This window comes from Amblyomma americanum, chromosome 4 (assembly GCF_052857255.1).
Source record: "Amblyomma americanum isolate KBUSLIRL-KWMA chromosome 4, ASM5285725v1, whole genome shotgun sequence".
NCBI lineage: Eukaryota > Metazoa > Arthropoda > Arachnida > Ixodida > Ixodidae > Amblyomma > Amblyomma americanum.
Window position 1 is genome coordinate 114636168 of NC_135500.1, and position 110596 is coordinate 114746763.

The 110596-nt window shown below is 46.6% G+C and overlaps 2 protein-coding genes across 3 annotated transcripts; one reads left to right on the plus strand and one right to left on the minus strand.

Moving 5' to 3' along the window:
• Window positions 1-7526: 7526 nt before the first annotated feature.
• LOC144128257 (uncharacterized) lies at window positions 7527-29568 on the minus strand. Of its 2 annotated transcripts, none has more exons than XM_077661521.1 (7): window positions 29228-29568; window positions 26914-26963; window positions 26368-26515; window positions 17067-17170; window positions 11226-11360; window positions 10641-10835; window positions 7527-8716 (listed from the first exon to the last, which is right to left on the minus strand). In XM_077661521.1, the coding sequence occupies exons 1-7, from the start codon at window positions 29251-29253 to the stop codon at window positions 8379-8381; spliced, it is 996 nt and encodes a 331-aa protein (XP_077517647.1). In that variant the 5' UTR covers window positions 29254-29568; the 3' UTR covers window positions 7527-8378. The 2 variants fall into 2 exon arrangements, with proteins under 2 accessions (XP_077517647.1, XP_077517648.1); XM_077661522.1 differs by having other exon boundaries at window positions 11244-11360; window positions 29228-29565.
• A 4529-nt stretch (window positions 29569-34097) lies between these two features.
• On the plus strand, window positions 34098-102806 carry mRNA-cap (RNA guanylyltransferase and 5'-phosphatase mRNA capping enzyme). Its single transcript, XM_077661523.1, has 19 exons — window positions 34098-34224; window positions 38038-38152; window positions 40401-40510; window positions 41640-41743; window positions 42631-42719; window positions 49628-49703; window positions 51593-51623; window positions 53186-53294; window positions 54055-54161; window positions 60038-60141; window positions 60440-60541; window positions 63222-63357; window positions 64866-64943; window positions 68137-68301; window positions 77680-77751; window positions 78902-79002; window positions 89486-89555; window positions 90708-90831; window positions 99875-102806. Exons 2-19 carry the CDS (start codon window positions 38056-38058, stop codon window positions 100000-100002), a joined length of 1803 nt encoding a protein of 600 aa, XP_077517649.1. The 5' UTR covers window positions 34098-34224; window positions 38038-38055; the 3' UTR covers window positions 100003-102806.
• The last annotated feature ends 7790 nt before the right edge of the window (window positions 102807-110596 follow it).

Sequence of the window (110596 nt, forward strand, 5' to 3'; positions counted from 1 at the left end):
AGGCATTTGGATGCCTTTTTTTTTCTTTTTTGGCAATCACAATTAATTTAGCGAGGCCGTAATTACTTATAAAGCCAAATTTTCTCGTTTGGTGCTTTTTCTCTTATCATGCTTGTATGCCTTTTCCAGTAGATAAACTGACCTTTCCAGTGCCTGTTTCATTTCTACCTTTTATGCTTATTGGAACTGTAGTATGTGATATCTGCAATCAAGCAAATGTGGTTTTAGCGAAACAAAGCGGAGAACCTGTCATGAGAGATCTTTACAAACCAGGCAGTGCGAGTTGCCTTCAGTAGCAAGTTTGCAGAGAGCGAAGCCCCGAGACATGCAGTCTAAATCCTTCGTCATAAAACACAAGAGCAAAGCCTTGTTTGTGTAGTGTTGGGCTTTTTGTGTACCATTAGAAGTAAAAATTAAACTGTTTATCTTCCGTGCTGCATGATTATGACATAGTGTCTCAGTCACCCTTTCTTGTGACCATGATTTTGTTTCTTGTGCTTGTACATTTTTTACTACCTTCTAAATTTTTTTTTTTGCTCCATGAACTTTGACAGTATGGTTTATTGGGTAAAATGTTTTACTTCTCTCTAAGTGCCTACAGGTCATTGCAGGTGCGTTTACTTGTCCGGCTTAAACAGAAAGAATGCAAGCTCAGCCACAAAGCATACGTTGAGTGATGTGCTAGCATAAAAGATTTTGTGGGTAAAAAGGAAAAATCGTATTTACACGATTGTAAGTGTGCCTATTTTTTTTAATTTAAAAATCTGAAGTAGGGGAGGGTCAACTTAAAATCGAAACCAAAGCATGGCACTATAAATAAAAGCAAGGTAAACAAGAGATCAGGGATGCTACAGTGTGTTAGCAATTTTATGTTTGCGCTACGGCTCTATCCAGTAACATTCGGCTATTCTGTACACTTGTCCGAAAGAATTTTTCATTTTTTTTACTTTTAATTGAGCACGTGGCACTCATAGAAGTGTTGATAGCTAATAGAAGGGCCGCTGTTCCAGCCGTGGTGGCACCGCCACTCGAAGCGGTAGCACTTCTGGGAAGTGTTGGTAGGTGATGGAAGAACAGACACCGCCCATGCATAGTTTCTCCTTGGTTTTGACGCATTTGATTTGACTGCCGCCCATGTTTTACCAGTTTTTAATGTAGTGCTTCGTCAATCATAGTGCTCCGGAGGTGATAAGTGTTCAGCACCTGTTCATGGCTACATTCAAGATGGCTGTCATTCTTTGTGCCAAAGAAATGAACAACTGCGTGCTGGGCCACGTGTTCAATGTTTCGGAATAGGTGATGCAGCTGTGGCGGCTGCAGCGAGGCAAAATTTTCAGCTGTTCCACACGATGTCATGGTGCGGTTGTTTGCGAAGTGCGGGATTTTGTGGGATGATGATGTGCTGTGGTTGTTTGCGAAGGGGGGGAATTCGCTGGATGACGACGTTCGAACGACGTATTGTGGGACCGCAGCAGCGATGATGACGGCAGCACTAGGGAGGACGATGGCGCAAGTGTGGACGAGTAGTCCGGTGTCTTGGGCACTCCCTTACTTTTCTTTTTCCTGACATGGGATATGCGGGGTAATTCATAAAAAAAACCTACTGTGAAATATTTAAGAAGGTAAAATTTCATATGTTTTTACTGGTTACCTAAATATTCACGAACCTCTTATTTCCCTTTTTCAGGTCGGGCCAGTGTGACAGTTACTCTGCTGACTTGTAAAAAGTTCACCTGTTTTTGTGTCTGATTAGTATATTACTACCGTTGAACAGTCTTGTATATTTCACCTATTTATTTTCTGTGCGCAAGCGAAGTCTGGTTTTATGTCATAGTATTTTGTCGCTCCGCTGTGATTATGTTTCTTGCAATGTGTGAGCCCCTTTCTCTTTGTTTTGCTCTGTAATATGTTGAATTTTTGTTTTATTTGTATGATGTTCAATTTTTTTACCACTGCACTGTACTGCAAACTGCACAAGGAATCTTGTCAGGCCTTTTGCCTCAGCTTCCGCTTTCTTGGTTAGAAAGAAATACACTCTTTGATTTGATTTGATATCATGTGGCAGTTCCACTTGTAGCTGTTTGGACCGTGGTTTGTGCCTAGTTCTTGAAGTACCTAATTTTTAAGAGGTTTGAAAGCTCCTTAAATACTTGTAGATTTTCTGTGACTTTGAGCTATTAATTTCAGCACTGATCTGTGTTCTTATGAACAAAATCTGGTGTGTCATGCATTATGGCAGGTATTTGACCAGATCAGAGTGTGTGTGTGTGTGCACTGTGAATTGTTAGCTACCTTTCAGAATTTTCTGCTAACCACTGGTCACATTAGTTGCTGCAATGGAAGCGCAGTTATGTAGAATTTCGAAAGTGGTTATTAAACACACATTATTAATTTTTGTAAACATAATATTCTTGTCACATTTGTATGATTGTATGTTTTGATGCATTCTTCTAATAAAATGGCACATTACCTTCTTCCAGCAAAACCTGCGCTGTAGTGATGCATGTGTGCGATTTATGTAGTGATATCTAAGCATAGAACTAAGTATAAAACCTTCTCAAAAGGAGCAAAGATGTAAAATTTCGGTTGCATGTTTCTTCTTTGTAATGGTGCGAAAGACATCACTATACATGGATCACCATATGGTATTCGCTTATGACTGCTAAATAATTTATAATCAAGTTTCTTCCCTCCACTGTTTTAGTTTGTTTTAGGCAAGCGATGGCTATGATGTCAAAGGTTCGCTCAGGTCATGTGAAGCCTGAGAAAAAGCAGCGATAATATTGCTGCTTTTAATAATGGTTTTAATTCACTACAACACTGAAGCCAGCCTACCCCATGAACACAAACCTGGAGGCTAATGAAAAGCTCGAAATAAAATTGTGGACAACGCAGTGGGCTTGGCAAAGGAAAATGACAGAGGTAACATTAAGGGAGGTGGGAGAGAGTCAGTGGGTCAGGAAACATGCTAGTGTGCTTTTACAATTAAAACACACTGAAAATTTGCAAGGGTTAGACCTGAAGTGTAAATCATAAAATTCACGGAGAGCTAGAGTTAACTTAAGTTTTTTAAAAATCTCCCCCCCCCTTTTCCCTCCTCCTTAATAGTTTCTTCACAGCATGGTCCAGGTGTCACACCCACTGTAAACTGCTACTGCACCTTTCCTTATAACTACTTTTAACCCCTATGCAGCTGCACACCCTCTAAGCTTCGGCAGAGCAAAGATGTTTGTGCCTAGAGCTATGCTTTGAATGAAGTGTGAAGGGTCAGCTGTGTGGACAGGTGATACTGCTATCTCTGAGTTGCACTCATTATGCAGCATAGCGTAACGCTGCCAATTTCTTATACAGGTGGCTATGTAACCTGCCTGTCATGTGCATAGCTCGGTCACCCCTCACACACGTATATTAGTGTGGGCAGAGAAAAGAAAGAAAAATAATGTTGCCCAGCCCACACTGCCTAAGGCACAACGGGCTACCCCTCACACACAGACAGAACAGCTGCTGTAAGTGTATGCAACCCAAGCGACGAACATAGTGCATTGTAAGTACGTAATGGTGTGGAGGCCAGCAGCACGCCACCCAGATTTAAAAAGAGCCAAGTTCAAATGCAACTGCTTGAAAATGTGCTGCCCCGGGAAGAAGGGACTCCTGATTTGTCTGCGATCCACACTCCTCGCGGGTGCCTATGCAACTGTCATTCGGTTCTGGAAATCTACAGCAGACCGCCGCCTTCTTTCCAAGGGTGTGTGAAGAGACACCCCGCAGTGACCAAGGGCCCGTTGGGCAAGGACCCCGGGAGAGGAGGCTTCAGAGAATAACGAGGGAGTTGGGTCAAGACAGAGGAAGGCAGAATAGAGCTGGGTGCCTTGTAGAGAGGCTGCACCCTGACGAACCTGTTATCGCAGTTGAATATAAGGTTACATTATGCCGTAAATTCTGTATGCTATAACGTAATCCGCACTTTTTGATGTGGTCTGGCTGGGTCAGGAGATGAGAGAGATGAGAAGAGAATGAACCTGATTTGATTCTGCCGCTGACACATGGCCGTCCTCTCCCCACAAGCTATGCCAGTGCCATCCACCAGACTTCATATTTGAACAGCGCAATAAAACAACGGGACACAATGAAGAGAGGACAGCACAAGCGCTGTGGTGTCCTCAGACTTGTTGAGCAACGAAGCAGCGATGTTAGCTGTGTGCAAGAGGTGGTCACGTGACTGCATAGGCAGAGCTATGCACTGAGAACTGTCAAAGATGTCTGTAATACAATGTGGCATTACACCTCCACTGACATGCTACCTAGCAAAGAGCTGAGCCCGTTTGTGTGCAATAACAATAATAATGCCAGAGACCACACCACGCCTCTTGATTTCAGCCAGTACAAGCACCAGTGCAGCTAAGAGAGGATAGTGTGATTCCATTTACATCATTTACAACCGTATGCGCCGTGACAACTTGTTTTTCTTGGGCCTTGGTGACACAAACACCGAATCATGGACCGAATCAGAGAACAAAATTGTTCAACTTTGCGCAGATCACCCTGACCTTCAACTAGACCGCAGTAGCATCGAACGTGCCCACTGTATTAGAAGTCACTCTGACGACAAAAAACGTCCCATCATCATAAACGAAAGAGAACATTCTTTCCCATGGGACAAACTACGACATAAGAGAAGACTTTGAATTTCCAACACGCCAAGCACGTTCAAAGCTGCTTCAGTTCATAACACCAAAAAAATGTGCCTTTAAACTTGCTTTTGATAAGCTTTATGTAGGCAGTAAATGCTATTATTATAACGCTGACGCTGATAGCATACTGGAAAGCCCAAACTCAGCAGCTACCATGTGCAGAAACACTGGACCACCCCCTGCAAACACTCAACAAAGCGATACATGAAGCACCGACCAACAAGTACTTTCACCTGTCATTATACACTGTCCATCACTATACCTCGACTGAATATTGCGTTCACGAATATCCGGAGCGTTATCCCAAAACCAAAATGCGACAGACTTGAAGGTTGCGTTACTGATATTGAAGCGGATGTCGTGCTACCTACTAATACCTGGCTGAACGACGATATTAGAGACAGTGAAATATTTTCCCCCAACCTTAACTACACAATATACTGGCATGACAGGAGAAACAAAAAAGGCGGAGCCGTTCTTATAGCTATCAAAAACACCTTGTCATCGTCTCACATCTCTAGCGACGACACTCTTGAACTCACATGGCCATCCGCGAATGACAGGGCAAAAAAAGTCGTTTTTGGTACTTGCTATTGGCCACCTGATAGTGATTCATCCTTTTTTGACGCACTTTGCCGTGCTTTGAACTACATCAAAGATAAATTTTCAAATTCTCCCATCTATTTATTCGGCGACTTCAACTTCCCTAACATTAGCTGGCCCTTACTCTCAGTGCTTAATAGATCACCTTCCAACGAATCAAAACGCTTCCTTGATCTAACACTTGACTGCAACCTACACCAAGTCATTACATGACCCACAAGAGGAAGTAACATTCTTGACCTACTTCCGACAACCTCCTCCGATGACGTTAAAGGCATAACCATGTTACCAGCCATTAGCAGTCACAACCTAATTCACATTCGCCTATCATTGCCCATCACAAAGCGGTCCCCAACAAAAAAGATAATAACCGACTACAAAAGGGCTAATTTCGACGCCATCAACCCCGCACTATCAGAATTTTATAACTCTTTTGTGAAATCTTATCTTGCTCGCTCGGTCAATGCCAACTGGGAACTTTTTAAAACTGCAATGCTAACATTGAAAACCGCGCACATTCCGTCCTTCCTTGTAAAATCCAACTGTAGCAACGAATGGTTCAATAGAGATCTGAAAAGGCTTCTTATTAGGAAAAAGCATCTTTATCGCAAGGCTAACTTGCATAACCTGCCTGAAACATGAGAACGATACCATCAATGTGCAAAAGAATATAATGAAGAATTAGCCTCTGCCAAAGTGAAGTTTTTTTTCTACCGACTTACATTCTATCCTTCAAACAAACCCTAATAAATTCTGGCGTATTCTCTCCCCTAAACTGCAATCCTGTAGAATTGAGCTTCTTGACGCTGACTGTGAGCCCATAGACAGCAATGAGTGCGCGGCAATTATAAATAAATACTTCTGTTCAGTGTTCCCCTCAGCAACTCGCAGTCCAAACTTTTTTCCAGCCATCTCAGCAATACCCATGCCCCAAGTCACAGTCACATCGGCAGGAATAGCAAACTTCATCAGTTTTCTCAAAGCTTCATCGGCTGGCTGAGATAATATAAACAGTAAACTCCTGAAAAATACTAGTTCAGTCTCAAGCCTAATCCTGCATCTAATTTTTACACAATCATTGGAATCCGGAGAAGTCCCCGATGACTGGAAGATAGCTGCAATCATTCCAATATTTTAAAAAAGTGACCGCACAAATCCTTCCAACTACCTTCCCATTCTATTCCTTCAAAATTACTCGAACATGCTATATCGTCTAACTTAATGAGCCATCTAGATTCAATAAACGTCTTTTATCCCCACCAACACGGTTTTCTAAAACACTATTCCTGTGAAACCCGGTTGGCCGAATTCACTCATGACATCCTACACTTTACGGACAATAACCTTCAAATAGACGCCATTTTTTTAGCCTTTCCAAAGCCTTCAACCGTGTTCCTTACTCGCACCTGCTCGCAAAACTCTCCTCTCTGGGCATTTCTGATAACCTAATAACCTGGATTGATCATTTCTTAAATGGGCGCATGCAATTCACTGCATGCAATGGTTACCGCTCATCCCTTACCGATGTATCATCAGGTGTCCCCCAGGGCGCCGGCTTATCACCACTGCTATTCCTAATTTACATCAACGATCTTCCAGTAAACACAAACGCCAAATTAAGACTGTTTGCAGATGACTGTGTAATATACAGCCCCATTCGTGAACCCACCGATAGTCACCTGCTACAAAAAGATAGTGACACAATAGCCACATGGTGCGACAGATGGCTCATGCCTTTAAACCTGGATAAATGCCAATTGTCATCGTTCTCTCGCAAAACGCGTAGTTATTCACCACTCATACAATATTAACTCAGTCCCAATTGTCCCAACAACGCCATATAAGTATATTGGATTACATCTGACATCTTCAGTATCTTGGGTAAACCACGTCCAAAGAATATGTTCCGATGCCTCCCGTGTCTTAGGTTATCTATGACGCAACCTCAAGTCAGCATCTCCCGAACTAAAAAAACTTGCTTACCTAACATTTGTTCGTCCCAAACTTGAATTTGCATCATCCATCTGGCATCCCTCTCAAGCCTACCTCACCGCCAAACTTGAGGCCATCCAAAACCGCGCGACCCGTTTTATCACCTCTCAATACACAAAAGAAGTTAGCATCACTGCACTCAAACGTTCTATCTCCCTCCCCACACTTCAGTCACGCCGCATTATTTCACGCCTTTGCCTACTACACAGCTTTTTCTACCATCCGACGTCAAAGCACCCCCTGCTGAAACCACTGATCCGAACTTCCAGTAGCCTCAGCCACAGTCACCCCATCGGCAGCATCAAGAGCCGTACATTACCAATGAGCAGTTCTTTTTTCCCTGAAGCAATAACCTACTTGAATCCCCTGCCCAACAACATATACAAAGATCGCAAATCATTTCGTGCAAAACTCACCAGTCATTTTCAGAACACGTGAACCTTTTGTTGGCCTATACTTTTTCCTGTATTTTTTTCCTGTTTTCTTTTTTGCTTACCTCATTTGTAACCACTCGCTTTGTAACCACTCGATCCTCCTTATTTTATTTTTTTTAGCATTTGCAGTTGCAGTGTTGCGTTCATTGTGCCTATGTTTTTCATCATGAGCGCATTTACACAAAAACAATTGCAAGCCCCTCCTTATGTAATGCCCTCGGGCCTTTAAGGATGAAATAAATGAAATGAAATGATGGCAGTGATGTACATCCATGCTAACATGTACACATAGTTGCTTGTGCTAGTTGCCATGCCACGTTATCAACAGATGGGACATGTTTAATTTGTAGATAAAATATAGTAGTATTTACATATTTTAGATAAAAGACACTAAGAGCCTATTATGTAATCAAGTTTGTCAACTCTGACTCGTGAACCTCCATCGAAGCACGCAAGGGCCTAAACACGGTGTTCAAAGCACATTGCAAACTGCTCAAAGGTGAAGCAAAGGTGAACAAGTCAATCTGCATGAACTGGTGTTAAGTCTTGAGCCATTTGGTATGTCCGCTACCAGCACAAGCATCATATCAGAGCCACCTTGCAGGATTCTCGTTATTCTGTGGTGGTTCATGTCGTCTTGCACGAGCTGTCATTGCACTCACTGTTGCACTCTGACAGCACTGTGAAGTGGCTTGCTGAAGGAGCGGCGTGACAGTCCAAGCCGAATGCCCGATGCTGGCAACTGGCCCGTCGAAAACTTGGGCACTGTCATGGGCACACCACCTGAGGGAGTGCTGCGCTGTGGCAGAGGCCTTGAGGCGATGCGTGGCGATGATTTGGCTGCTGTGGCAGGGCGAGGTGATGACTTTACTGCTGGCGAGGCAACCGAGGAAGTTGATGGTTGTGCCTTGGCGCGTGCCGGCGTTGAAGCCTTTGTGGCGGTACCTGGTACAACTGGTGGGGCTGGAGCTTTGCTGACAGCAGCTTTAGCAGGACCTGCAACATTGCACAGAACTCTTGTTTCTACAAGCCTGACAGGGATTCCAAGTGCACATCATGTTATAGAGACAAAAAGAAGTGAAAAAGAAAGCTGCAAATGAAAAGTGAAAATAGACTATCTGACTTAATGCTAAAAGCTAACTTGCAGTCCAAGTCAAAAGTGCACAGTCCACACAGTGGAGCTCTTTTAGCACCACTGGCACTTCTAAGCTTTGAAGGGACAAGGATGAGACGACAGGCAGTTTGTGAATCAGAGATAATAATTATTGAATGACCTGGGGTCCTTGTTTATACTGTCACGGCAATGGCACATTCTTCCGTCTCTGTGCTATTTCCAGTGAGTGCTGTGGTGACTGCACCACACTTCCCGTCAGCCACCGCTGCCACTGTTACCATTGCTGCAGGGTGTGTTGCAGCGTCAGCGTAAAGGGTTTCTTCATTTTTACCACACATACGGTGCAGGGCTTCTGCCCTTGCCTAGTGCCTTCCCTTGTAGAATTCACGAAGCATGTTTCTCGGTATCAGGGTCGCGCAGATGTTGTCAGAGTTCTGGGCTAATGCCTTTAGAGCCACAGAATAGAAAGTGTAGGACTGTTACTATGCAAACCAAGTCTTACCACTGCTGCATGGTGATCAACTTGTCTTTTACTAAACAACAAACTAGTGGCAATAAACATCTACTGATTCATGACAAGATGAGGATTACCTTCAATACTTTCTGATGCAGTAAAAGCCTGGTAAATCAACCCCCGTTCATTCGGAGATCCAGATAATTCGAACTGCCAGCTCTGTCTCAGCCAACACTCATGTAAGTTTATAGCATGTATGCTCGTTGATTTGGACACTATCGGCCTTGTACTAGTTAATTCGAATGGGCTCCCAAAGGGAGGTTGCGTCCAGGTATGACCGGTGCGGCGAGAGATTGTCGAAACAGCCTCTCTCAAAACCTGAATTCTATGCTGCAGAGTTGCTCGCGGCCCTGACAATGGCGTGCAATAGCCGATGCGATGACGAATGAACGGCCCCATCTCTTAGAACAGTCCAGCCTCTTTGTTTCGGTTTCACTTTTCTGATCTTCATCTCAGCTTACAGAGACGGTGGCTTGACCGGTCAGCCTCGGATGCTGATTGGTGGTCTGGTGGTGTTTTCTCACATAAGCAACCCCCCCTCCCTTCTTGCTTAACTTCGGCACTGTTAAGCGTTTTTCTTCACGTCTGTCTGCGTGGTTCCGTTCTTCCAGTCTGTCATAACTGCGTACTCGTGACGTGCTGTTCGCAGTTTGTGCGGTGAAGCCTCCTCACACGTGACGGAGCCACTTGGGAGGGATGAGACGTAGGAGCGGTGGAGCTCCACCGTGTTGCACCGTGGAGGATGCTTTTGCTATTTTCGAGCAGATTCACTTCGATGCTATCGACAGGATGCCCACATAAAGCACTGATGGACATGCAAGAAATAGGCACTGTCGCGCTGTTCTTATCTCAAGTGCAGGCACCCTCTGCCCAGTCTTTCACGAAATAAATTTACAATGATGCAAGCAGTTGGCAGTTTTTTCGGTGTCATTCAATAATTTGAGCTTTCGGCTAATTCAAACATTTCTTTTCCAGTCTTTCGAAGATTGAATTAACAAGCTTTTACTGTATGACAGAACAGAACAAATGAGAACTAGGAATATTATGCTAAAACGAAATGTGATTGAACTGTTCCCAGCCAGGCAGGCAGCAAGTAAAATAACGTGAAATAACAATAATGGCACACCCTTGAGGGCATCTAACGCACGGATCATATGCCTCTTATGGGAGCTGGTGGACGTGGGAGTTATCGGTTAGAATACACAGTGGAGACGCCAGTACCGGTTACCCAGAGAAAGTGCTTCACAAAACTATCAATGTCCACAACAAAGGTGATGCATAGCTTAGCTGACCTGGTGGTTTCTTGGTGACAAGGGACTTCTTGGGTGCAGGGTTTTTGCGGGAGGATCGCACAGCCTTGGCTCTTGTTGGGGCAAACTCTTCGTCATCACTACCGTCATCGTCCTCGTCAGAGTCATCATCTGAAGGGTCACCCTCTTCCTCGGAGCTCCCTTCCTGTTCGGGCTGGTAGTCTTCCTCCTCGTCCTCTGCGGAGGTTCAGCATGCAAGGTGTTAACACTTGCGACGTTTCCAGAATCCTTTTGTTGCTGCACAGCCTGCTGCAAGCTTATGGGAATGCTGTTTTGGTAACAGAATTTTATTTATTCTTTTTTTTTAGTGCTGAATTCCATTTGCACTGCCAGCCAGCGATGCTTCTGCACGAAAATACTTGACACGAAACAGGACAGACACACGAAACACACAGGCCTGACAACTGAGAACAAGCTTTCTGCCCGCCAATAGGTAAGGAAGTGACAGTTCTCAGTCATGACGTTACTGTGCCAACATTGCCGTAAAACCTGTGCAGGTTCCCTTCTATAGAACCATTAGTGGGCTCTGAGCGAGATATGGCAAGAAGTACAGGAAGGCTAGCCCACCGTGCGGCGCAGACTTGCCTGCATTCTTGGATGGCTCGGACCGCACCACCACCTCACCGGCCAGTTCGAGGTGGTTGGGAAAAGTGGCCATGTCGTTTTGCTCGGCTGAGATATCCCCAGGATTGCATTCAGAGCCTGGCCAAGGGGAGGCACAAAAATATCACCGAATTTAGAACATAACATGTACCGTCAAAAAGAAAGGAAAACTAACTGAAAGAGAAAAACAAGACCATGTGTCTCATATTTGCAAGACGGTGTGAGCACACGTGAACATACGTGCTGCCTCGCCATCAAATGGACATACATCATCCCAAGTCTACATCCACATTAACCGTATTGTCACCAGAGTTTCCGCCTTCGCCATTAATAAATCTGGTCACCCAAGTGCCCTGTTCTGCACAGGGCGCCATTAAGAAAATGGCAGGAACCTTCACTCTGTAACTGCATCTAGTACAGTGAATTCTTTTCAAGAAAGCAATCAGTGTTTAGGACTCCCATATTTTATGTTGCCTCCCAGTAATTACCTCTGCACTGCAGGACAGCTGCATGGGACTGCCCTGCGCATACGTTCTGAGACCACCTGGGTGTGCTCCGAGGCACTGTTAGAGTACTTAACAACATATTCCACATGGACAGTCCACTGAGACACTCGTTTAGAGTTCACTGGCAGCAAAACGTGCATCATTTTGAGCAGTGAACAAGTGGTACCGTATTTAAAACTGTGCAATCTCCTCTTTGATACCCACTGGAGCAACTTACAATGGTGCGCGGAAAAAAATTTCGTGCTAAACAACATGACTTCCTAATCAGGACATCAAAATTGCACATTGTAGGGAGAAGCACGATGATCTGATCACAGCTGTAACTATTTACCATAAATTCAAATCTTGGCACAGAAAACGACGCATCTATAATACTTTCTTGAGTTATCATTAAGCTAAGCACTTCAATGCTCAATTTTTTCCCAAACTTGCTGGCACTTTGCAAAAAAACAAAACAAAAACAAAATATGCTGGTAGTTTCAGCTAAGTCGGTGCACCTGAATTGGGCAGACCTAGATGGTGAAGCCAAGAGCTGTGCACAACTGCTCACACAAAAGTTACAGTAGATATTGATCGAGTATAACACAATGTTTAACACAGCTGCCGCGGTGGCCTAGTGGTTGTGGCGCTCGGCTGCTGACCTGAAAGACATGGGCTTGATCCCGACCGCGGTGGTGGAATTTCGATGGAGGCAAAATTATAGAGGCCCGTGTACTGTGCGATGTCAGTTCACGTTAAAGAACCCCAGGTAATCGAAATTTCCGGAGCCCTTCACTACGGCGTCCCCATAGCCTGAGTCACTTTGGGACGTTAAACTCCCATAAACCAAACCAAACCAGAACAATGTTTAACAATGCAAACATTTAAAGCCAGTCTGAAGCACTGAATGGGTGCATACTTTGTCGACCTGGCACAAAATTACTCCTAGCTGTTACTCACCTCATGTGAAAAAATGCCCTCCTTTCAGACCAATCAGCACAATGGTGCAGCAATGCAGCAGCATGCAGAATCACTGTGCAACATAGAGGCCATTCTTTTCAGTAACCTAAATTCCTCCCAATATTTAGAATCCAAGGAAGCTGGACAGAGAACCCTGGTTAGCTCTAAATTATGTTTTTGTTCCCACCAACATTAAGCGCGTTAAGAAAAAAGCCTCTCCTTAATTCCAACCCTGCACAATGCAAGCAAGTTTTGAACTCTCTCCGAGTTCAAATTATGAAGAGCTGAATGCTAAAAGGTAGATCAGAAATTGAATCCTACCTGGCCTGCAGTTTGCCAGTAATAGACCTGGAGGTACAGCATGAGCACTAGCAGCTATCTAAACCTGTTTAATGAAGCTATTTTTTAGTTATTGTGCAGTGATTAAATACCTCTCAAGCTTGTCACTTAAACGTGTGAGTTCACTTCAGAATGATCTCAAGGTTTGCTTGTTCACAGTACGCCCTCTAGTGCACGGGCTTCAAGCGAAATGTGCACAGGTTCTGCATACTGCGTGTTGTCTCCTTTCGAGCCTTTGGCTTTGGCTTTCCTGAAAAGTCTGAGCAGACGTTTTAAGAGTTATAACGCTTAATTTTCTTTTTCCCGCTAGTTTCGAACTCCCCATCATGTTATGTTCATGGCTGCATCATATACTGGTGCAAACGTGGTACCCCTAACTGCTCCCTGCCCCTTCTGAGCCAAAATTTTGAGGCTGCAAAATGAGGTAGTACTACAAAGTGGCACGCTGCTTTGTTTGCAGTCCATATCAGCACAGGTGTAGTGGCTCCGCACAAGTGACAGAGGCAATGGCAGCCATTTGCAATCTAATCTCTATATGCGTTCACCAATGGCCCCTCCTGCGGCCGCATTCAGCCATGCAGCTGACCCATGTATTATTATGGGAGAAAGAAAGACTTGATTTCACTATGAAAAGTTAAACGTAGCGCATAAGTATGACTAGTGAGTTGCTGTATTTCTGGATATCTTCAACTAATTCCTTTGAAATTTCCTTGCCAGAAATTTACAGAAAAAGAAAAGTAACAGAAAATACAGAGAAAATTTGTTCTGGAAGCTTCAGAGGAGTTAATGTGCGACACATAATGAGCCTTTCAACACCAAAAACATTTATATTTTCTAAGTGGCAAAACGAAACTACTTGAATCCTGCTAGAGTTTCACATCTCAGGCACTATACCGGATCAAAAAATAAAGTCTTCATTCATTGCCACTGTAATGACTGTTTCCATCATGACACTTTGATTCTCAACTCACCGTGTATTGCATAAACCTGACCTGCTGTTGAATGAGCATGCAAAAAAAAAAAAAACCCTTGGGGGACACTTAATGCACATTGACAGTGGAATGCAATAGCATTAGAGACCCCAAGTGTTGCTAATTTGGCATTTCTGTGTCATCTGTGTCATCATTTTGGGCCTGCTTAAGGTAAGCAACTCAAGGTAAGATAAATTTTATCTGCTTCAGAAAAAAGTTTTACGTGCAATATGTAACCAGAGTTTCTTTGCCCACACAGCCAAGCTTTTCGATCAGTATAGTATGGTCAAGACTGCTTGACACACACAGAACTGACCTAGTTAACAATACCAACCACCTCCGCCACTTAGCAGACCTTCGTACTGTAATGGGACCGACAGGCGCAGCGCAGCGATGAAGCGAACGAGTTCAAGCGGGTCAACGAAGAAGCAGACGAAGTGCAGCTGGGGTTTTTCGAACGACGCCTGTGAGTGTGCCCGTCCTGGGTATCCGGAATACGTCGTCGCTTACGCCAGCCGCGCCCTCACCAAGGCGGAATCAAACTATTCTGTCACAGAAAAAGAATGTCTCGCCATCATTTGGGCAATTGGCAAGTTCCGCCCTTACCTTTACGGCCGGCCCTTCTATGTCGTCACAGACCACCACGCCCTATGCTGGCTATCCTCCCTCAAAGATCCTTCTGGCCGCCTCGCCCGCTGGGCTTTACGTCTCCAGGAGTTTGACATACACGTCATTTATCACTCCGGCCGCAAGCACTCGGACGCCGACGCCCTTTCTCGTTCACCACTCCCATGCGAGTCAACCTCTGCCCTCGTCTGTGCCTACGAATTCTCTTCGTTCAACATCCCTGATATGCTCTCCGAACAACTGAAGGATCCTTGGATCACCTCGCTGCTAAACTTCCTGAACACTCCCTCGCCGCATCATTCGACCCGGACCCTTCGCCGCCAAGCCCACCACTTCGCCGTTCGTGATGGCCTCTTATACCGCCGTAATTACCTCCCCGACGGCCGGAAGTGGCTGTTGGTCATCCCTCGACACCTCCGTGCTACAATCTGTGCCTCTTTTCACGCCGCTCCACAATGCGGCCACGCCGGTGTACTGAAAACATATGCTCGCCTTCGTCAGCGATTCTACTGGCGAGGTATGTACCGCTACATACGTCAATACATTCGGTCATGCACCGCCTGCCAACGTCGCAAGAAACCTCCCCACCCCGCCGCCGCTCCTTTGCAGCCGTTACCTTGCCCTGGCCGTCCCTTTGACCGCGTCGGCATTGATCTTTATGGCCCGCTTCCAACTACTTCGGCTAATAATCGGTGGATCATCGTTGCCGTTGACCATCTCACCCGTTACGTCGAAACGTGGGCTCTCAAATCTGCTGCCGCAAACGATGTCGCTCACTTCATTCTACACAGTCTTGTTCTTCGTCACGGCGCCCCGAAAGAACTTCTAAGTGACCGCGGCCGTGTTTTTCTCTCGGACGCCGTCGAGGCCCTGCTCAAGCAATGCCAAATCGTTCATCGCTACACCAGCGCCTATCACCCCCAGACCAACGGCATGACTGAGCGGTTCAACCGCACTCTGAGTGACATGCTCGCCATGTACGTTGACACCGCCCACTCCAACTGGGATCAAGTGCTCCCGTTCGTCACGTACGCGTATAACACAGCTACTCAGACAACAACGGGGTTTTCTCCTTTCTTCCTCTTATATGGCCGGGAGCCTACATCCACCATGGACACCATCCTTCCTTATCACCCTGACCCTTCCGAGACCACCTTACTTTCCGATGCTCACCTGTATGCCGAAGAATGCCGGCAACTTGCCCGCTCTTTCACCACACAGCAACAATGGGATCAGAAGCACCGTCGGGATTCCCCGGACCCTCCAGCGTCATACCCATCTGGCGCCCTCGTTTGGCTCTGGGTGCCTTCCTCCACTCCCGGCCTCGCCACGAAACTACTGTCTCGCTTTCACGGACCTTACCGGGTTGTCCACCAAACTTCTCCGGTGACTTATATCGTTGAGCCGATCGTTCCCTCTTCGGACCACCGTCGCCGGGGCCGCGAAACTGTGCACGTTGAGCGCCTCAAGCCTTACTATGACCCGCCCATCCTCTCCTCTCCGTAAGTCGCCAGGATGGCTCCTTTTTCGGAGGGAGAGTAATTGTAATGGGACCGACAGGCACAGCGCAGCGATGAAGCGAACGAGTTCAAGCGGGTCAACGAAGAAGCAGACGAAGTGCAGCTGGGGTTTTTCGAACGACGCCTGTGAGTGTGCCCGTCGTGTCGCCGGTCAACCAAGATCAACAGACCTGTGCTTCGAATAAACGCCTTGACAGTACCAACACTAGTCATTTTCATAACAGACATCCTGAACACTGGTATGTCGAAACATGTCGTACTATATATGGCACACAAAATATTAAAAACACATTGCCACATACTTTGAACACACTCAATGCTGTTGATGTGAACACTGCAGAAATTTCACGCAAATCACTTTTAAAACTGATCGCACTCCTGTAGCTACAATGAAACTGCTCCATCACTGATGTTTTTTTTTCTCCTTTGTTTCCGTGTACATATGTGTCTTCATTTTTTTTTTCTGCATTATCGTTTGCTGCCCCACATGTTAAGAGTAACTGACTTGTCTCGATCTTTGTATGTTTTGTGTCAGAGTACTTATTTTCCTGCATTGCTGTCTGCAGCCACGCACTGTAGGGGTCGATGGACTCGTCAAGCGGGTCTCGCAGCTTTTACCCAATGGCCCTCCCCAAGTGATACTGGCAAAATAAACTCAATTCAATTCAAACTCGTCAGCACTCAACCGGTCCACTTTGATCACACAGCTGGATCAGCAGACGAGGTCATGAGGTCACGTGACCTGCCGCATATTATGATGATGTCACAAGATCACGTGACCCCTCTTGACCAATCAGGGAATTTCGTCTCGGTCATCGGCAAGGTTTTAGTGTGATCACAACACTGATGCTATTGCATTAACAGATGTTAACATGAAAAGGCAACCAGTTCCCAGCTGCTCACCTCCAGCTTCCCGAGCGTCTACCTGCGGAGATGACCCATTCTGAGAGAGGCGCAGTGCCGCTTCTAGGTCCCGCTGGAACAGTTTGTCATCCAGGGACGCCCTCCTGCAATTAGGGGGGGGGGTCAGCTGCATGCCCTTGACAGCACGGAAGCCAAAGATGGTTACAAACACAGTCCTGTTAAGCAAACAGTGTGAAAAGAAAAGCTGCGGTCCATTCACCTTTCCTGTCCTCCAAGGAGGAGGTGGGCCAGGGCTCTTTCAGGCAATGCACAAACGGTCAGTGGCCCTAACTTTTGTTAAGGGAGCCACAGAAGCCTTTGCATTACACTTTAAGTGGCATGACTGGATGGTGGAGTGAGACTGTGTCATGAAAGCTTGTGCTTCGTGAAATCAGCAGTACCTTTCACTCTAAACATGAATATGCTTATATGGGAGTAAAGAAGGGAGTAAGCTGCCCTTTAGTGCACTCCCTTTTAATAAAAAGAGTGCACTAAAGGACAGCTTACTCCCTTCTTTACTCCTTTCTGTTCAGTGCGTTCTAGTATTACACGGAGCATTTCCGAAAAATTCAGGCTATTTGTGGCTTATCATGGCCTAAGCATACTTGTGTGCAGTGTGCAGAAGACATTCGAATAAGTTTGAGACGTGTTTCTATGCACCATGCAGAGTAACAGTGAAGTTTATTCCATTTGTCTTCAAGTTTTTAAGCATCAGCCTGTTACTTGCAAAACAACCAACATACATAAGCACATGGAGAATGTAAGGTGTTCAAGCTGTTTTACATTGACACCTTGCATCTCGCGGCAAATTTAAATCTCTAAAGTGGCGCACCGTGCAAGAAGCATCAACTTATAACTTAGCAGGAATCGTTGTGCACTGGAGAAGATCCTTTGACACTTTTCAGTTTTCTTTTTCCTCCAAAGTTTACAATTTTCCCTTATGCACATGATGGTCTATACTGGCAGAATTTCCGTATCTATGATGACCTCCCAGGCAAGAACATACTTTCTACTGAAAACGAATCTTCAAAGTTGAAGCTACAGCAATGATACACTAATGCAAGGCTAGAATGCGCTGCTACCGAACATGAGTGGAGCTTGGGGCACGAAACAGAGGTATGGCCACTAAGCATGAGGTTCAGGGACTTGCTTTTAAATAGTAATGTATTCCACACTGAAGCAAAGTCTGAGTGAGAAAGGGTAAAAAAGGTTCACAATAATTAACTGAAGGGACATTCTGATATAGCTCTGGAGTAGCTGCTGATTCCAACAAGCCTACTAGAGTTGATGCCTGCCTTGCACACAAGGCAGCTTTCTGGGCAGAAATTGGGTTAAGCTCAGTTTTCACGAAACTTGCTGACGAAGGGATGTGGCCTAGGAATCCCTATACAGCAAAAAAAAAAAAAAAAAAGCTTTTTTTTTTTTAAATTGTTGTATCTGCTTACATGTCTCATTTATGCTGTCCCAAAGTTTCGTTCCCAAAATCAACCGGGAAGTGCTCTAAAACAATTGTTTCGTGGATTGTGGCAGCGCTCCGTTGCGGGGAAACGCTCAAACAATCCGTTTTAGTTTTTCTGCCTAGATACTCACCTTGCGGAGCAGGTTTCTTCATGACTGTTTTATCGATTTTGAACCCGTTTGCTTTGTTGCACACCTAGGACTACACTGCAGGTAAAGACATTCTTTGTTTTTCAAATTTGTGAATATTAAATTCCTCGAATAAAAGTTTTTTCACCCTAGATATTTCAACAGAAACTGAATCATAAAAATTCAAAACCAAACTTTGTGCTTTGCGAAGAAAAATTGTAAGTATGTCTTGACATGTAGCACGCCAGTACGAATCCAATGAATATTGAAGCCCCATTTTGTTAACTCTGCAGCCACTTCCTAAAATTCACAGGTTAAATATATATTAAAAAAACAATTTTCTGTATATATAACAGTGCAATTTTGTGAAAGTAGTCATAAAATTATTCGCAACGTGCTCAAAAATTTCATTAAATACATTAAGAAATCAAAAAAATTTGTGCTAAAAGCCACATACCCACTAGATGCAAATATACTGAGAAATATCAGGTTTCCTCCAAAAACATGGGGACCTCTATAGCACAGTGGTGACAACTCAATAGGCTGTTGCATCGCCAAATGAGCACCGTAAAATGTCTCTCTCGGTAAAACCGCTCGCTTATTCGCACTGGAATTTGATGCAGAGATCGCATTCGACAGTCTCGCTTCCTCAATGCTGAGTTTGGATTACATACTTTCCTGATTTGATCAGAATTATAATTACAAATCCAAGTTGCCTGCAGCAGTGACAACCCCCATAACAAGTAGCTTTCCCACAGTGCACGTTTAGCGCTGCAATAGTCAGGATTCTTTTGAGCAGCAGCGAAATATTGGAAGAGGGATTCTATAGCTTAGGCAAACAAATATGCCATGCTACTTGCACTGTTTATTTTTTTTGTTCTTCCCTCAAATAAAAGCTCTACAATAAATGATATGTGATAAACAGCCATTGGTCAATACAAGTGCTGAACAGGTATTGAAACAGATTGAGCACATTATTATGGCTCAATCACAGCCCTTTTGTTTTTGTAAAAAATACCCTTCACGAAGAAGTCGTTTGCTGTCCTAATAAAACAGCTACAACAATGGCTTACTGTGGGTATAGAACTAGCATTAGCAATCAAGGTATTCTTCAACACACAGTCACAAATTTATGCTGAACACATCACAGCTAGTGGAATTACGACATTGCATTGTCTAGCCCTGAAACTGAAGTGCTCCCTGAAGTTAGGCTATATGCCACTGTGAATTGGTGGTCTGATGAAAACTTTTTTTTCTTTGTGTAGGAACACATGCCAAGCTGAAAAGGTTGAACAAGCAACGCAATCCTATTTTACATTGAATTGAAGCCCCCATCCAGAAACGAGAAGGTAATTCAATAAGTCATCACAGGCTATCCCACTAAATTTATTAACACTGATGATGGAATGCAAAGGGCTACAAAAATAAATCAGCAGTTTGCAATAAAAGACTAAGTAGGAAGAATGTAACAGAACAGTTTCATTGTGCAATAGCTGAAGGAAATTGTATAAGTTGCTTGAGTCAGAAGAAATGCAGAGGTGCCATTCCATAAGTCCGGCAGGCATACTGTACTACGTGTACACATTAAATAAAGATTGCTCTAGATGCCATGTCCAAGTAGAAAAACCATGTCAGCAGCTAAGGCAAAAAAAGTCGAATTGAGCCCTATGAATGCAAAATAAAAACAATCTTGTACTGCCTGACGAGACAGTAGTTGCATTGACTGGACCCACTCCCAGAAAGAACTGAAAACTTGTGAGTCTACGCCCTAACAATGGCAAACGCAGTTGTAGAACAGGCCCTCCAGACAAAAAAACAACTTTTTAACCACATTCTCAAAGAAGAAAATGTGATAGCATTTAGGTTGCCTGCTATGGTGTCCACAATGAGTGTATAATGTTCTTATGATTTTCGCACCAAAACTTCAGGTACTAGTTCCATTGTCCTTATACGGTAGTCATCACCTTCTAGAATGTTCCAGTACCTTCTGTTGGATTTTCATAAGTGACTATACTAATTTGACAAATTAATCCAATCTCTACTAATCCACTTTAATTCATTTTCTGGGGTGGGCTGAATTCCAAAATTTTTGGAGTCCTTTGGAATTCTTGGGGGTGACCCAACTTCGAAATTTTGGGGGCCCTCAGATTTTCACGTTTGGTGGTGCCCTATGATTGGTCCACTGATGGTCACGTGGTGCTGACATCACGACCCTCCTGAGCAATCAGAGAATTTTGTGACAGAGAAGCCAGAAATTTCCTGTGAGATGACAACCCTAAATACTATTGCATTAAAAGGGGAGGTAATCGTTAAGAGCATTTTGAAGCAAGCTTTGTAGCAGGTGAAAATCTGATTTAGAGCAGCTTCGTCGCGTTTTGTAGCAGAGCCCAGTATACCGAGAAATAAGGCAGAAATGCGATTATTTAGGATGTTTTACATAATTGGTGAAAAATTGGTTTGAAAATTGGTTTCTGAGGAAACGAAATGGTGCATTAATTGTCTCGCATATAGGTGGACATCCGAACTGCTCTGTAAGAGAAGGAATAAAGGAGGGAGTGAAAGAAGAAAGAGGTGCTGTAGTCGAAGGCTCCCAAATAATTTTGATTATGTGGGGATCTTTAATGTGCACTGACATCGCACAGCACACGGGCGCCTTTTTGCTTTTCGCCTCCACCGAAACAGGGCCACCACGACCGGGTTCGAACCCGGGAACTCCGGCTCATTAGCCGAGCATCCACCCTAACCACTGAGCCAAAGTGGCGGGCAACCTAACTGCAGCCAATGCTTAAAAAAAACAAAACACGACAATGTACTGCCTGCAGATCTTAATCAGTAGTTCAGGGTCATAGGCAGTCATCTTGACCAGGTCTGCATATTTTTCAATGCACCTAACGTACCAATTGCTCAACAAAGACAAATTAGCTAACCTCTGGACCATTAACACTGGTGCAAAAGTTTATTTGTGAAAGCTGGAGAGCAAGCTGAGAAATGTCCATTTCAGTTTTCTTCAGTTTAAATTTAGCGCTTTATTTAAGCTAAAATAATGCCTGTGAGATTTGAAAAGTGTCACGTGACTGCTTACTCTCGTGTCGCAATTTTAACTGGCACCCTCAAACCTGCTTTGATTGAAGGAGATCGGTTGCGGAAAGCCTGAATTAATAAACAGGTGAGCACTATTCATAGCATTGGTCACAGTGATCATTCTGGAATGAGCACGGGCACTTTGCCTTGGTAGCATTACGATGCTGCAGAGCAGTGCTCACACTATGGTAGCCACCAATGCCACTCTAACCACGCCGTATAGCACAGATAATTTCCTGTACTCCAATATGCCCGTGCCTCTCGCCACAAAGCGTTTTGTCACACATGCATGGCCTCCGACTCGGAGAACAGCGTTATTTTCCTCCACTCATGGTCTCGGACTTGCCAAGTGTGTACCAAGTGGCAGAAAAACATTTAAATGCAATTTCCCGAGCAATAAACACGTGTTCTGCTGTTGGATGAGCAAACACAACCAGAAAGAGATTCGACCTATCCTGCAAACAAAAAAATATTAAGTGTTTCTGACAAAGAGACTCGGTTCGGATGATTTTCTAGTACTGAGACTATAATTCAAATTGTTAACTGTGGGGTTTAACATTCCAGACACATAGGCCACGAGGGATGCTAGTGCAGGGCTCCGGCATAATTTAGACCCCCTGCGGTTCCTTAATATGCACTGACATCACACAGCGCATGAAGCGCCTTTGTGTTTCGCATCCATTGAAACATGGCCGCCAAGGCCAGAATCGAACCCGGATACCCTGGCTCAAAAGCCAGGCATGCTAACCACCAAGCCATCGTGATGGGTTTATAATTAACGTGCTCACATGGCAAAAGGCATCCGATAAGAACACAACTTGATATGCCAAGTGCACTGTGTGGTCACGGCATGCCAACCCTATCATTATAAGCGCTTTAATTTGAACTCCTATTTAAACGAACCGAGTTTCTACCCCAAATGTTTGAATTATGTGGTTCCCCTGTGCAAAAAACAAACCGAAGTAATTTCTCATTGGCATCCACCCATGCACAGCTATACAGCTACAAAGGAAAGCCAAACAGCTTCCACAGAAAACTCGCAGTTGAAGAAAAATTTGTCCTGGTCAGGGGTTCCAGTGAGCGTGACCGAGGTCCACGAAATAGAGGTATCAGCAGTAACACGCACAGAGCTTTACTCGTGCTCAAATGTTTACTCGACCGGACAGGGTATAGTGCTGCGCAAGCACTATATGAGGCTCATCAAAACCACATTTTTTTTCCATATGCCATGATGTGATTGGCCGAGGTCGCTTTGGAGCAGCTCTTGGAGCAGCCAAAAGTGTCTTTTGGAGCATATCGTATATCGTATTTTGCGGTGTGTAAGTCTTCCTTTTTTTTATATCACTTTTGGTCGGTGCGACTCATACAGTGAAAAATGACACGCCACCAAGCACCATCTTTTGCCGTTCCTAGTAACCATGTTTGAAACGAATATCAAAATGTAAAAAAGAAGAATCGAGTTATCATACAAGTTTAGCACAGCGTGATCTGCTACCGTGATCAGCTTCCGCGGGGAGACAGACGGCGCATCCGTATGTCTTTGTGCGCATCGTGCATTGTTTTTGCTCAACATGACGCCACCTGCGAGGCAAAGAAGCTACAGTGCAAAACTGAATAAGTGTGCCGTGGAATATGCGCTGGAGAACGGGAGCCACGCAGCACGAAGATAGTTCGATGTGAGTGAAAAAGTTATCTAGGACGCCGCCTCTTCTTGATAGGGCAACGAAGCGAACCCCAAGATCGCTGCCCATTGAAAACTGTGAGATGGCGTGCAGTTTCCCCACTTCGGCCAAGCAAGGACGTGTAAGTCGAGATCGGCGCCATTTATGAATGATTTTGCCATGCAGAATTTCCAGCATACCGTCCACACCATGGGATGACTAGAGTATGCAGCATGCATAAGTTTACAAATGATAACAGGCGGTGTCCAAGAATTTTGTTCTTAAGTAAATATAGGGTTTGGGCGCAGGCTTGGTGGAGATTACTTGTACCTTTTAATAATGTAGCAGCATCTAGCAGTCTTTGCCTTCTGCCACAGTTTGGCACAATTGGTGCAGCAATCACATCACTGCATATGAGGTGTGTTCAAAAAGTGTCAAATCTTTGGTCGGCAGAAATACATTTATTTATTTGGAGGCACAAAACCCTAACCCCCTTCAAAGTAGTCTCCCTGGTAATGCACACATTTCTCCCAACGCTTCCTCCATTCTTGGAAACACTTCTGGAACAAGTCTTTTGGAATGGAGATCAGCCGGGCCGTAGCATTCCTCATGATGGCTTCTCTTGACTCAAATCGGGTTCCTCTCAGCGGCGCTTTCATCTTGAGAAACAGCCAAAAGTAACACGGCGCCATGTCGGGGAAGTAGGGAGCCTGACGAACCACAGGAATGTTGTGCTTGGCTAAGAAAGTCTGAATCAGATGCGCAGAATGGGTGGGTGTGTTGTCATGATGGAGCTGCCAAGATTGTGCTGCCCACAGATCTGGTAGTTTGTGCCGCACAGCTTCACGAAGGCGACGAAGGACCTCCTGGTAGTACTCCTTTGTGATGGTATGGCCTTGCGGTGCATTACTCATGATGCACAACCCCACGGAAGTCGAAGAAAACGGTCAACATGACTTTCACATCTTCAGCGCTCGTCCTGTTGTCAGTGTTTTTTTCTTCTCGTGTCCCTGTCTGTTTCCGCGCTGGTCTTTTCGATTCACATTGCTGCGGACCTGCCGTGCTTTCTTTCGGCCTCGGGGATGTCAGATGTTTCCACTGTGACGACTGCATCTTCGTTTCTGGGTCGTACCCATAAACCCATGACTCATCGCCTGTGATCACAGTGTTCAGAAAGTTGGGATCACGGTTTTCATTGTCCAGCATGTCCCGCGTGATTTCCAGGTGGCATTCCTTCTGCTCCTTTGTTAGCAGTTTTAGTACAAATTTTGTGGAAACTCTCCTCATGCCCAAATCTTCAGTCAAAAATGAATGTACGGATCCAATGCTTACTCTTACCCCGTTCGCAAGCTCTTGGACTGTAATGCAACGGTCCTCCATTGACCAAAGTCTGCACTTGCTGAATGACATTTTCATTCCGGCCTGTTGATGGTCTGCCTGAACGTGGGTCACTGTCCACTGATGTGCGGCCATCTTTGCAGTGGTTGTGCCACTCCTTTATCCATCCGTGAGCTGCTCGTGGCATCATCCCTGAAAGCCTGCCGAATCTTGCGAATGATTTCGGCTTGGGTATCGCCACGCTTATAGCAAAATTTCATGCAATATCGTTGCTCATGTTGTTCCGTCATCATACAACTTACTGGAATCAGATGACCTCACTTATAGGCAGACTGCCAGTGGCTGACGCTTTCTGCGAGCCGGAAAAATATTGCGCATGCGCATGAATGTCTCCTCTACATCTCCAGTGAAGGAAGTCTCTCGCACTTTATTGGTTTAGGCGGGACAGAAGAAGGCTCAATACGTTTTGATTGGTTTGGTTTATGGAGGTTTAACGTCCCAAAGCGACTCAGGCTATGAGAGACGCCGTAGTGAAGGGCTCCGGAAATTTCGACCACCAGGGATTCTTTAACGTGCACTGACATCGCCTGACACTGACGGGCCTCTAGAATTTCGCCTCCATCGAAATTTGACCGCCGCGGCCGGGATCGAACCCGCGTCTTTCAGGCCGGCAGCCGAGCGCCATAGCCACTCAGCCACCGCGGCGGCTCCTCAATACGTTTTGAATGCACCTCGTATGTGCTCGCCATGTTCGTTTCGGACAATGTTGGCAGCGTCATCGAGGCAGATATGCAAAACACATGGATGCAGCGTGTTAACAGTAGGTGGTAAAGGGCTAACAAGTGAAACAGGGTGGATTTGCACTCTGTAGTTCATTTTTCTCGTCACCCTGTATTCACCACAGTTCTTGGTTGCTGGAATGGCATTCTGACGCAACATTGGTGCAATTTCATCAAAAATCATCGCTTTGTAGCAGCATGTAGCAGGTTTAATTAAATAGCGCAGGTTGGCGAAATTGGCTCACCATTCCCAGCACTGCATTAATAATTTATCATCATCATCATCAGCAGCCTGGCTACGCCCACTGCAGGGCAAAGGCCTCACCCATGTCTCTCCAATTAACCCTATCCTTTGCCAGCTGCCACCACCCTATGCCTGCAAACTTCCTAATCTCATCCGCCCACCTAATAATAATAATAATAATTAGAAAACTGAAATATTAGGATGGCCAGACATCTTAAAGGCACACTCCATACAATTTTTCTTCTCAGTAAGAACTGACTGTTTGTCTTTTTGTGGCTATGCCAATGTCTGCCCAGCAGCAAAACACGCATTTATTGGTGAGAAAATTGTATTTCGAAAGAGAACATTCTCGGCAGCATTAGAGTTTGCTTTCGAAAACGGCCAGTGGAGGCGATACCCGTGTTCCTTTTCCTTTCTAGCCTATAAAAAAAGCACCATTTTCAATGAAATGGCCTCTTTGCCGTTACAATGCGGTAATGTATTGACAAAGGCCTACTACAATTTGTGTTCAATGCCCCTTTAACAGCAGCAATAAGCTACACCACCCCTGTTCCTACACGGGTGTGCGGTTTGCGGCTATTAGTGTGGTGGTTTGGCAGGCCTGCACTCACCCCGCTTTCTGCTTCTGATTGGCAGCGCTGGACTCTGTGGCTCCAGCAGTGTCGGACTTGGGCTTCTTTTCGGGCTTCTTGGGTGCCTCCTTGACCGACGGCTTGGAACGCTTGGATGGTGGTGCATCCGCTGGCTTGAAGTCGTCATCTGCATTTTTCAAGGAGAATTGCAAATAGCTACTTGGTGGAAGGGAGGAGGCTTACGGGCATACTGTGACAATTCGTGCGGTGTCTGCAGCGCAGCTAAATAAATAAAATGCACCACGCTTGTAAAAAAAAAGCAATACAGTCCGTAATTAGGAAATGGGATGCCCTCAAAGTAGAAAAGAAATTGAAGACCTGGTGCAAGCACTTGCACATCATTAAAAAAAAAAGAACGGGGAACCGAAATCTGGTGTCTGTACTACCTGAAGTTACCCTGCTTTGATTTTTATTTTTTTGAGATGCTTAACTGCTACAGGCAATTGAGATCAGAAATATGGCTCAGTCAAACAATGGAAATATGTGTCCTGCCTTGTGGCAATAAGAGCTAGGCAGATCACAAACCTTCGTCACTCCCATAGTCCAATTTTGCATAGTTCACAGCCTTGTGAGCCCTGGAAAGAAGAGAAGAAATGACCTTGTAACACAACAAAGTAAACTGCAGTATACCTAATAGAAAAGAAGCACCCAATGCCTCTCATACATTTATTTTCACAGCAATGGCTATCAAACGGGAGAAGGAAAGGTTGTGCTTAGACCTCGCCTAACAGTGAAATGGCAGGATTAAGATCTTTTACCACCCCTGCTTGAAAAGCACAAGATATTATTAATATTGAAAACACATGGTATAGTCACTGATGTTGTATGTGCTTCTGTCATGATACTGCCATTCCAGATAACCATACTGTGCAATACCTCAACAGTTCAGTGCGAAGTAGAATGCTGAACTCTGATGTACTTTGGTGTGGAAAAATAAGGAAAGTAGGAAAGTGAAACAACTACAGTGCTACTATATCATGTCCGAATCAGTGTCATGTAGTACAAATGAACAGCAATTATGTCATATCAAATGCAACTGTAAGCATGACATTTTAGTCGTCACATGCACTCTGAAATCCTGTAGTGCTCTGACGATGTAGAAGGACTGGAGGTTACCCTTCCTCAATTGGTAAGACTCACCCAGATGAAAATGTTATTGCAAGCTCAACAACTAGTCCTGACAGGAATCGTCATTTCCTGGTTGTCCCAGCAAAGAATTCTGAGACAAAAAAAGACGCCCTGTAAGAATTGCTCAGAAACTACAACCTAGGACACTATAGTCAGATGCAACTCAAGAACGAAGTGGCAAATGCCCCTCAAAGAAGCCCCTCCAGCCAATGGCGTCGACTGACTCTCTCCCTTGACCGATTACCTGCTAGCGTGAAATCGCAAGGGGTGGCATATGAATGGGGAATAACCATGGCTTGATCAGAGTAACCGTAGCGTCATGAAAATCGGTCGACGCCATTGGCTGGAGAGCCTCTATTTAGGGTTATTTGCTGCTTCGTTTTTGAGTTGTATCCGTTTATAGGACACTTTAGACCATGCCAGGCCAGTGCCAGGGAAATAACACCATGCATTTGACACCACGCTGATGCAGCAGACAGTGAACTGCGAACATTCTGATTGGTATCAAGTGCCATGTACGAGTCACGTACCAGTATTTGATTTCAAGCAAATACTTTCTAGAGAAAGAGAGTGAGAGAGAAAACGTTTATTTTCCGACCCTGGTGAGGGTCGCCGTCGAAAGTTGGAGCCTATATTGCCCAACACGTGGGCGATATATGGGCAACAAGCAGTGGCCACACTGTTGGGCGGAGTGCAACGGGAGGAGCGGCTCAGCTCTCCCAAGAATCATGGCATTATTATGGCAACACATCGCAGCACATCAGCCATACGTGAAAAAGGTGTGGTACTATGCGACCAAGCAGCAGTGGTTACGACAGATCCATACCTACTATGTAGCATTAACAGACTCGACTTTGTAGTTATGTTTTCAATACTCTAGGTGCTCCCGAACAGCGTTCCTGCTCGCAACCTGTGGTACTACATGCACCGTTTTGAGAAGAGAAAAACGGCATCCTGCTCTGACAGAGACCAGGTTCGACAAAAAAAAAAAAAACGAGCTGGTGTCTCCCAAACCGTGACAGTTAGACTGGTTACCTTTATCATGGCTGCACTCTGTCACGCACTTGCATCTAAATAAAAGCTGCGCAAGAACAGCTACAGCGACATTTTAAATACGATTTTGACGTTTTCACTTGTAATATGGTAAGAAATAAAACTGTCAGCGCAAACAAAACATACATACAGCGTACACGAGTGCTGACGGCAATTTTATTTCCTATTCTGACAGCGTTTCACGCCGCGATAGGTGCGGAATTAAACGATAACACATCCCACTTAGCTACTTTCTCCTGTGTTTCAAAACGGAGTTATTACTTTCTTCTCCTGCGAGCCATTCGCATATATTCTGCTGCAGTCCCTTAAGCTTACCAGAAAACTCGACAAATCGAACGCTTTATGAGGGCTCAGAGATGTGCGCAGTGTCGCCCAATGTAAAACGCGAAAAGTAATATTCCAAAGTAAGCAGCCGAGCAGGGCACAAAAAAGCCCTTTCCCGATGCTCACGAGGTGTATCATCTGGACGAAACGCCACTTCGATGCCAAGGAAGCCTCCACAGCCACGACGTGAGGACAGCAGCGATCTGCCTTCTCCGCTATCAGCTGGATACAGGAACAGTCAACTAGCAAGCAAGTCTCGGGCTTTGCAGATGCTTTCGCGCGCTCCCCCCATAAACGCGACTACGAAAGCAGCGTGGTGGAAATGCGAACAAACCTTGACGATCTCCGTCCTTCTGCCATGCTTCGATCTTAAAAAATATTCACCGAAAGTTCACAACACAGGTGTGCAGTCAACGTTACGCCAGCTGGGGTTCGTAAAACAGGTTAACTTGAATACCCATACACTACCGAAAGTTGGCGCGCGTTTCTCGATAGCACGTTGGTCACGTGACAAGTAAACGCGCACACACACTACACCAAAAACCGGTCAAAACTGGCGTAACCCTATTTGCTCTGCGCTGCGATTGAAATAGGTTACTGAGCTGCTCTGTCTCAAAAAAAAAAAGGACAAAAAAATCTTTCTATGCAACGTTTGATACTGTAGAGCCGCTGAAAGTGCTGCTCAAAGCGCCTCATCACGTGCCTTCCTTGAAGGTTTTCGTATTTCGAGCGAAATCACTATTTATTCACAGAATAGTACCCGGTTCTTTGAAACGTTGAGTGAAGATAGAAATAAACAATTTGTAGTGACGGCGTAACATCGCTGAACATTATAATAGCGAAACTGGCCAATAAAGCCGAAACTTTTTTATAACAAATTATAAGTTTAGTCAATGCCTCCTGAAGAACATGCCTGAAGCGTCAAGGGTTTTTCTGCCCGCCGTAGAACGCGCGTCCGCCGTATGGCGGCGCTGTCAGATGACCCTCTAGAATACAATAATAATAATAATAATAATAATAATAATAATAATAATAATAATAATAATAATAATAATAATAATAATAATAATTGGTTTTGGGGGAAAGGAAATGGCGCAGTATCTGTCTCATATATCTTTGGACACCTGAACCGCGCCTTAAGGGAAGGGATAAAGGAGGGAGTGAAAGAAGAAAGGAAGAATAGATGCCGTACTAGTGGAGGGCTCCGGAATAATTTCGACCACCTGGGGATCTTTAACGTGCACTGACATCGCACAGCACACGGGCGCCTTAGCGTTTTTCCTCCATAAAAACGCAGCCGCCGCGGTCGGGTTCGAACCCGGGAACTCCGGATCAGTAGTCGAGCGCCCTAACCACTAAGCCACCGCGGCGGGGCACAATACAAGGCCATGAAAGGCCTCTTACAATACAAGGCCATGAAATACCCCGAGTGGCCGAATACAAATATTTCGGGGTATGGGTAAACAACGGGCATATGTACACAGAAAAGCACGAACAGTCTCTCATAGCAAAAGAGCGAAGAGATGCCGGGATAATGAAACATAGGGCATTGTGGGGGTACAACAGGTATGAAGTCCTCAGAGGTATTTGGAAAGGAATATTGGTGCCGGGGCTTACTTTCGGGAATGTGGTTCTATGCTTAAGGGCTGAAGTTCAGTCGCGATTAGAAGTAAATCAGAGAACTGTCGGAAGATTAGCACTAGGTGCCCACGGAAAAACCACAAACGAGGCAGTACAGGGGGATATGGGCTGGGCAACGTTCGAAGCACGAGAAGCTCAGAGTAAAGTATTATACGAAGAACGCCTGAGGAAACTGGATGATAACCGGTGGACAGCTAAGGTATTTAAATACCTGTACAGAAAGAGCGTTGACGCACAGTGGCGGAAACGAACTAGAAAGCTGGCCAGTAAGTTTACCAGAGACGAGGAAGGAGAAAGAAAGAGCATTAAACGACAGGTTAAAAACGTCGAAGGTAAAATTGGATAAATTCAATGGAAAAGAAGCATAGTGTAGAACTATGTCGATGCTGGAAAAGGCAGATCAGGAAGGAAACGTTTTATGATAGCTCAAGAGGCAGTGCCCTCCTCTTTGAAGCTACGTCAGGGTGTCTTATAACGCGCAGCTACAGAAAAAAATTTAACGAAGAAGATGACACATGTGCTGTGTGTGGTAAATCTGTAGAAACAATAGAACACCTCATCCTAAAATGCGATGGTATCCATCCCGATGTCGATGCAGGCACAGTCACTCTTCCTGAGGCCTTAGGGTTTAGAGATAACAATTAATAGTCATGTAAATAAATCTGCGGTGGAAATTAGCAAAAAGCGATTGGAGGATCGGTGGTACAAAAGTAGAGAGGTGACATAAGTTTTAAAGTGTAGGAAGACGTTTTTTTAAAGGAAATGGCGAATTGTACAACTTACAGCAGAGTAAACAAAAATAAGGGAAAAAAACTGACCATAGTGGCAACAACCACTGCCCGTTTCAAGGGGGATGCTCCTACCTTCCATCCATCCATCCTAGCAGACGACACGCAGGCAGCACAGAATTTTCTTGCGACTGCCGTTGCAGCAAAAAGTATGCCTTCTGGTGCGCTGTTTCTTATATTATTTGTTTGGTGTGTTTAGTGTTACCGTTTGACAAGTAACGCGTCGATGACTGCTGTTGCTGGAGGGAGTAGCGAGTGAAAATGCGTTGATGTTGCGTTCTGGTTGGATGTTCAGTCAGCGAAACAAGAAGCCCGGCGTTTCGTTCCATGGAATTCCTGCCGACTTAGAAATCCGGGAAAGACGGCTCAAGGAAATTAGAGGAAAAAACTGGCAGCCAAGCACATCAAATCATTCTGCAGTTTGTAGCTTGCATTTCCAGCCAAGGAAAGGTTACTGTAGACAGTTTGACTGCCCACCAAGACAGGGGTACGTGGAGTCTTTTACCCGACGTCAGTGCTCCTAAGAGTGTTACATGGCCTCAAGAAGTTCGTCGATATCACGCTCAAAGACCGAATTCACATCTTCAAAGGCCACTGGACACATGTTTGCTCTACAACTAGTGTGAATAAAATCACGGGTTTGCCTGTCCTGACCTGTGAGAACAAGGATAACGTCCACAGGGAAGCATATTATATGCAAGAACTTCATCAAACCGTTGCTAACAAACCATGTACTTGACATAACAGACAAGAACGCAGTTGCGATTAAGATGTAATAATAATTGGTTTTTGGGGAAAGGAAATGGCGCAGTATCTGTCTCATATATCTTAGGACACCTGAACCGCGCCGTAAGGGAAGGGATAAAGGAGGGAGTGAAAGAATAAAGGAAGAATAGGTACCGTAGTGGAGGGCTCCGGAATAATTTCGACCACCTGGGGATCTTTAACGTGCACTGACATGGCACAGAACACGGGCGCCTTAGCGTTTTTCCTCCATAAAAACGCAGCCGCCGTCTTTCCCGAAAATTCTTGAAACTGCAGTAAGAAACCATTTCCGCTGCCTTCATCGCACCGGCGCATGCCATTTTTCCTTGTAAGTGCGCACGTGTCTGTGCCTCCAAGCGCAGTTTTTTTTAATATTCACACGTCGCTCGCCCCGTCTGATACTCCCCTTGTTCCAGTTGTCATTTCATCAACGCACGCGCTTATTCATTTGGAGAAATCCGGTCAGTCAGGCCTGCTGTGTTACTCCCGACGTCATTGTGCGCGTGTGCATCACACGGGAATTAACCTAGTGAGCTGTGTTTCTAGCGAAAAGAATAGAGAAGAGGGGCATGGGTTTATTTGAAATTTGTCAACGTTATTCAAGGATCGAGGTACCGTTCGGCGAAAGCTCGTCGGAAAAATGACCAGAAACAGCATAGGCTGGGCACAAGATCTGCTTTACCCGATCGAAAAATCTCTCGCAATGCTCCGCAGCAAGACTGTAACAGACGCGCGCTTCGCAATGTTTTAAGAACATTAAATATGAGGGATGTGCCCCCTGCGGGCCAATTAACGACTGCCCAGGCAGGTTACCGATGTCTTCGGCTTCCATCGATTGAGCGTCAGGCATTAATCCTATCCCACAGGTCACCTGGCTACAGTTGAGCGCTCAGGTAATTCCGGACTTCCTCCGGTTCTTATTCTATCTCATGCATTATTTTCCCTTTTGCTTGTCCGAAGTAGTTTATTTCTTGCCATTGGCAACAGTACAATACAACCATAAATCATGCAGTGTAAATACTTATTTTGCGGCATTTCTAACCACTTTAAGCACTTGCCGCAATATGGATGTTTCGAACATGTTCCTTTTGTTGTAAACCGTCCAAAAGTTACTGGTTATGCAGCAGACAAAAGGTCCTAACGGCATGGTAGAACGGCGTGCACAGCACGCTTTTAGATTTCGAAATCGAAACTTATGATCCTCTTTCAGTAATATGTGGAAGTCAGCTCAGACTTCTTAAGCATTTGCTGCACTCTCAGACTTCGAAAACAAGTTTTTGTCATTAACAAAATAAAAGTTGTTTCTCAAATTCCGCCAAAAGGATGAAACAGCATGATCGGCCGCCATGCATGCATCACAGTCTCCCAGTCATTAACAATAATAATAATAATAATAATAATAATAATAATAATAATAATAATAATAATAATAATAATAATAATAATAATAATAATAATAATAATAATAATAACAATTGTTTTTTTTTGTAGGAAAGGAAATGGCGCAGCATCTGTCTCATATATCTTTGGATATCTGAACAGCGCCGTAAGGGAAGTGATAAAGGAGGGAGTGAAAGAAGAAAGGAAGAAAGAGGTGCCCTAGTGCAGGGCTCCGGAATAATTTCGACCACCTGGGGATCTTTAACGTGCACTGACGTTGCACAGCACACGGGCGCCTTAGCGTTTTGCCTCCATAAAAACGCAGCCGCCGCGGTCGGGTTCGAACCCAGGAACTCCGGATCAGTAGCCGAGCGCCCTAACCACTGAACCACCGCGGCGGGTCTCCCAGCCATTAAAACCGAAATTGGGGGTCATCTTTTAGCGGCGTCTAGCGGCCAGTGTGCGCAATGTGGTGGCGATCTCGGGACCCATTGAAATCGAGTCGATGCTTCAGGCTTGTTCTTCAGGAGGAATTGGTTTAGTGCTACAGATGCCGGTTATAAAATTGCTGTAAACAAACTTTTGAGTTAATGTGCACAAATATACCTCTCTAATAAACTAGTATATCAATTTTTTTTGTGTTTTGTGCTCTGCGCAAGTTCCGTGTAGGGAGCAGCACGATTGCTCAAAATTACTCTCAAACGCAGTTTTCTTACTGTGGTTGCTTTACGCCGGAGTGAAGTGCAGCTGGAATTGAGTAAGTTATTGTTTTTTCTCCTAAACGCTCGAGCGCATCGGGGATTATTGTCGACAAAGTTTCGGAAACAATCGTAAGCGGTTGTCGGGGCTTCAAGTTAACCGTGCTGACGCCACAGGCAGCTGAGCGCAGTCCCAAAAACTAGGGCACCTCGGCGTCTTGTCATCGCGAGCAACCTGCGTTCGTGCAAGTTCTTTTGCAGGGAGCGTTCGCTTTCTTCTGCGGCACTGCATTTTTCGTTGGGGAACCCGTGATAAGTCAGCGTGTCGAGGCGTCGGAATACTTTGTCGCTTCCGAATCGTAACTTTGCGCTGTCGCGCGGAGAGCCGAGTTGAGTTGATCCCCCGTTTCCGCGTAGGCACCTCTGCTGCGTCGCTTTTGCGATCCAGAAACCGCGCTCTGCGCCGCCGCATGACTAACGTGAACTGTCTGAGCACTCGCCTGAAATTCGAGAGTCGGGCACGAAGTGCGCTTCGACTGACCTCGCGAGATCCTCTCCGCGTGGCGAGCGAGTCTGTTGACTTCGCTTATGCGGTAACCGCTGTCTGTCTCGGATGCGGCGTTCGCCGGTTTCGATGCCACGTTTTGTGACCGATGCGAACTCGTGGCTTATCGCTTCCCCCGAGTTGTCGAAAGCACGAAGTTTGATGCGCGTGTTCGAACTGGTGTGGCAACTCTTGGTGGCCGTGGCAACACTCGCTTCGTAGTAGTACCGCTGCTTAGAAAAACTAAAGGTGCCGGTGCAATACGAAACAATCTGATATCGCTGAGGCGCGTGGTGTTCACGAACGTTGTCGTGACGCGAAATTTTCAAGAGCGTAAGCGTTGCAGAGTCCACCACTCGCAGGATATTTGTTGTCAGTGCTTTGTGGTTGTGTCGTCACATACTGAGAGGGCATAGGAGAGAATTGGGAGATAGCGCATCGCTTATGTCAATAAAAATGCCTTGAATGGCGGTGAATTATTCAGTTCCTTCTTCCATCCTTGTGCTCATTGCACGTCTCTGTTTAGACTCGTTTCGACCTTTTGGTTTGGTGAGACGTAATATAGAGAGTTCCTCAGGGATTCCTCGTTGTTTTGTGTCATGATAGGCTATCGTCACCACTTATAGATGTTCGTAAATGGGTCTTGAATAGCGTTGATCTAAATATTGATAAAGTTCCTGTGTGCCTGCATATAACTGTATTTGAGTACCACTTGTGACGCTGCACTCTCAGGCCCGTGTATTGTGCGATGTCAGCGCACGTTAAAGAACCCCAGGTGGTCGAAATTTCCGGAGGCCTTCACTACGGCGTCTCTCATAGCCTGAGTCGCTTTGGGGCGTTAAACCCCCATAAACCAAATGCTGCACTCTCGGCGAAGCATTAGGTCCTATCGTCATAGCAATGTGATTATTTGCTAAATGAGCACTGGAAGCTGTAGGCCGTGAAGTGCTTAAAAGTGAGAAAGTAAAGTTTTAGCATAGTGTAGACTTACTAGCATGATTGTTTACCAGGTGAGCTGGGTGGTCCCGTATATGTCTATGCTAGTTCTATGCTGGTGCAGTTCTGTTGTCATCAGACTGTCTAGTGGATGAAATTTGATCCTCTTGATGCAGCCGGCTTTTTTCTTGGGAGTAGCCACTTATGTAGTAAAGCAATCATTAGATATCTTGAATGCAGTGTGGAGAGTCTCTTCACCTTGCATTTCAGCATTGCTTTGTGGGGTTTCTGTGCTTTGAGGCTTTTTCTTGTAGTCAGAGCCTTGTGACATAATCATGTTGTAGGCAGTCGCACTGTCAGAACCTCTGCCTTTTCCACATTGTGACAACGCGTTGGAGGGCAGAGTGACTGCAGAAACCATGAGCTGAATGTGAATAACTCCAGTGTTTAATTTTGCACTGCACTCACAGTTACTTCTTCTGCTGCTGTCTTTTTTTTTAATCCAGTTGTCCTCAGTACAGTGCTTTTTTCTTTTTTTTTCTCACTGGGATAAGTTTTTCACACCTGTTCCTGAGCACCTGCTTAGTTGTGTTGTTTCATGCTCCAAGCATAATCCTGAAGGCTGACACTGAAAAAAAGAAGCAAGGGGTTGTGTTGTTCTATAGGGGAACCAGAATGGAGTTTTGCAGGCGTATTACACCCACTGCTATGCCATCAGTGATGCATATTTTGGTATTTTTTTTTTAAAGCCTGCCCCCCTTTGTGGGGCGACCTTTGGCCAGTTCTTTTTTGCGGTAAGCAAATTGTGTTTGCGAGTGCATTAAAACAAAAAGGAAGAAAAGGTTATAAGAGAAAAAAGACTCAGGGTTACGAGATTTTGCATACTGGCTTTTCAGTGGCATAGCTGTGGAAGTTTTTTCAAAGTACAGTTTACAACCGCAATCAGTAACCTCACATTTTACAGTAGTAGTTGTAACTGTGGCCTCACTGGTCTTGTGATACTTGCTTTTCTCTTGAGCATAAACAAGGGCTTGTGTCTCTTGTTTTCTGGGCCTGTAGAATTTTGTGGATGTTATAAACGAATGTTCAAGTTTCAGGCAGTGGGAGCATGCAGTCATTCTATCATTATAAGAGATGTGAAAAGAGTTGGTTCACATGCTTTTCTTAAAAAGAATATATACTTAAAAGACAGCTGTATCTGCTATGTGGATCTTGTCTTTGTAGCTGCTTTGCTTGATTTGGCACACAATACATGCTCAGTTACTTGGTACAAAGTAACGTTTAATTAGCTGAAATATAGCAGTGAAGAAGCACTCAATATTTTCTCCCGTTAGCATTCTCTAGTCTGGCTCCAGTTCTACACAACCACACAAAGTGCAGCCATGTTTTACGGCTTTCATCGACATTTTCTTTCAATGGCCTTTCTCCAGATCTGTCTGCTAAGTTCCCGTGCAATTAAGGAACAACCTTAATGATAACTTTTATTATTATGCACTGCCTCAGGAGTTCCTGTGTTTGTGTGCTAACTGTGCATCAACTACAAGCCATTCAATGTCTCCATAATGTTACCTCATAGTGCATACGATTTAAACCATTAACAAGATACGTGCTTGAGAGCCGTGATGGGGGGGCTGTGAGGAGTCCAGTCCCACAAAGCTGAGGTTTGCGTTGTTTGGCAGGTGCTGTCCTGCAGTTTTCCATTTGAGCCGTCTTTCAAATGCCTGTGGAATTTTTTGCACCTGTTGTCAGCGTTTAAGTCCATGGCTTCAATGCTGGCCCTTGTAAACTGTTGGCATTGTGGCCTCTACACACTGCATTGTCAGCTTTAAATGTGTAGCATTGCTGTGTAAGCTCTGTTTGGTGCTGCGCTTGGGCCACCATGTGGTCATTTCTGTCTTAGTTGGTAGGTCTGGGTACATGTGTAAAACTTGCGTTCAAGGTGGCGCAGGCACCAGACTTCTGTCAGGCTTCCTCTAAGGCGCAGAGTTCATCTTGGGCCATTTGAGTGCTGTTGTGCAGTGCTGAAATGAAGACTTTGGGCAAATGGGAACCAAGTGTACCTGTCATACCCTGCTGGCGTTTTTGGTTGCCCTGTGGCAAGTGCTATTGCCTTCTCAGCTTTCCTCATGACAAGCCATTGATGTGTCTCACTAGCTGGCAGTTCTGGTGTGCTGTTTCAGGACCAAGGTAAAACTGAGCCATTGTGCTGGGGCTGGAGACAGAACTTCGAAGGAGTTCCTGTTTTCTCGTTTTTCTTTTTTGAACGTCTTGGTCGTCAGCCTTTTGGTTCAAAGACTTTCCGCGGTATAGAAGGCATTATAAGTTCTACCAGCTTATCCAAACATACGCCTTGCTTCAGCAGTTGATGTTGCGTCTTTGTCTTCATCTGCAGAAGCTGTGAGCGGCAGCCATGGCGGAGCACCAGAGCCGCAAGCGGCGTCACCCGGGAGATCTGGGTCCGCCTCCGCGCTGGCTCAATTGCCCACGCAAGGGTCAGCTCATCGATGGTAAGCTTTCTGCTTGACTCCTATGAATATAGTGCACATGCAGCACGTGCTGTACTTAGACCTGTAACGGGGGGGGGGTTATTGCATCAGTCAAAGAGAGCTAGCTTTCTAATTTTATGAAGTCACAATATATTAATTAGCTCATGCTCAAGTCACATTCTCTTGATCCTCAAGTTGTCCTAATGTGGTATGGCCTGAAGCATTATGTGAGGTTTGCGCAAACACAGGCACAATTGTTTGATGTCACATTTTTATTGCCTTCGTCAGTGGCATATAAGGAGGTCTCACTGACAGTGAATTCATGTCCGTATCAAAGTCATCATTAATTTTGCTTCACTGAGGCTTTGATTTCTGCATCTGTCAAAGACGTGTGCCGCTTTCAAGCATGCATCCTGCAATCATGATGTTTCCCTCCCACAAGAGTTGATTTTCCTGCCACCTATTGAAAATAATCGTAGCTACTGCTTACTGTAATGTAGTTGATGTGAATTCCGAGAGGCAGCAGCAATTGGGCAAATACCTGCGTGCAGTGTGCTCTAAAAGACGTGAGTTGTCTTTAGGTACACTCTCCGTGATGCAGTTGCTGGGGAATGCACGTCTAAACACACGCTCTTCATGTCAAGCCATTGTCATTAGCGAAAGTTGATTCAGCTCTCATCTAGCCTGACCATAGCCTGCTCTGATTAATACATGCCATTTTGTAGTCATCGTGGGTTTGTAACACATGATTTTAAATAGATTTAAAGTGACTTTCAGTTATAGACCTGTTTTGTGGAGTATAGGTCGCTGTGCAACTTTGTCTCAGCTACAGGGCGTTTTCTTCCAAAATGCAGAAATGGAGAAGGTGTTTAGAAATGCTAGTGGCTCCCAAGGTCGGGACCTCGTGAACTAATGCTGTGACGTATAGAACTATTACGCATACCAGTGGTTTACACATTGAGATGTATTGCCGGCATCAGTATAACCATTTTTCTCATTTTTTTTCAATAGTTATTGCTATTTTTATGTTTTTTTGTTTCTTCTTATGAGGACAAGTTGCGGTACGACTTTGCTCGAGAAGTTTTTTTTTTTCGGTGCAAAGTGATACTTTTACGTCACGAATGAATGTGACCATTTGCTTTGAGAAAATGAGGATTACAAACTTGTCTGTCTCTTACTTTATCAAGAGAAAAAAAGAATTGGAAAAATGCCCTGAAATTGATTGGGAGATCCTGAACCTGACTTGGCAACCCGTTTCTCTGAGATGTGGTTGTGGGAGAGCATTTCTATTTTCCAGCAACTTGGCTTCGTTTTGCTCGAAGAATGGCTTGAGAATAATTTTTACATTGGCCAGAAAACAGTGTACACTAATATCAGCTTGGTGGGAAAAAAGCCAGTCAAGCAAATTGATTGCGGTGCCAGCTTGTTGAAGTACATGCAGAGCTATATCAGGGAAATAAGGTGGGTGAAATCAGTGCATACCTCAAGGCTGAATGCATTTGGTCTCGCTTTCCAAATTACATTTTGCTACAATCATAGTTATGTTTCTCCTCTATAACTATTGTTGTTATTGCTTCCTAATTAACAACTGTGCTCTTGCTCCACCTGTTCATTCTTAGGTTTCCTGGAGATGGCAGCTGTGAACCAAATTATCTTTTGTACAGTGCCTGCCAACGAGCTTTTTCCGACTGAAAGCATGCATGCCTGTGACTGTGGGCCAGCTTGCCAGCAACTTTCAACAGTTGCGATAAACCTAAAGAAAATGTGCTTAATTGAGCACTTTTCAGAATAAACTGAATTTGCAGCATTTAAATGGTAAAGCCTTTTGCATCATTTATCAGCAAACATCAGAAGTTCTCTAAGCTGGCATGAAACATGAACAGACGTATGGGTGGCTCAGTATGACAGGGAACACGCACTTTTGTGTTCCTTTTCATATTGAGCCACCCTCTGCATGGAATGTCAACAGACGAGGGAGGAGCCAGCTATGAGAGTAACACAATGCGCAGAATTCCTGGCTTTCCGCTGGCTATATATCACAAATAAAATTGAGCAAAGGCCCTCAAGCTCTTCCATGGTTACTGTTGGTGACCTTGAGGACACATGCAGGTTGCATTCTGAGAAGGGCACCCAAAGGCACGTTAAGCTAGGGCATATGCTCTCGGCGGTGAAATTCTCATAGTACAGTGGCCTTGCTCTTTGTGATGCTGTTTGTGGCGAGGATGTCATGTGGTAATTAGGCCCCCTGGCACGCACGTGCTCTTTGCAGAGAAGTTCCTGCCATTCAAGACTCCCCTGAGTGAAGCGTATGATAGTCAAGTGCCTGAGGAGAGCCGCTTCCCGCCGTCCATGCTCCTGGCCTCGCTCTCCAGCCTCAAGGTGCTCAGGGACTCATGTCTTTGCTTTGTGGAAGGGAAAGAGTGAAGGGGGGAAGGCTGTGGTTTTATCTTTTTGAAATAGGAAGAGGCACTGCACAGGAGGAGGAAGGCGACAAGAAAGTTGATGTGTGCTGTAGGGTGTGCATTGTACCCTTTCTTGCTGTTGTCCTTTTTATTTGGCTGTGTCTTTCTATGTTCCTGAGATATACAACCGCTCAGCCCCGACCGCTGCCTCGTTAATCTGTATTTTGCTCTGCTGGTGGCATCCTCGTACATGCCATTTCAGTTCCGGTCAGTGGATGCGCCCTTTTGAGGCTGTGTCTGTCGTCTTGTCGCTGTGCTGTCCATTGGCACAGTTTTTTTGCTGTCATGCTTGTGAATTCTTTCAGAAGACTAAATTTTAAATTGTATTTTTTTAATCTAGTGCAGCTAATTGGGTTTAGCGTATCGCATAGAGGAAACTCTCAGTTAATCGCCTAGTGTTTTCAAAGTGGCTTTGCTCAGTGCACTGACGCTAGGATAGGGTGTACACAATGCGAGCACCCAAGCAGCAGCTTTTCTTACGTTGAATGTTTCCCTTAGCCTGTCTGCTGCATGTGAGTTGTCTGCCCAGTTTTGCAGAGATCTGGAAGAGAGAAAAGTCTGCATCTGCTGTGCCTTGGTTCAAAGTCTGTGTTCTGTTTCAAAAAGAGTCAAACCCTGCAGTCGTAGGCCACAAATATGCAGCGAGAATGTGAAGCACTTGCAGAAAACGTTGTCTGGTTTTGGCTGGAGATGACAAAGTCTGAGTGGTGTCACTGAGCAGAATGTAGGCTGCAGACTTATCAACTTGGTTGATTTTGGTGCAGCAGTCCAGAGGGTTCTATCGTGTGACCTTGTTTAGGATATTGGACACTCTACCCGTCTACCCGTGGAACACTGGTTTGTGTGCTCAGTCTGCCATTGGAATAGCCTCGCTCTCCAAAAAAATGGGGTCTGACCTTGGAATGCTTCATAAATGATCGGCTTGTCAGAACGCTGCACGTATTGATGCAAAAGCCAGTGGTGGTCAGTGTTGCTGCTGATTTGTCTTGGCATTCCAATGATTGGTGTGTAAGTCTTGTGCTGATACCGATCTGTGCTGTGCGCAGCTGAAGATGGGCCTGTGGATCGACCTGACCAACACGGACCGCTTCTACGACAAGAAGGTGGTTGAAGAGAGGGAAATCCGCTACCTGAAGCTGCAGTGCCGCGGGTCAGTCTATTTCTCTGCCTTGTGCCCCGCTTGCTTATCAAAGGGTTTGGTACAACAAGAGGCAGACTCAACAGAAGTGCGACTACTACAAGAAAGACTGAATTGTCCTTGTGGCGTTTCTTGGTTCCATGAGAAATAGCTCTTGCCTCAAGAAGTTTTAGCTCAAGAGCGTTAAAGGCCCTGTTACGCAGAAAATCCGGCGTTGTCAGTGTCGGCATTGTCGTTATCGGCGTTGGGAGTTAACAATCGCGAGCATGGCTCTGGCAGGTGGCCCCAGAGAAGTAACCTAGGAGGCAGGTGGGCCACCTAGGTCACGTGACCTTGTGGTGTCACCACAGCCTGCCCACCGGATAGTGAGAAAACCGCCCACCGTGGCAGGTGGCAGTTAAATCAACGATTGATCACTCAGGAAGAGCAACCTGCGTCGCATAAGCTCCACCGGTGGCAGCACCTGCCATCGCAAGGCAGTTGCACATCGCTTAACCACTGCAACGCTGCACCCGGAGGGGTGTGAGGACTCCCAGGGACCTATGTAAAGTAGGGAATGACCTTCTGCATATGTGGGAATTAACTCATTGTGCGATCGTGTCATACTCTTAAGGCGGAGCTTAAGTGTCTCCTTCAATTTTTTTTTTTTGTGCTGAGGTAATAGAGTGAGCTGTGAAGCGCACCTATAGTGGAGGAGCTCCGGCTTGGTGTAGACTACCGGCTGCTCTTTAACGGGCACGCCTGTTGACTCCAGGAGAAGTGACGGTCCAGGTGCAGGTTTTGGTTTGTGCTTGTGCCTGATTGGGTGCTGTGACCCCAGCCAAGCAGCAGCCTGCCGAAGGACTGCAATGCCACTTATCACACACTGTGACGCTTCCCTCCTTCCTTGTCTTATGCAGTCATGGGGAGTGCCCCACGGAGGAGCAGACGAGGACCTTCATCCAGGTGTGCCAGAAATTCATCTCCATGAACCCACTCCACATCATCGGTGAGTGGCCAGCATTGCTGCCTCCTGCCCAGATCCATTGTCTCGATTAAGGCGGAGTGAAACTGTTCATGTGAAGCTTGTTCTTGTACCTTGATTTGAACTGAAATGTGTGGACATTGCTGCTCAGAGTTTTGCATGGTCATTAGGGGAGAAGTGGGCACTGATTTAGCCATTGTGGGAATGCTGGAGAGTGGCCACCTTGAACAGAACTGTGTCATTGGTGAGGAGCTCTTAGACCATGTTGTGGGTTAAGGGTGAATCGTGTCAGCACATTGATGTGTTGTGATTAGAATTGATTATGTATTGAATGCACATGCATTTCTTTGACACGTGCGGTATAACTGTGTCGCCATCTCCGTTGGCCCTTGTTGATGATGCCTGCCACTAATAATGTATGACTGGTTCCTGTGCTTCAGTCTTGGGCTGAGAGAGTTGAAAGATGCTGAACCTTTTTGCTTCAATTGTATCCCTACTGGTAGGCAGTCTTTCGGGGCTTACAGATGGTCATGTTGGCTTCGAGTGTCATGTCTTAAAAGGACTATAGACACCAAATTTTTGCTTGCGTGTTTTCTTCTTTCAAACGATGCGCTAAACATTCGTATACATGGAGCACCCTGTGGTATTCGTGTACGACTGCTTAATAATTTATAATTGGATTTCTTCTTGTCTCTGTTTCAGTTTCAGTTTCATCGACCGAACGTAAACTGGGACGTCAGGTTGTTGATGTTTTGGTCACGTGATCCACTAGAAAAACTAATATAATCACTGACAGGCCATTTTTTATCATTCCAGCTCTTGGAAGGTGCTGGATTAAATGTCGTAGTGAATTAAAACTACATATCAACAATGATATTACAGTTTTTCTAGTGGATCACATGACCAAAATATAAACTTGGCGTCTCAGTCTTTGGTCTATCACAGTAGATGTCACAGTCTGCTGTCATAGTAGTATTACAAAAGGTGTCAAAATGACGGCCCGTGGCTTTTAGCAGTTTTTATAGCCATCCCATGATGGCACACTATGAAGGATTGTTTAATGGATGTTAGACACTTTTGCCATAGATAGTAGCAGTGGAATGGTAGCAGTAGTTCCACTTTTTCTAAGTATTTTACAGCGGAAGCTGTTAAGACCATGCTTCCCGTCTAGGCTTTGTTGGTGCCTTTGGTGTAACACGAGTTGCGGTGGGCTACATGATTGACCAGAATGTATACCGTATTTATTCGAATCTATGCCGATAGTTTTTTTCAAATAATCATATTCCAAACTCAAGGGTTGGCTTAGATTCGAGGATTTTAAAAAACGCGTCAGTTTTTCATTGAAACTGCTAAATGTGGTGCATAGCTAGCGCCATCTAGAAAAGTCAGTATCGCAGCCGCTACTTGCCGTGCCAGTAGCCAACCGTACACAAGCGAAGTCGCCATTTTGACCCGTGTCGTGTCGGCCGTATCGGTGTGCGGCGTGGTGTTATCGCTATGGCACCAAGCAGGAGATGCCACTACAGTGCCGCTTTCAAGCGAAAAGTTGTGATAGCCGCAGAGGTATCGTCGAACCTTCAAGCCGGGCGGGACTTCGGCGTCGACGAGAAAAACATCAGTTGTTGGAGGGGACAACGACAGCAGCTTTTTGCGTGCGCCGCAACGAGGATGGCGTTTAGCGGACCAAAGAAAGGCCGTCATTATGAAGTGGAGACAGTTTTTGCCGACTTTGTTCGGACGCAGAGAGCAGCTGCCCTTCCAGTGACAAAAGAAGTGCTCCAAGCGGAAGCTAGGAAACTTTTGAGGGAGTGAGGCCTAACGCCAAAGGATTTCAAAGCCAGCCGGGGCTAGCTTCACAAATTCATGAAGCGCTTCGGCTTCAGCCTCCGACGTCGCACTTCAATCACTCAGAAGCTGCCAAGTGATTTCGAAAAAAAGCTGATAGCTTTTCAGCGCTACGTGCTGCGGAAGAGAGAAGCGGTAGGCTACAACCTTGGGCAAATTGGCAACGCCGACCAGACGGCTGTGTATTTTGATATGCCAGTGGCGTACAACGTGAATGAAAAGGGTGCCAGGGAGGTGAAGGTGCGCTCTGCGGGCTACGAGAAGCAGCACGCAACTGTGGTGCTGTGCTGCAGAGCTGATGGACATAAACTCCCTCCTTATATGATATTTAAAACGAAGACACTGCCTGCTCGAGAAACATTCCCAAGAAAGTCATTGTGCGGGCAAATGAGAACGGGTGGATGACGGGTGCGATTGTGGAAGAGTAGGTCAAGGTTAAGATTGTGTGGCGACGGCGTCCAGGAGCCCTTTTGACAAAGAACTCGCTCCTTGTCGTCGACTCTTACCGTGGGCACTTGACCAACAACGTGAAGGCTGCGCTCGCCCAACCGAACACGGACCTCGCTATCATACCGGGCGGCATGGCGGGCCAGTTGCAGCCACTTGATGTCCGCACCAACAAACCTTTCAAGCATCGTCTGCGGAAATATTACACGGACTGGTTGACTGACGAAGACCACATTCTAACGGCAACGGGCCGCATCAAACTTGCATCGCTATCGCAGCTGGCGGGCTGGATAGCTGCAGCGTGGGATGACATCCCAGGTTCTTTGATTGTGCGCGCCTTTAAAAAGTGCAGCATATCTAATGCGCTTGACAGTACCGAAGATGGTGCACTGTTTGATGGTGATAGTGACAAGGAACACAGCGACGACGACGTTGAATGAGCTCTGCACGCTCAGATTCAATAAATGCTCTTTGCATTTTGTGACCGCTGTCCTTGCTTTTTTTGTTCGGCCTACATTCGAGGTAATATATATTTTTTTTGTTGGCTTCGGACTTTAGGGGGTTGGCTTATAATCGGGGTCGGCCTAGATTCGAGTAAATACGGTAGTGACGCCATTTGCAACATCATGACTGTGTGCCATGCTGATTGGGTGGGATGGAGTGACTTCATGTGTGACATCATGACAGCATGGTGTGGTTATTGGAAAAGGAGCAGTGTCACTCATGATATAAAGACAATATGCCACGTGGTCTGGTAAGAATATCAATCATCAATAGGTTCGAGTACAGGGATGCCATTAACGATGTCATTGTGTCCTATATGGATGGATGGCGTGTAAATGACCGTGCATGTTTAGCACCCACAGTACTTATCGGCATTTAGCTCCAACCCAGCTGTAGCTCAAATTTGCAGTACGATAGGGGTGAATGTCCAGTCATTTTTGATCGCATGACCGTGCATGTTTAGCACCCACAGTACTTATCGGCATTTAGCTCCAACCCAGCTGTAGCTCAAATTTGCAGTACGATAGGGGTGAATGTCCAGTCATTTTTGATCGCATTTGTTGATAGCTTAGTATACTGTTTTGTGGCATACAAGCTTTAGCCGGGCCACGGCTCCTTTTTTTTTTGAGAAATAATGGGTATTCATTTGATAGTGACGATGATGATGGTGATGTGCCACGAAAATGACATTTGAGTGCATTTTTCTGATGAGGAAAGGGGCAGCAGTGAGAGGGTGGCAGCAGAGGTGTAGAGCCAGCAAGCACCGACCCTCCAGGTGCAAAAAAATGCAAAGCATCCAGACTAGCAATACAGCCAATCCCGGATATAACCCCTCTATAGTAAAGTCATTTGGACCAGCCAAAGACTTTGCTGTATATCAGTTGTTGGTGATGGCATGACTCTGAGGAGGCTATGCACGTGTACAGATGTGGTGGATGCTGAACAGCATTCATGGGACAGGTGCGGCACCTAGAGCAGAACCCCGCTATAGTAAACCCGGATGTCGTAAAGTGAAACTGCAGTCCTATTTTGCGTTTTATTGATTACTCCACACGAAACTACTATAGTAAAGAGCGTCTGGCCTGGCGACGTACTTCCCGCAGAATGATGACATCACGGCACGCGTGACATCAAGGATCGCGAGGCCAACGTTCGGAGACAAATGAATACCAAGGACGATAAAATGGCGCTTTTTGAGATGGCTTCACCACCAAACTCAAGTGAGGAATAGCCAACCTTTTCAGAGGCCTTGGGGCTGTGAGGCAAAGTGCGTGCACGCTCGGAAAAAAAAAGAAAAGGAAAGCTGGCTGTGAACCTGGAAAGAAGGCGGCGTGGTTCGCTGAGAAAGGAAAGCCAGTAAATTCCATTGATGAATAGAGAAGGGAAAAAAAGGGCGAGCATTCACAGCAGGGCAACGGCGGCATTGCATGGGCGGTTTTGCCGCCCTTGACTATTGCCTCTTAAATGACGCTGAGGCTGCGGAAGACGACGCCATGTTCATGCAAAGCTTTGGTTTTTACATGGAATCAAACTGGCATTTTATTTGTAGCTGTGTTGTATTCGTGCAAATGCAGTATTTCCACAAGACGTGAACAAAATCAAAAACATGATAACATGAAATGTCATAACTGGAAATAAATAATTATCACATAACAGCAGGATGGAAGGTATTTCTGAGTGTTTGTTATAAGCCAACACTTTGTATTTAGTAAGTAGCCCAAGAACATCCTCAGAGCCATGCCGTCGCCAGCAACTGATATACCGTAAAAACCCGCGTATAGTACGAGGTTTTTTTCCTATTATTAGCACCTCAAATTTCCGCCTCGTATTATTTGCGGATCCGAACAAAAATTTCAGTTTTGCTCTAAGTTTTGGTTTCGTTATTGCCGCGTGGTTACGGCTTGGCTTTGTTATTGATTTGTGGCTACGGCTTGGCTTCGTTACCCGTGACGGCGTGGCTAGGGCTAGCGTGGCCTTCCTGACAGCGTACGCGCCGACGCATAGACCACGCTTCGCGAAGGGAAGGTTCTTTTTTTCTGCCGTGGAGGAGCACGATGTCAGGGCCACGAAAACAGTATTCGGCTGCTTTCAAGAGAAAGGCAATTTTAGTTGCCGAGAACATCGGCAACAGTGCGGCCGGGAGGCAGTTCGGCGTCACCGAGGGAAGCATCCGCGGATGGCGGCGACAAAAGGAAGCACTTTTTGCCTGCAGCGGAACGCGAAGAAGCTTTCGCGGCCCGAAGAATGGGTCATACCCAGAAATTGAACTGGCCCTGACGGAGTTCGTAAGAGAACAGCGAGCCGCACATCTACCTGTGAGCGTGGAGCTCATGCAGGTAAAAGCTAGGGAGCTTGCTAGAGGAAAAGGTATTCCAAGCACCGCCTTCAAAGCGAGCAAGCACTGGATATACCGGTACATGTGCCGTGCTGGGTTTTCGTTACGGCGGCGAACGTCGATTTCCCAAAAACTGCCCGAATCGTTTGAAGAGCTGCTGGTGGCTTTTCAGCGCCACATTATTTCTTTACGGAAGTCCAAGAACTTTCAGCTAGGGCAAATAGGCAACGCTGACCAAACGCTAGTTTATCTGGACATGCCATCACCCCTCACAGTGCACGAGAAGGGTTCCAAACAAGTTTGCGTCCGGTCTACCGGCAACGAGAAGACTCGGGTTACGGTCATGCTATCGTGCACAGCAGACGGCCACAAGCTCCCACCCTATGTCGTGTTCAAACGCAAAACAATGCCGAAAGGTGAGGAGCTGCCAAAGAATGTTATCGTGAGATGCCACGAGAAAGGGTGGATGAACGAGGGTCTTGTCCTTGACTGGGTGAAGTCCGTGTGGTGTAGGCGGCCCGGTGCACTATTGTCCTTCCCGTCGATCCTCGTGCTGGACGCGTTTCGCTGCCATTTGGCCGACTCGGTCAAGAGAGTGTTACGCGATTGCGGCACTGAACTTGTCGTCATCCCAGGCGGAATGACTTCCCAGCTGCAGCCACTTGACGTTTGCGTAAACAAGCCTTTCAAGGACGCGGTCAAGCGGTGCTACGCTGAGTGGATGCGCTCAGGTGAGCCTGCAGTGACGCCGACTGGGCGGCTGAAGCGGGCATCGCCAGCCACGCTGTGCAAGTGGATTGTGGACGCGTGGGCGAGCATTCCTGCGGACCTTGTGCGTCGGTCTTTCAAAAAGTGTGGCATATCAAACGCCCTCGATGGCACAGAAGATGAGTGCCTGTGGGAAGATTTGTCCGACAAAGAAATCTCCGAAGAAAGCGCTGTTGAGGATGAGAGCGATTGAAGTGCGGTGTCCAATTGCAATAAATGCCTTTCTTCGTGCTTACCTGGTTTACCTCACTCGTATTATACGCGGATAGATTTTTTTTTTCTATTTCGCGTCTCTAAAATTTCACCTCGTATTATATTCGGGTTCGTATTATACGCGGGTTTTTACGGTAGTGAAGACCCTGATATAGGAAAGATTTTTGCTGGTCCGAGTGGCCTCTCTATAGAGGGGTTCTAGTGTATTTGATCAGCTTCTGCACTGGTATTTCCGTGTGCAATACATTGGCTTACAAAAATAGGGCTGCTGCGGTGCAAAGGAGACGTCAGCCATGTGTGGTGGGTGATTGATGTGCTACGAAGATGGGGATGGGTGTGGTCGTCACCACTGTCTACACATTTCGCCTGGAAGGATGGCAAATGTTACCGACCTTATGTTACAATAATTTCTTGGGCTGCCTTACTGCAATGTTGTGTTTGTTATTAGTGGAGATTGTAAGGGTGATCTAGCCAGCCAGAAGAATGAGTGGTTTTGTGGTAATTTTGTTCTTTTATTGGTTCTGTGCGTTCTGTAATGGCCGTGGATCAAGTTCTTGACACGTCTTATGTGTTCGCAGATGTGCATTCCTCACGGCTGCCTAGCCCAAAGGTGGTACAGTTATGCTTGTCAGTTATCTGATCATTGATGGCAAAACGGAGCAGAGTATATATATATTTTTTGAATCATGGTGCATTTCTTGCTGGCCAGTGTGTTCATAGAAGGCATTTTGTTACGGTATCTTAAAGGTGGCATCTCAAATGTCTAACTGGCGCTGCCCCCCCCCCCCCCCCCCCCCCCCCCCCCCCCCCACATGTGCAGGTATCCATTGCACTCACGGCTTCAACAGGACAGGCTTCCTCATCGCCAGCTACCTGGTGGAGAACAAGTCATGGAGGTGAAGGGAACTTTTTTGGTTTAATTTGCAGTAGTGTTATAGTCTGTCTTTGCTTGCACTCTCTGCAGCTGCTGCTGTTGTATTGGAAACATGAGGTTCAGTTTAAAACTGTGAATACATTTACTTGTATAATCGACCTGTGAGCAAAGTATAAACCTTACTAGCACTTGCTTTCAAGGCATAGGGATGCCAAATTTTTTGGTGCATGCTTTTGTTTTGTTTGCAACGACACGGGAGGTATTTAATAAACATGGATCATCATGTGGAATTCAGGTGCACAGATAAGTTATAATTGAATATCTTTCACTGTGTAGCCTTGGTTTCAGTTGTAGCGGCCAAATGGTGGTCAAGACATCAATAAGTAAGGTTGAATCGTGGGGTATAATTATGCGCATATGTACTAATCTGTTTTCTCTTGCTGTCATTCTTGCTATTAGGGTAGGCTCGAGTGAGAGTTCGGGCGCATTGGCACAATGCTGAACTGATTGATTAAGTGATTGATTATATTGCAGCTATTGACATCACAGCCATTTTTTGGAGGTGAAACTGAAACCAACACTACACGGAAGAATTGGGCAGACAAGAGCAGGGACGAGAGGGGGCCCCTTATGACATGCATGTCTAGGAACCCAGCATTCTCTGAAACCCAAAAAAAGCTTGGGGGAATAGTTCTGTGCTTTTTAATTTGTGTTGTTGATTAATGGGAAATCAGTGGTGTAATCATTTTATGGCTAAAAGATAAAATGGTTAGAAAGTAGAAGACAAAAAAATGGTAGGGTTTTAACGTAGTTAAACAGGGTAGACGTGGAAAAGCATGTGTTTAGCCTGATTGGCTCTGGGTCGTCGGCACGTCTGGTGACAATATTAGACCCAGGTTAAGCTATCTGATTGGTTTAGTTGATGAAGGTGACAATGTGCCATGCACAGCGTGAGTGTGCGTTGCAGTTTAACACAGGAAGTGAGTGATCGGCTGCGGCGATAGCAAAGGGCTCTCGTGCAGTGGCCAGCGAAGCTGATATGTTTGCTCTGTCGTGAATTTGAATCCCAGTTCGATTAGTATTTGTTTTATTTATTATTTATTTAAGGTCAGCGTTATAGTGATGGCCCAGCTTCTGCAGCTTTGGTCGCGAAGTAGTAGAGCTTTCGCTCTAAAGCTACCACATGCTGCCGGTGGTTTCCGAACCCACAACCTCCAGCTGAGCTATGGCGGTGGCTGTCCAATCTTCTACTTTCAGGGGTATTTATGTTGCCTGTAGCCTAACCTTGACAATGTTCCAAAGTGCCACCTTCGTCCATCGGCGGACATAGAATGTACCGTATTGTTGTGAGCGCCACATGAAACGTGAGCGAACCGGAAAGGCGGAAGCTGTGTGAGAACCTTCTTATGCTACCTATGGTACCAAGACTGCCAGAACCAAGGCGCTTATTAGGCTATTGAGCAGACGGGTAGGTAACAAATCATTATTCTACTACGTTTCCAATTGATCAACACCACAAAATAAAAAAAATTCCTCTATGCTTTTCTTGGTTTCAGTGAGTGCTGCCTTCCTTCACAACTACTACATGAGGGAAGGAATTAATACTAAATTATTTACCAAATTACGGCGAATTCCATGGTGCAACCTACTTTGACTAATCTCTTGGGCATCATGCCAAAAAAAAAAAGAGCACATATGGTGCTGGTGCCAGGGGTTTGCAAAGTTTTTAATGGCGCATGTGCTGCAGCTGTTGTGAAGATTGTGGTATTAAAACACCTGCCTCAGTGAATCGGCATAATTTGCACCCGGGAGTTCTGCTGTCATGCCCTTATGGGCTGTGCATTGAACAGAACTGACTGTTACCCCTCGAGTCCACCCTAACAAGTGGTTCTGGTTTCATTCTGCTTTCAGTGTCGACGCAGCAATCCGAGCCTTCGCTCAGGTAAATCTGCCTGGGCTTGCTTTTTGATTTCGTCTGCTGTGTTGTGAAATGTGGGTGTAGCGGTCTTCATCTGCGAAATACATGTGGAAAACTTCTCTTTCCTTCAGTAGAGGGACAGCTTGGGGGAGAGTGCTCTAGATTCTTTGTGACATTGTCGTGGCTGATGTGTGCTTCGGTGCGATACAAATTTGCGAAATTCCTTGGTCAGAGCACACTGTGTACGGTGCGGAAAATACCCGGGGTCCCTAGCATCCTCCTGCGCCACCGTGCCTGATGCTAATGCGGGAAGTGCGAATGCTGGCAGTAACATGATGTGGAGATCACGGCAGGCTTTGGATCTTGTGAGGCAAGCTACAACATTGTTTCTGGCTCCCAATGTTTTCACTGTGTCCTTGTCATTGTTGCTCAACTTCGCCCCTGATCAGTGGCACATTTGCTCTGGCGTTAACCGGCCAACCAGCCAGCCTGGTGGTTTCGCACATTGTTTTATGCTTTCTTCACCCTTCCTATGTCTCTGCGCATGTGTGCCGTAGCGATGTGACTTTACATCTCTGCCATTGGACAGTGGTTTAGAGATGCTGCATTCTAAACTGAAAGTAGTTGAAAGGGAGTAAGTTGCCTTCTAAAGCGCTTCCTTTTATAAAGGGAGTAAACTGCTCTGGTACACTCCCTTTCTAAAAAGGAGTACTCTGGAGGACGCTTTATTTCCTTCTTACCCCCATATAGGCATATCCGTGTTTAGAGTGTGGCGCCATTTTCTCCTTCACTTGTAGCCCTTGCAGTAGGCAAGAACTATGTTGTGGTGCCTTTGTCGCTGCAGCAGTAGTGCTCTGCACTTAACTCTGGGTTCAGCTTTGCAAGGATCCAGCTTGTTCTTGAAAACACACGAGCTCTGTTCAAAGTTTCTACAATTCTGTTTTATTCTGTTTTGGTCGACCTCGCGAAACAGAAAACTCAAAAGGAAATGCAGGACTTCTTTGGTTCAGAATGAAATTGCATCAGTACATATCTTGTGTTTTAACTTACAGCCTGTGTATCGCTTCGGCATGTTAAACCTCACAATTGAATTCAGTTCAGATTTTATTTGCTTCTTTTTGGGGGGGTGTGAATTTCGGGTGATGCAAGCTTTTGGGGATTTTGTGAAATTTGTCGAGATCTTTTTGCACCACTGTTTTTTTCACTATGCGTGAGGTGTTCAAGTATTAGTGGGCAGCCTAGTCTTGTGGGTTCATCTCTATCTCAGGGGACGTCATCTCGGATATTACATGGTACGAGTCAGAAGCATTCTTTTTCATACAGATGCAGTGCTGCATTTTTGTCTGCTATTGCTGCGTCTTGTGGTGCCAGTATCACAAGTCTTGCCAACAGTTTGCGTTTTCCGTGCTTGTCATCTGTGTTTAAACTCCCCCCCCCCCCCCCCCCCCCCCCACCACCCCACCCCTTTTTTTTCCTTGATTCACGAGGTCTCTGAGTGCAGCCGTGTGTAATTGGGTCTAGTTTGTGCGGAGGTGCTAAGGGCTGGTGCTTGAAAACACTTGAACCGCCTGTGTGAACCTCCACAGGCGCGGCCCCCTGGCATCTACAAGGCGGACTACCTTCGGGAGCTATTCAAGCGCTACGGTGATGTGGATGACACTCCCCCACCACCGCCTAGACCAGACTGGTGTGATGGTAAGCCCAGCTTTGAGGCACTGTAGTATTGTGCATTCCTTCCCTGATATGCTTGGTGCGTGTGTGGCTTTTGTTGCGCATACGGCTAGCTCCGACCTGAAAGGGAACAGCAAGTTTGTATACAATAATGAGTTTGCTCCTACTTCTGTGCTGAGGTTGAAAATGTCTCGTGGGCAACATCCATCCGGAGGAAAACTGTTTGGAGCAAGGAAAAAATGGTTTCTACTCGCACCTATGAAAAGTCGTCATTAGTTGCATGCAGATAATGTGCTTCGTTTCGTACTACCACTGCATGTTCATGTTGGTGAGCATGCCAACTGGATCTTGTGGAAACAGCTGCCAATATCTCCTTTGAGGAATGCCCTGGCGGTGACCGAGTAGTGGTGGAACGTTGCTAGTAAAAGAATTGTTGGTGCCAAATTTTCAAGTTCTGTTTCCTGCCGATGACATTGTGATAGCCAGGGAATGAGAGAAGTGAGAAAAGCACATGGGTCTTTTAGGCAGCATTCCGCAACTCCCGGCACATGCTTGTTTGGGTGGTGCTCCCTCTTACCGTGAGGTGCCAGGGGTGCCAGAAGGCATTCCACTCGTGTAGGCACTGCAAAGATGAATGCGACCAGGTGCAGTTTGAGCATCAGTGAGTGAAAGCACAAGGCAAGGGAAGCCATTGCCATTCGGTGTTGCTTGCCCAGAATTGAGTGGCTTTCCTGTTTGCATTGGCACGGATTTTTCCAGTGGTGCATTCTCCTTTTGTGTGCAGAGGAAAGTGAGGGCGTGGACGACGATGGAAATGCGATAAGCGGAGGAGGGGATGGCAGTGGAGATGGCCCCGTGCACACACGGAGAAGACGAGAATTCAACAAGAAGGTCTCTTTCCCTTCCTTTGCTCTGCCTCTTTCTGTTTGCATGTTAACCCTCTACTAGCCCAAGTATTTTGCACCCCAGTCCACTGGGGCTCGCAGTGCATCACATGGCACGTGCTTACTTTATCGTGTTTCACTTGTTGCTTATAACACTGCGAGTAATCGCAAAGTATGCCGCATTGGTGTGCTTCATGGAAGAGTTCTATTATAGCCATGGCTGTTCAGGGCACTTTTCCCGGTTCTGTAGCATCATTGGTGTAACTTGGAGGAGAAGCAAGAAACAAAGGGCAGTGGGACTGTTCCTTGTGCTATAATTTGTGGCGTCCCCTGTGTGCAGCGGCAAGAACTACAGTTAAACCTCGATTTAACGAAGTCGGTAAAATCGGCTGTTTACTTTGCAATACTGAAATTTCACTACATCGAAAATTGTCTCCTAGCATGCTAAGAATCCGTCAGAAATGTGTTGCAGATAATTTATGGGAAAAACTGTTATTTGCAGTTAAAGAGGTCCTTCTGCCTTTTCTCCACCAGCTGCAAACGGTGCTACACGCATCTTGCTTATGTTGCGAGCTCGCAAGCCACTTCAGTGCGGCTGTTGCACCATCTCGTGGGTGAGGGCGATGACATAGTCATCTTGAGTTCTGGTTTCGCCCTCATCATTGTCGTCTTGTAAGTGCCCCGAGCACACCGCTGACATGACGACACATGCTACTGCTACTGCTACTGCTGTGACCTTGCGGCCGGCGGTGGGCCATGCCACCTGCCCTCGCCTTCCCTTTTCCTTACACTCCTTTCTTCCTCCGTGTCAGCGAGAGTGAGAAGAGTGATCACCAACTAATGAAATGAAATCAGGCCCACCCCGCTCCTTGTGTTTTACCGCAGTAGGCGCAAGCGTGTGCCTTGCACATACGCGCATCATCTGAGAGAGAAGCTAGGTTTCAGGTGTGAAGAGCGCAAAGGGCTTCACAGCTGACGGGTGTGCCAATGGCACTGACCTTTCCAATCCTTTTACCAAGCTTTGGGCATCCATAAACGCTGACGCAATAAACGCGGCCGCTCTCTTCAGGCGAAGGCTGGGCATTGCATTCGGTGCCAATTTTGGGCGAGAAAGTGAGCTCCACGGGCTCGCCTGACAGGCTGCCAAGGCTGCGCGCACACTCGTGGAAGCCTCTCCCGCCCGTACTACCCCAGATGGCACTGTCGGCGCGCACTGGTCATATTTGTTGTGTCTGCATATGCGCTTTGTATGTGAAAGCCGGGCCGTGCCCTTATGGGCACTTACTCGCACCCAGGATAGTTTTTTAGGGAAAGCATCAGCGGCACATTTCGAGTGAGTGTGCCTAGGCACTACTGTGCATGCACCACTAGTTGCACTGAGTTTACTCAGAATGCAATTTTCAATTTCCTCTTTCTTCCTTTCTTCTTTCCCTCCCTCCTTTATCCCTTCCTCCTTTATGGTGTGGTTTGGGTGTCCCTTCCCGTATGGGGTGTCCACTGAGATATGTGAGAGAGTTACTGTGCCATTTTCTTTCCTCAAAAACCAAACAAAAAAAGTGATCTGCTGGTGTTCATTGGGTTCATTGCTGTTGACAACATTGCACACAAAGACCATTCATTTTCACCAAAGGAAAGGTGCAAAACTGGCTCTGTGGGTCCGTGGACACCTCAATCTCTTTCATGTATGTGGGGTTGGTATCAAACTGCAAAAGTCTGCTTTGATTGGGTTTGTTCCACACTAGAGAGGCCGTGCGCCCACCTTGCCACCCTGGCAGGTGGCAGTTAATGGCTGATGGCAAGAGGTTGGTCACCAAATGATCTGCCCTGTGTCAGCCACAATGTTGTCAATGCTAATGCATGCAGCCCACATCTCTCTTTCTCACCACTGCCACATGGCTTAAAGTTCAACCCAGGGGTCCACTTACCCAGGGAGCCAGTTTGTGCCCTTCCTTTCCTCAAAATCATGGGGGTCTAGAAGGTTGTCAAGCCCAAGCCAATGAACACTGAATGCCTACAGCTTTCGCTTTGTATCAGCTAATCCAGGATATACAAAGCGAAAGCTGTCTGCATTCATTGCCTAATCCACATTTACTTTTTCCTCAGGTTCATTTCCAGCCAGCAATGAAATTTCATTACATTGAAATTGCGGCAAAATCTACTTTGTTACGTTGAAGATAAAAATACATGGTGTTCTATGGGCGCGAAGTTATGAAAACTGTAATACTTTGGTACATTGAGGATTTCGTTAGATTGACATTCGTTAGATCAAGGCCTAACAGTAGTGCTTTAACTGCACTTGCCCTTGGGCAGAGAGGGCGCCACTGTGCTGCACAGAAAATGGCATATTTGCCACTGCAGCCAGCTTTCGCAGAATGCAGTGTTGCACAGGTGTGCTGTCAGCGAGTTTTTTATTTCTACCAGGCTGTTGTTGAAGCAGATAACAAGAATAGCATCATCATTGTGTGTTGCATTAAAGGGGCTGTGAAGGGGGCTCTAATAAAGTTGTGGCATGCCTGGGGTATCGAAGCACGCCGCTTCACGAATAGTGTCCAGCAAGGATTTTTTAAATGCACTTTGTAGAAGCTGAGTTATCTGTAGTTAAAATTTGAATTTCAGCCTCTTCGCGCCTTTTCCTCTCGTCACTTTTTGCACGCTGGAAGGTAGGCGCTCCTTCGCCGACCCCCCCTCTGGGAGCGGAGCTTCCCGACCCGCCGGAGCTAAGCGGCATATTGGCCGCGGCCACGGTACCTGCCTGACGTCTGGAAGAATCTAACCAATGACCACCTCTCACCTTGTCTACGTAGATGCGGGGGACGGAGGAGGGTGCGAGCATGAAAAAGTCGCCGGGAAGGGCTCGCCAACTTTGACGCGTGATTGTGGGTCGTCTGCTGCGTGTAGAAGAGTATCATTTGGCTCTGGTTTTCATGGCAACACAGTGCAGTGATTAACTCTTTCCTTACCATGGGAAAATTGGCTGTTTTTTGTATGGTTAATTTAGAAATTTTTGTGCAACAGCTACTAAGTTTACAGTGTCGTGCAATACATAAATGTGAAGGTAAATGAATGCGCTTTCAAATAGTATTTATTAAAAAAATACAAAAAAATTTATTTACATTGAAAAAAGTATTGAAAAAAAACCACAAATTTTCAAAAAAATGTTTTAGTACGGAGTAATATCTCTGGCAGAAATTTTTTTAGAGAAATTCCAAAATATACAAATTGTGGGTATTTTACTAGGCAACATTTCTTTAAAAAATTATACTCATAAACTAAGTACTCTTTGAGTTAGAAAAATTTACATGATGCATAGTGAAATATTCAAGTTCTTGATTGGTCCTACTTACATTTTTTTTTTTTCAAGAAAAAGATTAACTTACAGCGCAATATTATATACCAAGACGCGTGTGTTAAATGCACATTACAAAAGCACATTTCGAAAGAGAAACAATGATAACAAAATGCGCAATAAAAATTAGCAATCACAAATAATTAATGAAATTCACCGCAAACATTCCTAATGAGTAACTTAAATTATTAGTGAAAAAAATTCTACAAAGCTTATGACAGATACAAAATAGTTAACACTCCATAGCAGAATATCACAGCAAAATTGAAACTCGTAGCTCGATAACTTTTGGAACCATTAATGTTTCATTCAGCCAGATTGGTGTGCCAGTCGCCGAAACAGTTTCTCGTTGTGAAGCACAAATGCACATTGCATGTGCGACAGAACACATTCGTCTTGTGTTCAACTTTCTTTTCCTCGTAGCACTTCCTACAGTTTCGGCGGACATCCTTTCTTTCAGGCTTGTGCTGTACACCTGTGTGTGGTGCAGCTGGCGAGGGAGGGACCGGAACTGGTGCAGTGTCCTGTAGTTCTAGGAGCTGTCCAGTCAGCTCTGTCCTGAAGGCCAGCTGGTCAAATCGAAAAGGCCTAAAAGGCTCAGATGCTTGGGGATGCTGCGTGCGATGTGCTTGAAAAATAATATAGCTGTTCACAGCTGCGATGTCAACAATGGAAGAATAACGTTTTCCACCATCGGACACATTTCCTCAAAACATTGTACGTGGCAATCAGCTGGTCCGATTTGTCGACTCCAAGCATTCCGGCGTTATATTCGTCAATGAGCTGTGGCTTTTTTATGGCGATTTGATGCCACTTCCCGTCCTTCTTTTCTCGTCGCTTGGAAAGCACGTGCGAGTTAGCTGTGTGTGCAGTGCTAACCATTTGCACAACACGCCGATCTTTCCATTGAAGATACAAGACTCCCTTGTCTCTCAGCCAGCGGATGTCTCCTCTTTTAGCTTTCTTCTCCCAAGTGGCGCTTTTCAGTTCTGTGGGGAATCCCTTGCGATGTTTTCGTGTTGTGCTGCAGGCTAGTGTCTTGCATTCCAAGAGGTGCACAAGGAGAGAGGTCGAAGTATAGAAATTGTCCATATAGATAATGTACCCACGATCAAGGTACTTGTCGCAGAGCTTCGTTACCACATCAAAGGCTAGCCCATTGGCACTAGGTTTCTCATGCTTTCCTGTATACACTATAAGCTGGATGGTGTAGCCGGTTTTCGGGTCCACAAGAACTCATAATTTGTAGCCCCCATTTCACAACCTTATCTCTAATGTACTGCCGAATTCCAGAGTGCGCTTTGGATTTCACCACCCTTTCGTCCACTGAAATTTCGCGATACGGCTGGAACAATGACGCGGAGCAGTCGTTCATGTGCTGAAGAAGCCAGGACACCTTGTCTAGTTTTTGTGCGCCAGCGCCGTTAGTTTCTGGGTCAGAAATATGCAGCATGGCCAGGAGCGCGGTGAAACGTCGCCTTGACATAATGTTTGGAGGGAGAAGCCCGGAAAACAATTTTGATGTACTCCAATACAAATGCAGCAGCGGCAGTTCCAGTATTCCCATATACAATAATAGTAGGGCAATGAACTTCATCATTTCTGCTGGGGTTACTTCTTTCCACGAACCGTCCTTCTCGCTGTAGGTAGGTTTCTCAAGGATGTGCATCCATGCATACTTCTTAGTATTTGTACAAATAGCAAGAATGACATCCGCCGTAAAGAAAAGGCGAAAAAAATCGAGCGCTCGCGATAGCCGCTTCGGACCGCTACGGAGCATCATCCCGAGGTCAATGCCCGGATCTCTCTCTGGGGTCGAAACTCCACGCTTCTTTGACCTGGTGGAAGCACATCTTGCCCAAATGAAGTGGACACTCTATAAATAAAGAAAATAATAGTTTGGACACCAAGAGGGCAATTGAACCAACTCTAGATATTCATAAACAAAGGGGACGGCGAATCCGAAACTTTTACCTGCGGGTAACAGGTGATGTTCCCGACTGATCGGCTGCGTTTTCCTCATCTGAGCTGAACTCCGACGACGCAACATCGATGTCCGAGTCATCTGTGCTTGATGAGTCCAAAAGATCACTTGCCAGATCGTCGGGATCGAGCGAAACTGCGATCTTTCAAGCGCGTCCGAGTCCGGATGTCGACGCCATCGCTCAAGTGCGCGTCAACCTCGGAGCCCGCGCGCCCTTTAAAAATCGCTGCCACACGGTAAAAATGTGAACCGTGCAGAAACGGAAACTCTACTTTGTATACAACCACCTAGATGACGCCACAAATCCAGGGGTGCAGTGGTTTTTTCAAATTGCGCGCTCAAAAACTTCGATCACCGGTGATCGACGCCTAGTGCCGTGGTAAGGAAAGAGTTAAGTGAGTTAATGTGCTCTCCTCGGAAGGCATTTCAGAGCCCCTTTAACATATGTTACAAGCACCGTCGTGTAACGCTGGTAGTTGTGCAGTGCACTTGCTTAGTTGCTGGCTGATGCCTGTGTGCGGGGCTGAGGGGGATTGTTGTGCCTGCTGTGCAGAACCCGACGTTTATGGAGGGTGTGCCTGGCGTGGAGCCCATCACCACTCAGCCCACGCTGCTGCAGATTCAGCGCAAGTGCCAGGAGCTGTGCAACTGGGAGAGGTCAGTCATGCTTATGCTTGCATGTTGTGGCAAACTTCTGCGTTGAATTCATGTGCGACTCGCCACCTGCAAGTCTCGATTGTAAAATCCTTCAATCTGATCACTTGCTAAGTCTTGTCACTTTTAGACACCATGCTTGAAAAGGCAGCATGTTGATTGGCGCTAACTTGGGAGGTTTCATGATTTTTCACGTTATGGCCGCAGCTCTCAAGTGAAGCACTTGGTAGTGTGGCACAGTGTTACTGATGGCACAAAGGCGCTGCAGCTGCAAGTGTGCGTGGGGTCTGTCTCTTTGCAGCACGGGCTTCCCGGGCAGCCAGCCGGTCTCCATGGACAGGAATAACATCATGAAGCTGGCCGAGAAGCCTTACATGGTCAGCTGGAAAGCCGATGGAACACGGTCTGGCTGCAATCTCTTCATTCTCCCTTTTGATTAACCCTTCATTTTGAATATTTATGATGTGAAGCGGCCACTGTGTTTTTTGAACTGTTTGCTTTCAGCCCCTTGTGCATGAACATTAATGTGCCTGAGTGTTGCGGCTTCACAACCCCTGTTTAATTTTTCCGTGCACAATTCGGATTTATTACCCTGTGTGCACAAATGTAACGCAAGCTTCAACTGTTCAGGGCAGCCAAAGCTGACGGTTAAGCATGTACGGGACATTATCTTTCATGCTGATATTGAAAAGGGCAGACAGCTGAATTTTATGGACCGAATTTTCTTTGCCGCAACGGAAAAGTTGTTGTCCAAGGTGGCCGAATTTGCAGTGGTTTTGTTAGAAATGCTGTGAAAGACTTTTACCAAGTTATTTTATTGGTGGATGGTCTCGCTTTTATGTATTCCAATGCTGGAAGCCGTGATCAGTGAGCACGATGGTGACAGCACACAGGCGGAAGTTATCAACTAAAAACAGATGTAGTTCCAGCTGCCAGACTGTAATTAGACAGTTTTAGCGTGTAGCATAGCGTCCATTTTAGGTTCCACACCCAAAAGTTATGGCACAGTGACGTGCACCTCATCAACGACCATGAAGAAAGGGAAGCTTAGGAGAGGCCCTCTCTATCTGAGGGATATCTGGCAAAAAGTGTGCCAGAAGTCGCATTTTCGCAAGGACTACTGGGAATCTTTGGCCAATGCCGTAGCGGCATCATCGCCGCATCTGTCGGTTGCCGGTAGCCAGGCTCTACGCGAGATTGCTGTATGTGCGCAGGCGCACTGAGATGGCGGTGAACTAGTGAGAGGGAGCCATCACATCCGGCTTCAAAAGACGTGACATATCGACCTCTCCTAAATTCTGTCCTGTTTTCATGTCGATAACTGTTTTATTAGACCATCGTTGCTGCTTCAACCAAACAAATTCGGAACAAAATACTGTGGCACCATCTAGCAAAAAAACTGGAAGCACTTCATTGGTAATGCAAAGGAAGGGTTGCTTATCATTGGAGGGCACATTTAGGGAGCGTGAACCACAACATGACATGAAAGAAAGAAACACAGTGCCTTTGAAAATACAATTCGGTGCTTACGAATAAGTTGCGCCTCTAGTTTGCTTCTATAACACAATTTCCTTGGTCTCATTTTTTTTTTCCCATTTTCTAACTTGAGGAGGCGACGTAAAAAATTAAACCTTGACCAGATGCAGCCTGGGGCATCAACGCATGCTTACACGTGTTTCGTTTTGCAGTTCACCGTGTATTTTATGCAGTGCGCTTGATTTGCAAATGATGACAGTGGTTTTATTTGGTGCTTCCGGGTCTTTGCGGCATACTGCAAAGTTATTTTACCAAATGTGACAGCAGATTTTCTGTTATGATAATGCCAAGGACGGCCACGCCCCCTTTTTCTCTGCCATAGGCCATCCATGTTTTGAACAAGCTGTCAAAAATTCATTTAGCGACTTAAGAACAAGCTGCGCCATCTAGTTTGTGCTTCTATAACACCATCTCTTTTATTTAGGCTTTGTTTTTCCATTTTCTAACATGACAGGGGGGACGTGAAAAATGAAACTTTGACCAGATGTAGTACACCGGTTGGCAGTCATGGCATCTGTTGCATTGCGCATCCCTGGAAGGTGAAAAGCTACACTGAGCACTTCTTTTTAAGAAGTGCTCAGAAGAGTTAAGAAGAACCAAGAAGAGTTAAGGGTAGCGAAGGGTAAGGAATTAAGGGAATGTTTTCTATCTTGTGTTGTCGGCACAACAATGTGCCTTGCTATAGTCGGCATGCATTGATCTCATGCCTGATGCCACTGCAATGCACCTTGGCAATGGGGGGCCATGCTGAGTAGTCTGAATGCAATGACATCACAAGTCGCAGTGCACCGATGTCACAACACTCTGCCACAGGAGATGACAAAACGAATAAACGGTATTATATTAACTCCTGTGAACAAATGTCACTGAATCTCACGTTACAGAGTGGAAGCTGACCTGGGTTTTTCTTTTCCTTATTCCACAAAGCTCTTTCACAGCCTGTCCTTTCTCAGTGGTTTGTGCCACCTTTGTTGCAGATCCATAGCCTCTTTCTCTTTAGCCGCTGTGGCCCTAGGCCATCGAATTATTGTCTTGCAGCTGAATTGAGTGGTGATTCAACTCTCAGAGGGTACTAAATAAAAGTAAAGTTGGCCCATATTTGTGCCTTGGTTCTGAGTATAAGGTGAGGTACATTCCGAAGTAGATGACTGAAGGAAAAAAAGATTGCATTACATTTGTGCATGTGCAGTATGTTCACCTAGCTTTCTACCCAATGAACAGGGTGTCATTGGCAGTACATGCAGTTGAGCAGTGTCAGAAGAGGCTTTTTGAAATTGGGAGTTGGACACTGAGTGAAGTGCCCACTGCTGCATGATTGTTGGTTATGGTGCGAAGAAATATCTGAGGCTTAGTGGGATGCCTGCTTGGAACTGGCCCTTTTTTTGTTGTTTTCATCATTATTTCATCATAGCTCCTTTGTTAGTTTTTCTTTTCCCCTCCTCACAAATACTGAGCTGCATGCAGCCTGGACCGTCTCAGAGCCGCAGGTGTTTTTATATCCTGTGCTCACTCTCTCTCTCTCCCCTTCTGTGCTGGGTTGTCAACAGGTACATGATGCTGATAGATGGTGAGAACGAGGTGTACTTCATTGACCGGGACAACTGCGTCTTCCGGGTGTCGGGCCTCACCTTCCCCAAGCGCAAGGACCCTCTCCAGCACATTCAGGGCACCCTCGTGGACGGGGTGAGTGCGCCGGTGTCAGTCAACACTCTGCGGGTGGTCGCTAAATTCACCCCCTAGCTGATTCAATAACACTTTGTAGGTTGATTGTTTGATTAATGTGAGTTGGGGGTTGAGTTTGCGATGCTCAGGTTGATGTGCAGCAAATGGCCATGGCTGTGCTGTGCATCTCCGCACACGAGTTGGTGGCACCTTTCATGTTCCTTGTAAAGTAGTCTTGTGTCCACAGGCACTCAGCCTGAAAGTCAGTGCCGTGGCTGGAATGGGCATTGATATGGTGGCATTGCTTTTGTGCTAATGTGGGTGGTTGTTGGGGGTCATTCGGCTCAACAGTTTTATTACGGTATGTACTTGCGTAATGAACCCGCTTTTTTTCCAGAAAAGTTTTCTTCCGTCTTCAACAGATGCACGTGGTCAGACGCATTCGTGCCGCTGGTGTTTAGCATCGTTTGCTTTGACGTGATCCGGCAGTTTTTGGGGTAGCACGCGGCGCCGCCCAATCGCGTCGAGATAACGCGAACATGCTGAACACCGGCCCTGAAGGCCAGGCGCACGTTTTTTACGAGAGGTTGAAAAAATACAGGACGGTGACAAGTGTGTAATGCGAATGTTTAAGCCTTAGCTTACTGCACACAACGTCTTAGCGCTCTGCCAAGTTCACCCCCCTCCCCTCCCCCCACCCCTCTGGCAGGAGCTCTCCTCAAAAGATAAACAGGTGGTGGTGTTATCGGCGGTGGGCAGCATCTTGGTGCGCGGCCAAGGTCTGCATTGGGGACTGCGGGAAAACTGAGGAACTCTGTACAAAAAGCTAAAGGCCGAAAAAAAAAAAAGTAAATTTTGGCCGACAAAAGTGCGGGGTGGGTTCATTACGTGAGTATATACAGTATTAACCCTTTAACCACCAACCCTGAGCTCTGCTCATCATGGGAGATTGTACCAACATCGCCAATGACGAGTCACACTTGTCTGGCCCGATGTTGTGCTACTTGCAATGCCAAAGACGAGTCATGATTGTAAGTACCAGTGGTTGCAATTTTCAACACTGGAGGGCGGTAGTTGTCCATGAAAACCAGAAATCAGTGAAGTGATATCTTTTCAGAATCACTGCTGCATGGAAAAAAAAAGATTTTGGCTCGTTGTTTTCAAGGATTAATTGGGCGGTTAAAGTGTTACTACTAGTGCTGGCAAAAAGGCCGGTCAAGCTGGAACACATCCATGATGCATGCTAATAATACTAGTTGGAGTATTTTATTTTCTCTGTGAGTGATGTTAGGTGGGTTTAGGGGTAATGTTGGGCTTTGAACCAGCTGGAGGCGTAGAGCCCTGGAAAGATGGCACGCCTCCACTTGAGGGAGCATGGCTGATAGCGTGCGGTTGAGTGCACCTAGGGCAGCATACAGGCTCTCAGCAAAAGAGGTCTTCTCTTTGCTTTCTTCGTGAACTGAGCTGCAACTTGATCTACAGCCTAGCATGATGTTCACACTGCTCCCCTGCTCCTTGTGCTGTTGCAGGAGATGATCATTGACAGGGACAAGGAGAACAACCGGGATGTGCCACGCTACCTCATCTATGACATCATCCGCTTCCAGGTGGGTCCAGGGATTGCATTGTCTACAGTGCTGCCTGTTCTGTACCCCTTCAGTTTGTTGTATTGAAAAATAAAAGTGCCATCAAGATGTGAAAGTATTTTTATTGAAAAAAGAAAGTAAACTAGTAGGTGGGCTATTTTGGTGTGGGAAATCCACAAAGTCCGTTACAAGGAAATTAAAAAAAAAAATGCTGCCTCACTTGGCGTGGACTGCCCGTTTTCCTTTGAAGTCTACTCTTTGGCTCTTCCATATCAATCTTTCCTTGATTGATTTTTCTTTGCTGCGCATCATGGAACAGGCTGTGGGGTTTGACTTATGCTTTTCTTTCAGTCACCACCATAGACTTTGTGGTCATACCAGAAACGGTGCACATATTACGGGGTTAGATCAGCAGCAGGAACGATAGGCCGCACACTGTAGACACACCAAAACCAGAGTCACTCAAGCACTAGCTGCAGCGTCCTTGTCGTCGTCAACTGCCCAGTGACAGAACAGCATCCTCTTCACTTTGCGAAAATTGTAGTTGACGCACAGTTTTTGCGTCAAAGGCTGGCAACTATTTCTGAATTTTCCTCCAAATAAATCTGCAACAGTTGAATGGTTTCTCACAATTTTTGTCGGGGTCATTCGATAATTCGAACTTTCGGTTTTTTCGTCCCGTGAAGTTCGAACTAACGAGATGATACTGTACTTGGGCACTGTAGCTTTCTGGGGTGGAGGTGGCTGTGTGTTGACTGCATTGCTGCAGCCTGCCAAGGAGCTTGACTTTTAGCTCTACAGACTGTTCCACAGTTATATGTGTGCCGTAGAAGGCTTCTCTGAGCTAAACCGGTGAAATGTTCAAGCTCAAGCTTCGCACAGAACTAGCAGAATTGTTTTATACCACATTCGTCTACGATTACTTGCCTGATTCTATGAGAAGAAGTGGGATGTTTGCATTGTCTGTGGCGACGGTGAAGCAAAACAAGCTGCTGGCTAAGCAATTCCACCACTTCCCTTCCTTTGCCGAGCCTCCATGACAGAGTTACTACAAAAAAAAAAAAAAAGACTTCACCAGTGTCATCACCGGAACAGGGGCTTGTTTTACTTCGCTGTCGGCGCAGATAATGTGAACATCCGATTTCTTTAGAACAAATCGGGCAAGTAACCCTAAAGAAATGTGGTATAAAATAATACTGTCCACCAAATGCCAATTCTGTGCGAAATTTGAGCTAGAACAATTCACTGGTTTAGTTGAGAGAAGCAATCTGTGTCACTCGTTTAATTGTGGAATGCCTCTTATATTAGCAAAATTTTTGACTGCTGATAGCCCTTTTGAGCTACTGCTCCATTTCATCTTTACTTGATCGGTTGTCAGCCCAGTGCTGCAGCACAGCTGATGCGAGCGTGCTTTCATTTTTGTTTTCTTAATTTTCTTCATTTGTAGGGGACAGTTCTACGGGGGCCTGTGTGGATAACGGGGTGTTTTTTTCACATGGAAGTGTGACATTTGTTTAATGTGATAGCATTATGGCTCTCGTTGTGCAGAAAATCCGGCGGCGGTGCGTTGTGCGTGAAAAATCAGCCGGGTTAGGGTTGCCCAGGTGGCCACCATATCCACCTAGGCTGGCCACCCTATGGGCAGCCTAGGGCACAAGATTCTGCTCTGCCTTGGGCAGCATGCCATGGTCAAAAAATGGGCCGCTCACGTGACCTTGCCAGGTTATCTTAGGTCTTGTGACCTTGTGGCATCATCCCATCCTGCATACCTGATGGTGAGCAAACTGCCCACCATGGCAGATGGAAGTTAAATTAATGATTGGTTGCGATAGGTTGCTTGGGAAGAACAATGTGGGTTGCACAAGCCTCGTCGCTGGCAGCACCTGTCATTGCATCACTTAACTGCTGCACCATTGCGCCAGGATTGGTATGAGGACTCCCAGGGATCTTTGAATGTAAAGTAGAGAATGGCAAGTTATGCATATACAGACCAATTTTTCGGACTCTCTAGGGACCACGAAAACGACCGAAAAATCAGGCAGTCCGGAAACTCAAATCTTACTGAAAAAAATTACAAACTTATTACCAACATGCCGGAAAAAGGGGTCAGTTGCATTGCCCACATTATAAAGCTTCTCACGACTAAATGTCGCCACGTGACATGTGCACAAACAATGGCCGGCGACCGCTTTCACAAGCTCAGCCTGGCTGTGCTGCCCTCGGTGTGTCGCCAATGAATGCACGGTTGGAACAAAGCCTAAACGGGAAAGCAAACACGCTGCTGTTGGAACTGGCTGCGCCCGCAATACGATGGGCCCGGAACGAGAACGCGGAGATGGCGAAACAATAAGAACCAAGAAACAGCCGAAGCAAGTGCTCCTTTAGCATTGGCCTCATTAGGCCTAGCAACTAGAGCCAAAATCGGCATCGTATCGAGCGATATGCACTCTGCGTTGGCTTGCTTATAATGAGAGGCACCTTGCCTGTCATCGAAATACCAGTTGTTTACGGTTTTATGATAGAAAAGTCAGCTTTGCGGTGTGTTTTGCCGCGGGTACGCTAACCTCGCATTGAAATGCAACACCATTTCCTCCCGGGTGCTTCGTTTTCGTGGAGCCGTACGCCTCCCACGCACTTCGCTGCTACCTCTTCTCGTATTCGAGACGAAAGACTCGGCACAGGTGTGTTCCGTGAACTCTGACTACTGTTCAAGTTCGTGTGGCGGAAGACATTCAAAAACAGTATGAATTCGAAACCACGCGGGCGCAATGTGCCGACTTGCGTAGAATTTCAGCATCGCAAGTCAAGAGTCTCCCTTTAAGCTTGAATTTCGTTTTGCTTGATCAAGTTTTTGATCTCTCCTGCAGTTATGAATTAATGAGGTTCCACTGTACTCATCATATGGCAGCTTCGGTATTGGCGGCGAGTGCGAACGAGGTCCGAAAAATCGAGCAGTCAGTCGTGGTGCGTCCGAAATTTCAAGCGCTCTTGTACATTGGCTCTATGGGCCATGTCTCAGTGCCGCGAAAAAGTCCGAATAATCAAGCATGTCCGAAAAACCAGGCGTCCGAATTTTCGGTCGTTGACTGTCTGGGCATTAACGCTATTGCGTCACACCCTCAAGGTGTCCCTCCTTATGTGTCCCTCCAATTTTTCAGTACTCCTTCACTGTGGGTTTACCTCTTTCCTGCCCCCCTCTCTCCTTATCGTGCAGGGTGAGGACGTGTGGGGCGTGGACTTCTGCCGGCGGCTGACCTGCATTCAGCGTGAGCTGTATGAGCCGCGCAAGCATGCCATGCAGGACGGCCGTATAAACCGTGACCTGGAGCCCTTTGGCGTGCGGCAAAAGCAGTTCTGGGATGCCAGCCTCACTTGCAAGGTGAGCAGCCATTTTGCTGCTGTGCGGACGCTTGCAGCAAGGAAAGAACCGAATGGGGATTGGCATTGTTGGATTCATACGCCTCACTTTTTTTTATCTTTATTCTAGTACTGTAGAATTACTTCTTTACAAATTGTTAGTTCGCACTAAACTGGAGTATGCTGCATCTGTCTTGGACCTCAGTCAAGAGATGCTCATCTATCAACTGGAATCTGTCCTGAACCGGGTGGCTTGTTTCTTTCAAATTATCACTGTAACTCCAGCGTCACTACGATGAAAGCAAGTTTATCACTATCTCTGCTGTCACAGCGAAGAAAAATATTTCATCTTTGCCTATTCTATAGGAGTTATCATGACAACCAACCATTTCTACAATTCATTCATCCAAAGTACGTCAATAAGTCGGAATCACCTTCCAGGATCTATCATCGAAGTTTCTGTAATAGTTCTGCATTCAACTGTTCATTGAATAACCTACTGCTGTAATAAATCCAAGGAAATGCAGCATTGTCCCTTTTGTTCTTTTTTTCTAGCTGTTTCCTGATCCAGCCAGTCTCTTTAAAATCGTTGTTCGCCTTGTTCTGTATATGTGCATGTTAGCTCTTTTTGAGCGTAATATCTCGTTTTTTTTTCCATGTTTGCAAAAGTTGCCGTTATGCCTTATATGCTTATCTGATTTTTTCTACTCTGTCTTATTTGCTTTCTCCTCTGTAAGATTGTCAGCGGTGTAGTACTTCAGAATGCAGCTAAGACGTGCTAACTAGCAGGCTGGTTAACTAATATTGATTAGTTAACATTTTAACTATTACTGTTAGGCTCCTTAATTATTCAGAGGCGTACAGCCCACCTTAAGTACCGTATTTACTCGCGTAATCCTCACACTTTTTTTCCCTGAAAATCAACGCGAAGTTTGGGGGTGCGATAATTGTCAGGTCCGCAATTGTAAATATAACGAAAACATTACTTTCAAGCGTAACGTTACCTTCGGTACACACCTACGGGGCAGAAACGTGGAGGCTAACGAAAGGAGTTCAGCTTAAGTTAACGACAACGCAGCGAGCCATGGAAAGAAAAATGATAGGTGTAACGTTAAGAGATCGGAAGCGGGCAGAGCGGGTGAGGGAACAAGCACGGGTTAATGACATCCTAGTCGAAATCAAGAGAAAGAAATGGGCTTGGGCAGGGCATGTAATGCGAAGGCAAGATAACCGCTGGTCCTTAAGGGTAACGGAGTGGATTCCAAGAGAAAGTAAGCGTATCAGGGGGCGGCAGAAGGTTATGTGGGCGGATGAGATTAAGAAGTTTGCAGGCAAAAGGTGGATGCAGCTGGCAAAGGATAGGGCTAATTGGAGAGACATGGAAGAGGCCTTTGCCCTGCAGTGGGTGTAGTAAGGCTGATGATGATGATGATGATGATGATGACCTTCGTTATGAAAGTACAGGGTGAACGTAAGCTCAAGCTGCTAAAGCACTTTATTTGCCGCGCGCAACCTCCCCGTCACTACTCGCGTTGCGTACGTCCTGCAGGCAATTCTACTCTTCATCAGAGTCCGTGTCGACACTGGAATCGATGGTTTCTTCATCTTCCGATGCTTCTTCGTCGTCCCACACCAGGTGGTCTTCGGTCACATCCAGGGCGTTTGAAATTCCTGTTTTCTTGAAGCTTCTGGCCACCATGTTTACATCAATCATCCCCCATGCCTCTGATACCCAGCTGCACAGCAGCTCCACGGACGGTCTTTTGATCTTGCCGCCCGGCGTCGGAGCATGTTCACCTTCGGCCATCCATTCTGCATACAGCCTCCGGACGTTATCTTTAAATGGCTTGTTCAAAGATACGTCAAGAGGCTGTAGCATTGATGTGAGGCCGCCGGGTATAACAGCCAGGTCCGTGCGCAGTTCCTTGAACTTCGCCCGAACCGACTCTTGAAGATGGCCCTGAAAGCTATCAAGCACGAGGAGCGACGGAAAAAGAAGCGCTCCCGGTCACCGCTCCCACACAGTCTTCACCCAGTCCACCGTAAGGTCCGCGGTCATCCACCCCTTTTCTTGGACGCGCACGTGTATACCAGGGGGGAGCTTTCCTTTCGGGAGGGTCTTCCGCTTGAAAATGACGTACGGTGGGAGCTTCCGCCCGTCCGCCGTCACGCCTAGCATGACCGGGCACCTCTGTTTTTTGGCACCTGTAGTCCTGACGTGCACAGTCCGAGCGCCTGTCTGTTCGACTGTCCTGCTGCTGGGCATATCGAAATTCAGCGGAGTTTGGTCCGCGTTCTCTATCTGGGAGAGCAAGAAGTTTTTCTCCTGCCGGATCCTGATAACGAATCGATGGAAGTCCACTATTTTCTCTTCATAGGCTGCGGGCAGGCGCTGGCAAAGCGTCGTTCGCCTCCTGAGCGAGAGTCCATTGCGCCGCATAAATCGTGTGGCCCACTCGTTACTAGCGCGGAAGTCTTGCACCGGGATGCCCTCCTTTCTTGCGATTACCAGCGCCTGGTTCCATATCAAATCAATCGACACAGCACACCCATCCGCTCGTCGAGCCTTGATATATTCCAGTAAAGAGGATTCGACAGCAGGAAATTTCCCAGTCTTCGGTCCACGGAAGGCCCGGCGCGTCTTACCAGTCGTCTTGAGTTCGTCGTGCTGCCGTCTTCAATACCGGACGCAAAACTCGTTGACGCCGAAGTGTCTGCTGGCGGCGCGGTTGCCATGTTCCAACGCATACTCAATAGCTTTTAGCTTAAAAGCAGCTGTGTAGCTTGCGTAGTGTCGCATGGCGAAGCGGCACAAAGAGCACGGTGCAACACGCAAACAAGGCAAACGAGGCCTACGAGACACCGGAGAGCTGGAGACACCTTCGCAAAATGGCGTAGCGGTGGTGAGTGGATGAGCGGTAGCGGCGGTGGCAGCGGATGATAGCACAGTACCGCCGCCTAGTAGCACGCGCGCTCAACCATGGCAGTTAGTTGTGGCCGCAGTCAATAGATGGCGATCGCTACGACAAGCAGACGGCTCGCGGCAGTAATTTTGGGGGTGCGATGATTATGCGGGGGAAAAAAAAAATTTTCCAACTTTTGATAGCCAATGTGGGGGGTTCGAGCATTACGCGAGTGCGAGCATTATGCGAGTAAATGCGGTAATAAGCATATCAGTTTTTAGAATTTTGAAAATGTGGTTACTCTTAGAGGTGTGGCCCAACAAACTTTGGCTGCATCACACCAAAATACATACATTCCCTTTGGCCATGTATTGTAGCTTAGGTTTTAGCTGTATTATGAAGTATTTCACTGTTGAAAATGCTATGCCAAAAAAAAAGCCCTCTTCTCACTCAAAGCACTCACTTCTCACTCAAAGGGCCACACCCATGTACAAGCCGCACCCTGTTTTCCCAGAGGAAATATTGGGAAAAAAAAAATCCCTGTAAGGGCCGCATCCAAACTTTCCATGACCCACGGCGGAATAGCCTTCGAAATGCACATGCTTTAGCCTCTGTGATAAGCTCTGGCTGCGAGCAACGCTGCGCTTGATTGCGGAGGCCACGCATGCGCACAGGAGCTTGCAAGTGCCACCCACAGATGGCGCCTGAGGCTGCGAGCCTCGCATATTCCAAGAGGCTATTTCACAGATATTCCATATTCCACAATATTCCACAAATATTCAATATTCCGTAGATATTCCAAGAAGAGGGGGGAACCAGAAGCTGATGTAGACAGAAAAGGGGTTACCTTCATAAAGTGTAGAAGGGACGCATCCTATTTTATTAATGAGAAAATTAGAAGGAAGGGGGCCCAATGGATGTCAAAAGTAAATAAAAAGGATAGAAAAGCAGCCCAATAATTCTGGAAACATCTAAATGCAATGAGTAATAAAACTAGGCTAGAACAAAGCTTTATTGTTACAGATGCGGGTATTCGACTAGAAGGGGATGAAGCAATAAAACACATAGGAACAAGGATGACGGAAAAATTTTCAGCAAAGCACGTGGTACATAATTTACCGAAGGAGGATAGACCGGTTACAGCAGTAGCTTCACTTGAGCAAGGAGAGTGGGAAAGGGCAGAGAAGACGGTTCCTAGCGGCACATCAACGGGACCAGATGGTATCCCGATTATGTTGATAAAGAAGCTCGGACCAAAATCCAAGCAAACATTAATACAGGTAGTGAATAAAATGATAGTGGAGGAGAAAGTCCCCAATGAATGGCGATTAAGTAGAATAAACATGATATATAAGAGGGGGGAAAGCTGACGTAACTATCGCCCCATAACAGTGAAACCTGTGGTGTACAGGGTGGTGATGCAGATTATAAAGGATAGATTGCAGGCTTGGGTGTAGAACGAGGGGGTGCTAGGGGAACTACAAAATAGGTTCCGGAAACAAAGGAGGTTGGAGGACAATCTGTTTTCGTTGACGCAGTGTATAGAGATGGCTGAAAAGGAACATAGGCCCTTATTGCTAGCATTTCTGGATATTAGGGGGGCCTACGACAACGTTATTCAGGAGTATCTCTGGGACATACTGGGCACATTGGATGTGGAAAATGGAGTAATTAATCTTTTAAAAGGTATATATATATATATATATATATATATATATATATATATATATATATATATATATATATATATATATATATATATGTATAAAGGAAACAGAGTGCTTATAAAATGGGAAGAAAATGTATCAGGGCCTACAGATATTTAGCGGGGGCTTAGGCAAAGATGTCCTCTGTCTCCTTTGTTGTTCATGTTGTACCTGCAAGGGTTGGAGACCAAGCTAGAGAGGAGCGGACTGGGCTTCAACCTTTCTTTTTTCAAGCAAGGAGAATTAATTAAACAGTCATTACCGGGACTAATATACGCGGATTATATAGTGCTAATGGCTGACAACAAGGAAGACTTGCAGAAGTTGATAGACATATGTGGTACAGAGGGAGATAGATTAGGTTTCAAGTTTAGTAAGGAAAAATCTGCAGTCATGATATTTAATGAAGAGGGCTGTGAGCATAGAATACAGGTGTTCACGATAGAAGTAGTGGATGAGTACAAGTATCTTGGGGTGTGGATTATTGGTTAAGAAAAAAGGTTAAAGAAGCAGAGAGAGCTCTGTGGAAAACAGGGATGCTGACGAAATCGGTGCTGGGAACATACAGGATGTAAGCAGGAAATTGCCAAAGAAAATATCTGTGATAATTGTAGGGGAAGCTCCTTGTTGTTTGAGGCCAGGATGGGAGTTTTGTGGACTAAAACATATCCAAGTCAAGCACCACGAGATAGACACTGTGTGCGTTGCGTGTGGAGAGGAGGAGGAAACGGCTGAACACTTGATATTTTCCTGTAAAGGGCTTCACCCTACAGTGGAAAGCAGCGGGGCTGATTTATCCAAGGCATAAGGGTTTAAGGACAGTGAAGGGAAAGTAGATTTTAAGTGGGTAGAAGTAACCAAGCGAAGGTTATCTGATTGGTGGCTAAAATCAAGACAAGAGTAAAATTTCATGTCATGGCTAGGTGGCTTGAGCCACCGCCCGATTTAAAGGGTTCAGCTGTATCCATCCATCCTTCCATCATCATCATTGTCAACATTTAATTAAACTCTGCTGCGAGCTCCTGTTATCTATATAGGCATCAGTATCACCAGCTCTAGCTTTTAGTGGCAGTCACGGTAGTTGCGGTAGTGTGTTAGTTCACCGTATCTGTGGCTTTCGTATGCTCCCGACAAGCGTTGCAATTTTAGCACGATGGGGAAGTACCTTAATAGCTACATGGTTGGGAGTTTGCTCTCAAACACGTCAAGTGTGCGGCAGGCAGGGAATTTGATGTAGCCGAGAAGTGCGTCTGACGGTAATGCAACCAAAAGGATGCATTGAGGAACACAAGCTGCAAAAAGTGCGCTTTCCGAAGCAAGCCTTGCAAGCTTCCCGAACTGGAAGAAGAGCTGCTCTGCTGTGTGATGGAAGAGCGGAATAACAGCCTGCGCATTGACAACGGACGTGCTGCACGACTTGTGAGATGAGCATGCACCAGCGCACAGCACCAGGTCGGAGTCTAAAACTACGTGTGTGGCGATTGAACATAGAATAGATGCTGCTCAATCCCTGATTGGTGTGTGCTTACTTAAAAATGTTTTCCTTTCATGCACATCACGTATATGGGCAGCACCAAGAATATTGGCCCTCAAATCTGGAAAAAAGAAAATGCGGCCCTTTCATGTGTTTATGCGGTATTTTTGTGTTTCACTTTCGTGTGTAACCCACTCCCCTCTGTTATGCCCTCGGGCCCTGAGGGTAACGAAACAGATAAATAAATAAATAATTAAGTGAGTGAGTGAGTAAGTGGGTAAGTGGGTAAGTGGGTAAGTGGGTAAGTGGGTGGGTGGGTGGGTGGTTAAGTGAGTGAGAGTGAGTGAGTGAGTGAGTGAGTGAGTGAGGGAGGGAGGGAGGGAGGGAGGGAGGGAGGGAGGGAGCGAACGAGCTAGCTAGCTAGCTCAAACTTGAAATATGCAGAAAAATTGGTTGGAATCAGGTGTGATGAATCATGCTGGGAATGAATGTTAGAAGTGAGTGAAAGAGGGAGCGAGCGAGTGAGCGAGCTCAAACTTGGAATATGCAGAAAAATTGGAAACAGGTGTGATGAATCATGCTGGGATGTATGTTAGAAGCGTCGTCTGCTACCTGGAAGGACAACTGTTTTCTGCCTCCTCTAGTGGTGTTGCCCAGTCTCATTTGGCCGAGGTTCCTAGTTTTACACAAACGGCCTAGAGAGCCTGCCCAGCTGTCCGTGGCAAGGCACATCATGGCAAGCTCGTGTTGCACAGAGGGAGCTGCCACCTGAGGTGCGAGGTGATAATGTATAGTCTGCTCACACTAGCATGCGAGGGCCGCTTCCCACCTAAATCACGGCCCGTATTCTAGAGTATACAGCCTCTGACCGATTTTTCGGACTTGACAGGACCCGAGAAATGGCCTGAATAATAGAACTGTCCGAAAAATCCATGAACTTAAAAAAAATTACTTTGCTGCGAAAAACCGGTTTCAAAAACATGAACTTTACCATTTCCCGAGACCAATTCCGTTTGCAAGCGATAATATTAGATTGTATTCAAGTCAGAGTCGAGCTTTAGTCATGTCCATGCCACCTCACGTGTCACCGATACCAGATTGCGATGTGGCCACGCGTCGTGCCGTAAATGTGCGACGCAAAACGAGAATCGTGTGTTGCCTGAGGCAACGACGGTCATGAAGCATGAAATTGGGCACTGACTGGACGAGGTGAGATGAAGCGAGCGCCTCCAGCTGCAGTTCCAACCTCATGTCTCCCTGTCTGCCTCCAACCCTGTGCGGCGTTGTCTAAGCCTTGGCAGACGCTGTTCCGTTTTCAACACGATCATGTGCCCTTCTTTGTAGGACACCCCAAATCGCAATGTCAACGAAAAGCGTGCTGCTAACTCGAGTGGTAACTATGAGGAACGGATAGCTAAGCCTACTCAAGTCAGTCCTTCCGATTGCCTCCGCTTTAAACAAAGATGGCTCGTTTCGTGGCAATGAAGGGCTGGCTGTTTGCAACAGCGGTGCCTGCTCGTGTCTGTGTTGGGTTCAGAAATGAACTTTCAGTGAGATCATCGTAGCATATCTGGAGGCTTATTTTAGTCCGAGAAATCGAACTTTTGGACTCCACAGGGTCTGAAATATTGGCTGTCAGTATGTACACATTTCCTTTGAGATGTGTGAGGGTTCTTCAACAACGTCTGAAATATTGTGCCAGTCTGTGTTATTGGAGTCCGAAAAATTGGCCGGCTACTGTATGTATACTCTGACGTTCTCAGTGTGTGCAAGGTCTGTGGCCAGGGTTGGATATATGAGGTCAGTGGCACATGTTTAAGGCGCATGTGCTGAAGGGCTTCGGATAAGAGCAGCTGTCAGTTGAAAGTGAGTGACAAGGAGAGGGAACGTACAGTCCATCCAGGTTGTCCGGGGCTGGTGCAGTGTATATTTTGTATTGACAAGTGCGGCATGCTTAAAATAGGGGCTACTTTATAGTGGTGCTGGTGCTGCCTCAGCATGCCGTATGCCGCCAAATGTGTTCGTGGTCAGGTGCAAGTGAACTGCAGAGGATGACTTTGGCCAGTGAGAAGTCACTGTAGTGTACCTTAGAAAGTTGAAAAAAAAAAAATGAAAATTGGTTTTGAGGAAAGGAAATGATGCAGTAACTGTCTCACATGTATCAGTGGACACCCGAACCAGGGAAGGGATAAAGGAGGGAGTGAAAAAAGAGAGGAAGAAAGAGGTGCTGAAGTGGAGGGCTCCCTCTGGAATAATTTCGACCACCTGGGTATATTTAACATGCACTGACATGCCTTTTGCGTTTCGCCTCCATTGAAACAGGCGTTGGGTTTGAACCCGGGTACTCCGGCTGAGTTGACAAGAGCCTTAACCACTGAGCCACCGCAGCGGGTTTAAAAAGTTGTAGTGTTGGCTCTCTCTGCCAAGTGGTACGTGAGACAATGAAGAGTCCACTCAAGGATTGCTCCACTTAATAGGAGCTCACGATGCAATTGTAAATGTGAGTCGCGCGACGCTGCATTATCAGTGAAACTTGGGCATGCCCAAGTCTATGGCATACGTTGCCCCTTGGTCTTAAAATAGCGAAACATGTAAAAGCTGCCGGCTTGAAGATGCTAGTTGAAATTACGCTAGAAAGTATAGGATGACAGAAATTCTTGAAATTATCCAGGATTTTTTAATTCTTTGATTACGAATTTTGGGGTTCCCACTGCTCCCTTGCTTGGTCTATGCAGGCTATCTCATGCAACGGATAGACTATGCCTTTTTGAGCATCTTGGCTAAGTTTACATAGTCCTGTGCAGTGTATAGTGCAAATGTCTCGCTCTTTTCTTAGAGGGTCTCTGTTGTGCATTCGTAAACTTGATACTATAGCCATAGCCAGCATTAGAAGGGGGGTTCAGTGCGTGATCTAAAGCATACCACCACCTGACATAGTGGTGGGAGCTGGGTTGGCGGGGGCAGCTGCTGTGGCCACGGACTTGGTAAACAGGGTGTTGCACCCAAAGTTGTTGGTAAATCAAGGGAAACAAGAAGAGGGTGGTTAAGTTGATGGAAACAACAGTCTAAATTTCTCCTGTTGAAGTTTTTTGTGATTGATTGTGCCTTGAGGAGAAAAATATTAGAGATGTCGTCGGTAGTAGTGGACTCCACAATTCATCTAGGCGTTTCTTGTGGCTGAAATGGTGCCTTTCATGCTTTGCTCTCAGTAAATTTTGGTTTGCCTTTATGTTCAACCATGGTAGGTGGGGTGGTGGCATGTGACTTTGTTGTAACACTCCCTTTTTTGTGTGTTCCGTCTTCTGTGTTACGTGCAGTTGCTGAGTGACAAGTTTGCCCAAAGCATGCCACACGAACTGGATGGACTCATCTTCCAGCCCACAATGGATGTGAGTGCAAGGCCCCTCCCCACTATCTCATTTCCACCATGTTGCTCATACGTATTGCAGTGTTTGGTTTAGTTTATTTCACTCGCATTAGAAGCACACTACATGTACAATCTGCCTACAAGAGCAGGGGCTAGAGTCAAAGGCTATGCAGGGACATTGTGTAATTAATTTGAGCACCGTAGGAGCTCATTGGGCCAAACTGTTAGTCTGTTTTTATGTACCCGATGCAAAAAAGAACAACAACTACGTTTGCTTGATGCGAATAACGTGTAGTTCTTGACAAAATTTTTCAGTTACTGTTAATCACCCTGGCTCTATGCTTGGAGCCAGGGTGATTGGAGCACCCATTTGGTGCTATTCTAGAAAGAAGGCAAGAAGAAGGAGAAAACAAAAAGTTCCTCTGTGCAAGTTCATGAGCATGTTGAACTCTATGCCTTAGCACATGCATGAGACGGGTGCTGTGGCTGATGCACGCTTGAGGCTTGTGTGCTCATTGTTGCACCAGGAACCAAAGTTTGCTCGAGCTGGGCGTGGTAGTTGAAGAACATGCAGTGCAGATGGCTGGCATTCGCAACTGCATGGGCACCGTTCTTCTCAGGTGTAGGTGTGGTGCACTTGCACATGCACTTGGCAGCAGCCCCACTGCACAGGGAGGTAAGGAAAAAGAGAAGTGACGGCGGTCATGCGATCTCAAATATTGTGTATTGCGTGGGGCACCCACGGAACCAGAGGGAAAGCGAAAAATACAGGAACCGCTCAAGAGAAAGAGGGAGATCACAAAAAAAAAAGAAAAATGTGAAAAACTTGATCAGTGCTTGGATATAGAAACCTGAACTAATGCTGGCAAGTAGGTTACTTATTTTTTTTCACTCTGCAAGAATAGTATGTTTTCACTGCTGGTGTGTGCTTCTTGTGCTCTATTACACTATGGAAAGCATAATGGATAGGTTTTACTTCCTTGCGTACAGTGTTTGACTTCAAATCAGGATATCAGGTCACGCTGAAGAGAGAGAATACAGGCTAGGAAAGAGAGCTGAGAAAAGTAGGAACGAGAAACGAGGTTCAAACAGATTTCTTTTTTCTGTGTGTAAAAATGTGAGGTGCAGGAAATGAGGTCGAGCCGTCCCATTTTTCCTTTCTCCCTGCACAGCCATATGTGTTTGGGCGCTGCAAGGAAGTCCTCAAGTGGAAACCCCCGCAGCTGAACACCATTGACTTCCGGCTCAAGATCACGCGGGAGTCGGGCATGGGGTGAGTGGCGATTTCTGGCTGCGTATGCAGACCTGCGACAGGAGTGCCTCAGCTGGAAGCAGCTGTACTGACCTTCATCACAAAACTTGGATTTTTATTGCGAAAGCAATACTACGCCAGGTCTAACCGCGTGTTGCGTATGCCGTACGCCAGAGCCGGCACCGCGCTTGGCAGGTGGTGTGACGTCAGCTCACTCCGTTGCTATGACGACGCGTGACGTCAGCTTGCTCCCCGCCGCAGCTTAAAGGGAGCCACTCGTCGCGTGTGCCGTCGCCCCCGAGCCGGCGCCGCGTCTAGCAGGGTGTCTCTCCGTTGATATGACGACCTCCTCGCCTTGCACTCGCTCCGTGGTGGCTTCCCTGGGATATACCCAAGAGTGATGCAGAAAGGGCCAACATACGTCGGGACCAGTATCCCCCTCTCCCCACTTCATAAAGCAACAACCACCAGCACCACCACTGGGATATATAGCGGTGCGATACGCGTTGGTTGGTTGATCAGTCTCACCATGGAAGTTACTGAAGAGTCTATATCTGAATCTAGTTGCTCTGCTGCTTCGGAACAGTTAAATTCTTATGGCGAAAGCTAAGCAAGCTTTCGCAATTCAACCAGGTTTAACCAGAGCTAAACCACAGCCAATTCTTTTTTTTCAGTGTTGCTTGTTGAAGTCTTACCGATCGTCAAGGCTGTGCTGTCTCGGACAGCATTTGTTGATTCAGCCGTGCCAAGTCATGGACAGTGGAACATTGTTGAGAGGACCAGCAGGAATTTTCTTTTGTGTTGTAATGAGGCCAACAGCCCCTGCCTTTGTTTTGTGCACTCGTTGGTAGCCGTATTAGCAGCTATGCGGGGCAAGCAGGTGGAAAGCCTTTATATACAGTCAAACCCACTTATAACAATACCACTTTTAACAATATATCGGATATAGCAATGGACAGCCGCGGCACCGTCACCTTTGCAATGTGTTCTATGGTAAAATAAACCGCTTATAACAATGCTATCATACTAGATTGTCGGTTATAAAAATTAAATGTAGTCATTTGGAGCCAACCCTCAAAGAAAAAAACTCGCAAATGCAGCTACCACGCCAGCCAAACTACGCTTACGGCGCAAAAAACACGCGCACGTATGCGGAGCCGCCCGCACAGCGGCCACAGCGGCTTCGAAAAGATCACGTGACGACGCATACGAGGCGAGGCGCATGGGGTGAGCCGGAGAAGCTTGTATGACTCGGAGGAGGAGAAAAGACTGGCACTTTCCTCTGGGCAGAGGTGGAGAGGGTAGGGAGGCGCTTCCTTTTGTTGCTTTTGTATCCGCGTGTATCCGTGTATCTTTCCTAGCCATTGTGAGGGTGCGCCGCCTGTTGAAAACGCGTCACGGCATTTCAGCATGGGCTGCCCCATCTTTCCCACTTTCTTTGGCTCCTGCTTCACGAGCTGCACATGTTCCGAGGGCAGCGTACAGCGTCAAAGCACGTGCGTTGCCAGCGTGGTTTTTATAGTCTGCCATCACCGGCCTCGGTCCTGCTGGTTCTGCAAGCCCATCGGATTCCTCCCCAGAGTTCAACAATGGACGATTCTCGTTCAGAAAGCGCGGCCAGCGTGGCTCTACCGGATCAACTGCCACAGAAGAGAAAGCGAGCGGCAATATCTTTGGAAACGAAGCGGAACATTTTGAGGGAGCACCGAGGTGTTGAAAAAGTGTGCAACTTAGTACGCAAGTACGGCCTGTCACAGCCAACGGTTTCAACCATTATCCGCAACGCGCTCAAGATGACTGAAAGCGAATGCCATGCTAGTGCTGGCCATGCTATGGAGGACGGCCGGAAGAGGATTCGGCATGGTGCCTACAAAGACGTGGAGGAGGCACTGTATCAGTGGTTCCTTAGCGCACGTGCTATGAACTTGCCAATTAGTGGCCCGATTTTAGCGGAGAAGGCGAAGCACTTTGCGTATCTTCTTCAAAACACCGATCTCCAGCCTGGTGGTGGCTGGATTCAGCGCTTCAAGGAGAGGCACGGAATCATTTACAAGGCAGTCGTGGGCGAGGCAGGGTCGCTCGATGTCGACGCTAGACGGAAGTGGTTGGAAGAGACACTGTCGTACATCCGCGAAGCATATGCAGACTGGGACTTGTACAGTGGTGACGAGACCGGGCTATTCTTCCAAATGCTTCCGTTGAAGACGCATGCACTCAAAGGCGATCCCCCTGTAAGGGCGGCAAGCAGAGCAAATTGCGGGCGACCGTTTTCCTCTGTGCGAATATGGACGGCAGCGACAAGTGCCCCGCCTTCGTAATTGGAAAATCTAGGAATCCCCGCTGTTTCCGTGGTGCTGCGAGGATTCCAGTTCGTTACCGTCATAATAAGAAAGCGTGGATGACGCGTGAACTTTTCCGCGAGTGGCTGTGCGAGTTTGATCAGCGGATGCAGCATGAAGGCAGGAAGGTGGCGTTGATCCTTGATAACTGTACTGCACACCAGACTGCCCAGAAGCTGTCGCATGTGAAAATTTTCTTCCTGCCGCCAAACACGACTGCAGGCTTGCAGCCCATCGACGCAGGCGTGATTGCGTGCTTCAAGGCATTGTATTGCCGGCGTGTGTTGAGCAGGCTTGCTCTTAACCTGGACATTGCTGTGCGTGAATGCCGACCCGCTCCAGACTTTGCTCCTGATGGCTGTTCAATTTATTTTTGGGGCAAAAGTGAGCTCCTCCACCGTCATGAATTGCTTCCGAAAAGCGGGCTTCGCCGGGCATATCAGTGACGCGGAGTGTCACGAAGCTCCTGCCGATGGAGCGATTACAGAACTTAGGTCCATGGTGCGCGGCGATGACGGCGACGCGGAAGGGCCTGAAGAATTCTTGCACGCCGACGATGCAGTCACCACAAACGAAGAATTGACTGACGAGGCGATCGTTGCAGCAGTCATCGGCACGGAAGACGATGACAGCAGCGATGGCGAAGATGAACCGGCGCCTATACAAGTTGTCTCTCATCAGGAGGCCTCAAGAACGATCGAGTCCCTGCGGGACTTCATTTTTGCAAAAAATCTTTCACTCGGACATGTCCAACATTTGGATGTCCTCCAGAACGATGTCGGCAAGATTGCCGCGAAGCAGTCGAAACTCACCGATTACGGGTTTGTTTGAGCAAAGAAGTGAAAAGTGCAAGCTATTTTGCCCTATTTAAATGCTTTCAAGTTTTAATGTTTTCTTTGTTTTTTTCGGGCACTAAGGGATTTTCCAAGCTGAGAGGCAGCCGCAGCAACCTTCTCGTATTTTTTACAATGCCCCTTTCGGTGCCACCAAAACGATGTCTCGGTGGAGCTCGCATGTCACTTGCCGTCCGTGACCCCTCTTTGCAGTTGTTATGCTTTTTTTTCGTGCAACCCTTTGATAACAGTTATCGGTTGTAACAATGGAATTTTCGTGGCACTTGAACATTGTTATAAGTGGACTCGACTGTATATTTTTTCTTACCACATGCGAGGAAGGTTGCCAGTGCACTCAGTGATACATCTGTAATGTTAGCGATGCTGGAAAAGTGAGCAGCACATGTGTGCACTGTAAACAAATGGATGAGCTGAGGCTGTGGTTCCACAGTGGTGTTTTAATAGAAGTACCTATTCACCGAGCAATAATTAGGGCTCATCAGAGCTTGGCGTGAGCTGTAGTGCTCGTGATTGCACCCTGGGCTGCACCCGCTGTGTTGAAAGCAATGCGATGGACTGTTTGCATTTGGTTCTAGTATGCGCAGCACCAGTTGCCGGGAGTCGCCAAATCATTCGTTGGCTGCATGGGAGAGAGAACTTCCTTCGCAGAAAACTTTGAAAGATGTTTAATGGGGACGCGGGTCTTAAATGCGGAAAAAATCACAAAAAAATCGGGTTCTCAAAACCTCACATTTTTGGCATGCTTATTGCATTCACCCCTCTCTGTTAAGAATATCAAAGTCCTAGAAATTTAAAAAAATTGAAGTTTTATGCGCCCGCGTGACTAAAAAATGATCGTGAATGGCGAGACAAAGCCAAATTTAGTGCCGCTTGATCCACTTCTGCTCGTCTGAACGCGGTCATTTTGGTGTCGTTCGAAAGCTCCAGTTGCCGGGAGTCGCCAAATCACTCGTTGGTTGCATGGGAGAGAGAACTTCCTTCGCAGAAAACTTTGAAAGATGTTTAATGGGGACGCGGGTCTTAAATGCGGAAAAAATCACAAAAAAATCGGGTTCTCAAAACCTCACATTTTTGGCATGCTTATTGCATTCACCCCTCTCTGTTAAGAATATCAAAGTCCTAGAAATTTAAAAAAAATTGAAGTTTTATGCGCCCACGTGACTAAAAAATGATTGGGAATGGCGAGACAAAGCCAAATTTAGTGCCGCTCGATCCACTTCTGCTCGTCTGAACGCGGTCATTTTGGTGTCGTTCGAAAGCTAGCTTCCTCCACTACTTTTCCAAAAAGACACAGGTCGAGCAGTGTGCGCCTGTCGCCGCTGAATGGTTGCTCACGTCATTCCGGTGCCGACAGCTCTCGAATGTCGGGAGAGGGGACACATGGAGTGTGTTGGTTTGGTGATGCAACACAAAGAGTCCTGTTTCCTGGGGCAGCGGTGGGGGCAGACCGAGAGAGGGAGCATGCAGAAAGAAAGAGGTGCCTCCGCGGCCAGTCTACCGGCGGCAGCATAACTGCGCACGCTCTCCTCTAGTCCGGTTATGTTGCCTCCCAACTCCCTCACTCTTTCCACCCCACTTGTAGCCGCATTGTGTGAGGTGGTGGCGGCTGCTGCCACAGTTGCGCTATCAGCCAGTGCGAACGTGAAACATTCTCCGCGTTTATGACTTCGAGTTATGGGGATTTACTGTAAACATTTCCAAGGTGATTTCACCTACATTTATTTCTTATTTTGGTTTCTGTTGTGCATTGCCATTTCGAGTCTTCATGCGAAGGCTGCATTAACGAAAGCCTGGATGTAACCAAAAATCGCAGACTTCTTTCAATTGCATTATATCCAGGTCAAGCTGTGCTAATACAGTACTGCCATCGCCTTGGCTAGGTTTTGAAGTCCCAAATTTTGCTGAATTCCTAATAATGATGATTATGTATTTTTATGCCTCAAGGGCATCTGCGGCCAAAATGTGCCATAGCACAAGGTGTTTTCACTTGCTCAAGGTGACGCCACAGACCCATTTCACCCTGATTAAGCCGAGCACCAGGCCAGGGGAAGCTTGTACCCATTGTATCACCGGTGGGTACCCGGCAGCACTCCCGCATGCGACTTGGATGCTCAGCCACTAGGCCACCACTGCGGTTGGTTGGGAATAGCATGTCATTTTTACGGGGAAGTATCACAGCCAGGCTACCAACCGTTCATCTCGTAACATACGGATAGAAACTTCAAATGCAGTTTTCACAGTTTCATATTTTTGGTTGATTTCCTACGCCTTATGCACCTTTTTGATAAACTTTTTTTGTTTTATAAAAACAACTTTTGTACCATTATCTTCAGGGAAAACTGAGGCACCCAGTGACATTCTTACTTTTTTTATTGAGGCCATGTATAAAAAATAATTCGCAGTTAGGTTAACGAGCTGTAGTGTCAACTAATGGCACCTTTTATGCTTTACGTAATTTTTCAGGATGGCATGTTTGTAGAGAAAAACTACAAATGTCTCCGGGTATGGGAACTCTTTGCCTATCGATTCATGCAATTAAAAGCAGCAAAATGCAATGTGAAAATTTATTAAAGCTGCATAAGAAATTACCTAATTATGCTCTAGACTTTGTAAGGTTACTTTTGATTTAAGACCAGCAGCTCAAATGTGATTGCATATTTCAAATCTACAGAGCAAAACACGTTTGCGTGCTGACTTTCGTTGTATTCTAGACATAAATAAAAAGTTCCTCTGTGATTGGAAAATGGCCATGCTCCCAATATGCTGGGATGATTGTTAATTGGCAACAAGAATAATAATTTAATAATATCATAGTGATATAATAATATAACATAATAAATCATAACATAATAACAATAAAATATTAGCCGACAATTACTTTACGGGCAAGCACGTGTTGATGTCCCAGGCCTATGAGACGAAGTTTCGCAATTGAAACTGAAATCTGACCATTCCACGTGGTTTCTAACTCACCACTGTTGCTTAAAAAAAAAAAAACACTATAGGAACTGCCAAAAGTGCTCAGTGTAGCCTTTGCCTTCGAGAAGGGCGCAGCACAACGGACGCCGTGATCGCCAGCTGGCGGACTATGTCCGGTGAAAGTTTCATTTTTCACGTTGCCTCGTCACGTTAGAAAACAAAAGAAGAAATTGAAACTGAAGAGATCGTGTTATAGAAGCAGCTTGTCCAGGAGCACTGACCTTATTTTTGGCAGCAGGTTCAAAATGTCGATGCGATGGCTTATGGCCTTTCTTGACATCATTATAATAAAAAAATCTGCTGGTGCATTTGGTAAAATATCTTGGCAGTAGTGTGTTGCAAAAATTCTAAAGCACTGGATAAAACCACTCTCGTCATTTAAAAATCAAGCACATTGCATGAAATACGAAGTGAATAGTAAAACGAAACACGTGCGACCATGTTCTGATATTCTGGGCCTCTGTGACGAAATCTTGAAATCTTGCAATCAAAACTGAAATCCAATTATTTTACATTGTTGTCTAACTCACCACTGCTGCTCGAAAAAAATAAAAGAAAGCGTTAAAACTGACAGAAGTGCTTTTGCTTTTGGGGAGGAATATATTTTGATATTTGCACACCTCTAATTAAAACACAATTTTTGACTCTGTGGATCCAGTGTTGCCACAATATTTTGCTTTCGTGCTTTGAGAGAATGACATGGGTGCGAACTTTTATCAGTGGGTTTAGTAAAAAAAAATGTGAGATTCTGCCGTGAAAAAGCGAACAAAATCTGACAAGCAGCCAGGATGAGAAAGTAGAGATTGACAGTGATCATGGAGCATGGCACAATGTTTACCACAGCATACCTGCCAACTCTTTCGAATTATCCATCAAATGTACGAATTTGGAAGGGTATTACAATTTTACAAATCTTACCCCAAATTTTACAGAAAATAAATTTTTTTGCGAAAAACGTTTGAAATTCTGTGGAAAAAAAACCACACCGTTGCCAGTGGTACCTTGTGCCGCCACGAGGACTCTATATATGTACCATCTGTGAAATTAGCAGCAGCAGCAGCTGGAACATTGTAGATATAGTAGATGAGTAAAATAGAAGAGGACTCCCCACTCCACACAGGTTGAGGTGGAGAAGGGAACCTCGCCCGCATCACTTATGCATTCCGGGTTATGTATTAAAACATTATTAATTCGACGCAACTATTTAAACGTTTATTCCTGCTCCTCAACACCCATTAAAGGGAAGCTGAGATGGTTTTCTGAGAATTCGAGTCTACGGAGCTTCTAGGTAAAGCATGCAAAGTATTTTTGCACTAGTATTTAAAATGGTGACGTAATCGTCGACTGAAACTGAGACGATGTTCATGCTTCTCCTCACTGCGTTAGAGAAGTGCGAGAAAACTGCGAGGAAACTCGTTGTGACATCATTATATCGAAAAATGTCTGCTGTTTTCGCCTGCATGCTACTGTGCATTGCCCGATGCCGCGAAACAATGCTTTGTGAGATCCACCTTCAATGGCGTTGGTTTTCTTAAATGAATCAACTGTTTATTCGCTGGAAACGTAGTGCCATCGTATGTGGCGTCATTAATGGGTCCTCTGCTCGTCGCTGTGCACTGCAGAAAAGCCTCAACGCCGACCCCGCTGTATTCGGGGATTACATCGCCATTTCAAATGCTATGGCAAAACGATTTTGCAGGCTTTACCTGCATGTTTCAGATATTCGTCCGTTTTAAACTCATCAAATTCTAAAACTTGTTCAGTTGCCTTTTAATTCGGATAATTCGGACTGCCGCCAGTCTTGTCAAACGCCCGTGTGCTGTTTATTTGGACGGCCAGGCACTGGTATCAGTCAATTCGGACAGACTTCCGAGGTGGTGCCATGTCGCGGTATCACCTGCTCGGCAGACTGATTGCCGATATATTCGTCCCCAGGCCTGAACTGCATGCTAAATAGCGTCCGGTGCTCTTCTGACATGCGCGCAACTACAAGTGTTTTGACAGAAGGCAGGCGCCCGACGATAGGCCGGCCGATGAAGTGTCTGGCCATGTAGCTTCATTTTCGGAGCTTCGCCGCCAGCTCGGAGCGGCAGCGGCTATCGGCTGCGCTTGTTCAAGCCCCCCAGCACTTGTCAGTCAGTCAGCCGAGCTACACACTGTTTAGATGGATGATTGCATTGTCCTGGACGTTTTTTTGTATGTTTGGTTGTTTGTTTATCGAAGGCATCTTAATTGCCGTTCCGGCAAGGCTCTGAACCGTTGCTCGCATCGGTCGGTTCTTGCTGCGTGGTACTTTCATTTTTCCAGCGTGCCGAAATTCCGCGCTTGTCACATGCCGTTCATCGTTTGTGCGTTTACTCACAAGGAACGCCACGCTGGTGCGTGTCGTAGGGCCCATTCACACTTGCGAGTCGCAGAGGGCACGTGGCTAGCAGTCGCTTGCGACCAGGCAGCAGCTTGACAACACCGTTGTTCACACTAGCAAACGTGATCTGCGAGTAGCCTTCTCATCAGATTCTTTTTTGAAGCGAAAACTCTCGGGAATGACGTTCGCGCACTTTCGAGAGTTTCGTCTGCTTTGGCCACGTCTCCTGCACTCGCGCTCTGTCCTCTTAAGTGCTATTCCCATAGTATTACGACAACCTGTGCGAAGAGGAAGATGTTGTGGCGGTTTTGGCCATACAAGTGTCACGATGACAGGGGTGCACATTTAGGGCTGCCCTGCCAGCCTGTATGCCAGCCAGCAGCGCCAGAAAATTGCACTAATATTGTTTTTTCACGTTCATATCAAGGCCTGGAGTAGAGGAATTTCAAACATGAATCATTTTCGAGGATTGTTGGCCAATACCGAGTTGCTGGCAAAAGGGATAACTGCGATTCAAGCAAATTTCTTCCCTTAGCTGGTTTGCTGCTGCTGCCCAATGTGGCTCGCCTGTTGTCTACTAGCTCTGCTGCTGAAGACATTGCAGAAATCGAGCATATCTTTATTTTATTATGAGACGAAGTTCACGTAAAGCTGCAACGAGAGTAGCACATTTATTACAGTGCTGGCCAGTTCGAAAGCGCCCTCAGTTGCTTGCGGCATCGAATGGCTATGCTTAGCGACGACTAGGGCAGCCAGGGAGCAGCGCATTTTTTTGTCCGGCGTGCCCGCGAGCGGCGTCATTGCCGAAAGCTCGGCTGGCTCGCTGATTGTTTCAGCAGCTTGCAACTCGCAGTTGCAGGGCTGGAAAATCGAGCAGCGAGCGACTGGCCTGGTTTTCGACCAGTGCGACCGTTTGCGAATGGCGCTTTTCGACCAAAATGGTCACGCAATTTCTGCGACTTGCAACTGCGAATGGGCCAGTACACTGAAAGAAGTGACACAACACGACATTTTGCTTTAAAATAAAAAGTATGCTGGCTACCCCCCATTTTGGTTGCGAAGGTTTTACGAATTTTGCAGGTATGCCAGAGGCATACCATTAAAAGGACCGACCACTAACCGAAATACATCATGAGATTATGACAGAAATGAAAAGATTGTTTGAGCACTGCAGTTCTGAAGGAGCACTGATTGATAATTGTAATTTGCCATTGAAAATTGCATAAAAAGGCATATACAGTGAAAATATCGCTGATTTGTTTTAAGTGCACTGTGCTTTTTCCTTTAGGAGAGTTCGTCATGTTTTCCTTTAGTTTACACTCTGACCAGTGTGCTCTTTGATGAAAAGCAACACTCTTTCGCATTGTCGACCATGTGCTTTTAGCTTGTATTATTAAATGGTGCCACAGTGCTTTGCATTTTTTAGATTGAGAGGCAGCCATGGTCCACTAAAACCGTCGATGAGGTATACATCACAGTGCTGTAACAGCTTTGGGCGTGGAAACTAAAATGGACACTGCCCTATACTTTAAAAAGGTCTGATTACTGTTTGGCGGGTGAAATTCATATTCGTTTTTGGTACAGCACTTTTGCCGACATGCAGTCCCCATCGCGCTCGCTGATCATGGTTTCGAGCAGTGGGATACATAAAAACGGGTGCATGAACTAACTGAAAAATAATTCAGAAAGCTTCTCGCTGTGCTTATAAAAATTGGGTGCCTAAAATTCAGTGTTCGGTCACTTTAAGCATGGCAATTCTCATGCGTGATTTCAGTGTGGGTTGTCAGACTGTCCTTAGTGTCTGCATTTCTGCCGCTGGGAGCCAGCTTTTTCAGTTTCTTTGGCCGGTTTTGTGTGCGTTTCCTTTCTTCGGCATAGTAATACTCCATCTGACACTTGACGCGTCTGACATATTTCTGCCCATGTCTTGTGCTCATGTTGTGCGTCGCTGTTGTTTGCAACTGCAGCCTGGTGCCAAAGTCGATCGGGCTGCTCTTTGTTGGAGGTAAAGAACAGCCATACAGCCGGATCACAAAGGTGCGTTTCTAATGCCCATCCCTCTCTTTGCAGCACAGTTTCTGGGTGTCTTATGTCACATATAGCACATGCTGCTTATGAGATCTTGCTGCAGGCCCTGAGGGTGTGATCACTGTTGTTTTTCTCCTCTGAAAGCAGCTCTCCAGCCAGTGGCATTGACCGATTGTTGTGATGTCGTGGTTAATCTCATTTCATGGAGGCACCTGCCTTCATCTGTGGTATCGGGCTAGGTGTAGTAGGTAACAGCAACTTCATGACAGTTGGTTGGCACCGTTGGCTGGAAGGCCTTCTTTGAGGGACGTTTGCCGATTTGTTATTGAGTCATTCTGAGTACAGTTTGCCCCACTGCACATAGACAGTGCCACAAATTCATGATGGGGCTATTAATGAGCAGTTGGCATGAGCAATAGTTCGCACTGCTGCGCGAAAAAAGGGCGCCACAGATCTGGACATGGCACTTGGCCAGCACGGTGCAGCGCCTCTCACATTTCCTCCTCTCATTCCTCCTCCAAATGCTCCAGGTGATGCTGCAGAACTGAGAATGTGCTCGTAGCTGCTCATATAGTAAAAAAGCGCAAAAAATATTAGCCGACAATTACTTTCTTGGTACTGCAGTTTTTTCGCACAACTGCTGCAGTACTCGGAACTGCACTTAGCACCGATCAGAGGCAGCTGTACGTTTCGACTTGGGCGGTGTGCACAGCGTTCTGCCGCTGATGAGCCTTGCCTCGAACGAACAACCAGCGCGCTTACAGCGCGCGGCATACCTTACCAATGACGGCATTGGTGGGCAGATGACGGTGCGCGCTACTCTGATGCCATGGGTCGCCATCGGGAACCTGCCTGCCTTCACGCTACCACCATGCCCTTCTCCTGCATTTTCCTCCTCGTGCTCTCTTTCATCCTCCACTGCGCACCATGCTGAGTTACACCGAGGCATGCCGCTCAACCCGATAACGAGTGCCTGTGAGCTGAGCTCTAAAAGGATGTGGTCTAAAAGGAGTAGGCTATAAAGTGCATGAAGCAGTGCCAACATGCGAGCCAAGTTGAATCTTGTTGTTGCCTTTGTATCCTGGTGTCTGCTCTGTTCATGGTGGCTCCCTCTGCCTCATAGTTGACTGGCCTCACATGATGTGTGCGGTGCTTTTGCAGGTGACAAAGCAGTTGAAGGCGTTGGACAACAAGATAATCGAGTGCCGTGTCGAGGATGGCCAATGGGTTTTGCTGCGGGAGCGAACTGACAAGTCCTTCCCCAACAGCTTCTCAACAGCTGAAGGTGCGTGCGTCTGAGCACATTTACGGTTACTGTGTTCAGGTGTTGAGTCAAGTGCACGGCAGGCATTGTTGTGGGTGGCTGACCATTGCTGGCTTGATGGCAGTGGCGAAGACTGCACTGGATGAACTTTCTTCCAATTGCTCTCAAGGGCAGCTTGCTGCAGAGGCCAAAGTTGAACTTGGTTGTCATCTTTCTGTTTTTTGGGGGAAGTGTGCATGCGCAGGTTATCATATTCCTTGTTTTCAGGAAAGGGGTGAATACTGTAGGGGGTGTACGAATACTGAAATAATTTTCGAGTACGAATTGAATATCGTTCAGTATGAAAAAAAGTTTCAGGAATTGATATGCAGGCAAATGCTGTTTTCCTCATTTCTTTCAAAATAGTGTGCAGTCTTTATAATTGAAATAAACAGAACTAGGCTGACTCAGCACCTTATAAAAAAATGACATGCGCAGAAATGTATACTACCTGATTAGACAGCATAATAGTACCCAACATGTAATGTAGTCATGCAAAATGACGAATGAAATGAGATCCATGAATTGACCTGTGACTGGCAGCTAAAAATGACATCATCATCATCATCATCATCATCGCCACCACCACCACCACCACCACCATTTATTGTACTCTTAAAAATGCCGTCTGGGATATTACATAAGGGGGGTGGGGAAGACAGTGGTGTAAAGCGGTCATACAAAAGCATGTGAACATCAAAAAGCAGCACAAAAATAACAAGAATAACAAGTTTGACGTGAAATTAACGTTAGGTAATCCAAATAATCCAAAATAATATATGACAAATAATGTGGTAGTATATAAAAGTAAACATCAAAATGTGTGGTCAAAGCAAGCTGCAATAAACATGCAGAGTGGCGTAAAGTGGGAAAATAGTTGTAGGAGATGACACATAATGACACAAGCTGTTCAAATTGCAGGCAGAGCAGCGCGAGGGAAGGAGTAGCTATACAGTCAAACCTGGATATAACGAAATTGAAAAAAGTTTGCAATTTTTCGTTATATTCAGGTTTTCGTTACATGCAGTTTTTGGTTAAGACTGGTAAGGATCATGCCAAAACGAAGTAAAAATGCGACAGATATCAGTTCAAGTGAACTCGCCATTCAAAGAATTTATTTAAGAGAAAAACTGCGTGATTTTCGCTTGCTGTTTTTGCCCGATCGAAGCCACTACTCGGCGCTCCAAGGAAACTAAGGCATCCAGGGCTGCTTCATCGTCCTGTGAGCCAATGAAACAGCGCAGAACGTCCACCGCGTCCGTCAGTTCCCTCGCGGGGGGCACAGCACAAAATGTATCAGGCTCTGACGAACCGTCACCTTCAAGGCTATCTTTAATGGTTTCCACAAGTGCCGCATCAGTCATCTCTTCCGTAACCACGGCGCCGTTGTCCACGAACAAAAAGTAGCACAGCTCGACACCGTCGGGCACCCCACCGTTCATGCGTAGTTCATCCCACGCTTCTGCGACCTCGGGTGGGCTTGAAGGTTCGTCTTCAGTGACCGTAGCTTGAATGGCCTTATTTACCTGAGCCTTGGCGAAGCAATTGGCGATCACTTGTGATCCGACCTCTTGCCACGACGCAGCAAGCATTTCGATTGCTTGGTAGATATCCACTTTCGTCGGCCATTCAAGGTGGATGTCCAGGAGCTTCTTTTGTATCAATCGACGGTGGTAACAGCATTTAAAGCTGTTCATAACTCCTTTTTCTAAGGGTTGTACCAGAGAACTGCAGTTAGGTGGCAAATACTGCAGCTCGACGTTCGAAAGCTGTAGGCCTTCCACATGATGCGCGGAGCAGCTGTCAAGCAGCAAACAAATGCTGCGACCTTGTCGCTTGACATCTTGGTTGAGCTCCTTCAGCCAGTCGGAAAAAATTGCCCGCGACATCCAAGCTTTGGAGTTTGCCACATATTTTACTGGCATCCGCCTTGTTCCTTTAAAACATCTGGGCCGGGCATTGCGGCCAATAACCAATGGGATTCGTTTGTCGCTGCCATCAGTGTTGGCGCAAAGCAAAACTGTCACGCGGAGTTTACTTTGCTTTCCACCGCGGCAGTCTTCTCCTTTTAGTGACAACGTGCAGCTCGGTAACATTTTATAAAACAGGGCCATCTCATCAGCATTATAAATGTCGGCAGCTTCATAGCAGCTGAAAATTCCGGGAAGCTTCTCGGCCACCCACGAGGCAGCAGCATTGCATTCTGCGGAGGCAGACTCGCCAGACGCCACTTTTCCGACGACACTGTGCCGGCTTTTAATCCTTGTATCCAGCCATTACTCTCTTTGAAGTCGTCGTGGCTCAGGATGCAAGGAAAATCTATGGCTTTCTGCTGCAAAATCGTGCCACTTATGGGCACATTTTGTGCTCGTCTGTCCAAAAACCATGCAAACACGGCGTTGTCCACATCAGCATACGTCGACGTCTTCAGTCTTTTCTTCTGGGCACTTGTGCCCGACTCCATCGCACTGCGGATGCTTTGTTCTGCAGCAAGAATGATTGACAGGGAGCTGGCTGGTATATTGAAGCGGGCAGCGACATCCTTCTTTTTTTCGCCGGCGGTAACTGTATTCAAAATCGAGAGCTTATCTTCAAGCGACAGAACTTTGCGTTTCCTCACAGCGGAACTCAGCGTAACGAACCGACACCATAAACACACACCAGCACATGCACGTCAACACGCTGACGAAGAAGGCTTACCGTGAATGCGCTGCAACACCACGAAGAATTTGTCATAGTAGTGCCACCTAGTGTCAAGCTACAAAATGAAAGCTTAAAAGTTGCTATGCTTGCCATGGAGTGGCGATAGCGGTGCTCAACATCATCATCATCACCAAGGTCTGTTTGTTTGCTGCAATTGCAAGCATTCTGCTTGCGGTCTACTTTACCTTTTAATATAAAAACTTACTTAAACAATATTCATTAAAGTTGCGCACTGTTCGGTCATATTTTGGGCAAAACATTACAAGATACAGCTCGATGATCAGCGCCGCGAATTCGTTACATCAAGGTCAACTGCCGCAACGAGTTCGTTACATGAAGGTCGCCTATACATGGGCTTCAATGGGAGATGTGTTGGGGAATTGAAAAATTTCGCAAAATCCAGGAATTCGTTACATAGAGGTTCGTTACATAGAGGTTCAACTGTAGTTGGTTCAGGTGGTCGGTTAGTAGCTGCCTAAATCTGGTGGGATTAGGTTCGATGACAGTGGTTTCAGGAAGGTTGTTCCATTCTTCTATGGCGATGGGAAGGAAAGATTTGTTGAAAGCGTTGAATGAGCTGTGCAACCGCTGAATGCTGAGGGAGGTGTATAATTGGCGAGATGAGCATAAGGGAGCATGTAGCAAAGTTTGGCGTAGTGCAGGGAAGTTAAAATATAGTTTGTGTGAGACAAAGAATTGATATTTTTCTGCAGAGTGCTTAGGGTTCAAGGTCGAGAGATAATTTTAGGTTAGTAATGTCGAACCCCTCGACTACATTAGTAATGCTGTGTTGAGGCAAATACTGCGACGTTATAAAGCGAGCTGCCCGGTTCTGGATAGCTTTAAGCAAATGTATTAAGTGGGCCTGGTGACGGTTCCATATTGTTATGGGGAAATACTATTTACATTTATTTACAAGCGTTAGGGGTTAGAATAAAGAGTTCCTAGCAGGGAGCACCATCACGAACAGGGAGCCACATTAACCTCTTCTTCGTTCGTCCTTTCATGCGAGAGGCCACTTCGTCTTCCACTGCAACTTCGTCGTAACATGACTCCTGGCGGCACGAGCGCCGCCTCGGCGCTAGGCCGGTGGTCGAGAAGCGACGTGGTAGGGCTTGAGGCGCATAACATGAACAATATCGGTGGGTGGTCTACATGATGAGGATGCAGGCGTATGAGGAGCAACTTCATACGTGACGTCGGTGACCTGATGCACCGCACGATAAGGGCCATGGTAGGGGGATAGAAGTTTCTCAGAGAGACCGACGCGGCGAAAAGGGGACCATAGAAGAACGAGCGACCCCGATTCGTAGGGGGATAGAAGTTTCTCAGAGAGACCGACGCGGCGAAAAGGGGACCATAGAAGAACGAGCGACCCCGATTCGTAGGCGACGTGGCGATGGCGATTGTCGTACATAGACTTCTGTCCCTTCTGGGACGCTTGGAGCCGACTGCGGGCGCCTTGGCGAGCGTCTGCAGCTTGAGCAATGGCGTCACGGGCGTAGGCGGTGACAGAACGGTCAGCGGATGGGACGAGTGTGTCCAAAGGCAGGACGGCGTGTCTCCCATATAAAAGTTATAACGGAGAGTAACCAGTTGTGTCATGCCGGGAGGTGTTGTAAGCGAACGTCGCATAGGGCAAGGCGAGGTCCCAGCCTTTGTCGTCGGGGGAGACGTACATAGACAACATGTCTGTTAATTAAGTCCGGTTCAAACGCTCGGTTAGCCCGTTCGTCTGCGGGTGGTAAGCTGTGGCAATCTTATGCTTGGTAGAACATGAACGCAGGATGTCGTCAACAACTCTGGACATGAAATAGCGTACGCGATCCGTGAGTAATTGACGAGGACACCATGTTGTAGAATAAGATTGTGCAAAAGAAAGTCAGCGACATTGGTCGCGGAGCTCGTGACTAGCGGTGAAGGTTAATTGTGAGCAGTTAGTCAAAAGGCAGCGAATCCAGGAAAAGACTAGAGGGTTGAGTGACAGGCATGCGAGTTTACAGATGAGACATTGGTGAGGAATGCAATCAGATGTTTGAGAAATTTAAGTAAATGATGTCTGTTTGAAATAATGAATCTAGACTTAGATGAAGATCAGTTGTGAATTCAAAAAGTTGTATTTCACATGAGAAGCCTGCCCTGAAACCATGTGGTTTGGGAAAGAAAAAAAAGTTTTTATCGAGGTGATTTGCAATATGGGAGTACAGTATATTCTCGAAGAGTTTACATGAGATGCATGTTAATGAAATAGGACGATAATTCGAGGGGCCAGTGCAGTCACCGGTCTTAAAAACTGGCACAACTTTTCTTGCTTTCCAGTCGTCCGGAATTTGACCAGTTTTGCGAGACTGGTCGAAAATGAGCTGTAGGATTTGGCTTGACAGTTCTTTTGTTCCTTTGAGGATTTTGGCAACTATGTTGTCAGGTCCGGGGGAAGTAGATGGCTTGAGATTATCGATGAGCTTAGGAATTCCGTCAGATGTGATGGTAACAGGTCGCATTGAAGAAAATTAGGTTGCGGTAAAGTAATCCTGTTTTCCGGTGGTTCGTGGGTGAGGACTGAGGTGAAGTAGGAATTCTGTATCAGAGCATTCGGAAAGCGGAACGTGTGTGCCATCCGGTCTTCTCAAGGATATGTTGCACAAACTGTTTTTGTTGGGCGTTAGCAAATTTCAGAATTTCTTTGAGTTAGTGTGCATTATGTCTAAGAGATCATGATTGTAGAATTTTCTTTTAGATGACCGTAATAACGGAGTGCATTCGCGAAGGCTGGGGAAGTATTTATTCCATTTCACAGATGATGCTGAATTTTTGGGATTACGGAAGAGGCGTTTTTTTTTTCCGCGATAATTTGCACAATGCATTGGAATACCATGGCTTAGTGGCGTCGCTGCAGATGCAGATAAGTGGTACGTAAGCGTCAATGGGCGATAAGAGTTGTGTTTAAAATGGCACCAGTTTTCATTAATGGATCTCGTAGGCATGGATAGGAGAAAGGTAGCGAAAAATTGTTCGAGGTCAGAGTTCACGCTCGCTAAGTCAGATCGCGGATGTATTTGACGGATGGTTGTTGGGCAGAGATTTTCAATGGTTAGGTTGAAAAACAAGAGGCTGTGATCTCTGAGTCCACTAGAATGTGAAAGAGATTGGAATAATTCTGGACTGAAGACGAGAATGAGGTCAAGGATATTTGAGCCTCGTGTTGGCCCATGAACTGCTTGGAGAAGGTTGAAGGTAAGAACCAGTTCAAGTAAGTCTTTAGATTGGCGAGATGATGCAGTCAAAGCTTCCCAGTCGATATCCGAGTAGTTAATGTCGCCACAGAGCATAATATTGGGGTGGGGCAGTCGAGAGTGCAGGTCTTGAAGCACAGAGTGAAGGTCCGTAATAAAAGACTGATCTGTGTCAGGTGCTCGATAGCATGCAATTGCTATGTTTGTACAAGATGGAAGACAAACTTTAAGGCACAGTATTTCGGTGCGGCTTCAACTATTTCCTTTTCTGGCAGGTAACTACGGATATTTGTCATTAGGACAGAAGCTTTCTGATAAGTAGTGGTAGGGCGCAAGCATTTGGACGGTTGGACCTGTGGTAAAAACGGGACTCATGGCGCCTGGGCTAATCGCTATGGTTTTAGTTCTACAACGAAATCCGTTTCGGCGTTAAAAGGGAACTGTCTTTTGCCGATAAGTACTTGTTGTAGCAGACCTTAATGAGGCATTGCTTTGTTGGCCGCAAGAGAAAAAGTTTTTTCCTAGCTTGTCGGAACTTTCGCTGAATAATCCTCATGGACTCAGAATGAGGTTTCTTTCAAGTTTATGCCCTGCAACAAGAATTTTTGATTTATCTTTAATGCGTGCGAGCTTAACAATGATTGGGCGGCTTTGCCTGTTTGGAAACGGCCCAGTTGATGCGCACGTTCTATGTCTTGGTCATCAATTGTAATGTCTAGGTGTTCAGACGAGAAGGAAATAATATGTGCTTCAGACTGTGCCCAACTTTCGCTGGGTATGATCTAGTATGATGAGTATGATCTAGTGCTAATGTGAAACAAAAATAGATTTCCTCTGCCTGTGCCACTAGTGTGAACATGATGGGTAATAAAACCTCATAATTTGGGCTTCATTGACTGGTAGAAATGTCCACATTATTCAGATGTCAACTTATAAAATGCCTCCCCCCCCCTCCAGAAAAAAAAGACTGCTGTGGAAATGTGGTAAAGCCTTATGAGGAGGCTCATCGCACAAACAGTGAAAAGCCCGTGATGACCGTGCAGTTTCAGTGTGCTGGAAGAACAACGTGGACATAAGCGAAGGGAACGCGCAAATGGGCGTTTGAAGGGTGAAAGACAAAAATAGGTTATCAGCGACTGACAGTTGGTGCCTGAAAGTGCTGAGTTTGGACAGCTGGAGATTACGCTGCTGATAGCCGCCATTGCCGCCGGATGGTGGCGAAGGTCAGAAACTAAAACTGCGGGGCTCCGATCGTTGCTAAGCCTCCTGTTATGCACATGTCACAGGTGTGCTGGTTACGATGCACCACGCACTAGGCATGATTTTTAAGGCGCAAGCCTCACTTGGCTCATGAGTGACGTGGATGGAAGTTGTAAACGAAGTTGTAGATGGGTGTTGTCCGCACAAACTGACAATCATGAATTGTATCGTAATTAAAATAAAATGTAAATGTTGAATAAGCAACATATATGTAATTCAATAAAAATGACGTAAAAATGTAAGGTAATAATAATAATAACGATAAACTCAAGTAAATTAATAAAGATAAAAATAAACACGAAAATACAACTAATAAAAATTGAAAAAAAAGAAAAATGGAGGGAGAAAAGAGAGAGAGAGAGGAAAAGGGAAGGCTTTCGCATTTCCGCCCTTAAGCAGACTTAAGTGCAGTCCTGTAATTTCTGCATGATCGCTTGCCCTGTCGATGAGGACTTGACTTGGCCCTTGTCGCAAGGTGAATAAAGCTGTGTAAATGGTACCTTGGTGCAGAAATATTGGACAAAAAATTAAACAAAAAGTAAACAATTTATTGACAACATGATATCCCCTGGAAGAAAATAATTTTGAAAGTTCTAAAATGTACATAACATTTCAAAATTGTTTAGTAACTGCCTACTAAAAGTTTGAAAATGTAACTAAAAAATTTATTGTCGTAGAAAATGTTTTCTGACACTACTACATAAAAAAAACTCTCTTTTCAGAGTGTTCTTATGCAAGTTTTTCACTCGGAGCAAAAAATTTTCAAAGCACAATGTAAAACATCAAAATATAGCTTGGTAAATATACTTTTCAACATTTCAAATCTTAATTAAGAATGACTTTGAAGAAGCTGAAAAAAAAAATTGTAGAAGTACAAGTAGATCTCTCATACTATTTGTGATGATTTGCTCACATGAAAATGAACAAAGGTAAAAATGAATACCTGGAAAAGCTGCAGAATGCTTTGGTTTTACAGGAACATATTTCAGAATATGTTGTAGAAGATTTAGGACCGGTTGGAAGATGTCGACAGTGCCGCCTTGGAGGGGCTACTACAGAGTGTCAATCCTAGGTTGATGCCCTGGTTTCTACGGGGCTTGTGGAAGGAGATCTTTGCCCATATGATGTTGTGGCGCTACAGTAGGCAGAACATCGTTCATGACATCAATAGGGAGCGTGAGCTGGTTCTAGTAATGAGCAGGCAGACAAGAAGCGGAGAACGAAACGCTTGGTTAGACAGCTGCCGACGTTCCGTACTGAGGTTACACAGTTCCATCGTCTCAATCAAAATCCACTGATGCAGTTTCATCATGAGAGTAACTGCTGCATGACGCATTGAAAATATCTGTTAGATGTAGCAGAATCGTCCAAAGTGGGATTTTCTTGAACACGCACTATCCTTGCGGCTGACGCAATGCTGTGAGCATACTGTGCTGAAACCTCAACTTCACAGGTGTTTCAAAAATTTGCTGCCTTGTGGCAAAAATACAGACTATGTGTAAAATGAAGTATGGTGTCTAAACAATCCACAAGACATCGCAAAAAGTTTTCGGTGGCCCCAGTAGCACTAAAATTGGACTTTGAATTCTTTGATCACTGGTGATTGATTTATACTGGCATGGTAACGAAAGATTTAAGATCTACAAACCTTTTTTAAACAACCAGTTATGGGTGCGATGACCTAAGCCTCAAGTAATGTGCACTGCTCGTTAAGTCATAGAATATGCATAACTACATGGCTTCATAATGGCAAGGGCATATCCGAGGCCAGCGAGCGGCTTTGCCCTGTGCGAGTGCCTATCGAGTGATGTTGTACTGTTTGTCCGCAGGTGTCATGGAGAGCATACGGAATCCTATCGACAAAGAATACCTGCTGGATTTCATCAGCAAGCATCTATGGCGGAAGAAGCCGACTGACAGTGAACTGATGCCGCCACCAAACCGGGTTGCGCATTGATTGTGTGTTGCAGTGGTGTTGAAACTCGCAGTGTCTGGCCCCATCGAATAGGACAGTGCTACTGCATTGCACCTGGAGCGGTGATGCCCCAAGTGGCTTCAGAGCTTCGGGACACGTTATTCAGTGACATCATCCTTCGCTCGCACTACGCATCCACCAGCGCACCGTGTACTTTGATCCTCAGGACTCACGACTGGGTGTAGAGAAAGGTTGAACGTGGTTGTTAGCAGCATTGTTTGCACCATCTGGTGTGCCATCCGCTTACTACGTCTGCACTGACAAGGAATGCACACCTGTTCTTGAATGCAAAATGGTGGCTTAACAGCTGCAGCACCTCAACTAGAAGGAATGCCCCGCTCGCTTTGCATGGGAGATGCAGCAGAGTGCTCAGTTGTTAGAAACACAGTGGAGTGTGCAGTGCATCAGGCAATGTCTGCAAGATATGCTTTTCACGGTCACTGCTGAAGCCGCATCATCTCATGGACATTATGGCACCGCTGCCTGCCCCTTAAACCATGTCTTTTCTTTTTTGTTTTATCCACCTTCACCGTGTGCTTTGCACGTTGTTGCCATGTGTGTGGCACGTGCAGGAAAGTTAGTTTTGTTGGTGTCAGCCTCAGTTTAGAAGTATGCTTGTTGTGTTGACAATACTTGTTCATCTTGGACATGAGTTTTTGTAAAAGCTTTCTGGATTTCTGTGATGCAGTCAATCACCTTAAAGTAAGTACTTTGCCATTGGTTTGCTTTTCGAGACAAGAAGGTTGGTTATCAGCACATCATTGAAAGATTGAAAGGCGGGCAGTTAAGCAGTTATCTCTGATGCTTGCTGCTTTTATTAGGCCAAAATATCGAGGGTTCAAACAAAGTTGGTAGGTTGTTACTGTTTTTGTTGCCTCTTATTTTCTTTATTATTCTGGTTTTGCTTTCCACTTTAAGTTATGTCCAAACCACATGGTGTGGCCCCCCACTTTCAGTGCCCCGAAATATGGTGCTGGTAGTGACAGATGCTACTCAGCGTTGCACATACGTGTGGGCAGGCATAGGTATGGCTGTGTTGAGGGGTGTATACTATGACTAGCTGTTCTTATGTCAAGTATTGCACTGGTTGCTGTGTAGTTCCCACTCCGTGTGATGAAACTACATTAAAGCAAATGAGAGTGGAGATTTTTATTGCTCTGGTGATAATCTGTAAGGGGGGGAGGGATATAGTTTCTTGAGTGTGGCCTGGTCTTCTGTGATTGCCTTGCAGGCATGTTGCTGTTAAGCAATGCAGATGCAAACACTTCCTAAATTCTGGTGTCCCTAAATTTCCTGCTGTGCACATTCTAACTAGTGGCATGTCTGCCTGGCCTCACCGTATATTCTCACAAACTGTCGAGATGCGCTGTGCGAAGTGCACTGAATGGCGTTCATTTGCAAAAAGGCTGCCGTCAAAGTTCTTTTTTTCGAGGATTACAGTAGATATGCATATGGGGCTTTGTTTTTAGTGGCCTTCTTTGTTTGAATAATTGGCCGCATGGTTCCTGATATTTCCGCTGCCTCTGTGACATTCTAGCTGCAAAAAGCTTATTGTAATATGCCTCCACACCACTTCTGTAATAATGACTGACACTTCAAAGTTTAACGTAATCTTTATTTCAAAGACAAGAACTGTGTCTAGAGGGTGTTTCTGGAGTGATGAGTGGTTGTGGTGCATGCATCAGATATTTGAAAAGTGGCACTTTGTTTGGGCCAGTAGTAAGGGTGATATGAAAAGGCAATGCGTCTTGAGGTACACACTTGTCTGAAAAATCATTACTAGTATTGCCTGTAACAGCTGTAACTGTGACCTAGACTTGACACGTTTAGAGCGTGCTTACTGTGAGAAGACAATGTATATATATGTACCAAATCCATTGGCTTTTCGAGGAGTGTTCAGTAAGCTTATTCTCCTTGGTTGTAACTTTTTTAAGTGACGGAATTGAAAGGTGTTGCTCTGAAATAAAATTTTGGAATGCCTTTCTTTTTTCCCAGTGGCATGTCACTTCTTGGTATAATACCACTGAGTGGCAGTGCACTTTTGCCCAGCAGTAGAGTATTATTTACATGTTGTCATCAAAGAGGGAAAGTGCCTGTTGACGATGCCAAGAGCACACTGCATTTTTGACCTTCTTTGTCAGATGAGAAGCATGTACCCTTCAGATGTTCCTGCTTTGTATTAAACAGGAAGAAGTGTGGCAGCATGAAGTTCAAGGTAAAATGTGAGCGAGTTGAAACATGCTTTATCCTCGCTTCTTCCATAATAGTGTACAGGAACCTAGTGGCAGAACTGCATCGCTGTTGGTGTGGACTAACGCTGTTGGTGTGGACTAAAGTGAAAAATTATGTGCACCTAGGATATAGGACATTCCTGGCTTACGTCATAGTGTAGTATACCTTTCAATCGCATCTGTTGATGAGAAAGTCGCATCCTAAGAGGCAGAACTTAAAAAGAAAGCTTACTTTTGGACAGCCTAGATGCATCGCGGTGCCTAATTTTGAGGACTTTGAGAGGTGCCATCAATTCACCAGATTTTATTTAGACTGGTGTGGTATTTATATTTATGCTTCGGTGGCATAGAGTTCTTGGTGCCCTGCGAGCTAGGCTTCGTTGTTTTGTTGCAGGCTTTGTCACGTTTTTGTATGTGTGATGCCCAAGTGATGATTTATTTACTTTTGTTTGCAGTACATGTAGCCTACAATGTTTTTTTTTACTACAGTTTCGAAAGTGCTGCATGAGTGGGAACATGTTTGCCATCATAGAATAAACTTGGTAAAGAGCGCTGTTTCATTGTTTAATTTGCAGCCTTGCTTGCATGAGGGCAGTAGGCAAAGCCAAAACCGTGAAAATGGGCTTGCATACACTTCTGGCCGATACAAGGGGGAACACATCAGCTTGTGAATTGTGTTCCAGGCAGCATAGTGTGTCTTTCACAGTGGTGGCTACTTCGGGAACCTACTCCGGATAGCAGCCTTGGCGTCACGGGCTAGTGCAATGACGCAGGTGCAGATTCAGCAGTGCGTGACTCCAAAAGGGAGGCAAGGAATCGTCGGATGCGATCAAAAGCCTCAAAAGCTGCGAATGTTTTGCTTAGAAATTCAGGGAGAGCCCATTGGGATTTATTTGTAAAGCCTGTTGTGGCTGAAATTCACATTGCAAATTGTAATGGCGGCAACTGTCTGAGTCTTTTTGTAGCGATAGCTACATTACGCTAGCATTTCGAGCCTTCGGCGTGGCGGTGGCGCCGCCGCCACGTGGCTACTTTGTTGGTCACGTGGTGCGGAGCAGCTGCCGGTGGCGCGGCGCTCCGGCGAAACGGGGGAGGGGGAGAGAGTGAATCACGTCCAGGGACGAAGATGAAGGAATGCCCAGACAAGGAGACCTCCGAGGAGAGCGGTCGCGTTTCTCCGTGCTCCCGCTGAAACGTCTCCCAATCTCGGCGGCAATCGCATCCCAGCATCCGGCCTGAGCGTTCGCGCGCGCGCGCCGTTTCCTGGATTACAAGCGCGCTGTGCCAACGACTCCTCTGTGCCAACGACTCGCTCGCGGTCGCGCCCTCGTGAACACTCCACCATGGAGGTGCAGGGAGAGATTCTTCACCCCCGCGACTACGACCCAAGGGACTGGACTCACATCCTTAGTGTGCCTGCCCGCTCCAAGGACCGCTGTACGTCAACAAGCCGGGAAACCTCAGCGTCTGCAAGCGGTGCCGCCATCTCACCTACTGCAGGCCCTGACAAGTCGCAGCGTTCGCGGCAGCAGCCGCCGCTCCCGGCTGCTGACTACAAGATCATCTTCAGGTCTCGAGGCGGGCTGCAGCTGGACCTGCTTCCGCCCCGACTACTACGGGAAACCATCCTCCTAGCGGCGTCCCAGCTTCAAGAACCAACGCGTACCCAAATCAGGGTTCACCCAGTCAACAACACGTGCACAGTAAGCACGCCCCTACAAGCTGACGCACTCGCGCTGGTTCGCGTAACCCAGATCCATCACCAAGCAAAGGACTTCGCAGTCGCAGCTTATATAGCGCCACCGGACGGAGCGGTACGCGGAGTAATCTCCAATGCATACTGGAAGGAGACCCCGACAGCTCTCCTCCAGGACCTCATCACCGGCAACCCGGAAGCCCCCATCGTGGACGCCCGCCGAATGGGGGCCACGCGTTCCATTCTAGTCACCTTTCGTGTTGGACCTGTGCCACGCGCCATTCTTTATGGAGGAGCCCTCCACAGGTGTACACCGTACCGAGGGCATATAGACGCCTGCACGAACTGCCGCGTCCCAGGCCACCGGGCGGATGTGTGTGTCCACCCAAGATCTCATAAATGCCCCCGTTGCGGGAAATCCCACCCCAAAGAAGATGTGCCATCATGTACCCCCAGCTGTATTCTCTGTGGAGGCCCACATTTGACCGGGACTGGGAACTGCAAAGCACGGGGCCGTAAACTGGCGTCCCCGAGGAACGCTCACTCTCCTACATCTAAATCGCGGCTGTCTCGCCGTGATCAACAAAGCGCAGCAAACGGACGCAGCTCGACGGCTTCCCGGTCAAGTTCCAGAAACCGACAGAAGAGCAGCAAATACTCCTCGCGTCTCACTTGGGCAGACCGCGTTTCCGGCAACTCCACCCGTCATCCCCCGCCACCCCAGTCCTCCCAAGAAGATTCGAGAGACCTGGAACTCCGGGCCTTGCGCGACGAGGTAAGCCGCCTCTCCTCCCTTTTAAGCACCCCCACCCCTTCTCTGCCTACTCAACCAGCACCCCCTCTCGTTAACCCGACCTCCCCATCCGCAGACACTTCCAGCACCCCTCCTGCAAAGAAGCATCGAACCTCAGATGCCTCACCGCCTCCCATACCCCTAGAAATAGACGCTAAATTCGCTGCACTGGATGCCAAATTTGACCACAAACTAAAAGAGCTAGACACCCGCCTTGAGGCCAGATTCAATCATCTTGCCGCCACCCTCACCGAAAAACTTGAGCAGCGCATGGACGCTATGCTTACCAAGATGATGGAGTTCATGGAACATAAGCTTACCCATCGCTTCACCCAAATTCATACCACCTACACTCCCCCCCCCCCCCCTACTTCCGCAAGCACAAACCCCCTTTGCTGAACAACACACACCAATTGACACCCGTCTCACTCCCCTCCTCAACCCCCCTACTCTCCAATATGGCGGGGCGGAGCACTAATTCTCTCCCCATTTTAACCTGGAACTGCCGTGGTTTCCGGGCCAAGCGCGCACCTCTGCAACTTCTCCTTCCCACCCTCACGCCCACTCCCCATATACTTCTTCTCCAGGAGACTGCACACCGGGCAACCCTCCCCAGCTACACATCTACACACTCAGACTCCACTAGCAAACCCAGGGCGTCCACTCTCATCCACCGCAGCGTCACCTATAAAACTCATCACATCACGTCTGAGACACCCTGCGTGATCACTGAACCTATACATAACACACATACACTTCTTTCAATTTTTATGGCAAATATATACCACCCCCCGTCCCAGCCGATGGCCTCGTTAGAATCACTTCTGCGAGAGCTACACCACCTAGCAAGGAAACATCCTCTACTAATTGATGGGGACTTCAACAGTAAGCATACTGACTGGGGATACACAGCCACGCCACATCGAGGTCGCAGGCTGTGGCTGCTTCTGCAGAACCTCCAGCTCACTGTTCACAACACGTTTCAGATGCCCACGCGGATCGGCAACAGTGTCAGCATGGACTCCAGTCCGGACCTGACGCTGAGCCGCTACATCCGCGGTGTTACCTGGAACAGAACTCAACATGCATTGGGCAGTGATCATTACATTATACAAATCACTGTCCCGTACAAACCACCCCGTCACTCCTATACAACACATAAACTGGTTAATTGGGATGCACTTCGCGCTGCACGCACCGCCCACCCAAACACTCCTATCACAGAGATCGACGCCTGGGTGCAATCACTCAAGCATGACGTTCACCACAACACGCAACACATTGAAACGACCACCGAAACCCCTGCCCTGGAAACACATCTAGCCCACCTCTGGGAGGCTTATCACAACCTCCTGGAACGCCGGAAAGGCACTAAATATAACAAGACATTTAAAAAGCGGCTGGCCGCGCTGCAGGCACAAATCCAGCAACACTCGGAGGAGCTCTGCCGATCCAACTGGGGACAGATATGTGACGGCATCGCCGGAAACCTGTCCAGCAAACGCGCATGGCAAATCCTCCGACACCTCATCGACCCCACAAACACCAAATCATCAACACAACACCACGTGACACGCCTCACACACCAACATATTGACGATCCCGAGGCCCTCATAAACACACTTCAGAACACACACACCTCTCCGGGTGCCCCCACACCTCTACCCACCTACACAGGACCAGCCAATCCAACACTCGACACAGACATCACTGAGACGAAGTCAGAGCGGTCTTCCTGACTCTCCGAACCAACCCCGCACCTGGTGCAGACCAAATCATAAACTCCATGCTCCGTAATCTGCACGACCAATCGATCACCCAAATTACGCAATACTTCAACCAGTGCTGGAGGGAGGGTATCCTCCCGCAGTCCTGGCGCCACGCGAAGGTAATATTCATACCCTACATTTACACTTCAAAACCTTCGCCCGATTTCGCTAACCTCATGCCTCGGAAAGCTCTTCGAGCATGTTGTGTTAGCAAGACTCACAACGCACATGGCGGACAGCAATCTATACCCGCATAGCATGGTGGGATTCCGCCCCCATCTGTCCGCACAGGACGCCATGCTGCAACTCACACATGACATTTTTGACCCGCTTCTGCCTGGTCACACAGAGGCAGTCTTAGCTTTGGATCTCTCCAAAGCTTTTGATCGCATCGAACATCAGGCGATCATGACTGCCCTATCTCCATTGAATGTGGGTGCGCGCACGTACGCCTACATTCAAGCATTCCTCACTGACCGCACGGCTGAGATACATTTTGGACCTCTCTCTTCCCCATCCTACACGCTTCAGAGTATCGGAACCCCTCAAGGGTCCGTCCTCTCCTCCTTCCTCTTTAACATCACCCTCATCCCCCTCGCCCGAAAATTGGCAACTATTCCCCACCTTAAGCACACTCTTTATGCCGACGACATCACACTGTGGACCACCCACGGCAGTGACGGCGACATAGAGAACACCTTACAGGAAGCAGCCACCCTCACCCAAACTTATGCACACAACATCGGACTGTCTTGTTCCCCAGAGAAGTCCGAACTGCTCCTCATCCGGCCTAAGAACCAACGCACCCCCATTGCTATCGAACTGAATGGGGACCCGGTACCGGAGGTTGACACCCTCCGCGTATTGGGCCTGCATATCCAGAACGATGGCAAAAACACCACCACCCACAAGAAACTCAAGCAGGTTGCAGGCGCGATATCGCATCTCATCCGCAGAGTTTCGGTCCATCATAGAGGCATGAAGGAGCGTGACCTCTGTCGCCTCATTCATGCATTTGTCCTCAGCCGTGTGCTCTACACTACCCCATACCTAGAACTATCCAAACACGACATAAATGCTTTGGATGCCTTGATCCGCAAGGCATTGAAAGCCGCACTTAATCTTCCCCTTGTTACGTCTCGCCTACAACGCGCGGTATAGCCGGCGCGGATGCAACGGACGCCGCGGCTTCGTTCATCGCGGCCGCAACGCCTCCCGCCAAGCGCGTCCAGGCAGGTTTCAGTGCCACGTGTCGTCGTGCGTGCGTGTGTGTGTGTGTGCATGTTTTGCCCACGCTTGTCAAAGCGCGGCAGCCGGGGAGAGGAGCTCCCCAACTGGGAGGCGAGGAGGTCTGACCGGCGCCGGCCTGGCGGACGCGCTCGTCACGTCTGGACATGTCGAAGCGACGCCGTATCGGATGACTCTTCCCAAGCCGTTCCCTCTTGCCCTCGACTCCGATGGTATAAAACGCCGCTGCCCCGGACGCCGAGGGAGACTTCGATTCCTTCCTTCGAGTAACGTGGTCGCCCTGACCGGCTGCTCTTTTGAGATGCCAGAATAAACAAGTTGTTCTGTTGCCAGTCGACTTATCCTTTGCCGGGACCTTCGGATGTTTCCAGCTTTGCCCCAGGCCGCCAGGCCAACGCTACCCTTGGGGCTTGCAACCCAAATGCAACAACTGGTTGCCAGCGGTGGGATCCCGACAACGGAGGCCAGCAGCGAAGATATGCGTTCAACTGTATGCTGAGCAGCACAACGACCATCCGGGAGCAGTGCAACGAGCCCTGTGTGATGACTGGTTGCCTGCAGCGGAACGACTGCGCTGAATTCTTGGCTGCGAGGTTTGGTGAGTGCGGGACTTTCTTCTTCTGAGTTTTGCCAGGCTTTTGTTAGTGTCAGAAACAGAGCTGGTAATTGTGTTGTCGTTGCTGCCGGGTTAGTTTGCGGCAAGACAATAGTAGGCAGTAGAGAAAGCAGCATTCGGAGCAGCCATGGATTTGAAGTCGTTGCGCAAACCGAAATTGCTGGAGCTTGCAAGAGAGTTGGGTCTGGATGTCTCAGACAAACTCAGAAAACCAGAACTGCTAAGGGCTATTCTTGAGTTGGAGGCTGAGGATGACGAGCTGTCGGAATGCCTTGAGACGATTGAGGAGAGGGAACAAAAAGAAAAAGAGAAAAACGAGCGCGAACGTAAAGAACAAAAAGAGAAAGAAGAGCGCGACCGACAACACGCTTTGGAAATGAAGCGTCTCGAGGTAGAGATGGAACGCGCTCGTAATGGAAGTCAGGCACACGGTGCAGGAGAACGGGTATCGTTCAAAATGACTGACCTGATGCGGCCGTTTAAGCTTGGAGAGGACATTGGTTTGTTCCTGGTTAACTTTGAGCGAACGTGCGAGAAGCAGGGGTTCTCTCGGGAAACGTGGCCACAGCGCTTGCTCACTTTGTTACCCGGCGAGGCGGCCGACGTAGTCGCTCGCTTGAAGAGAGAGGAGGCAGAGGATTTCGACCAAGTGAAATCGAGTCTGCTAAAAAAGTACAGGCTGTCAGCGGAGGCGTTCCGTCGGAAGTTTCGGGAAAATGAAAAAGGCAGAAATGAGTCATATACAGAGTTTGCCTACAGGCTTATGTCAAACATGCAGGAGTGGCTCAAAGAAGAGAAAGCGTTTGGTGACCACGAGAAAATTCTGCAGTGTTTCGGGCTGGAACAGTTTTATAGTCGGTTACCTGAGAACGTGCGGTACTGGGTCTTGGATAGGCCAGACGTTAGTACAGTGGCTAAAGCCGCCGAGCTAGCCGAGGAGTTTGTGACGCGTCGGGCTCGCGGAGCTAAGGACGGTCAAAAGGGTGAATTTGGCTCCAAGTCTGAGAGGCCGAAGTTCACACCCATGAGAGCAAGGGGGGACACGCGTAGTGCGGATGCGAGTGAAAGCAGTCCGACCGAACGTAAGGAGACGGCGGCAGCCGAAGCCGAACGCAGAAAGCGGTTCGAGGCGAGGCAAGCGCGCGTGTGTTATACGTGCCAGAAGCCGGGTCACTTTTCGGCGCAGTGTCCAGAAACAAAAAGAGAAGTCGTGTGTTTGTCATTATGTAGCACTGACGAGAACATGAAGCTTCTCGAGCCTTACATGCGAGACTTCCTCGTGAACGGGAAAGAGTGCCGAGTGCTTCGTGATTCCGCAGCTACAATGGATGTAGTTCACCCCTCTTACGTAGAACCCGATATGTTCACGGGCGAGTGCGCATGGATCAAGCAAGCCTTGGAAGCTCATAGCGTGTGTCTGCCCGTAGCAAAAGTGCTTATTGAAGGACCTTTCGGAGCAATTGAGACGGAGGCCGTAGTGTCATCTAGGCTGCCCCCCCAGTACCCGTACCTATTTTCGAACAGGTCCGATCACCTCCTGCGCGAGAAGGGGCTTTTGTTTGGTGAGGCTAGCGTTCAGGCCTTAACCGGATCGAGAGTTCGGGAGCTCGCTGCAAAGGCGGTAGTTGCGGGGCCGACATTGTCGAACAATGAGAAAGGGTCGGAGGCGCAGCAAGCTGATATTCAGAGCACGTCCGAACTGAATAAAATTGAGCCTGTAGCGTTGAAGGCACCAGGTACTGGAGATGAAATGCACGACACGGGAAAGTTAGAAGAGCTTCCGGTCGAGCTTCCGGGAATAGGCTCAGTGACGAACAGGGAAGACACTGATCAGGTCATTAGTGACTTAATCATTAAAGCACCGCTGTCGGCTGAGCAGAAATCCGAACTACACCAACTCTTACAAGAGTTTCAAGGTCAGTTCTCTGAGAGGCCTGGTAGGACTTCTGTCCTTACTCATGATATAGAACTTACCTCCCCAGAGCCAGTACGATCCAAGGCGTACCGGGTGTCACCCCGCCAGCGCGATATTATGGTGGCCGAGGTAAAGAAAATGCTACAGCTCGGTGTTATTGAGGCGGGTGAGAGAGATTATACCTCCCCTTTGATTTTAGTTGAGGTACCGGGCAAGGAACCTCGTCCTTGCGTCGACTACCGCAGGCTTAATTCCATTACTAAGGATCAAATTTATCCGATCCCTAACATCGAGGAGCGCCTTGAGAA

Excerpts from the sequence above, each read along its gene's own strand:
- mRNA-cap (XM_077661523.1), top strand. The coding sequence starts at position 38,056 with ATGGCGGAGCACCAGAGCCGCAAGCGGCGTCACCCGGGAGATCTGGGT. Across the intron at positions 49,704-51,592 it reads GTGGAGAACAAGTCATGGAG|TGTCGACGCAGCAATCCGAG; the intron begins GTGAAGGGAACT and ends TTCTGCTTTCAG. Across the intron at positions 79,003-89,485 it reads ACGCGGGAGTCGGGCATGGG|CCTGGTGCCAAAGTCGATCG; the intron begins GTGAGTGGCGAT and ends TTGCAACTGCAG.
- LOC144128257 (XM_077661521.1), bottom strand. The coding sequence starts at position 29,253 with ATGGCAGAAGGACGGAGATCGTCAAG. Across the intron at positions 26,516-26,913 it reads GGACTATGGGAGTGACGAAG|ATGACGACTTCAAGCCAGCG; the intron begins GTTTGTGATCTG and ends TGAAAAATGCAG. Across the intron at positions 10,836-11,225 it reads AGGCAAGTCTGCGCCGCACG|AGGACGAGGAGGAAGACTAC; the intron begins GTGGGCTAGCCT and ends GAACCTCCGCAG.